The sequence below is a fragment of the Cibotium barometz genome, chromosome 48, assembly GCF_041138505.1.
Source record: "Cibotium barometz isolate CiBa-2024 chromosome 48, ASM4113850v1, whole genome shotgun sequence".
NCBI classification, from domain to species: Eukaryota; Viridiplantae; Streptophyta; class Polypodiopsida; order Cyatheales; family Cibotiaceae; genus Cibotium; species Cibotium barometz.
Window position 1 is genome coordinate 20,137,045 of NC_141093.1, and position 144,179 is coordinate 20,281,223.

At 43.3% G+C, this 144,179-nt stretch overlaps 1 protein-coding gene and 1 pseudogene across 5 annotated transcripts; one reads left to right on the forward strand and one right to left on the reverse strand.

Moving 5' to 3' along the window:
- The first annotated feature begins 3,327 nt into the window (after positions 1-3,327).
- Positions 3,328-16,277, forward strand: LOC147610935 (uncharacterized). Of its 4 annotated transcripts, none has more exons than XM_086785595.1 (22): positions 3,328-3,885; positions 4,238-5,080; positions 7,046-7,317; positions 8,364-8,453; positions 10,845-10,979; positions 11,113-11,231; positions 11,461-11,622; positions 11,840-11,927; positions 12,028-12,133; positions 12,223-12,336; positions 13,074-13,237; positions 13,340-13,457; positions 13,545-13,772; positions 13,936-14,126; positions 14,248-14,415; positions 14,510-14,615; positions 14,776-14,913; positions 14,996-15,160; positions 15,249-15,455; positions 15,564-15,758; positions 15,895-15,966; positions 16,062-16,277. In XM_086785595.1, exons 1-22 carry the CDS (start codon positions 3,838-3,840, stop codon positions 16,218-16,220), a joined length of 3,888 nt encoding a protein of 1,295 aa, XP_086641721.1. In that variant the 5' UTR covers positions 3,328-3,837; the 3' UTR covers positions 16,221-16,277. The 4 variants fall into 4 exon arrangements, with proteins under 4 accessions (XP_086641721.1, XP_086641720.1, XP_086641722.1 ...); XM_086785594.1 differs by having other exon boundaries at positions 3,330-3,885; positions 11,831-11,927; XM_086785596.1 differs by having other exon boundaries at positions 3,332-3,885; positions 4,238-5,056; positions 11,831-11,927.
- Positions 16,278-47,549: 31,272 nt separating this feature from the next.
- LOC147610936 (CBS domain-containing protein CBSCBSPB3-like) lies at positions 47,550-103,768 on the reverse strand (annotated as a pseudogene). Its single transcript, XR_015263926.1, has 15 exons — positions 103,630-103,768; positions 103,310-103,509; positions 65,883-66,051; positions 65,665-65,797; positions 65,406-65,576; positions 65,237-65,315; positions 64,959-65,072; positions 64,708-64,774; positions 64,520-64,625; positions 64,363-64,421; positions 49,789-49,895; positions 49,547-49,679; positions 49,373-49,458; positions 49,110-49,195; positions 47,550-48,191 (listed from the first exon to the last, which is right to left on the reverse strand). The product of XR_015263926.1 is annotated as a CBS domain-containing protein CBSCBSPB3-like (transcript).
- Positions 103,769-144,179: the final 40,411 nt, after the last annotated feature.

Below are 144,179 nucleotides of genomic sequence, written 5' to 3' on the forward strand. Positions count from 1 at the left end.
CTTTTCCAAAACACTTTTATTAGCCCACACCTTCACCATAGGTCTAGTACTCAATGGATTTTCTATAAATGCCACAAAAAGTATATACAGGGTGCCTGGTCCAAACTTGAGTAGCCTGGTCTTCACCTCCTTGATAAATGAATTCATGCCTACAAGTTTTTGGTTAGGGCTTCCTAGTATGTACCAAGGTCTATTTGTAAAGCAAGTCATCTGATTCCATTGCACAGAGATTGAATTGCCTAGAGTGTGTTAGCATCATTCAACTTGTTAGCAAAGTATACAGATTTATAGAGGTAAACACACTTATACATAGTTTCAATGCTATTCAACCCACTTTCCCCGCCCTTATAAAACACTAAGTTATTTCTAGAAATCCAGATCTCCCAAAGGCAACCATATCTGATAATATTAAATAACCAATTAGTAACCTCATCGGGTTCTATCCCCTTTCCCAAGACCCAATCCCCCCACAATCCCTGAACCCCCCAAGATCTAGCCACCCATTTCTCTATCTTAACCCAAAATCCCCTGATGGCTAGGCACCCCAAAAAAAGATGTCTCCCATCTTCGAAGGTTGTCTTACACCTTGGACAGCAGCCTAACGTAAAGTTCTTTTGTAGAAGCTTGGAAGCAACTGGTAAAGCCACTAGACATACTCCCTTCAAAAAGGCCTGAAACTTTGAGGGCAGGTTGGACTCCCAGATGAGCTTCCATCTCTTTCTCTAGGTTCCAGCTTCCCATTTTACCTTCCTATGCTTTTCCAGTCTAAGAATTTTGCTTTCTACACTATATCTTGCTCTCTGGAATCATCTTCCTTGAGTCTCAAAGTGGCACCTAAATAATCTACCCATTTCTTGGCCACCTCCCCTATATCTTGGATCTCTACCCCATTTTCATCCCTAATACTTTCCACAATCTCCCTGTTGTCTCTCTCTTGGGTTAGCTTAAATAAATGTCTATTAGGTCTCTTATTGGAGGAGAAGGCATTCCTTTTAAAAGCACCAATCTGTACCTTCATCTTCCTTTTTAAGGCTTAGTTGGCAACTTGTGTATAGGTTGATTTCTTCCTCTGAGAGTTTCACCAGCTGTCTTTTCCTCTGTAGAGCTTCCAATTGATCACTCCCTTTCTTCCTATTCTCTTTTCTCTCATAAGCTCTCAATCTTCCTACTTTCCTTATGACTCCTTGCATCTCAATAGCAAAGGCCCTCCAGGCACCTTCCCTAATACCTCTTGTCCTCAGTCTACTAATCGCTTCTTTAGTGCTTTTTATAAACAGCTCATCTTTCAATAAGGAATACCTCTTGTCCTCAGTCTACTAATCGCTTCTTTAGTGCTTTTTATAAACAGCTCATCTTTCAATAAGGAGCTATTTATCCTTAACTTTCTGTGGTTGGGAAATGTCGCAGTTTCTCATCATCCCCATTTCGAACATGCCACCCCCATATTAAAGGCACATGGTCAGATAGAGCAGAGGAATTATCTATCCTAATTTCCAAGGTATGAGGCACCCAAGAAGCTTGTTGACTAAAAAAAACTCTATCCAACCTGGGAAGAAGAGCCAAAATATTGTAAACTGAAGTATGTGTATCCCGGGTCATTTCTCCATTCCCCAAGACTCCAACCATCTACCAGGCCCAACCTTCCTCTAAGTTCTCCCCATTTCCTCTTCTATTGCCCCATTAGGATGGTGCTTCCTCCACATCTATCAGAGCTAGAGCTTCTACCATATTAAAATCCCCCATAAGAATCCTTGGACATTACATGTTAAGACCTGTAAGCCAGCCCCATATCCTTCCCCTTTCTTTGTAATTATGAGGTCCATAGATGTTGATAACCCAAAATCTCTCTCCCTCGACCTGGAATTCTACCACTAGCGCTCTACCATTGGGGTGGTTTAGCAATAAGGCAAGGCTTCATGGATTCCTTTACGATGGTCATAACTCCACTATATCCTTTATCAATACCCCCATAATACACTATCCAATCCTTAAATCTCTCCCTTCTAACCTCCTTTCCACCAAAAAGGTTATGTTCCTGTATGGCCAGCAAAGATTGCTTCCATTCTTTCACCAGACCTCAAAAGGTTGCATTTTTCTTTTTATCCTTGATACCTTTAACATTCCATGTACATCCCCTTATCTCAGCCTTGTTGATCATTGAATAGCTGTTCAGGGACCATCTCCACCACTTAACTATCTTTGTGATCAGGGTCAGGGTTCTGGGCCATCTGCAAGGTAGTTTCCACTTTCCAATTGAATTTTTCCCTGGAAGAGGTCTCACTATCCATTCCCCCCAAAGGACTAAACTGGTTGGAGTATATCAAAGGACTAGGAATCTTGGGAGAGTTAACTATACCCTTCTCTTTTTCAGGAGATTTATTTTGGGATCTTCTAGCGTCTTCTTTGGTTGATCTAAGATTGGTTTTACTCTTGGGTTTTTCAGCCACCTTAGTCCACCAACCCTCTTCTATACACCTACTCCCTTGAGGGTCCTGAATACCTTTCCCCTTATCCTCTTTAGCCTTGCTAACTTCCTTTTCTGTTCTTCTCTTGTGTCTCCTCCGCTTCCTCACGCATCCTCTTCATCTTGTCCAAGTCTTCAGCACCGTAGTCGCGCCAACTTTGGGCTTCTTGCTCCCCTTTGTCCCCCGTACCTTGCATCCAATCTGCCATGCAAGCCATCAGACTCCCTCCATGTGCGATGTACATCACCCACGCACCTCACTACCCCTACTAGATTGCCGCCGACCACGTTCTCGGAACCCCTTAACATGCAATGATCAACCTTACGTCTTGTCTCCTAACCCACCTTTTCTTGGGTTTTAAATTTAAGGCCTATTGGTTCCTCATTTAAATTTGAGCATATTCCTTACTAACATGTCATGTCACATTAGTATTCACATTATTATCACGCCCGTCTATCATTGTTCAGATTGATGCAAAGGAGCTTTGAGTATTTCAAAAATGGTTGTTATGCTGCTTTTATTTTTTGGGAGAGGAACTTAAATATATTTGTAATAAGTGTAACGAAACAAAATACAAAAATAAATTGGCACTATTTTTAAAGTTAATCGAAAATGATGCAGTGTATTTATGGGCTCTTGTTTGGGTTTTTAGATGACCGTTGCACAAGGGCCCTCAGATGGCCGTTACACAGCGGCCTTCACAGTGATCTAGGACCGTTCGATATCACCACGTGGACGCACAAGATCAGCTTATTCTCCGCATGGCATTAGCGGGAAGCCACGCGACAATGTCGGCGGGCAGTACCGGCTACAGCCGGTAAACCTCGTGCTCTTCTTTTCGTTCCCTGCTTCATCTTCGTCTTCCCACAACTCTATTGTTTGAAAGAAACCAGCAGTTCAGAAGCAAAACCCTAAAGCTAAACCCACACTGTTGGTGGCTGGTTTCAGCCATAGCGGAGCGGGGCGCCAATTGAGCAACCCTTGCTGTTTCTGCTTCACAGCTTTCCGTCGCCTCGCTTTGCTTCCGCAGCCCCAACTGATTGCAGGCAGCTTTTCATCAAATTCGTCGCTTTACGTCTCCTCGCTTTGCTTCCAAAACCCTAACGGATCGCAGGCAGAATTTCATCAATTTTGTTTGTGCTTCACAGCTTTCCGCCGCCTGCTTCCGTAATCCTAACTGATCGCAGCCAGCATTTCATCAATTTTGTTTCCTCTGGGAAAGAGACGTGAAATGCTTCATACTAGGTTTTTTTCCTGCTCGTTTGGTCATCGCACTTTGCTCGAGTGCTTCTGCGTTCTGCAAGTTTTTTTGTATCAGAGCGCAATGCTGCAGCACTGAGGTCCACTTCCGGGTAAATGATACGTCGACAATATGTTCACTGACGGCCTTGATCCATCTGCCCTCGAATGGGTTCAAGGGGTAAACTCTTCATTTCGAGGCTTATTTCTTAAGGTGTTCATCGTTAAGGCAAGGAATAGAAGCTATCGGTTTCTTGTCGCTCAATGAAAGCTGTGTCTGCAAATCATACAGTGTTGGCGCTGCAGCTTCACTTGTACATGTAGGCTCATATTTTCATGTTCAGATGTTCTCTGGACAGGTCTAGGTTTGGGGTTGTGTGTGTGTGAAATAATTGTGTGTGAGAGCTTGAGAAGTTGCCTTTGGCATGCATTTCAGGTTTAAGGCCGGCAATATGTCTTGCGAAAATGTATGTGTGAGTTCAGAATAGTAAGTCGAGAGAGAGATCTCAATTGTGCAACCCTTTGTTCTGCAGGATTTGAAGAAGGTGAGAGGTTCATCGTCCATACTGGCTCCGTCAGTCGATGTGCTCAGCCCAACCCTAGCGAGGGAAAGCGTTCTCCCATGTCGAATGGCAGGCAAATCATGGGGTCTGCCTCCTACACAATTCCACAGTTCTCAATTTCACTCCGGTCTTCTCCGTCCGCCCTTTCCCCCTTCTTCAGACGACTTCAATGAAAGCGTCGGCTCTGTCTCTGCAGACAATCACAACTTGGATACGTCTGACTCCGATGAGCAGGAGTCCGGCCCCTATTCGGTCGAGTCATCGCCGAAGGCAACTGTCTACCATGCAGATTACGAGCGCTTCAACTGCACAAGAGATGATGCTCATCTTAAATCAAACGGCCTGCATTTAGAGCCTCTCGTAGCCGATGAATCCTACTATGAATACGATCGACGGCTTCTCAATTCCAGGCCAAACTCTAAGTCTAACTCCAGGTGCAATTCCAGAAGGGAGAGCTTTGGCCGCACGGAAGGTCGGCAGCATGACCACGCATGGTTGAAATCTAGCTCAGCAGCAGCTTATCCATATAAGGAACCCGAGAGGGCGGACCGGACAACATCAGGCCATCAACAGCAGCATGAAGAGCGCGTAAAAAGTCAGCCGATTTATGACAGGGAAAATGGATCTGAGGGAGAGTCTTTTGGAGATGATGGAAGCCTCGATGAGAGGTTTGGAGAGGTGGAGGAGGCCTTGGCCCGTAAGAGCTTGGCCAGCCAGATGGCCAGTCTCAGGCTTAGCCGGGACTCAACAGTGTATGACCATACACCATCAAGTGTGCGAAGCGGTGAGGTGCGTCACAGGAATGCTCTGGAGGTTTGTGCCTGCTTTCTATTCTCTAAAATATCGTTAGGGGAGGAGTCTGTGCTTTCCTAAGTTCTGAGTGTAAATGAAAATACAGAAAGTCTACAGAAAGGTCTATAATTAGTAGAAAAAAACCCCAGGAGGTAAATATGCTAGAGAGAAAAAAGCGAGATAGGGTTGGGGGCAGGTTTGTGCTCCATCCATGACTGGTTGCTCTAAGAGGGGGGCAACATACTAGGGGGGCAACATACTTGGGGACGGTGGTCTGTAGTGTTAGAAAAGACTGCTGTCGTCCCGGGTGAGAAAGGGACCGGGGCTCCATGTGCGTAGGAAGGCTTGCATGCAGCCTATGCTGCAGGATGCAAGTGTTCTGAGTGTTCCCGGGGGGTGTGGGATGATGTCTGTCCAGTTGAAGCGAATGGTCTCCGCCAGGGGGTGTGTTTCCATATATAGCATACACTCTAGAGCCTTCCATGTTCTTATTACCCTAATTCTCACGTATTGTTCAGCTTCAACAGGGCTTGAGATACCTAACCCATAAAGGAGGCCCTTGAATGGGTTCAGTGCAAGCTAGATGAACTTGAGGTTTATATCCTCGGTCACAAGTTAATAAAGGAAATCCAGAACTAATTGACATCTCCATGTGAAGTTGTTCCATGGTTGACGGTGGTCTGTAGTGTTAGAAAAGACTGCTGTCGTCCCGGGTGAGAAAGGGACCGGGGCTCCATGTGCGTAGGAAGGCTTGCATGCAGCCTATGCTGCAGGATGCAAGTGTTCTGAGTGTTCCCGGGGGGTGTGGGATGATGTCTGTCCAGTTGAAGCGAATGGTCTTTGCCAGGGGGTGTGTTTCCATATATAGCATACACTCTAGAGCCTTCCATGTTCTTATTACCCTAATTCTCACGTATTGTTCAGCTTCAACAGGGCTTGAGATACCTAACCCATAAAGGAGGCCCTTGAATGGGTTCAGTGCAAGCTAGATGAACTTGAGGTTTATATCCTCGGTCACAAGTTAATAAAGGAAATCCAGAACTAATTGACATCTCCATGTGAAGTTGTTCCATGGTTGACCTACATGAAGCAAACTTCTGTCTAAACTACCAAGAGCTGTGAGATCCAATGTAAGTTGAATGGGCCTTCCTCCTATATTGTGTGCTGGTAGAAAGGGGTGGGGGAAGTATGTTATGTCGTCAAGAGGTGCTAAACACGTGATGTTGCTGCCTTTGTGCTGGTAGAAAGAGGGGGAGAGGGCGGGGTGGGTGGAAACTGATGCTTTCAACAACTTTTCTAGAGGTGCTAAGAGCACACTGTTACTCCAATGTGTATGTGTTACATTTGAAAGAAAAGGGGGATGCCTTTTTGGGGTGTGCAGAAGGGGGGTGGGAGTGGGTAGCTCAGAATATCTTCCTTTAACATTTCTTGAAGTTCTGGCAACTCAGTTCTGAGAGCATAATATTTATCTGATTCGCAGACATATTTAACGTTTTTTTTACATTCTGGTTGCTGAAAGCATAATATTTTCCTGGTTTGCACAAGTATTTATTGTTTCTTTACATTCAAGGAAAATATACCTAGCTTATGATACCTCCCTTTGACATGTCTTGAATATATTATGTCGTGGTTTTAAAATTATGGTTTCCTTTGTGCTTTTGGTGCCTTGTGGCAGCTTTTTACCAGAAATTTAAGCAATTAAACTTGTGAGAAAGCTTTGCTACTGATATTAAACCGCTCCATATCATAGACTGCAATAAAGATTTCTGAGGTCTTCATCAAGACATAGTTGTGCATTGCAATGGTTTAGAATTATGTAATGTAATCAGTATTTTATACCATTTTAAACTTAGAGATCTAATCATAGACTGCAATAAAAGTTGCTGAAGTCCTATTCAAGGCATAGTTGTGCATTGCAATGGCTTAGAATCTTGAAATGTAATCATTTATTTCATAATACCATTCTAAAGTTAGTGATTTTTGCAGGAGAACTATGTTGGAGAGGGTCAACAAATAGGCCTCTCAGAGATCATGGGGGCTTCACCAAGTGCACCTCCAATGATGGGTTCGGTTAACGTTGAAACAACTACTGATTCTGTTAGCATTCTGTCAGTCTCACAGTCCATAGGTCAAACATACAGTCACAATTCAGTCAAACAGAGTGGAAGCTCGATGAGGCCAACAGGAACAAGCGAGACTTTTACTCTCGGAGGAGAGCAAAGGACAGAAACTGGTCTTTTGTCAGAACAAGCTGCAAGGTGTGCATCTTAACCAACGTGGATAAACTTCTCCTGGACTAGCTGCCAGGAAATTGTCTGTGGACCAAAATATTTTACTTAAAGGAATAACTCATAGTCACAAGGGACGTGGGGAACGGACCCCTGGGACGGGGGAACGCCATCCCATAACGCGCGGGAACGGAACCGGACAGGGGACGGCCAGGGGACGTGTGAGCCCACGCTGCAACAAGGGGATGGCGACGGCGGGATGGCGGTTCGTGTGGGACGGAGCTGGACGGGACGGTCAGCGGACCGTTACGCAATGTGCCGTTGCGCCCTGTAGCTGTTGGGTGCCTAAACCCTCAACTTTCAAGGCTCAAGACTCAAGTGGGCATTGGGCAACCCGGCAAGGCTCTAGCTCTCCTCAACCCTCAACTTTCAAGGCTCAAGTGGCAATTGCAAAGGCTGATGCATTTACCGAGTGGGAGATGTCTCAAGATGATGAGGAGTTGGAGGAGCAAGTGGAGGACATCTCTATGGAGCCTGCAGGCATTGCAGGGACCCATGATCGTGAGGCCAGCACTTCACATGCCCCTTGAGGCTTTTTGACATATGTACTACTCTAGTGATAGTCTCTTTTTTGTATGCCACTTACGTGGTTAGGGCCTAGGCCTTTGCCCTTGTCTTTTGCTTTAGCCTTTGGCGACTGGGTCCTGGGTGCCCGATCTCCTTTTTTGTAACACCCATTTTTTCCTAGTATGACTTAATATTGATGCTTTGGAAGTGTAAAGTGACTTTGTTTTAGTATTGTTAAGTTTCTTAAATTAGTGCTTACTTAAAATTGCATATTTTGTATGCCGTCCCATGCCGTCCCCGGTTCCAAGGAATCCCCGTCCCCATCCCTGTTCCCCGTTACGTTCCCCATTCCCCGTCCCATGTTACTATGGAATACTACCTGTGCCACTTGTTTTCCCTGTTGAAGCTTGCCTGCCATCTCACAGTTTCATGTGCTAGCAAAGAAAATCATAGTTAAAGCATCTTGGCACACGTGCAGATAAAGAATATCTCATTGTAATTACTTTCAGGCATGCCTTTGCAAATGAAGGAGATGAAGTAGATTCAACAGTCAAGCAAACAGCTGCCTCAGCCATTCAGCCTCCTGCACTTCGTCTCAGGTTTGTTTTCATCATCTTGTCCCATGTAAGGATGAAATACTCCTGTGCTTAATTAACGGCACCTGAATGCTTATTACAGGAGATTCTCTCAGTATGTACCATCAAACTCTTTTAGAAGCTCTAGATGTTATATATGCTACTTTTGACAGGCTAAGTTGCACCACTAACCTTAAACCTGTAAGGGCCCAATGCTAGTTAGAAAATACAGAAGCTGTAAGAGTTTGAGTGTCGCTCTTGGTCAGTTGCACATATAGAGAGAGAAGCCTGTGTTTACCCACTTTCCCGCTCTCTTGGACCAATGAGTGCCTCATTTGCCAATGTTGCATGCACGGAAGCCTTCTTCTGTGATCCAGCCCTAATCCTGATTATGAAACACCTGTAGATGCTTAATGAAATGATTAGACAGAGAAGAGAGAGCGAGAGAGAGATGGTTGTTGGTATTCAGTGTATTGCTATGTTAACAAAAGATGTATGTCTTTACAACTTCATGAGGCCTTTGGCCTGGCTGATGCACTTCTATTGACTAATGATGACCTAATCCCAAAGGAGGGAAGATATCATTTTATACAATGATGACTGATGCTTTATATAGACTCCACCAGAGCTGGTCGGCCACTTTTACTGTTGTCAGCCTGTTTATGTTGTCCACTACTGATGATTTTCAGCATTTAATGCTGACGTTTTCACACCTGTGAACCATTTGGCTGTTGCCGACTGATATCTGCTGCCAACTGACCTGAATAGTGCCTAAGCTAAGACTAACCTACTGTCTAAAAAGGGACTACTGAATATATGCTGAGAATATGCCATGTCCACGGTTTGTGCACATGACATCATTAAATCATTTGCATTCTCTGTTGCTTTAGACCACTGGTGACTCCTTTTTTAACTAATTGCACTTGCACGAATGTAATTTTGGTTCTTGTTTCAAGCACCTTGTGGTATATGATGGGATCTGTACTAGGACTGCAGCCTTATTCAGCTGCAAGGTCCTTGATTTTTGCCTTGACAGTAAAGGTCTGTTCTGTGTTTGGAGAAATAAATGCCAATTGTTCAATCGTAACTAGATTACTGTAGGCGCTTTGATAAAAAAAGAGTTCATAATTATGCCTGGTAGTTAAGGAAATATAGAACTTGAGAGAATAATTGCAGCTTTTTTCAAGGAAGATGTATACTAGACTCTGCTGTTGTTTGTAAATGTTAGAATGGGTTCACTTTGGGAACATCTATTGCAGGCAGACCCCACCTGACAAATTCCTGTGTCTCTTCGTCAATTTACTACACCCCTGCAGTCCTTGTACTCAATGAACTTGCATATGGCACTGAATCCCTCCCTCAAGACACAAATTAGACATCCTCGGATCATAGTATACCCAGCATCTGAAAGCCTTCCCAAATAAGGTAAGAGCTTTGGAGTAAGAGGAAAGTTCTGCAAAGCCCATGTCCCCCACATTATGGAAGGGGTTTCAAATTTTGATTGTATGGTTAGATGGTTAGATTGCATATGGCAGTGAATCCCTCCTTCTCCCTCAAGACACAAATTAAGCCACCTCTCGTCATAGTATACCCAGCATCTGAAAGCCAAATAAGGTAAGGTCTCTTGGAACAAGAGGAAAGTTCTGCAAAGCCCATATACCCCACATTATGGAAGGGGTTTCATATTTTGATTGCATGGTTAGAAAGTGCCCTAGAGTTCCTTGAGTGTGCTTCACAAATCATGTCAGGTTAAGAGATTAATCCTCGGGTTCAGCCTGGAAATGATGAATAATAGCCGAGTGTCCTGTCTGAGAAATTTGCACTAATTGGAAAACCATACCTTTGACTATGTAGTCCCTTGTTCTCTTATGCACACAGGTACATACCTTGCATTCAGTTATTTTGGGCTGCCAGTTACAAAGTCGTATGACTCATACTTGTATGTGCATGTATCCTGAGGAGGTGTGCATGGAGGCTCCAATATTGTACTTTATTGGTAGTTATGATTTTATGTTGCATCAATTGGATGAGGAATTTTGTTAATGAGTCGTGTACTTGTAAGTTTGTTTTGTCTACTTTTGCAACCATCCTGAATTCAGAAACAGTAGACTTGCACAGTGGGAGAGAATATGTAATTGTAGTTTCACAGTATGTATTTGTACAAGACATTGGTAAATAATTGCCATTTATGTGTGCTATTTCTGAATTTTCTTTGTACTCATCCTGAACTTAAAAACTGTAGACTGGAACAATGGGTGATATCACACTGCCTACAATGCTTGCAAGCTTGGGTGCACAGGCCCAGTAGTCTTATGATTTTTAAAAGTGGCTGATTATCTTTTGTGTTGTCTTGTGTTTGGCTGTAGTCGCGAGTCTCTATCCACTTATAAACTGTTGAAAGTTTCTGTTGCACAGTGGTCATGCAGCATGGCAGGCACTCATAGCATATGATGCCTGTGTACGCCTATGCTTGCGAGCTTGGGCAAAGGGATGCATGGAGGCTCCAGAGTTTCTACTTAATGAGTGCTCAGTGCTGCGAAATTCATTTGGGTGGGTAGATTTGTAAATCTCTTTGCACTTTTGCTTTGTCATTCGCAATTAAATCTTCTAAGAACTAGCAGATCTGCATGAAGATTATCAAGCAACTGTACACTAGCTTACTCAAATCCTTTGTGTACTTCAGACTGCAGAATCTCCTGCTGCAACCGCAAGAAGATGCTGTCCAAAAACTTTATTCTAAGGGCGTTGAGGCCACATCTGTAAGCAAACCCAAAGGCAATGCTGGGAGGATCAAAGTACAAGGTAAAATCATCACACAAAAAGTTATGGTCTGTAATTCTATAGCTTTGTATTGATAGTATGTATGGTCACTGACCTTCACTGCACATCTGTGCGGGGCTGGGAACAGTTCATAAAGTGAGGATGATTTTGAACAAGCCATCACGATGCAGTTAATCATCTTTGAGTACAATTGATACCACACATAATGATTCTAACATAAGGTCCACTCTTTTGGCGGGATGGACCACAGTGAGAAAAATTCGCATCTTTCCACGCCAAGTCTTGCAAAGCATTTCATCACAGCGAAGTGCTGCATATGTTCAAGCTGGAGCACAATATGTGCGACAAGTATCAGACATGGTCAAGACAGGGGTCAAAAACATCTTGAGTACAACATTGATTGAGCCGCAAGGTATTCCAAGTCTCCAAGTTAGCAGGTGGATTATCTATGTTCACAAAGATTTGTTTGTCTATGTCTATGCAACATAAGTAGACATGGGTGGGTTTTTAAAAGTTAAAGTTCTTATAAGCCTTTACTACAGTCATCATATTCAGGGATAATTTCTGCAAATTGAAGCTAATTAAATGGTGTAGAAATTAATCTGACACTCTCGGCATAGTCATTACAGAAACCTACTCTTGTCTTCTAAGGTTGAAAAGTACAACAACCGAGGAGGCAGTTCAAATGCATCCTGGTACTGGTGACACACATATTTTGTAAGTTGATAAAACATTCCTCTTTTGCTTGCAGCTGCAGTGATGCTATTGCCCCCAACCAACAGTATCTTGACTCATTTGTATGTTTTTGTTGTGCCAGCAATCCTGAATGTCCTGCTGACAACCTCTTACTTGAGATACAAGACTCCAAAGGAAATGCTCAGGGTCGGGGTGTGGTGCAACTTTCTTCAATAAACGATGATCTGGTTTGTATGCAGCCATGTATTTCTCTATCATTTAAGCTGTATCGAAACAATGGGAGTCCTGAATTAAAGCAGTGAGCTCTGGCTTGCAGAATGATCACATACGCTGGTGGCCTGTTTTCAATGATCCAGATCATGAGTGTGTAGGAAAGGTTCAACTGTTTATCAGCTATTCTGTAAACTCAAGTGAATCTAGTTCTAACAAGGTAAATATTAAATGCTCCCGCTGTCATAGTTGAATTTCATACCTAGAGAAGATGAGGGTGTATAGAACTGGATTAGCATAGCAACAACATCTTGACATAATAAGAATGCAAAAAGATGATTAGGACTTATGACAAAACTAGAGCATAATGACAAGATGAGATTTAGCAAAAAGCTTATATGTTATTCCATTAGCCATTAACTGTGACTCTTAAGCTTGATTAAGCCATCCCCTAATTCTGCCTAGATTTGAGGACCATCTCCCTTGAAGTGAGCACCCACTTGGGCCTTTTCTTACCTTCTTTTGGCCTCCCTTTGGGCTGGGCATTCCACATACACCTTCACACTTGGGCTTCCTTTGAGCCTTTGTACCTTAGTCTATGACTAATACAACTCATAGATCATTTGAGAGTCACATAGCACATACACCTTCACACTTGGGCTTCTTTTGAGCCTTTGTACCTTAGTCTATGACTAATGATCATTCGAGAGTCACATAGCACATACACCTTCACACTTGGGCTTCCTTTGAGCCTTTGTACCTTAGTCTATGACTAATACAACTCATAGATCATTTGAGAGTCCTAACATTCACCCAACATCATTTGCTATTTTCAACAGTCATGTTATTGGTATTGCTCAAACTGTGTTAATATACATCCGCAGTTCTTCAACTTGCTCAACTTTAAGAAGTACATTATCTCTGCTTTTAATGGAATTGCACTTATGTTGTTGGCAGTGGGGCCCTGTCGGGGAAACACTGGCTTATGATATTGTTTTGGAGGTTGCTATGCGAGCACAGCTATTCCAGCGAAGAAACCTAAGACTTCATGGTGCATGGAAATGGCTGTTGTCTGAATTTTCTGTTTTCTATGGAGTTTCTAATGTTTATACAAGCCTGAGGTAATTCTTAATATTCTGATAATGGGTTTACATGATCCTGATTGCTTAATACGATCAGGTTTTTTGGATTGTTCAAAGTAATCAAATGATGCCCTTCTTCAGATATCTTGCATGTATAATGGAAGTTGCCACTCCAACAGAGGACTGCCTTGTGTTGATTCATGATCTACTGTGTCCCATAGTCAAAGCTCAAATTGAAACGACACTTAACCGACAGGAAGTATGCAATTACCCCTACCTGCCTCTCCTTGTGTGATGGAATAATTGCGTTTCTGGTTCAGCTCTTTACAAACCATTACTATTGCAGAAACGAATGTTGGTTGATGTTGAAGAACAAGTAGAACACCTACTTGCTACGGTTTTTGAAAATTACAAGTCCTTGGATGAGTCATTGCCATCTGGAATGACAGAAACGCTCACTCCAATGAATGGAAAAGCAGCTCCTCCAGCCCTTGTACCTGCGGTGAAAATTTTCACGCTTCTTCATGACATTCTCTCTGTTGAGGCTCAAAGGACACTCTGTAACTATTTTCAGGTAGGATATTGCATGCACCGTTATGAAACATTTATTGATGTAATAACAGTGATTGGATGCACTTTTGGTGTACATACCGGTACTGTATCAGTAATTTGAACAAAAGGTGTCTGTGACACATCTCACAGTCCAAATTTGGTAATTACTTAATGTGGCTTCTCAGAGAGCAGCGAAGAAAAGATGTAGGCGCCATATGGCGGAGACTGATGACTTTGTTACTAGCAGCAATGAAGGCTTTTTAATGGATCCTATGACTACCTCAACAGCTTATTCCAAGTTGAAGACTTTGTGCATAAACATGTGCAATGAAATTCGAACAGACATAGACATGCACAATGAGCATGTATTGCCAAGGTTCATGTTTCTCAGACTCAAGTTTTCCTATTCCTTGCTAATATCTTCAACTTTTTTGAATACAAATGGGGTCATTAAAACTACGCATGTACTTACTTTGACCAAAATGAATTGTTTGCAGCTCAATTGATCTGCCCAACATCACAGCAGAGGTATACAGTGTGGAGCTCTCTGATAGGCTAAGGAGTTTCCTGGTAGCTTGCCCTCCATCAGGCCCATCACCACCAGTAGTAGAGCTTCTAATTGCTACTGCAGACTTTCAACAGGCTCTTACATCTTGGAAAATAAGGTATCAACCTTATTTGTAAATTTCAGCTTCAAAATTGTTAGCAACCATAAGTTTCAAAAAGCATGGATGAATATTGTGATGTCTGTCTGAGCAGTCCATTGAATGGAATCGTGGATGCAAAGGAGTTGTTTCACTTGTACATAGTTCTCTGGATCCAAGATAGGCGGCTCAATCTACTGGACTTCTGCAAACTGGACAAGGTACAAAAAAGTTCAGCCTTTTGAATGGAGGCATGAAATCTGCCCAGCTCTTTCTTATGATATAGAGAGACTTTCATTTTGTACCCTTAAAGGAGGGTGTCCTAATAAAATATCCATGAAGAGAGGCCATAACCTAATATACCTGATGTTTGACTAGCAGGTCCGGTGGACTGGGGTCACAACTTCAAATGGGACTTCCCCTTTCGTGGAGGAAATGTATGATCGCATCAAGGACACATTGAATGAGTATGATGTCTTGTTGAATTGCTGGCCAGAATACACACTTACCTTGGAGACTGTAAGTCAGGTCTTGCTTTCTATCCAAATGTTTCTTGGCAACTGTTGAGCACTTGTGGTAAGGCTGTGTGGGATCTTGGCAGGCTATTGCAGATGTTGAAACAGCTGTGATAGCTGCCTTAGAGAAGCAGTTTGCTGACACCTTGTCGCCTCTGAAAGATGTCATGGTAACAAAGAAATTTAGCCTTCAGTACATGCAAAGGCTGACCAGAAGACGATCTCTCTCTCTGTATAGTGTTCCAAACCAGGTAAGTTACTCTTGCTTCATCACTTGTATGTGGCTTGATTTGATTTCGAAAGCTCTTAATTTTTATCAATGATTTTTTATCAACCCAGCTTGGGACATTTTTGAACACAATCAAAAGATTGCTCGATACATTGCGACCCAAGATAGACATGCAGATGAAGTCTTGGGTTGCATGTGTTCCTGTTGAAACTGGAGGCAAAGCCAGCTTTGGGGAGCGGTTGAATGAGGTTACCATACTTGTACGTGCCAAATACAAAAACTTCATACAAGCTGTTGTGGAGAAACTTGCAGACAATGTACCCCCCCCTCTCTCTCTCTCGCTCTCTCTCTCAACCGTGCATTCTTTGCCTTGAATAATGAAGTAGCTGCTCACTTCCAGTTATTAACACCATTGCAACTTTCAGGCCCGTCTGCAGGGGACCACAAAGCTTAAGAAAATACTTCAGGATACCAGAGAAGCAGGTGGAGAAAATGAAATACGTGACCGAATGCAGCCGCTGAGTATACAACTATTGGATACCATTAATCATCTTCATGATGTGTTTATACCACGAGTTTTTGTTGCCATCTGCCGTGGCTATTGGGATAGAATGGGCCAGGTGCAGTCATTCTTCCCACTGGCCAGGCCTCTCTTGCCCTTATTGGACTACATATCACCACTTGTTTATGAACACACCATCCACACCACCACTTGTATGTGACTAACAGCTTATTTTTGTCTTTTTTGAAATGCAGGATGTACTGCACTTTTTGGAGAATCGGAAAGAGAACCGATCATGGTATAAAGGCTCTTATTTTGCACTGCTGGTAAGGAGTCAGAATAAAATAGAATAGAATCTACCTTCGACTTTTGACAACATGGATATGGGTTGATAGTTATTTGCACCGATTGTGTTTCACAGATCCTAGACGACATTTTTGCATCACAAATGCAAAAACTCCAAGGCCATGGGTTGCAAGAGAAAGATCTGGATCCACCGCGATCTGTCATGGAAGCACGTTCTATGCTCTCTAGAGATGCCCCCAATAACTTGGATTCTTCAAACTACCTATACTTCTGAATGTAAGGATTGTTTTTTTTGTAAATTCTCAGTATTTTACGGATTCCCATTCTTTTATATGACAGAATAAAAGCAAAGCACCATCTCACATTGCAAAGTGGCGGATAAAAATATCATGTCATTAAGAAGCAGAGAGGCCCACAATTTTCTGGTAGGCCCCAGGGTTTTGGTTGAGGAGAAATATAGGTCTTTTAGGAGTCCTAGCTGGATGGATTGATGATAGGTGTTGGTGTTATTTTGGGGAAGTAAACAGTGAAAACCCCACATGTAAATGTCTATTTCTTCCTTCAAGACCTAACGGGCGGGCAATGTATCTTTGATTCTGACGATAAGCTATGTGCAGCAAATGTCTAAAGATAAAAAATGTCTAATTCGTCCATGCAGTGCATCTTTGATGGTGGTCTTTCCACACGTGCCTGTTTGGCCTTACACATGTTCCTTCTTAGACCTCCTCGCTTGCTTCGCGAGAGCGTTACCTCATCCCATCTCCACCAGGCGCCTCATTTGCACACGAATTTCTCCGTCCACACGAATTCTGAGGCCCAAGAGGCTCCCCTCTACGCCTTTAATTCTGATGAGCCCAAGAGAAATTGGTTTTAAATTAGTTGGGCCACTTTCAAAAAGCCCCAAGGAATTTCACAGGATTAAAAAGGCCTTTAATTTTGGGTTTCCAAGTATGGGAAGGGGAAAAAGGACAATTTGATGAGTGAGCATCACAAGAGAAGTTGGTTTTAAATTAGATGGGCAAAGGTGGTAGGCCACTTTCAAAGCCCCCCCCCACCCCCTCTCTCTCTCTCCATAAAAGCAAGGAAATGATGACCCAAATCATAGGATTAAAATAGACAATCTGATGAACAACACACTAATTGTTAGCCCAAGAGAAGTCTGCTTTAAATTAGTTAGACATAAACTTGGTAGGACACTTTTAAAGCTCCTCTCTCTCTCTCTCTCTCTCTCTCTCTCTCTCTCGATGGCATGAACCTATGCATCTTGCCCAGTTTGTACTTCGCGTTGTTGGCATTACTACCACTTGTTGCCTATTTCGATTTTCACCCCTTGCTGTTGTGTGGCTGCTATGTTGCTTGCACACAAGGTGTGTGTTGCTGTGTTGTGCCTTGCTATTCGCCTATGCACAAATTTGCAAGGTGTTGTCACCCTTGCTATGCCTCCCTTATCCCACCCACCCTACTCAGGCCCCCACGGCAACAACTTGGGGGAAATAGCTAGGATGAACCTACAGGAGTTGGAGTCATACACCAGGAAATGAGCCAACATAAGGTGTTGGACAAGGTCTTGAAACGACATGAAAAATAATTAACAACTTGGGGAAATAGCTAGGATGAACCTATAGGAGTTGGGATCATACACCAAGAAATGAGTGAACAATAAGGTGTTGGACAGAGTCTTGAACCAACATGAAAAACAATTGGAAGGCAAAGGTGAACCATTAGGAGGAGGAGATTCAGACATTGAAAGAGACCTAAATGCAACAACAGGCAATGCTAGTGTGATAGGGGAACTCCGTGCAACAATGGAAGCGAAGCCCTAAAGGTTGTTGTCAAGGACCATATAGAACAAGAAGGAGAACTGAATGTTCAGGAGGGTCTAAGGACGGCCTGGAGTTGCAGGAAGAACTACAGGCCACCAGGAAAGAATGGAGGGAGGTGGTGAAAAAGCACAAACCCCCACACAACATCATACATGAGACACTCAAGGAGGAGAAATGCAAGAAGGATAGTGGGGGCCAGTGTGTCAGTGTGCTAGTGTGTGGGGCCCAGTGTGTAGGAGAAACGCAAGAAGGATAGTGTGGGAAGAACTACAGGCCACCAAGAAAGAATGGAGGGAGGTGGTGAAAAAGCACAGACCCCCACACAACATCATACATGAGACACTCAAGGAGGAGAAACGCAAGAAGGATAGTGGGGGCCAGTGTGTCAGTGTGCTAGTGTGTGGGGGCTAGCTTCCCCCAAGGCAGATTCCAAGGACGGCCTGGAGTTGCGAGAAGAACTATAGGCCACCAAGAAAGATTGGAGGGGGGTGGTGAAAAAGCACAAACCTCCACACAACATCATACATGAGACACTCAAGGAGGAGAAACACGAGAAGGATAGTGGAGGCCAGTGTGTCAGTGTGCTAGTGTGTGGGGGCTGGCTTCCCCCAAGTCAGATTCCATGACACTTTGCTAGCCGATATGAGTGGATGGGACTGCCCTTGCTCCCTCCCCCCCTTGCCCTCCCTCCCTCCCCCCTTGTAGATATATGGAGGACAAGGAAGGATATGATAGGAGAGCGGCCCCTAGGGCATCATCAGGCATCCTCAAGGGCATAGACATCTGCACATGGAGGACGCTCTCCTATCATATCATTGTGCCTAGCTGATATGAGTGGATGGGAGTGCCCTCCCCCCTCCCCCCCCCTTGCAGATACATGGAGGACATGGAAGGATATGATAGGAGAGCGTCCCCTCATCATCAGATTTTCTGATGCCACTAGTAGATAGGCTTTCATAGACACAAGGGCTATCCTCAAGGGCATAGACATCCCGATATGATAGGAGAGCGTCCCTTCATCATCAAATTTCCAGATGCCACTAGTAGATAGGCTTTCATAGACACAAGGGCATAGACATCTGCACCACATGGGGGATGATCTCACTGATCACTGACCCAAATAGAAACGCAGGGATCTATGGGAGGGACCAAACACTTGAGGTTAGCAGTATGGAATTGCAATGGTGCGTTGTGGTCGAATTGAGGTGGTTTCTCACAAGCAGGGATGCCATTCTGCACCACATGGGGGATGATCTCACTGATCACTGCCCCAAATAGAGACGCAGGGATCTATGGGAGGGACCAAACACTTGAGGTTAGCAGTATGGAATTGCAATGGTGCCTTGTGGTCGAATCGAGGTGGTTTGAGCGAGATTCTCACAAGCAGGGATGCCATTTTCTACACAAAGACTCATCAGAGCCTCGAGAGGGGGTTACCATACAAAGTCGAGTAAGAGTGGGAGTCTGCCTTCTAAGGCGAGACTTGCACATCCGGAGGAGTACGCATGGCTCGAGAGGGGTAACTGTCCTTTTTAGATTCCATTCTCAGCATTGTCTAAAAAAATGAGGATGCATGGTATCTTTGGGTGCGGCGAGGCAGCTTAGCAGTGTGACAGAGTCATCCATAATGCTGTGTAATATTTTGCACCGAGCAACTCCCCTTATGTTGCACAGCATGGCAAGTCCTCTTGCTCAGGAATGTCAATGCAAGGATAGGAAGTCAACAGGGCCCACTACTCAATTTGGATGACCCTATTAGACTACAAGAGCTGAACACCATTGACATGGGTTACATAGATCATTAGAGGACCATGAGGAGATCACGGTGTATGGGAGATATTTTTGAGAGCTAGGAGCTGCACATGGTCTTGCACATGGTCTTGTTATCTATAATCGGATGTCTTGATGGCTCTCCTTCGACGCCCTCACCTCCTTTCCTTACTCAGGAGGTACAAACATCGTGGACTACGTGATGGGATTTCTGGCTTTGGCACTGCTCTCCGACTTCTTCATTCCCGCCACCCCCTTTGAAGTTGACCATTCCTACCTCCCTTTCATTTTTACTTGCACACCACCTGTCCCTCCGCCACCACTCCCCATCTTCGTTATTCCTGGTTTACTCTGACCGCATCTACTGCCAACTCCAGGATGTGGATCCTATTGTCCTCGCTACCTGTCCTCACATCAAAGTTGACCACCATACCCTACATATTTTCCACCACTTCTTTCATCTACACGTGACGGTTTACCACCAAGCCACATTGTGGTTCCATGCCCCAAAAATGTTGGTTTAATGACAAATGCCGATCCACACACTCACGTCTTAAGCATGAGGTATGGATTGGGCAAATCACGAAGTGCCAAGTACAACAGATTTTTTAAAGCCTCACCCAATGTATGCAAGAAACATGAGCTATATGCTCTGAAAGAGGATGAGTTATACTGACTGTTCTTTAGGGCCGAATTGCAAAGAGGCCTTGTGGAAAACTTTGAGAACATCGCCCCCCCCCCACCTATCCCTTGCGTGGACACATGGCACTCTTATGAACACTCCTATCAGCCACATCTACCCCCCACTACGAGATCCTCGCCCCACCACCTCCACCTTCTTCACAAAGGGATGGTCCTCAAGGCCATCTTTAGACTACATAATGGGACTCACTGCTGAGTACATCTCATATGCCATTGATATCTTGGGGCCCCTACTAGTCTACATGTTCAATACAGCCCGTTTTTGTGAAGGATTTCTACCCTCTTGGTCCGCTAGGACCATCAACCCCATTTTCGAAGTTGGAGAGCCACTTGATCCTAATAATTACAGGATGATCATGAGTGGCCAAACATTGGCCAATCTCCATGGATCGGTGCTAGCGGTAGAGCTCCGTTCATTAATAGGATAGGCTGGCTCAACACTGGCTGGCTTTTGGAGGAGCTACTCTACCCTTGACCACATCTTCACCCCTCTATGCCATCATTGAGAAGAGTAGAGCACAACATCAGAGGATCTACTATTGCTTTGTGGATTTTTGCAAAGCTTTTGATATTGTACCTCGATCTTGCTTCCTACAATGTCTATAGGATATAGAAGTCCCATCTGACATGGTTTGGAGCATCATCGCCCTCTATGAGTCCCTCATCGAATGAGTGAGAGCCCTTTAGGATCATTGACTTCCCAGATATCATTGGGCTCTTCCTGCTCAAGCTCTACAGACACAACGACATTTTCTTGAGAGAGCTTCAACCCCCAACCATCCCAACCCCTCCCTCACCCACCAACTTCTTCTAGACCTAAGGAGGAGGAGGACACCCATACAATGATCTCGTGGACCCACCTCGAGCTTCTTATGGACCTAGGAGGACACCCATTCAGTGGATCTCATGGACCCACCTCGAGCTTCTAGACCTAAGGAGGAGGAGGACACCCATTCAGTGGATCTCATGGACCCACCTTGGGCTTCTTCTAAACCTAGGAGGAGGACACCCATATAGGGATCCAGTGGACGACCCACCTTGGGTTGCCTTGTACCCACCTTGCTCGAGAGGAGTGATCTCGGACCGGGCCTCCACATTCTAGCATGCTTGATGCCCCTGACCCCTTGGACGTCGGCGACAATCCCTCATCAGTTTCACAAAACATGCTCCATCACCAGCGAGCTACCTTTCCACATGATGTAGCTGAGGGAGACCTCTTGGCCATACTCATTAGCCCCATGCTGTATATTTTGGGGAGTAGTATACCATCTATGTTTCATGTTATTGGTGATGAGATTTCCATGGACAACGAGATAGTTTTGCTTTATTTCTATTTTATTTTCTGTTCCATGATGAGATATGCCATGAACATTATTGTATCACTTTGGTTTCATAGGCCCATTGGGTCTTTAGTAGATGTTTACTATATCTTTCTTTCTCTCTCTGGAGCCCATCAATGTAGTCACAACCCCTCAAATAACAAAATGGAATGGGTATTTAGGGAAGCTACTCAAAGCCATGATCTGCTTATCAAAATGGAACATGCATTTAGGGTAGCAACTTGAAACCATTAATAGCCTAGTCATATCTCTGAGAAACTAGGGGACAATTCGGTTTGTAATGCCATTCTCAAAGATATACTTGTCTGTATGAGACCTCCAAATGCGTGGACATAACTAAGAAGTAGGTAACTATTATGATTTCAACCACAAAGGAAGAAAAGAGGAGGCAAACAAGAGCATTACTTACAAGGGGGCATCCTCCCCTTGTAAGTAATACTTACAAGGGGACGATGGAGAATATTATGTCAACAATTGTGCCAAGACATACCCAATAACTCATCTCCTTATGAGTGGAACATCATAGTGTTTTGATGGCCCTAGTAATGGAAGTTAGGAAGGTTGGCAAATGTGTTGTCTATAGGGGTGGCCTGATCATTATTATAGAGGCCCACTCCAAATAGGGATGCACGGTCAATGAGACCATCACAGCACTAAAGATGGCCACTTAGAATTATAACATCACACTATGGTTGGATCTTGGAGGCTTTGTATAGACTTTCATTGAGAGAGACATCATCTTCTACATAGGGAGACACGAGAGTCTGAGAGAGTGATGTCACAAGTAGCTAGAGAACAAGTTGTCTAGAGGGGTGTGGGGGTTGGGTGGAGTTTTTGTTCTACTCAAACTACAACTATACATGATTCTCACATTGGTTAAGAAGGATGAGGAGGCTATAAGAATACAGTAGCAGAAAGATAGATAGCAAAACAAAGTGCAATAGACAATGCAATAGATAGAGAATGGAGAGATTTTAAAATTATGAGATAGGTACAATGTGATGGTGTAATCTACCAGTGCACTCTCAAGTAGAGCTTAGATGGCAATCTAGACAGATTCTGGATAAGGAAAGTACTAGTGTAGAGGGTGTGGATACTCACAAATATTGGATGCCTTATAGCTTGTGATAACTATGTCCATATATAGTGCTACAAGTGGTGTGGTAGGCACGTATACAAAGTGGGCGCAGTGATTATGCGACAAGTGGTGTGGTACAAGTGATTATAGTGCTGTGCTACAAGTGGGGTGGTAGGCACGTATACAAAGTGGGTGCGGTCACACCGACCTCAAAACGTGGCCAATTGACCACTACCACATCCATTAATAATAAACCCATACCATTGGGCCGGGGCATTTAACGCTTGAACCCTTGACCATCTCATAACCATCAATGGTCACAATAACCACCCCATCAGCATCACGTGCACTAATGGCTTCTCCTCATAATGGGGGCCTTTACAAATGTGCACAAACATAGATGTGAGATATATGCAGAGAGGTGAGCATTGAGTGTATACTAACATAGGCTTGATGTTGTGACTATTTCTCCTAGGGGTTAGGCTTGTACCCATTGTAGCTTGCTAGTTTACATCCGAGACGTCTACATATTTTAAGCCCATCGGCATATGTGTCTCTCGTAACCATCAATGGTCACAATAACCACCCCATTAGCGCCACATGCACTAATGGCTTCTCCTCATAATGGGGGCCTTTACAAATGTGCACAAACATAGATGTGAGATTTATGCAGAGAGGTGAGCATTGAGTGTATACTAACATAGGCTTAATACATGTGGTTGTGACTATTTCTCCTAGGGGTTAGGCTTGTACCAATTCTCAAGGACATGCTCCAATTCAGCTTGCACCTTCACAAGCTCCTAGGCTTGTTTCATTTGAGTTCCTCTAACATAGGGTTAGGGAATTCCTTGAGTCTCTTTAGAAGGTCTCCGTAGTCAATGGGCTTCTTTTCTTTGGGAAGATTTGGATTGTGCAAGGGAGGTAGCTTCAAATCTCTCGTTCGAACCCCTTTCAATGGTCATGACAACATTATGTTTTCGCATATATGTCTTCTTCTTTTGGACCTCTAGTTTTGGTTCATTAGCCTTTTTAGGGGCTACTATAGCCTTTGGGACTTGCACCTTAGGCTCTTTAGCTACGTGCTTCAAAGTGGAAGCTTAGGATTTCTGCTTATTGGCTTCCTTTGTTGATTGTTGTATGCATAATTTCTCCTTGTACACTCAGTAAGTTAAGGCACATCACATAAAATGAAAGGGAGATTGGAAACTTGAAGCTAGAAAGTGTAGTGCGATCTGCTTTCTCCCCCCCTTCTGCCAATTAAGAGAATTTTGGACTCAACTTTGGGCTCTCTAAGAAGTGCCAACTCAGCTTAGAGAGAGAGAGAATCCAAAAAGTCTAAAAAATAAGATGAATTTAATTCTAGTGTATTTTCTCTCCACTTTCTAAGATATAAAAGATGTATTCCTATTCTTAAATGTAGATAAAGAATGATAGAATACTGTCAATTTTCGAAGTTTTCAATCACATTTTCTTGTTCATGTAGTACAAACTATGTGAAAAGTGAAGTACATTTACAGTATGGCCAGTTTTTGAAGTCTAATGGCTCATATCTCAAAAAATTTACTTGGACACCGAAATAGCATATTTCTCAAAATTTGAACCAAGCTCATACAAAAGTAGTTCGACATAAGTTCCTGTTTTGGCGCCTTTTTTTAATTCTGATTCTGGTATCCTTTATACATAGAAAAATTCTCTAACATGTAAGACTGGTCTCATCAAGATCTGGATCGACAAAATCCTCATCTTCATCAAGATTTTGTGCAATGATGGTGAGACAGTAGTTCTCCCTTATGTCAAGGAGAACTTGAATATCTGTAGTTAAAACATATTCATTATCACCACCAATAGGAAATGCGGGGAGGATTGTCGAAGCATAGGGATTAGTTAATTTAAGGTACTTCATAGATAAGATTGTGTAGTAACACCACTGAATTGGTCCAACCCTGGTACTACCTATCATCCAAAAAATTGACGCGGTGGTAGAGAGAGTAAACTGGTAATCGAAGGTATTCTTCAACAAGCATTCTATGGATGAGAGCCCAAAAGATGGATAAATTATCAACATTTGGTAGAATTTTCTTATAATGAATATCATCATTAAAGCATAGAATGAATCCATTTGAGGCACTTCATGGACAATATTGTGTAATGCCACTAAATTGGTCCAACCCATGATCAAAGTGGGAGAGTCAAAGTAAACGTTAGATAAAATGGATCATCATATACAAACTATAAAGAAGGATATCAAAGCTACTCAAGATAGATAAAAGCAATATGTGTAGCCATATTTGGTAGTGATGTGTGTGAACACACTAGGACCAGTTGGGACACTTTTTCCCTCTTTAGGAGGTTTTTCCCCCGTGCTAGTATACACCTATCTTGGGGTACGCTTATCATTTTTGTTCATCACACATTCATAATCTATTTATCATCTCATTGTGTGCTAGATAAAATGGATCGTCAGATATAGACTATAAGGAAGGATATCAAAGCTACTCAAGATAGATAAAGCAAAATGTGCAGCTATATTTGGTAGTGATGTGTGAACACTCTAGGATCACCCGCCGGGGCACTTTTTCCCTCTTTAGGAGGTTTGTTTCTCCGTGTTAGGATACAACTATCTTGGGGTATACTTATCATCTTTGTACATCATACATTCATAATCTATCTACCATCTCATTGTGTGCTCCCTTGAGCTTCTCCATTGTGTGTGTGTGTCTGTGTGTGCACGCGTGTGCGTATTCGTGCAACCCTATTTCTAACATTTGGTATCAGAGCATACACTCATCTTGAATCGGATCAAGGAGCCCTTCTGTGGGAGAAGAAAGAGTACCTTGAAGTGTGTAGTACTTTGTATTGAAGTTTTGCGGTCACATTTACGTTCCAGTCATGTTTTAGGGACCGATCTTACATTATTTAGGGTTTTTTTGCAGACATCTTTAGGGACCAGATTTGCACTTCTCTTCATCGTATTCTAGATTAGTATTATCAAATCTACTATAAACGGGTGTGCAGATACACGTGAAAGCATCATCAAACACTTACCACACTAGATCTTGTTTACAAGCTACACTTCAGCGACATCAATCTCTAGTCACTTTATTCTACATTTCTTTCATACACCTTGCAGGTCTCCATTGTCAATGGCCTTAATAGTAGCCACCTTGGTTATATCAAAGAATCACTTAATACTTAATCTGAATATGATGCTTTACTTAAAAATGATACTTGGTAATTGTCTAATTTGCCTCATGGCAAGAAGGCCATTGGCACGAAATGGGTTTACAAGCGAGGTTTAAATGTAAAGTTAACGATAGCGTCAAGCAATGCAAAGCAAGGCTTGTTGCAAAGGATTATGCATAGGAAAAAGGCATTGACTATGGTGAGACCTTTGCACCCACATGTCATATAACTACCATGCAGAGTATCATTGCATCATGAACAACACATAAAGGTTGGAATGTATATCAATTAGACATCAAAACTGCTTTTTTGAATGGAGAATTGCATGAGGAGGTCTATGTTTCTCAGCCTCGTAGTTTTGTCTAGAAAGGTCAAGAATAAAAAATATGCAGATTGAAAAAAGCTTTTTATGGTCTTAAGCAAGCTCCCAGAGCATGGTATGAGAAGATACATGCATACTTGGTTGCACAAGGTTTTTGCAATAGTCCTACTGATAGTACCCTCAATATTAAGAGCACTAAAGAGGAATTTTTAGTCATCATGCTATACATTGATGACATGTTGCTCATCATAGACCCTAATGAGATTATATTTTAGCTTTTATAGAGATCTTTTGAAATGTCAGATCTTTTGAAATGTTAGATCTTGGCCCATTACACTATTATTTGAGCATTGAGTTTCGACAGCCTAATGATGGCATTGTTATGCTAATAGACACAATGCATAGAGGCATTGTTAAAGCGGTTCAATCTTGGAGACTACAAACCTGTTTACTACACCTATGGAACCTAGTTTGTGACTTAGTCTTGAAGATGCAGATGACCCTTTTGATGCTGGCATGTATCAAGAAGCTGTTGGATGCCTTATCTTCTTATGTAACACCAAGCTTGACATTCAGTATGGGATCTTAGTATTGAGTAGATTTATGCATAGCCCAAGCACAAAGCATTGGCAGACTGTCAAATGGGTGTTCTGTTACCTGAAGGGCACCAAGCACTTTGGGTGTTCTGTTACCTACTAAAGGGCACCAAGCGCTTTGGGTTATTTTATCCCAAGGAGGTAAATCATAGCTGCATGCATTTATAGGCTCAGGCATACTGTGGGCCGGATATCACAACACACAAGTGTCCACAAGTGGTTTTTGCTTTCTCTTTGGTGATTCATGGATATCAAGAAGCAATCCATTGTGGCCACTCCTAGCTGTGAAGCTAAGTACAGGGCAAATGATTTGGGTATTGGCGAGTCCTTAGCCACTACCATCTTTACTGACACTAAGAGCGCTATGATGATAGTTACGAGGAATCCTATTTTTGGGTATTGGCAGGTCCTTAGCCACTACCATCTTTAGGGTATGGTAGTTACAAGGAATCCTGTTTTTGGGTATTGGTGAGTCCTTATCCACTACCATGTTTAGGGTATTGGTGAGTCCTTAGTTACTACCATCTTTACTCATTTGGGTATTAGCGAGTCCATGGCTACTACCATCTTTATGACACTAAGAGTGCTATGGCAGTTACGAGGAATCTTGTTTTTCATGCTCACACAAATCACATTGAGGTGCATTATCGTTGTGTCAGGGAGAGATGCTCCGTAGGGAAAAGCAGTTTGACTTATGTGCCAACACAGGACAACATTCCATGAAGACTCTCTCATGAGAGAAGTTTGAAGCTTTTCGCAAAGCATTGAGCTTACTTCCCTTTGGGGATTATTCTAGGCTCCCTCTCATAGTCTAAAGATCCTGGCACATCTTTGTACTTTTAGTGCCAGCTCACCCCTTGTTCACATCATCACTCATAGTAGGGAGGATTGGTGAGTCCTTAGTTACTACCATCTTTACTCATTTGGGTATTAGCGAGTCCATGGCTACTACCATCTTTATGACACTAAGAGTGCTATGGCAGTTACGAGGAATCTTGTTTTTCATGCTCACACAAATCACATTGAGGTGCATTATCGTTGTGTCAGGGAGAGATGCTCCGTAGGGAAAAGCAGTTTGACTTATGTGCCAACACAGGACAACATTCCATGAAGACTCTCTCACGAGAGAAGTTTGAAGCTTTTCGCAAAGCATTGAGCTTACTTCCCTTTGGGGATTATTCTAGGCTCCCTCTCATAGTCTAAAGATCCTGGCACATCTTTGTACTTTTAGTGCCAGCTCACCCCTTGTTCACATCATCACTCATAGTAGGGAGGATTTGTAGCCATATTTGGTAGTGATGTGTGTGAGCAAGCTAGAACTAGCTAGGGCACTTTTTCCCTTTTTAGGAGGGTTTTTCCCCCATGCTAGTATACACCCATCTTGGGGTAGTGATGTATGTGAGCATGCTAGAACGAGCTAGGGCACTTTTTTCCTTTTTAGGAGGGTTTTTCCCCCATGCTAGTATAAACCCATCTTGGGGTATACTTATCATCTTTGTACAGAACACATTCATAATCTATCAATCATCTCATTGTATGCTCCCTTGAGCTTCTCCACCACTTTGTATGTGTGTGTGTGTGTGTGTGTGTGTGTGTGCATTCTTGCAACCCTATTTCCAACTATATGCTGGTTTAAAGCAAACTAACTAGAGCATTTGGTGAAGGTGATATGGCCTTTTTTTTGTATACGATCTAAGAGTATTTTGCTCTCCTTCTTGGGAAAGTATAATAAAGCTATAACTAAGAGAGTATAGATTGTACGTGATAAACAGGGAGAGTTGATGATTAATAAGCTTATGGAATTTTACTTTCTCCATACTTAAAAGATCCACAATGTCTTTTATGTGAGTTTATTGGATGATGAGCACGTTGCTTTTCTAGCTCAAAGTCATGTGGAATTGGAACCAAAGTAGTTTTAGACATTAGAGAAAAGCCCCTCTTAGGAATAGGATCTTAACGAAATATCTAATCAACAAATAGAAGTTTTTCCCAATTGAGGACGCTACTTATTAGGAGAAAGAGGAAGAGTTGAGGAGAGATTATCCCCAGTTTGCGAGATGGGACGTCTCGAATCTTCAAGTGGGGAAGAATGTAAGATCCCTCTTCCCCTATCCTAGTGTAGCTGGATATTTTTTTAAAATAAATTTCTAGTGAGAGAATATGATATTTTAATAAGATGAGTCTTTTTAATGAGAAAATTAAAAGCTTGAGAATTTAAAATATTTAAAAAATATTAATAATTAAGCTACCATGTGTAAAAATTTAAGTTGTGGATTTCTATGCAGATGTGCACAACCTTGCACATTGAGGTTAGAAAGGAAAAGGAAATAACAAAAACAATATTAGCAAAATTATCCAAAAGAAATAAAAGAACTATCTTTAAGAAAATTAAATATTAAGAATTATCTATAAAAATATGTAAGGGAATATATATGCACATAGAGTGGACATTTGATTAATTTTAAGGTTGAATGGGTAAAAGAGTAAAGACCAATGTTGGAAGGTGACTGCAAAATTTCTTAGGGAAGGAAAATAGTAACTAATGTTAGAAGGTGACTTAGGGTAGGAAAATAGTAACTAATGTAAAGATAAGCGTACTTAACTAATAGAGAGCTCTAACCATACATAAATGTGGGAGCTGTTTAGATGTATGGGTGGATGCATGTAGAGTAGTTGAGTGCATTAGAAAATGGATGGATGCATGAAAGCCTAAGGCTTAATTGCATGAGATATGGTGGGCTACCAACTTGAGTAGACTACTGGTGTATGTGGAGAGTGCAATCATTATTTTCAAGTATAAACCCCTCCCATGCTTTCTATGGGAAATCCATAAGTTTTTTCATCAAGTCTAAGAGAGTACTTTGGTTGGTTTTCAGTGGAGTATGTTCTATTTGATCCTAGGTTAGTTTAATCAAGGGTCAAACCAATCATTTGACATGTAAGAGGTGAATTATTAGAGTTTTCACAAGCCTAGGGATTTACATAAAAATTCATGGAGTTTCGGTGAAGGAGGAAGTCTAAATTTTTATCCTCTAGGTACAACATGCCCACCAAGATTCTATTGTTCATCATAAATTATAATTTTCTCATTCTTTTATAATTAAATTGGTAATTTTTATTTAAATTAAATTAGAAAATAAATATGATAATCTTTACATAAGTTTCTAATTTCTAGCCTTTACCCTTTTCCTTTTAAATTAAATGCCCAAATCTTAGTAGAACCTTAGAAGATAGAGAAACTCTCTTGTTGTCTTAACCTTAGGAATTAATTTAATTATCGTGAAATCCATTTTTAGAGAAAAAAATTAGACAAGTTTAGACAAGGCTTTGGAGTAAAATATGAGTAATGGGATTTAATTGAAAGAGTTAAAAATAACTCTAAAAATAGCACTAGGATAAGAAAAATAGCACTAGGATAAGAAAAATATCTTAGTTAAAAATAAAGGGTTTTTTAGAATTTCTTTTAAGATGTGGTACAAGGACAACCAAAGAAATATAGAGAGAGAAAAACTCTAAAAGGAGAATTTTAGAGAGAGAAAGAGAATTGGCCCTCTATGTGTAAGTATGATTAGGCTAAGAATAGCCAAAACCCTAGAATTTACTTTTGAAAGCTAAATTGTATAGATATGGATAGATTGGATCAATCTCTCCCAAAAGGAAGACATACTTCTAGAGAGAAAATCCCAATCAAAAGATTATAATGTATCTCAGTCAAGTGGAAGGTTATATCTTAAATAAGGACCAAGATCAAAGTCAAGAAGAGGGAAAGCAATAATTGGAGATGCTTAATTTATAAATGCCAAGAACTTAAAATTTGTGAAGATAAAATAAAGGGAAATGGACTTGAGAAATCAAGGTTGAAATGTTTTTTTAAGGAACTTTAAGAGTTACCAAAAAGATATTTAGAGATTTTTAAAATAAAGTTAAGCCCAAATAAGAGAGAAGTAGGCCAATGGCCTTAGAATGACCTTCTTTACATGCAAAGGACCTTAACTAAAGTTGAATGGATTATGACTGCAAGTAGATGCACTGAATTTAGGAGATGTGTAGTATGTTAATTCGGGTGCCCTTAGCCACATAACCAACCATGATGACCGATTCAAAGAATTAAGAGATTTGGAAAAACTAATTTATGTAGAAATAGATCATAATATGTATGGTATGTTGATCGGTGCCTTTAACCACATGGCTATCCAAAGGTGACTGGTTCATAGAATTAAGGGATTTGAAAAAACTAAGGTATGTAGAAATAGTTCATGATACATTGTACCCTATTACACATGTTGGTAAAGTTTCTTTATCTATGTACATGATGGAAAAATTAAGTACCTTGTTGATATGTTGCATGTGCCAAACATAACCAAGAACCCAGATTGTCTTTGCCATCTTCCCTTGTACTTTCTTCATTCATCAACACCTCAAGATGAGTGACCAAGACTTCTATTGGTCAAATGATTGAGCAGCAGGGTCTATAAGTGAGGCTTAACCCTCATGGATTCTATGTGGAAGATTTCAATAACTAGTTTTGGTTGGTTATTACGAAAGGGAAACTGAGGTTGCACAATGTTTATGTTGGATGTAAGCATAAGCATGATTAAAGTGAAGGCTACAATGTTTACACATGGTATAAGTATGATTGCAGACATTAATATTTGGCATAAACACCTTGGACATGTCAATAATCAATTGGCTGAAGAATATACAGGCCCAAAGTATTGTTACAGGGTCTAAAGTGGATGGAATGCACATAGTATGTTAGGTATGCCGATTTAGGAATTAGGCTAAGCATGCATTTTTACATGATAAGCATGTAAGTCAAGGGTGTTAATTGGGTTAATCCTTGGAGAGGCTAGTTATGTCGGGGGGGGAGACACGACGAGATGAGAGTTGATCTAGCTTGGGTGAGGATTTTAAAGGAACTTGGTTAGTTAGTAAAGGATTGGCCTCTTTTTTAATGGCATGGTTGAAGTAAGGGTCCCCTTTGGTGGGTGGATTAGTTTCACATCAGGCATGTGCAAGGATGGACAACAATGGTTACACATGTATATGATCCAAGGTATAGTTTGGTCTTGAAAAGTTCTTAATAAATTTGATCTTGTTTTTAGTAGTTTTCCAATTGCTGTATGATGGCATGCAGCCTACGAGAGAGCTCATGTGACAATTGCAACTTGCAAAATGAAAGAGGAGGACATAGTGGCACAAGTGCTTTTCTGGGAAATGATTAACAATGTTGTTATCCACCAAAAAAGCTCTTCCAAACTAGATTTTTCTGGCTTCATGGTGGCTGATGAGGTTGGAGCCAACTGGAGGGCAGTTGAGACAGTCTATAATAATGGACCAAAGAATATATTGGAAGGTCATGAGCGTTCGTGTCTTTCTCATTGGGAGCAAAGCTTGAACATCCATACAGTACAATGTATAGTTAGACATTTTCAGGAAGAGCACAAGCAACTATGTCGTCATCAGTGGCTTTGTGCATTAACAAATGAAGAGGCACTTTTAAAATACAGACACATTAGATCATGGTGGATGAACGGTAAAGTCACTAATGTGAACTTACCATCCATGGATTGTTGGCTTAGTTGGTGGTAGACTAGATATCCCCATTGAAGGAAACATCTTGTAGAGGTCAGTATTACTTTATTGGTTTTCGAAAAGAATAGCTTGCATTTAGAATATGAATTGTCAAGTTAATCTTTTGGTTATAGAATATGGTTGGAGCTTGCAATAAACTTCATCTCTTGTTTTGTAGGATGTCCATGATGCCTTTGTGTCGCACATGTCGACCACCAATCTAGCATAAATGAAACATGCAAGTTGGTTAGTAGGAGAGGGTTTCAGGGGAACCATCTCTTTATATGATGTAGCTGTTTCAAACCTCACTAATGCCCTCTTACAATCCATAAAGAAGCATACATTCATGCAAGGTAAATATCACAAAGCAGGCCCTAGAATAATAAATTTTATGGAGAAGGCCAGAACATCAAAAGCTCTAAGTCTGTCAAACACTAGTAGATTGGTGGGGGAAGCAGTGAGTGGCACACTAATGCACGTGCAGCCGAATTTTTTTTGTGATAACATTACCATTACCTGGTGCTGAAAACCCATAGTTATAAATCTTGAGGAAGATAACTCATCACATCTTCCAGAGTATGTCACAAAAAACCAGCCACGCAAGAAACAAGGTAGGCGATTAAACTTTCCACCCACTATTACTTTAGCTATAGAAGGTGGTCAATATAATGCAGAGGGAGAGACAATTGAAGCAGTGGTGCAGGAAATTGTGGAGAATGATATACACGACTCAATGTGGGCTATACGTTGAACATCTCTACACAGCAAGGTAACTTGCCAAGGATGGTTAGGTGGCCAAGATGGTAAGTGCAAAAAGGGCATCAAGAACTACGGGCAAGGTGTTCCAGCTCCTTCTTTATATGGTATGAGAGAATGTTCTTGGGGACAAAGGCATTAGTTCATGTGGTTTTATAATAGCAGCATGGATCATACTTGGAGAGTATGTACACCATCTATCAATCACCTACAAGACCCTTGGCTATTTAGCTAGTGGGATGAGGTATAAACCTAACTGTGGATGAGATCCAAACATTGAGGCTAGTGGGTTTATGTCGCAAAAGGGACTACATCGGGAAGCAAATGATGTAGGCCATCGGTCAACAAGATACAGAAGTGGCATATCGGACATGGCAGCCAAGAGAATAGATTCAGTAATTTTAAGCACAACTACGGTATTTGAGCATTTGGTCATTAAGGTCGGGCAAATGGAAGTGTTTGTGTATGTATAATTGTGTACATTATTTACCTTGTAAATTGTGCTCACATGCAATGATATAAGGTCAATTGCAAAGGCTTCAAAAATGACATACAATCACATGCAAAGGCACGCAATAACATGTAACATTATGCAAATGACATGCAACACTATGCAAAGGGCAAGAAGTACCATGTAATGACATGCACATGTAATAAAATCCAGATGCAATGCCATGCCATGCCATGTAATGCAATGTATTGTAATAGCACATACATGCATTGACATGCAAAAGGATAATAAAGAGCAAGCAATGTCATGCAAACGTAAAAATACAAATGTAAAAAATAAACTCAAATGCAATGTTATGCAAAGTCATGTGAAGATGAGAGAGAGAGAGAAAGAGAGAGAAACGAGGTGAAAAAGAGACAGGGGGCAAAGGGAGGGAAGAAGAGATTATGCATAGGGATTGTTGGACAAGGAGAGAGAGAGAGAGAGAGGGAAGAGGGTGGGAGAGGAGAGAGAGGACGAAGAATGGAGAGAGTCACTAGCACAGGTTAGAAATCATACCTGTGTTTGCGCTTTCCCAAAAGTGTGAGACGAAGATGATCAATGTTGGAGCTCAAAACTAAGTGTAGAGGGTCCACCACTTGTGAACAGAAGTCTTCATTTAGACAAGACCAAATACATGTTATTACTATTGTTCAAATAATGAACTAATGTTCAAACATGTTATGTTCACTTACTGGATCCCAACAAGACTACATCGTCTTCTTTTGAACCCTTTGACCCCTGCTCTTTTCTCTCACCATGCGGGCTCACCTGATCATCACCCCGTGCATGGTACTCATGCTCATCATCCTTAGAGTCGCTATCCTTAGCATCCTTATCAATGTCATCCCCTTCCCACTCTAGCCGTCGTGACCTCTTTTTGGGCATTGCTAGTCATGGTCGTGGATGATGGAGGCTCCTCGTTTGCTAATTTCTTTCCCATCTTCTTCTCGAGGGCCGATTGCTGCTCGGTGAGTGACAGGGTTCTTGCCCTTCTTCGCTCCTACATTCAACCAACATAGAAACGTTAAACTCCCAAAAAGCAAACTTCATAGTTCATACAAATGTGCTACCCTATACACTGAAACATACTCTGAAACAACTTAGCTTCCTCTAGAGGAAACTCCCACTCGGGGTAGTCTATCCACCATGGGCACACTATCCAAGTGTCCTTACCTCGTAGCTCGTCAATCCACTCCTCGGGGTACAATCATGTCTCCTCTGTCTCAGACTGCACCCATATGTCTGAAGGGTGGTCGGGAATATATACCCAATTACATACACTACTTCTCCACCACCTAATATAGAAACATTAAAATTCTCTAACAAAATGATAAAATAACAATAACAACTTCTCCACCACCTAATGCAATGAAATAACATGCTACTACATACATGTACAAGAGGCATCATGCCATGCACACGGCAAGTGTGGTTGTTGGTCAAGATTCAAGGTGGCACACATTTTCCCTTTCCATCTCACGAACGCCTTCTCAAAGTGAGTCTTCCTGAAAGCTTTGAGGGCATCTGTGATACCTACCCAGAGTCCGATGTGGCTCTCTCGTGCATGCCAGCTAGATGGCGCGGGTGAGCTCGTCTCCAACTTCGCATACAATTATAGTGTGTACTCGGTCAATTAGAACCAGTACACGGGTTTGGTCGGCTCAGTTTGGTTAGTTAAGACCTTGACCCGTTAGATAAATCTCCCGTTAGATGATTTCCATGGTGGAATCGCCCATGCCTTCAGGGCAAGGGAAGTTTTTCTAGGTTCGGTTCCCGAAGGAACTGCCGGGCTAGTCTCTTGTCCAGACATCCGTGGGCAAGGCCCCGAGTGTGAATACCTACCCTGCGCGAGAGGCCGACGCTGCTTCTGCCACCGTCGACGCCTTGGAGGGAGCGGGGGTCTCACAGTAAATGAGTTGCAATGATAGTGGCCCATGGAAGTAAAGAACATTGTGTACACACATGCTTTCATGTATTGTTGCGTGTGTTCAACATCTCGTAGGTGTTTGTCATGTAATGTTGTGGTCTTGTAAATTTGCTTTGAAATATAACGGAAGATTTAGATCATAATATGGTGTCTTTGTAAATGAGTTGCAATGATAGTGGCCCATGGAAGTAAAGAACATTGTGTACACACATGTTTTCATGTATTGTTGCATGTGTTCAATATCTCATAGGTGTTTGTCATGTAATGTTGTGGTCTTGTAAATTTGCTTTGGAATATAATGGAAGTTTTAGATCATAACATAGTATCTTTGTAAATGAGTTGCAATGATAGTGGCCCATGGAAGTAAAGAACACTGTGTACACACATGCTTTCATGTATTCAACATCTCGTACGTGTTTGTCATGTAATGCTGCCGGGTCTTGTAAATTTGCTTTGGAATATAATGAAAGCTTTAGATCATAATATGGTATCTTTGTAAATGAGTTGCAATGATAGTGGCCCATGGAAGTAAACAACATTGTATACACACATACTTTCATGAATCTAAATCTACCCAGGTAGGGGTTTGAATCTTTGTAGCTTTTTAGATAGATAGAGAGAGGCCTCTATCGTTAACATCCCTAGTATAGTCACTTATTGAACAAGAAAACACACCTAAATCTACCCAGCTAGGGGTTTGAATCTTTGTAGCTTTTTAGATAGATAGATAGAGACCTCTATCATTTTTAACATCCCTAGTATAGTGGCTTATTGAGACCAAGGCACCCATATTAATATATAGTCACCATCCATCCAAATCTATGTTAGGAGAATCGTCCCCAAGGTGGTAGCCTAGTGGATAAGACTTTGTTATTTCTATGGGAGGTCTTGGGTTCAAATCCTCTTGGGGAAATCTTATACTAAGGGTGTATTGGCATGTAGGTGGGCACCAAGGCAACCATCTGCAATCCTTAGGTCATCATTGTTTGATCATCATGGTGCTTGCTTCCACCTTCCTCTTTGGCGATCCTATGACACCACAATATGCAATGCTTACCCTTCAAGTCACACTCTAGATCAGGGATGATGGTTGTCATGGACATCAAAGATCGTGACTCAACTTGCGATGCCTAGTTCTACCAAAACTATGCAGGGTGTTCACTCCAATCGGCCGAGTGACTAACTTGTGGGTTTCATCCTGCAGCTTGTCCACTGAGTATAAAGTGGCCAATATTTGGAAGGGTGGTACCCCCTTGAGTTTGTCGACCTAGTGTGAACACTAGTCACTTATATATAAGTCAAATTTAACAATAAAGCAATACACGTTCATTCCATTACAATAGAATATTAGTGTAGCACTATTTATTCCCTCTTGCAATAGAATAATAGTGTGAACACTAGTCACTTGTAAATAAGTGAATTCTAACAAAAAGCAATAGACATTCATTCCCTTGCAATAGAATCCTTGTGAGCTATTCTCTTCTCTACTCATGCTTGTTTCTTCTCTCATTGGATTCTTGCATACTAGATGGATTGCTTACATGATTAGGTTTGCTTGTAGGCTTCTATCTTTTATTAGCTACTTCTTCATCCACATTTTGTGAGAGAGAACCACCATAAAGGACATTCTCTTTTTGCCTCCATTTAAGTATGGAGAGCTCTACCTTCACACCCCCATCGCCATGGAGCATTCTGATGTGACAACGGAGTGAGGACATGACAAATGACCTTGGCTCAAAGGTAAGACCCAACAACATGATTTGGAAACCTAAGGTAAGCACTTGACTTGAACATATTTGGCTCCATCGTCGATGAAAAACTAGCCTAGGACTTAGCTATGTTCTTCCATCCATTCCTAGCTATTGGAATCACCCAATATTGTTTGATGTTAACTAGGAGGTCAAACTTCAAAAGCCATATGGCCTTGGAGCTTTGGATATGTTAGTTTTGTTGTTTTTATTTGGTTTTGAAGCTTGTTTACATTCTATATTCATATCTTGGAAGGGGAAACCCTAATTTCAGTAGCTTTTTCTATATTCCCACAAGGCTTCAATCTTATTGCATTAAGCTAGCAAATAGCTTAGCATTTGTGATTAGGAGTGGAATCCACTTTGAAAACATAACCATTGAGCTCCATTAGGTGTGGATTAGAGTGGGATAGTTAATTTTTATTCATGCATGTCATATTTTTTCCATGCATTGTTAAAATTGGTGGCTTAGAAGCATGTAAAATCAATAAAAACATGTAAAACACTCAATCACTTGTACAACTAGGATCAAGATTCTTAATAGTATCAAGTAATAAACAAAGAATGAAATAAAAGTATCACGTTTAGTCAATGTATAGTGTGAAGTGCATTTCATGTACCCAATTAATATATCTTGTCTTTTAAAGAAAAGAGAGCAAAAACAACTTTAAGAAATAATTCCATTACAATCGACAAATAAAGGTGGCTCTTCAACTAACAAAATTATTCAAGAAGAAATAGGAAGGAAAAAAACTACAAATTAAGCATGCTTCATTACATGTATCTATGAGTGGTAAGAGTTTTAAAAAAACTCTTAATTCATGGTAAGAGTTTTGGGAAAAAGTCATATACAATGGCAAAACGCCAATTTTTAGAACTATTAAGTGGGTTTAAATTATTATATTAGTATTTTTTAGGAGGAAACAAGTAGAAAATTTTCTCTTTAGTAATCAATGAAAACCAGTGGTTTACATAATGGATTACCTCTTATGGAAAAATGGGCTATTGTTCAAGGTCTAATTGAATATGAGGATTTATGTTTTTATGACATCGATTCCACTTAAGAACCCTCTCAATTTTGAATGGGTCGTATTTATGGATGCAATCATCATCCTTCACATTCAATTAGCTACTCATTGGGTAGTATCAATGATTTCATCAAGTTCAAGAATATTCATTTTTTTGGCTCTAGGTTTGGTAAGTTTGTCATCTTAGGAAATTCCTACCTTGAAGGTTTCCATTGTTGGTAGTTTCATTTGTTAACTAGTATGCTTGTGTCCTCTTTTTTTTAAAGACAAAAAAGGAATTGGAACAGCTTAAAATTATCTTAGATGAATGAGGATGCTATCAATAAGGCCTATTCTTAGGTGGGAGCCCCGCTGCATTGGAGGGTTAGCGAAAAGAAACGTTATCTTCAGTATATTGGTCATTCGCTCGAGACACTTTTGTTGTAATTGGGCCACATCAGTTTTGAAAGGCAAAATGCAATTTGTTAGGGAATTCTTGCTATATTAACAAGCTAATCCTCTAATCCAATGAATACCAATCCTATGGTTCCTTTGGTGGAAGCCCCTCAAATCAGTCCTCCACCATTGTTTGCTCTGTTTAAGACTTTTCTTACTTCGTTAAGTATGGGAGGGACCAGTATTACCCCTATTCTATCTAGTTCATCTTTTGGGTTGGGGGAAACTTTCTGTTAACTTTACTCTCTATTATAATACTACCTACATGTCCCATGAAATCTTCATCTCACAGGTCTTTTAAGGCTAACTTCTCCAAGTTCAAATGGAAATAAAAGCATGTTACATCTTTTAAAACAACATTCCAAGCCAATTGGATGATTTCCTATAAGGAGAAACTATAGCAGTTTCCATGTATTTTTAAGGATATGGTTGAGAACTAGTATGCTTAGTACTAGGCAAATTACTTTAGAATTGATGATGCTTGGAAGAATGCCTTATTGAAATGGTTTTGGATGGATAACACATCCATCCAACTCCTTGAAAATTTACACATTGGTCTTCAAAAAAAGTTAGAGAAAAATATGTGGCCAAGATTTGGATTATCTATAGTTAAATTGATACAGCATTCTAGCTTGGAGATCATTTGATGAATGTTTTGTTTGAGGGTTGTAGCGCAGGTTCAAGGTTGGTCTTATTCTAGTGGACCTTACTCATCAACCTTTAAAGATATGGTGTCAGTATTGGCTTAAGCGCATGGATTGGTGGATCTTAGGTTTATCCTTAGTTATGATAAGAAGAAGAAGAAGAAGAAGAAGAAGAAGAAGAAGAAGAAGAAGAAGAAGAGGAGGAGGCGGAGGAGGAGGAGGAGGAGGAGGAGGAGGAGGAAGGATTTATTGCAGTCATAATTAGCTAATTCTAATTTTGATAGTGATTCTAGATTTGACGTAGGTTTAGAACAAAAAGAAAGGTTAAAGATAAAGAAGGATAAGAAGTTAGTTGATTGTAAGTTTGAAGACCAATTGGTAGCTATGTTATTCAAGTTTTAGCTAGTACTTCAATTACAAACATTGGTAACCCAATGTTTGTAGCCAATTATCTCGTGTATAAAATGTTATAGCAACATTACACAAAGGAAGAATGTAAGATGACATGCCATTTATGGTGCTAACACTCATTCTCTTATAGCTGGATGTCTAGTGTATAAAATGTTCCAACTAACATTACACAAAGGAGGAATGTAGCATGACATGCCATTTGTGGTACTAACACTCATTCCCATAGATGCATGCTATTATAATAATTCAAAGAATTGATCTTGGACCAGGAGATATTAATCAACCACATACATATGTACAACCATAGTTTGAATACACACGAGTAAACTAATCAACCCACGACAAAACATGAATAAAAAGCACAAGACAAAGAATGGGCATGATCTCTCTCTCTCTCTCTCTCTCTCTCTCTCTCTCTCTCTCTCTCTCTCTCTCTCTACCCACCAACATGAGAGACTGCCTCTTCTCACGAAGGAATTCAAAATCATATTCTATAAATTAGCCCAACGAGTCAATAGTATATTTCCTTGTTAAAATTAGCCATATGTCCATGTCTATAAGGTTTTTGCATAAAATCAGCATCACACACACACACACACACACACACACACACAAATATACATACATACATGCATACATATGTATGCATGTATGTATGTGTGTGTGTGTGTGTGTGTGTGTGTGTGTGTGTGTGTGTGTTAGACACACACACACACACACACACATATATATATATATATATGGAGAGAAAGAGAGAGAGAGAGACTCATTCTTTGACATGCACAACAACAAGCAAAGTGCACAATATTGAATTGTATATAGGAGGATGGAAATATCTAACAATTATTTTTGCAAAGTGAGAGAGCATTGATCTCTTGGATCGGCTTGATAAAAAAAGAACATGCTACATATATGTGAGCACTAATCAAAAAGTGAGAGTAGACCTATTTTGTATTAGTTGTATGTCTAGATCCAATTCTCAAGGATAGATCCTTCTTCTGCAAGTGAGAGCTCTTGAAACATCTATGTTGGAAATGATTGGTTGATGTATAAACATGTTCTCATTGTAATGAAACCCTTGGACATGTAAAAAAATGAAGTAGATGTGCTTTCAAGCTAGATACGACTTTTTTGCTATCACTCTCTTTTGAAAATCTAGGCATGTGTAGTAAGGTTGGTCCTTCACGTGCACATCCTGTTACATACTATCCTTCTCAGAACTTGCAGAGATTACATGAAAAATCACATTCTTCAAAGGTTCCTCGATGACAAGTTCCATGGATATTTTCAATTCTTTAACTACCTCTTTGGATATTCCATGTATCCATTTAAATCTTTATTGCACACAATAATAGATGTGGCTTCTAAATTTGCCTAAACGTCGTTGAACCTCCCTCTTGTCTTGATTAAACTTAACAGTGTACATGTGCGAGCATGGATTTGTGTATGCACATAGGTACGTACATGTGCGTATTTTCAATTTTTTTTGTTTTTTGTTTTACTTTGGATTTCAAGTTTTTTATCATTCTTGGGTATATGTTTAAGTACAATTAATAGGAAGTGCTACATTGCAAATATACAACAGGGTTTTAAGGTTTTTGCTTACCGAAGCCAAAGAGTCTCTTGCCCATCCATGATGAAAGCCTTTACTATTTTTAGCTTTGCTAGCGCCCTTGATTGAGCTTTTTCTTTCCAGATCGAACTGGCAAGTTGGTGTTACGGTATGGCGCACATGGGTGTTGTGGGGTCGCAGTGATTTTTTAAAGCTTTGGGGTTGCTCGACAGTACCATGGAAGTGTGTGCATGGTACTCTTTGGGATTGGGGACCATTGGTGGCTCTTTTTTGATGGGAAAAGAGATGGATAAGGCCATTGCACACATGGGAGGTATTTCCTCTTGCTGCTTCATGCTCATATATTCCTTTGACTTCTCTAAACTAGGTGTCAACACATGTTTGGAGGTGAAACCCACTGCTTTTTATTCATGCTTAAGCTTTGGGGTTGGCATCGAGGCATGGCTTTTAATCTCCACTCCATGTTTGGTTTGGCATTCGATAGCGTGATTGTAGAGGCTTGTGGCGTGAGTTTTCTTGACTTCCAAAACCCAAATGTAGGGGTTTCCTTCGTAGAAGCCTTGTGTGTCTAGTAGCTTAGTTGAGACCCAATAAAACGTCGGTGGATCTATTAGTGGGCTCTACTTAGCGTTGGAGGCCATCACCTAACTCTCTTTGGCTTTGGAGATTGGGGAGTAGCTCGTGAGGTTTTTGGGACCCAAATGGAAAATCATAGAAGCCTTGAGCTTCTAACATCTTGATAGGGATCCAACAAGGCTCGGAGTTTGGGTAAAAATCTATTGCATGGGGCTTGTGCTTGGCCAATCTCCGCTCTTGGGTAGGCTTCTGGGATGCTATGTATTTGCATGGGCATCACGTACTTTCCTTAGCTAGCCAAGGTACTCTTGGGTACCCAGTCCTTCTTGGTGATGACTTCCTAAAGGGTTGTTGAGGTTGAGGTTTTGGGGTGGGTGGGGGTGGGGGTGGGGGTGGGGGGGGGGGCCAGGGGGCGGGGGGGCGGGGGGGTGGGGGGGTGGACTTTGTCTTTGCCTCGTGGGGGCGAGCTTTTGGATCTCCATAATGCTTTGAGGGGATGGTTGATTCATAGAGGAGAGGAGTGTTCAGTGTTAGGCATACCTGAGGTGATGGCTTGTATGTAAAAGGGTGAGGCTTGCAATGTTGATAGGTGTGGGGTGCCCTCATCTACCAAGGGTACAATAACCATTCCATAAGGAAGCTCGTGTTGTCATCCATGGAAGGTCAACTTTCACCTCCCAAAAGTCCTCCTTCACTGCATTTAGTATTGCAGAATCTGGTTGGGGATTGGTTCCAAAGATAGAGGCTCCAAAACAGGCTCCATAACTACATCTAGCAATGTGCAATCTAGTTGGGATTGGTTCAAGAGGTAGAGGCTCTAGAAATCGCTCTTTTAATAGCTTCTTAAGAATGGTTATGGGATAGGCTATATAGCCTTTGGTATTCTCTGAGGTTCCCTTACTGGTTTTGTGATGATTGACTCTTAAATGGGGTCAGAGATACTCTCATGCAAGGTCAATGATTTGTACTCGACCACCTACTCAACTAATTGCTCTTGTTAAGCCTACAAGCACTTGGGCTTGTTTCATTCGCTCCTTCTCTTCGACACAGGGTTAGGATACTCTTTGAGTTTCTTTGGAAGATTTGTATAGTCAATAGGTTTTGTTCTCTTTGGGAAGAGCTAGTTTGAGCGAGAGATCGTCTATCGTCCTACAAGGGAGGCAGCTTTCGAGCATCCGAATAACTTTCAATGGTTGGCCACAACATTGCTGTCCTTGACAACTAATCATATATTATATTTTCGCACTTTCTTTGAGGTTTTCTTCTTTTGGACCTTTGGTTCTGGTCCTTTAGTCTTTTCACAAACTAGTGCAGACTTTGGGGCTTCTGCCTCGGCTCTTTAGTTGCTGGATTCGAGGTTGAAACCTGAGCTTTCCACTTCTTATTTCCCTTGGATGTTTCCTTGGTAATTTCCCTCATCTTGGTCTAAAGCCTTGTGATGAAATTAAGAAGAACTGTATGAATCAGTCTACCGTGCACTTAACAAGTTAAGGCTCGCCAAAGTGGTTCATGCTTCGACCACACTGGGATGATTGTCACTCTCTGTTGGGATAATCCTTTAAAGAATATTTGAATCCACACTTGTAACATGTGCCTCTATATGCAATGACATTGGGATTTAGCATTGTATTTGAAGATGGAGTTGGGGCACTTGGTGAGATAGCTCTATAAGAACACTCAACAACACGATGTGGGCCCTACAATGGAAACATTGAAGAGGTGGCTCTTTCATGATGATGACATGTTATTGAAGTCTCTCACCCTTTTTTGTACCATTGCTTCAAACAAGGAGGGATAATCAATGGCTAGGGGTTGCTTCAACAAGGGAGGCATAATCAATGGGGGCTGGGGGTTGCTTGAACAAGAAGGCATAATCAATGGTTGGGGATTTCTCTGGATATTTATTTGAATTGTGTTTCTCATATGACTCTCATAGCTCTCTTCTCCTCTGTACTCTCACAGTCACAGTCACGAAGTACTATTATACTAGTGCAGTTCCAAGAGAAATCGATCAGGGTGATAATATTTGAGGTGGGTATGGCAATGTTGGCGATCTTTATATACCTCTCGGTATACGGTTTTAAAACATAGTACTAGATTATCTGGTTGAGAAGCATTTGGTATGGGTGATAGGGCTAGAAGGTTGACTTGGCACCTATGTTGTAGAGCTAGGTTTCCTTGGTACGAACAATGGGTTGGAACCACACACAATACTGTTGTTGTCTAGGCCTTAGTAGTAGACACTCCGTGCTTGTATGGTTTTGATGGCAGATTGCACACCAAACTATATCTCTCTATTGAAATAAATGCAGGCGTTCCGCTTGAGGAATTGGTTGGCACTGTTACTACTAACCTAAACGGTTAAGTAGATTATCTCACAACTTATCTATGTTTATATCCTTGACTAGGACTCTAGCTAGTGCTGGTTGGGTACCAACTACTGTTGAGGCAGCTCTGAATGATGCATGAAGCCTCTTGCTCTTAAGGTGGACGACTTATGTATCCTTGTCTTACAAATTATAACTTTTAAACTTATAGAGATTGTGGAGATACTTGGTTCTAGCAATATAGTCCCGCATTATTTGTCCTCCTCTTGCTTGAGGTTATACATATGTGTGATGGGGCTCCACGGGGCGAGAAATTCCACATTGAATGTGTGTCTCAAGACCTCATAGTAGCTAGCCTTTTTATGTGGATTTAGAGACCTAAACCACTGGCATACTTTCCCTCCAAAGCAAAGTTTAGAACATAAGAGCTACGAGTTACATGAGCAATATAACTCATATGAATATCCAGCACAACCCATCCAATTTCAAATGCCATCCTAAGCATGTCTTTTACATATTCATGTGGAGGTAGAACGTAAGGGAGTGATTGAATGTAAACTGTTGTTTCACGCTTATGAATTTCTTTCCCCATGGAGATTAATTGTGTGGTTTCCAATGGCACTTGTCCTTCATCCTGTCTGTTTAGCTTGGAAGCTGCAAGCTCGCAAGAGGCTGAGGAGGAGAATACATTATGTGAATGCCTTTGTAGATCCCTTTGGTTTGAGGTAGCCGTGGACATTGGCTCTTTACCCTTTCTCGTTTTCCTCATCCGAACAGAGAACATAGAAGAACTAGAACTTGGATCTGTGGTAAAGAAGCTTCTATAATGAGCTCAAGTGAAAAGTAAAACTCCTCCTTGCACAATGTGTAATTGCGGTTGTGTGTTTTGAGAAACAACACTCGTCCCTAATGAGAAGACATGTCTCGATGATGCTGTAGCTATGATTGTTGGACCACTTGTTATTAGTCGTGGTCAACTGGAGCTAATCCCAGCTCAAGATCAACACCAAATGTTTGAAACATTATGGCATCTGAGATGGTTTGATCAAGTGAACCTTGAGGTTCGTGGTCGTGTTCCCACTCCTTCACTACTAAAGCTTTGCCCAAAGATAGGACGGTTTATTTTCCTTTTCATGAAGCTTATGACGTTACTTCTTACAGAGCCAGTTGTGGTGAATCTAGAGCTCAGAGGACACTAGTGATGGCTCCTATTTCCAGGTGTTCTGTTATACTTCCGTTCACGCCTGTGTTTTGTTGACTAATCTCGCCCCAAAGCTCCTTTGAGGTGGATCCGAAGGAGTTCTTCCTTCTTAACAAGAGACTTCTTAACTTCTTAATAAGAGAGTATTGATCATAAATACAAAGACTGGATGGATTTGAGAAAATGTGGTTTGGTGATGCACTATAGTCGATTGTATTGTCTTTCCAACAACAATTAGTCTAGATCGGGTTTACATCAAGGATTTCATTTTGGTAAAACATTCTCTAACGCTTCGTGAAGCAACTCTGAAACTGATTTTAGACATGTCTATTCTGTTTTTCTATAGTTTTTTTAGTTTTTGGAATCCTTTTTTTTAATGGACCCATGTCTCAAAGTTCACACCTCTAGAATTACATATCCAAGCTCATGTTTACAAGTTCACATGTCTGCAAGTTTACACCTTTAGACTCGTACCTTTTTTATATGAACTAAGATCACTTACTTTATTTTTATAAACTATGCTTATCTAGGATATAAACTTTTATGTTATACACCTATGACAGGGCTAGTGTACAATTATTGGATAATAATTATACTTTAATGTCCGAAAGAATACTCTTAAAAATTATAACTGATACAAATTGTACAACAAGAAAATCCTTAAAGGACATGAGTAGGTATATCTTTACAAGTCTTTAAAGGCAATAATAATTACTTCACATAATATTAGGTATACCTACTTCTAAACTCACATCTATTGACTCACACCTCACGTGTCGAGACAGCTCATGTCTCCAACCTCATGACTCATCTCAAGTGTGTTGATTCACCTCTTTTCTTGTGAGACTAGAGACTCACATTATTGAATCCGAGAGCTCAATTGGCCTATTTTTAAAGTTTTTAAGAGATGATTAAAGATTATAATCTTAGTTAACCATTATCATACAAGTACTAAACATTTTTTTGTTATTTTTCATTGGATTTACATAGTTCTAAGATATCAATTTAAACAATGCATTAAAATTTATTTTAAATAACATAAAATGCATAGACAAAAACTACCTATCTTACTCTAATTCATACCTCTAAATCACACCTAATAGAGCTTAATGCTTGTATCTTGGGAGTGGATTCCACTCCTAATCACATTTGCTAAGCTATTCCTTGGCCCAATGCAACAAGATCAAAGCCTTATAACTCCAAAATTATGCAAATCACTAAGAAACCAATCACTTTGTTTCACATCAAAATATTCATTGCCAATGGGATGAAAGAAGAGCTCTCTATGTCTAGATAGAGACAAAAAGAGATTCATCTTCACGATGATTCTCTCTATGTCTAGATAGAGACAAAAAGAGATTCATCTTCACGATGATTCTCTCTTACAAAAGAGAGGGGAAGAAGAGGAACCTACTGCAAAAGGAAAACTTACAAGTAAACCTATCTAACATGCATCCATCAAGCAAACAAGATTTAATTACATACAAGAAAGAAGAGAGAAGAGAAAAGTTTATAGGCATTATATTGCAAAGGAAGGATTATGTATTGCTTATTGTCAAAAATGACATGCAAATGACTAGATTTCATATCAAGCCGACCAAACTTAAAAATCTTTCATTATTACTAGTTTTAAGCAAGTATATGCATTAAGTTCTTTTTCCCTATTTGACATTAAGCACAAGGTAAGATCACTTTATTATTACTAGTCTCATGTGCACTAACGTAAAAGCGATTTACACATTGTCTACCTATGAACTAGAGACTCCAACTTTTCGCCTTGATAGGTTGGCTGTCATGTATTTACTTGAGACTAATGCTGCAGGGGATGCTACCAAGCATGTGATTTCATTAAAGGCGTTGGAAGACACTAGCGAACACAAGATTTCCTCTGCTAGAGACATCTAAAGGCTTCACAGTGACCAAGGCATTGATCCAAGGGGTGCAGCACTCATCAAGGTGATAGCCGTAAGTGCTCCATTTACATGCGTAGTAACCCCTTTGCCTTCAGCATTTATTTGGCTTTCTTATACATTTTTATAATTCAGTACTTTAATCACATCCAATAAAAAAGTGGTTCTGACCTTGAAGAATATATGTTTGATTCAACTGAGGTACTGCATATATAAGCATATCAGGAGTCAAAATCGTGTATATCACTCCGAAACATCAGTATTCCTTAAGGACAACTCTAAAAACCACATGTAAAGGGGACTTCTCATGTATCCATCCATGAGCTTGAGAAGTTTGTGGCATTTAAGTTACAATCATTGCAGTCACATTTAACTTTTCTGACGTCTCTGAACTTGGCCTTATGGATGTTTCGCCATCATCTGGATTCTGTTACAAATCAAGAGTATTGTTTAACTCCTATCAAATCCATCAGAGGATGTACTTTGATAGCCTCATGCACCCCAACCAATTGCGTAGGTAAAAATTATCATACAGTTTATCAGGGAGACATGCTAGTCTTCCAAGTGAAAAGATAATTGATCCACATGCTTCATTTCCTTGACCTTGGGTCCTATGTATTGGGTCGTTTTAGGAACAGAAGCACGCTTATGCCAACCACAACTGCTGCTCCTGCTACAGCTGCAGTGTATGTTGATGATCCCCAGCCCTGTTGCCTGTTCATATCCAGATCAAAATTGCTCTCTCTGGACTTGGTGTCCTTTTGACCTTCTAGAGGGAAGATTTTCTTCGGTGCTTGAGAAGAGTCCAAATGCAATTTTAGAACCTGCACATGAAGGCAAGAGTCTAAAATTTTGAAAGAAATGAGAACTAAGATACATACACAAGGGTATGATAAACAGGCATAGAAACAGCCATCCCAATGCCCAATTAGAGACTTGCATGCAGTGTGCACGAGCATGCGGTTCACTAATTGTGAAGATATGCATTTCAAGCAAGGCTTTCCTTTACACTAAAAATCCATATCAAAACCCTTAATTTCGATCGCTACAGCTACTTACACATGCATGCCAAATCAGCCTCCAGGCTCTATCGTCAGCTGATGTGAACAGACCCTTGGGCCCATCTTTTTGTAGGCCTTGGTTTTTCTCTCCAAGCCCAGGTGCTTGCAATATGCACAGTTGCAGTCTTGTCTAGCGAGCCTAAGCAGGTCTTGTATTGTTTGGGTATATGCTCCTTTGCCCAACATGGACTGTCCTGCCTGTATTGGAAGAGAGGCACCCTTTTGACGAGTTTTACAGACTGAAACCAAGACCTGAGAAAACAAACAGCCGTTCACCACCTTGTGTGCCAAGGCCAGGTAAGGAAGTGTTCCCTGTAGTTCATGGATATCCCCAAATCTCCCCACCCTTCTCAGATAGTTCTTAGGTCTTCATTTAGAAGGCTGCCTCAACCTCTAGGGCGATGTTGATCTCTGGGGGGCACTAGTGGACCCCAGACAATGAAGCTTGCAGTGCAACAAATATCGCTAACAAGTACCTTTTCAACTTTTCAAAAGCTTCAAAATTAAAGCTTCGACATTTACACAACTTGATGTTTTGCATCTTAAATGAAAAAATCCGTGCATGACATGAACATAATGACCATAACAGCATACGTTCAAGTCACTTGATAGACTCAGAAATGAATCCAGATGCATATATAACCAGCACAATTAAAAAGCAAGAGCAAGAAAACATCAATACCTTCAGCCTGACAATCTTGCATGACTTATAGCAGCCACAAGGTCACTGTCTGTAGCAAGGACTACACGGTCACCTTCATCGTCTTCATACTGTACCACAAAATACAACAATGAACCTAAGCAACCTAAGATGGAACAAAACAAATCATTGAAGTATAGGGCTTGTTGTCCAGAGAAAAACACAGGGTCGTCATAACACATCATGAAAACCTCCAACTAGTACTCATATGTTAAGAACAACGAATACAAAAGAAAAAGCAGTATTACCATTATATGAGACAATTTACTAACATTCAAATCATCACCGACCCGTTGTGCTATTGCAGAAACAAGCTCAGTCAAGCTTTCAGTCCCTGTTCATTTTCAACCAAGAGCATGCGAATTATCCACCTGAAGTACGCTTACTCACGAAAACGCTCACCTCTAAGTAACATACATTACCGCTGTTGAAACGATGCACACGGCCTTTGGAATCCTCAGTTTGAATGCAAAAGAACTTCCTAAACCTAATGTCGGGTACTTCAGATGATCAGGTGCCATGTTATCTGCAGAAGACTTTGTTATTGAGATGTCACTGTTCAACAAAAAAACAATGATCAAGATCAATCTATGAAAATGCATACGATATATTTTGTAAGAAGTTCTTTTTGAATGCTGCCAAGGGCGCTTATGAAAAACCTAACCTGTGAGTGTCATCCTCATCTTCGGCAGGTTCCAGTGCAAAAGCTGAGTCCCAAAACTTTTGCAACATTGTGCTCGTTACGTCAGCACTCCCTTCAGCATTGCCCACCTACATAGATAGGCAAGGTCCAAGCTGCCATAAATTTCTTGAAAATACAAAAATAACCTAAGCTCATCCAAGATTAAAAAATCTATGGGACTACAAGGGATGCAAGGTTCTGAGGCACATGAGGCTCCATGATTTCTATACATCACTAGCTACTAAAGAGCAGCTCTAGAACACAAGTTATTGGGCTCAGTCGAACGTTACTTAAGAGTGCTCTTATTAGCTATTGTTACCGACTCCAAGTCTATATAAGTGAGTTGATTGCTCATAATCAACAAGAGCTAGGAACGAAATGGGACGTGCCGATGTGGCACTCACTTTACATCTTGCAGACACCCACAATCCTCAGAGATAAGAGGACACACGAAGCGTAAAGAATGGACCGATGCCCATGCAACATACTTGGGTTTCGGTAGATTTGCCTGTAAATGGGTGTTTAAACAAGGGATCAGGATGGCACAGATAGCAAGTAGGCACTCTCAAGAAGAGGGGACAGACTTAACTGAAACCTTTGCTCAGGCACTCTCAAGAAGAGGGGGCAGACTTAACTGAAACCTTTGCCCTAGTAGCCCAAAAGAGGGGCAGGCTCACTCAGGCACTTCTCAAGAAGAGGGGCAGACTAAACTGAAACCTTTTCTCTAGTAGCCCAAAAGGAAATCAAAAAACTACAAGCGATCACAGCATTGGCTTCTGTCAGAGAGTTTGGCAGGAACGTTTCAACTAACCACACAATTAATTAAATGAATCTTTAAGTGGATGTACAAGCTGGGAGCCCCCTGCATGCGGCTATCATCCCCCTCCTCACTGCCCCACCCCCCGCGACCGTGCCCTTGCCCCCCTCCTTTGATATGCCGCCCAACTCTGCACCCTCGACCCCCTCCTTCCTGCCCCCGCCCACCTGTGCGCCTTGCTGCCCCTGTTTTCCCCTTGCTTCCTCTTTGCCTGGCTGCTGCCCGCCCCTGTGTACCCAGCCGCCCTCTTCCATACACTGCCCATTTCCACCCGTCACCTCTGAGCCTCGCCTTGCCTGCTCTTCCTCCCGCCCCTTCCATTTTCCCCATGACCGCTGTTTTCCCCCTTTTTTCCTGCTTCAGCCCACTTGCCCCTTTCGTCATCCTTCCTCTTGTTCTCACCTCATCCTCTATCAAATCCCGCAGGCTTTTCTTCATCACCCATCGTCTTTCCCTGTCCGGGGACTCATGGAAGCCTCACCCTCCTCATCAAATCCCGCAGGCTTTCTTCATCATTTGGGTGACTGCCCGTGGTCTTTTCCCGTTGGAGGACTCTCATGGCAGCCACTCCATCTTCCCAGTCCAAGGCCACCCCTAACTGCATTTTTTTCCAATGCAGACCTCCAGCTCTTAGACTCTTCAGTTTAATTGTTGTTGGAAGCCACCACACTTGTCTGCAAACTGGTCGGCACAGCCGAACAGCGCACGGACAACTCTTGTCTTGTCCGGGACGAGTCAGCTATAGCGCGTCATGGTCAAGTGTACAAGTCCCATACATGGTCATGGTCAGTTGTGCATGCCCCGCACATGATGTCAATACATGTCCCGCACATCTTTGTAACCCTTTGGAATGATGCAGAGGTTTTCCAGGCACTTATTAGGCTTACAGCAGCCAGGTGTAGAGGCACCACTCTTGGTCTAGGAGTCAATAGCCAGGAGTATGGTGTCTGTGAACCCATTTTTATATAGTAACTTGCAACACCAATAAAGGGATCATGGGACATCTATGGCTTGAGGACAAGGTGTGGCACCTTGGACAACCTTGGAGACTTGCCCACGGACCCATTGGGGACCCACAAGAGCAGCCAGCCCTAGGTACACAGATTGGGGGGGGGGGGGGGGGGGGGGGGGGGGGGGGGGGGGGGGGGGCACACATGAGAAACTGCATCATAACATTATTATTTTGTCCTCTTTTTGCTGGTTGGCCAGGCCTCCTGTTTTGGGACAGCCCCATAACCCTACATATAGATCGCTCTAGCCCTTGGGTCATTCATCTGAGATTTTTACAAGTTGGTAAGGCTTGTGCATAACCAAACGCAAGGTATGTTGGGTATTTCGGAGCCTATATGTGTGTCCCATCTTCTGTATATACCCGTGTTTGTGTACCTGCTTGTGTTTGTGTGTGAACTGCCCCCAAAACCTCGTTCATATGTATGTGTGTGTGAGCACCCGCCTAGGTGTGAACACTCTTATATCTGGATAGATAAGTGTGTGCCATGTGGCATTAGTTTATTGTTGTGTGATTTATGTGAGTCAAAAGATAAGGTTTGCAACCTATAAAAGCATATACTTGGTATCCCGCATCAAGTTGGAACTGTCGCATTGATTAAAGTTTGGGGTTTCGCCCTGGCCCCTCTACCCTCTTGGATGCTCAGCTAGCACGGTAGACACCACCATGGAATCGCTCATCTCATCCTCAATGGATTTGGAGAGAAAAGTCGCAGCTCACGTGATGACTCCTCCCTATCCTCCAAAACTAGAATGGACTCTGGGATGGGTTCTGATTCTTGCACATGCATCTTGAGCAACACCTCCTCAAGAACACCTCCTTCTATCGTGTTTCTCAAGAACTCCCGTCTTGGAAGCTCCCCCTTTCGTGGGCCAAAGCGGTCTTGGGCTGCTTCATAACCCTAGGTGATTCCACCTTGCCCTTTGCCGATGTTGCCATGATCTTTCTCCATTCTACCATCACTTCGTCAATGAGAGGCTCGGCAAATTCTCGAAGCTGTGCTTGACATGCTTCTTCCTTGCATCGCCAATGGTCCTCTTCCTTGGCCTCTTGTATCTGTTTGGGGCATACTCTCCTCCAACTAATGGATCTCCTCTCAATGTTAACGTCTGCCAAAACTCCATGTTCTACACGGGTACTTGCGTCAGATGTACATGAAGGAAAAGGAACACACCTTTGTGGTCAAGGACTAGGCAAAGGTTTCATCCTTGCGTGATGGAGGGTGGGTCAGTGTAGCCGGTTGGCTCGGGCAGGGATGCCGCATATACCCAGATATGTAAACGCGACCATGTCTGCTGATGGTCCTCTTCCTTGGCCTCTCGTATCTGTTTGGGCTATACTCTCCTCCAACTGACAATCTTCTCGCGGAGTTGTTCGATCTCTTCTTGTCTTTGCTGAGACCCCTCCTTGCGAATCTCCTCCTCTTGTTGATGCCTTTCCTTCATGCCTTCAAAGCTCTCCATCGGTGTTAATGTCTGTCGAAATTCCATGTTCAACACACACGTACCTGCTGCAGATGTACGTGAAGAAAAACAAACACCTCTTTGTGGTCAAGGACTAGCCAAAGGTTTCATCCTTGAGAGATGGAGAAAGGGTGCGTGTAGCCAGTTGGCTCGGGCAGGGATGCCGCATATACCCAGATATGTAAATGCTACCCTATCTGCCCCCTCCATCCACAAACTGACCGGCCTGTAGCACCCCCTTGGAGGCTGTCACGACCCTGTGTTTTTCTCTGGACAATATGCAGGTGTGCACGGGGACATGGCGGACAGTGTTAATGGCATCAGTTTGGGGCAATAACTTCATGGACAAATTAATACAACTCCTGGGGTCGAAAAGGGAATTAATGTTGATAAGCCCATGTGTGGACAGCCCCAAGTGTGAAGGGGACAAAGAGAATTGAAGTTTAAAGGTTTTATAACCTTTGGTGCAAAGAGAATTAAAGTTTAAAAGGTTTTATAACCTTTGGTGGCCCCTAGGCTAATTATGGAGGCTACACCACTTTTGGAGACACGCCTCTTTCTCTCTCATGCTTTTTGGGAAAGGACTGCTGGCGGGCAGCGCTACATCTCATGTTTTTGGAGACTGAAGGCTGGCGGGGCTGTGCTGCTGGTCATCTGTTGCTTTTTGGAGGGAGTTACAGGCGGGCTGTGTTGCAGAGTGTACAGGCACAGCTTGATACCTCCTTACGCATGCTCTTTAGAGAGTAAACGGCTGGCTTCTGTGCTGCGCTACAGAACAGAGACACAGGCCTCCTTTCTCTCTCTCTTTGGCTTTTGGAGGACAGGCTGACTGCTGCACAACAGTACATACACGCGCCTGCAGCATCTCCTTCTCTTCTCCTTTGCTTTTGGCAAGAAGCTGACTGTCAGCTGAACTGTTGTTCGTACAAACAGTGCTGGACATAGTAGCGTGGACTGTAGGCGGGAATACAGGGTTGGACAGCAAGTTCACTCACATGTGTTTTCTCTCGGCTGCAAGACAAGAGGCGCATGGCTGAGCAGGTCTCTCTCTGTCTTTCTCTCTCTCTTGCAAGGGAAGGAGCGGGCTGAAGGAGGCGCATAGCCGGGACTGTTTATGGGCTGCTTTTGCTTGGCTGCAAGTACACTGTGTACATGGGTTATTGGCTGCAAGTACAAGGTCACCTGGTTATGTTTCTTGGCATGGGAGCGACGCAAGCTTTCATGGTAGCATACCCATGGAGCAGATTGCTTTCTTCCTGCTTGGAAAGGACAGAGGGACCTGTAGTTTTTGGGCATACCTATGTAACATAGTTGTGGGGCAGAAATACAGCCAGACATATTCAGTAAGAGCTCTCTCTTTTGTTTGTGTGTTGTGTTGGCTAGGTCACCCGATGTTTGCTGAAACAGGTCTTTGTTTCATGTGGAAACATGTTTTTGGGTTTCTCCGGGAGATAGGTCACATGCAGGCAACGGTCACAGGAGTGGACACATGTTTGGTACAGCCTTGCTACTGATTGGTCAGGGGACAGGGAATCCATGACTGAGATGGATAGTACCCTTGGAAGGTAGAGAGGGAGTGTACAGATGTGTCTATTGTATGGTATGCTGTACTGTGATGCGAGATCTCTTTTGGGAGATAGTTTGGGAGTCTGTGTTGTGCACTGGATGTGTCAGGGTGTGATGTTGTTCATAGGGTGAGAGGCTATGGATGGTTGTGGCAGTCCTGATCATGGGAGAAAGCTTCTATATGTAGACTCAATGTGTGGGAGTCTTTTGATGTGAACAATGGCTAGACTTGTTTGTGGATGCCGAGTGGATATGAAGATATGATGCAGGGTCTTTGCAGGCTTCAGGATTTCTACTGTGACGACTGAGTTTCCAGCCTTATTGTTCTCAAAGCTCTCTTATAATCAATTAAAGAAATACCGCAAGGGACACCACTGCGTTTTGGGGCCAATCGATGTCCGTGTACTATTTGTAGGAGCACTCCAGCTCCCCCTGTTTGTTTTCCTTTTCTTGGTCCTCAAAGGTGTTTAAGTGTTTTGTGTGCAAGTTTGTTTTTGCACCGCCCTTTGGTTTTGTCTGAAGACCGAGGCCGGTTTACAGAGGCATCCTTCTTTTGCGTTTTGCTCAAGAGACGCATCTTTATCTGCCATGTTGGGAAATTGGCCCCGTTGAATTTCTCAAGCACTATAGCTGTTGTTGACTTCCATGTGGATGCAGAATGCTGAATTTTGTAAATTCCCGAATTTTTTATGCTTTCGGGAACAACTCCTACTTGATGCAAGGGCTGATTTTGCAAAAAGGTCCAAATTTTGGTGAGTGTAGCTCTAATTTGATGATTTTTTTTGAATTTTGAAAAAGGCCCAAATTGATTGTTGACTCGGACGGAGCTAGTGCAATAGTCGGTGATAGACGGCGATGGACAACAACGGCAGCAGCTGACAACAGCTCTGCAATGGCGCTAGGCCTCCAAGGAAGGTGACACCATCTTCGTAAGAAGTGGCAAGAAACAACGGCCAAATGCTGCCTCATAAGGATTCTGACTAATATTGGATGAGTGAGCATCGTTTAGGATTGCCTATACCAAAGGAAGATAATGCTCCCACTTCGACTGCTAATCATGGCAATGACTTGAGAGCATCAAATGCCAGCTAATTATATATTTATGTATGGCCATCTATCTGAGAATGGAATGCATTGCACAACTATAACTTGGTCCCAAAGTTGTCGAATAATGTTCTCCAAAAATGTGAAGTAAACTTTGGATCCCTATCAGATGTAATTGTCCTTGGCAAACCACATATGGGGCACCAAAGGCGAAGAAACAAGCGAGCTATCTCTTATGTTGTGGCTATTTGCTTGCACGGAATGGGCATGCAAAACTAACTGAATCGGCCAACAATTGTAACAAGCCTTCGTAAGGGCTATGGCATGGGTACCTAGCTTATCTTCAAGAAAAAAACAAATTCACCCATAAATCGGGAAATAAACAAAAGAGAGAGAGTAGAGATAGAAGACACCACACTAGGAGTCGGAATAGTCTTGGGCCAACCCCCCCCCCCCCCCCCCCCCCCCCCCCCCCCCCCCGCGGCATGAGTTATATTAGATAAAACCCCTTGGAGGAGTCTTGAATACAAGTTCTTAGAGCGGGAGAGAAGAATAGCTGAATTTATAGTTCTTGCCCAAAAGCGCTTTAAACCTCACTTGAGGAAAAGTGCTTTAAACCTCACTTGAGATGATGAGCCCAAACGCCCCTCCACAAAATTTTATTCCCATTGAAATTTGATACCCACAAGTGGGTTCATACAGGCTGCCCATCAATGTCAAGTGGTGTCAAGTGACCGGCCCACACCTGGGCACCCATGACCTGCTGGCCCAGCACCCAAAACTGTAGCCGGCACCCTTGTCGTGGGAACAGCTCCAGATGACATGGCCAAAGGGGAGGTGACTTGGAGTAACGTGGACTTGGTGGATAGCCGGCCATGGGACAGCTGGCAGATGCGTGAGCCCTTGATCAAAGGGAGCAAGGTTCCATCAAGATGGGCGAGTTGAACAACGCCTTGCGGAAGAATCTCTTTGACAATGTATGGCCCTTGCCAAGCCAGAACTAGATTCTTGGCCCTTTTCAGAAATTTGGCCTGGTACAGGAGTACTTGGTCTCCCTCTTGGAGCTGCGGTCTACGAAGGTGACGATCATGCAAGGCTTTATGACAATGTTGCTCAGCACTGAGAGCTTGGGCAGCCAAGAGTCTGGTCTCCTCTAGGCGTGTTAAGCGGGATACTGCAGCAGTACATGCGGCAGCAAAGCCAGGGACCTTTGTGATGCCAACACGAGCAGAGCCTGTGTTAAATTCAAATGGTGAGATTGCTTCGAGACCATAAGCTAGCTAGAAAGAGGTGTGCTGTTTTGTAGCCTTGAAAGCAGTGCGATAAGCCCAGAGAGTGCCATAGATCGCTTGGCCCCATGTGTGTGTGGGTGAGAGTGACAAGTTTTTCGGAGAAGAGTGCCCAAGACCTTGTTGATGCTCTCGGCCTATCCATTGGCACTGGGGTAGTAAGCACAAGATTTCCGGTGAAAGACTTTGTAGTGAGTGAAGGGATGAGAAAGCATTTCGTTGACGAAGTGTGAACCCTGATCGCTGGTGATTTCAAGAGGACACCCATACCTGCTGAAGATGTGCTCATAGAGAAATTTGGCCATTGTAAATGCTGTGTTGTCCTTAGTTGCCTGGACCTCAGCCCACTTGGTGGCGTAGTCTGTGGCGACCAGGAGATATTTTGCTTGAGAAGGATATGCCATTGGCTCTATAGGCCCCACAAAATCGATGCCCCACCGCTCGAAGGGAAGCCAAGCTAATGAGATGTGGAGGGATTGATTCACTTGGCAAGAGGGTTTCGAGCCACACCTTTGCCAAATGTCGTAGTGTTGGACATGCAGATTGGCATCTCTAGACATAAATGGCCACCATAGGCCGCTCTGGAAGATTCGGTGTGCAGTGATGTGACCGGGATAGTGCCCGCCAGATGGGCCAGCATGTGCATCCTCCAAGATAGAGGGAACTTCGTGTGGACTAACACTGTCTCAGAACACTATCTGCGCCGGCTTTGTAGAGTTGTCCTCCGATGAGTTGAAAGGACCTACTCTTGATTAGGAGGCACCCCAGCATCTACCTTAAATAAGACACTATCCGGAAGACCATCAGAAATACCTGAAGCAAGTTCACCGGAGTTGATGCGTGAAAGATGGTCAGCCATGACATGATGTTTCCTGAGGCACAGAAGGATGTCGAAGTCAAACTCTTGAAGAGAAGGAGACAACGCCATACACAACGTGTGACTTGAGGTCTGTTGAGGAGATACTTCAGGGCATGGTGGTAAGTGATGACAATGAAATGGACGCCCAAGAGATAATGGCGAAACTTCTGAAGCACTTAGACTATTGCTAGTCCTCCTCTCTCCGTAGTGCTGTAATTCTGTTCTGCTGAAGTCAGAAGGCGACTGGCATAGTAGATGGGCCGATCCAAATTGTGCTCCTTGTCTGGCTAAGCGAGTACAGCACCCACAGCTGTTAGGTTAGCATCGGTGTGTACATGAAAAATGAGGGACCAATCTGGGGACACTAGGATAGGGGCTTCTATGAGACAACGTTTGAAATAAGAAAAGGCATTGGAGGCGGAAGGGGACCAAATGAAAGGAGTAGAGGGGCTAGTGAGCTTGGTGAGAGGAAGGGCTATGTCGGCGTACATGCGGATGAAGCAGCGATGGTAACCCGTGTGGCCACCCTTGGGATTGATCAGAGGTGAAAGAAGAAGGATAGCCACGATCTTCTCAGGATCAGGAGCAAGACCCTCAACTGAAATGACGTGACCGAGCAACGTACCTTGAAAGTGGCATTTCTTGGGATTTAGGCGTAGAGAAGAGGCACTGCATTTGTAGAAGATGAGCGCCAGCTGAGAGAGATGCTTGCTAAAGGCCTCTATGCGAGAAGAGAGGCGTGTGCCGTTGAAGTTGGTAAAGTCATCCACGAAGATCCACAAGAAGCTAAGGAGATAATCCTTGAAGATGCTTGTGACGATGCGCTGAAAAGTGGCCGGGGCATTGCAAAGCCCAAATGGCATTTTGTGATATCTGTAGGTACCATAGTTACCGTGGAACGGCATTCCGCCTTCCTGGAACGCCGGAACACCAGTCTGGAAGATGCCGCGTGCCCGGAACGCGCAAACGGAGCGCGGAACGCCCAGTAAAGTCGGAACGTGGCGGAACGTTCCCCGGAACGGCGGAACGTAGGGCAGAACGCACGTTCCAGGCGTTCCGGCCTGTCTGTCTCTGCGCGGCGGCGGCGGCGGCGACGTGTTTTGTTCATAGTCACAAGGGACAGAAGGGACGGACTGTTGGAACGGAGGGACGCCGAGTCGGGACGGTTCAAGAACGGGGACGGGGACGGCAGGGGACGGTCGGACGTCCCCCTAGAGGCATCCCTCACAAGGGACGGTGAAGGGGACGGCAGTAGGAACGGGGACGGCTATGGGGGACGGCACTGTGGGGGAACGACAAGGAGCCATTCTCTGCAGTTAGACTGGTTTCTTTTGCCCGTTTCTAGCCGTTTGCGGGGCCGTTTCTAGCCGTTTGCCTTGGCTGTTTCTAGCCGTTTGGCTTGGCCGTTTGGGGAGGCCTTGGGCCTTTGAGGCTTGGGCCTTGGGCCTTGACTCCCCCCCGGACCCCCTGCAGAGAGGGGCTCACGCCCCCCTCCGCACCTTCCCCCGAGTAGGCTGGTGTGAAACTGCGCGCCGCAACGGACCCAAAATTTACAACCCATATGCAGTAGGTGTATATACTATAATAACTCACTGCATATGCATGTAGCCTAGTTGGCAGTGTGCCAACCTTCTCCAGAATCGTCTCATGCTATCTGGCCAAAGTACTTCCAAAGTAGAATAAGTGTAGAGTAGAAAAACTTTAAAAAAAAGTATTTTTTGAGTGCCGTTCCCTCCCCCGTCCCCGTTCCCTACTTATGGCCGTCCCCCGTCCCGTCCCCGTCCCCATCCCCCGTTATCGTCCCCCGTTCCTTGTGACTATGGTTTTGTTGCTGCTGCGGCTGTTTTTTTGCCATTTGCTGAAGCCTGCTGCCTGAGTGCTCTCCCCTACCACTCCACCCTTCCTCTTGGCTGCCCCACACTCTCCGTTCCACCTACTACTCCACCCTTCCTCTTGGCTGCCCCACACTCTTTGTTCCACCTTGAGGCTTGAGCCTTGGTTGCCCCACACTCTCCCTACCTCCTCTTGGCCCCTCCTCTTGGGCCTTGGCCCCTTCTCTTGCTCGGTTGGCTGCCCCACAGGTGACAAGCCACGCTACTAACTACCCACACTACCCTCTTGCCACTTGGGCTGGAACAAGGCTCTACATTTTGACGCAATGAACATTGGAATTCATATGTCATTTTATGTCATATGCTGACATATCATATGACGTGGCGTTCCCCGACGTTCCCGTTCCCGTTCCCGCTCCTGTTCTAGCATCCGACGTTCCCGGAACGTTCCCGTTCCGCGGTAACTATGGTAGGTACCCCACGGAGTGATGAAAGCCGTTTTGACCTTATCTGTTGGGTCAATGGCTACTTGATTGTAACCGCTGAAGCCATCCATGAAGCTATACAAAGCGTGACCGACAACATCTTCCAGGACCCTATCCATGAATGGGGTAGGAAAGTCATCCTTAATGGTGGCCTTGTTAAGAGCGCGGAAGTCCACGCAGACTCTGATCTTGTTGGTCATCTTCTTGGGCGAGATGACCAGAGGGGAAAGCCACTCGGAATGCTCAACCGGAGAGATGATGCCGGCTGCATCCATTTTGTCTAGCTCGACTTTGACAGCCTCAATATATTTGGGATTCAGTTTGTAGGCGTGGCCACGTACTGGGCGGGTGCCCTCCTAGAGAGGAATGGTGTGAACACAGATGCCAGCTGGGACACCCTCTAAGCCTTTGTAGGACCAGGCGAACACGTCGCGATAGGAGTGGAAGAATGAAATGGCCTGCTCGAGGAGAGAAGGATGATCCCAAGCCACAAAACAAGAAGGATGGGCCGAGGATCATCCAGGTCGCCCAGAGACACCTTGCGGACAAGGTCTTGACAGGAGGGAAGGGTAATGGGATCACCACTACTGGCAGAGTGTTGGAGGGCAAAGGGATCATGAGTGGGCTTTTGGGCAATGGGAAAGTCCCCATGTTTCTCATCCCACCATCCAAAGGGAAAATCGTCCAAAGGCAATGCCAGGTCGCCAGAGGTGTGCTTAGCCTTTGGCAAAGGAGGTGGCCACTGAACTGCGACTAAAGACTCCTGATGCTGAGATGAAGTTGGAGAAGTGAGTGGTGCCTTCTTCCCGCGGCAACGATCCTGATGAACTGGATAGTGTCATCTGGAAGGGTTGACTCTATGCTTCACTTTGAGTGACCTCTGAGAGAACTACCATGTTGCAAGAGAGGGTAGCCGTGGCGTCTAGCCAATCCAAGATGTTGGCATCTTCAGTGTGAGAGAACTCTGTAGTGAGGGCATGAGAGTGAGACGAGATGGTGAATGAGGAGCCTGCATTTTGGTCAGGCCCAGCTTCGAGAATGAGTTCCCTCTTAGCCTGTCCAGGAAGAGAAAGCCAAAGTGTATCAGAACCCCAATCATGAACAACACGTGCATCCCTTAACCATGGCCGGCCGATGAGAAGGGAAAAGCTGCCTTGAATCTCTGGAAGGCAAATGACCACGAAATCCATTTTGAATTGGAGATCTTGCATTTCGACCAAGACTCCTTCCATGATCCTGAGGGGAGTCACAGCTTGTTGGTCGGCCAAGGTGGCGGAGAAGTTTGCTGGTCTGCTCATAAGGAGGCCTGGAGCTTGCAGAGTGTACTCCAGCACGATGTTGACACCTAAGCCACTGTCGATGATAACACCAGAGAGAGAGAGAGGTTCCTTATGACTTTTACAGTAAGGCAAGTACTCTTGTAGTCAGTTAGAAAGCGGTGGCCTGAATCTCCAGACATTCAGATAGAATAGCTAGACCCTGGAGTGGTTGGTCATCGCTTGCTAGCGGATGTTGGAGGGACCGGCCACCACCGGCTAGCACGTGGGGTAAAGAATGCAGAAGAGCTTCAGTCTCGGCTCTGGCCTGGGGGCTACGAGAGAGTAGCTCATAGAGAGAGAGATTGTAATGAGTGGTTTGTAGGAGAGCCCTCATGTACAGATGAGAACCCCCAAGGGTATTGGGATGGGCCGGAGGTTTGCCTTGGAGCTCCGCAACGACATCTTGGAAAGCTTGGTCAATAGCACAGGGTGAAGGTGGTACAGAATCCTCTACAGGGGATGGAATGGGGCCCAAAGGGAGATTGGAGGTGGCACGTTGGGCGGGAGTAAGGACACCTAGAGTGGCGGGATTGGGTGAGGAAGCCACTTGTGGAATCAGTGTATTGAAAGAGAGGGAGGGAGCTTGAGGAAGCTTCAGCAAGATGAAGTTGGTGGTGGGAAAGGTGAAGTCAGAGACCGGATTAGCCAAGATGCTGGCCCTTTGCTTAGGACAGTCTCGGCTATAGTGGTCCTTAGCCTCAGGGCAGTGACGGCATGGAAGTGAGCCTTCGGGAAGTGAGCATCTGCCCTGGAAATGGCTGTATTCACCGCAACAATAGCACATGATAGGCCGATTGGGCCGACTGAGAGGGGGTCTATTGGGGCGTGGGTTTACGGAGGAGGGGTTGGCTGCGAAGGTGAGAGGATTCCCGAGTGGTGTGGAGATGAGAGGGAAATGACATTATATACCTAGATGAATCCAGGAACATGCCCAAATTCACCTTCTAGGGACGTGCATGTTATATACTCATGGTAGTCAACCCACAAGACTATATAAGTTATTACTATCAACTCCATTATGCATAGTATGGACTAGATACTACGATATCCCCACTAACGTCATCAGTGCCCCATAGTGGGTGTAGAACTCTGTATCAAGATATGCTCTCTCACACACACACACACACATAAGAGCATATATTCACACAAAGGCCTTCGTACTAAGTTTCTGCCAAAACTCCGGAGATGCAAGGCAGACTCAGCCATAATGAAGCCTAGCACTAAGGGAAGTAGCAAATAGAAAGAATTATTACGGCAAATAAGTAGTTGATAGGGCAAATGCACCGCTAAAGATAGAAAGAATAAACACAATATCAACTGGCCGCAACTCGGAAGAAAAATTCAGAATGTGAAATCTGCATGTCCGCTAATATGGCTAAATTATACCTAGATGAATCCAAGAACATGCCCAAATTCACCTTTTAGGAACGTGCATGTTATATACTCATGGTAGTCAACCCACAAGACTATATGACTATCAACTCCATTATGCATAGTATGGACTAGATACTACGATATCCCCACTAAAGTCATCAGTGCCCAATAGTGGGTGTAGAACTCTGTATCAAGATATGTTCTCACACACGCACTCCACACACACACACACACACACACACACACACACACACAAGAGCATATATTCACACAAAGGCCTTCGTACTAGGTTTCTATCAAACCTCCAGAGATGCAGGGCAAACTCAGCCATAATGAAGCCTAGCACTAAGGGAAGTAGCAAATAGAAAGAATTAGTACAGCAAATAAGTAGTTGATAGGGCAAATGCACCGCTAAAGATAGAAAGAATAAGCACAATATCAACTGGCCGCAACTCGGACGAAAAATTCACAATGTGAAATCTACATGTCCGCTAATACGGCTAAATTATATACCTAGATGAATCCAAGAACATGCTCAAATTCACCTTTTAGGAACGTGCATGTTATATACTCATGGTAGTCAACCCACAAGACTATATAACTATCAACTCCATTATGCATAGTCCACTGTTGTTGTTGCAGTTCACTGTTGTTTTAGTACATGTTCACTTATGATCACTCATGTTCACTGAGCACTTGCACGTAACACCTTGCATTTCTCTCTTCATCACAGGCTTGTTCTCACTACGCACTAGCACTTTGTAGGTATTTGAGCAGTTCTAGTGAGTAGACTCCCTGGATCGACTGACTATTCGCCATCAATGGCCGACTACTTGCCAAGTCCAAGTCGGCATCTGCCAGCTGTCCCGTGGCCGGCTATTCACCAAGTCTACGTGACTCCAAGTCACCTCCCCTTTTGCCATGTCAACTGGAGCTGTTCCCACGACAAGGGTGCCGGCTACAAAAACGCTGCCCAATTCCCTGCAAAATTGGTCGGCCAGCACTGTAGGGGTATGTGTCCCACTGCCTTCTAGGAAAGAGTCGTGCATAAAGAAGAGGCCAGACCGTTGCTGGGTGGAAAAATAGAAGAAGAAGCACTTCTATTTATGTTAATCTTCCTTAAATTAAGCAAAGCTGATTTAGGGTTTAATTGGTTTCTTACCCATGAATAGAAGATAATCAATGTTTCAGTGTTTTCCAATTTCATCACACTCCAAAGAGCCATTTCTATTTCTGTCTTTCCCACAGACTAAGCTATAATAAATTAAATTAATTAATAATTTTGACAGAGCAGCTAACTTCGCCATGTAAGGAGCATGACATTTACAAGGTAAGATTTTGGGAAATGACACAAATCTCAATATAAAAATACACATGTATATGTGTGTGCATACATAAATATACATGTGAGTGTAAAAAAGAACCTTTTTCAAAATGACAATAATGATTAAAGAAAAAACTACTCTGCTAAGGGATGATGAAAAGAACAAGTTTCATACCGTGGCAACAGCAGCATGTGTTAAATGTAGCACGTCCAAACAAGCTACAATATACCCTTCTGCAACAGATCCATGATACATCAACACATCAAAAGTTCAGTACATCACCACAAAGCTCATTGATACCTTGAATACATCAAGACGTAATTTTTGTCACCTCGATCTACCACAGGCAAATGAAGAAATTTCCCATCATGCATGGTATGGAGAGCATCTACAATAGTAGTATCGATTGTTGCACACTCTGGATTTGGGGTCATAACCTGGACACAAAAATCACTAACAAGGTTGCAAAAGGTAACGAATGATACTAAGAAGGAGAAACCAAGAGCACCGGGGCTATACCTTTTCCACGGGTGTGGAATCGGGTGAAAGGTTCTGAGAGATCACTCGCATTAAAACATCCTTGGACCTGCAAGCATATGCTATTTTTCAGGTCAATGATTTGAGACTGAAATTCCAACAACATTTGGATATACACATACATACATGTGTGTGCACGCATACATGCACACATGGGTGCGTGCATAAACGCATGCTAAATAGACCAAAATCAGGCAGCTGAAGATCCACTCAGAGATGGAGCAAAAACTCACGTGAGAATTCCTTGAGGTTTGTTGTTACTTGTGATAATGACTGAGCTGGCCCGAAGCTCTCGCATCTTTTTTGTAGCCACATATACAGTATCAGAGGGCAAAACAGTTGCCACTCTATAAACCAAGCCACATGGTGTCCAGACAATCACATGAGGCAATAAGAAAGCAAATAAAAAATAAAAAAATCTTGTTCAGGACCTTTTAGCTCCAAAGCTTATGTTAAACGCTGACTATTGCAAACGCACAACTCAAAAAACCCAAGATTAGATGTACTTTACTTGGAGTTTTCCTGAATGATCGATCCCAAGGAAGGGCGGAACATCTTTTCACGGAGCATGTCTACAAAATTCGAAGGTGCTGAGATCCACAACAGAATATTATTGTGATAACTCTATTCGTACCAGTAGATTTGGTCTGCTGGCTGGCTCTCAAGTTTTCTATACTTACCAGACACTGCATTACCCCATTGTCGTTCTACACCTTGGACTGCTGCAGCAATAGCGTCCCCTTTCTCTGCTGCCCTTTCCATTCTAGCGATAGCATCATACAGGCATTTGGTGATATCCAGAAGTGCAATAACTTCACCATTCTCAACCACAGGAAGATGTCGGAATTTGCCTACATTCAAAGATTTCTTTTATCTGTCAAGATGGTATTGTTGACCAAAACAGAGCTATCAAGTCCAGCACAGAAGATAATAGTTGACCTTGAACCATCTTTTGCAATGCATCCACAGCCAATGTGTCACTCATGACAAATAGTGGGTTCCTTGTCATGACTTTAGAAACAGCAGTCTCTTCAGGCTTCAGCCCTTCTGCTATGACCCTAGTTGCCACATCCTGTATCCATCTCAAGCATGATCATATTAGTAGCAATATAGAGAATAGAACACAATGATAGCATCAATACACAGACCATTAGTACCTTATCTGTTATGATTCCACACAATAATGCACTTGCATCCGTCAAAAGTGCAGCATCTACTCTCCGTGTTGCCATACGCCGGCAAGCATCCAAAACAGTTGTACCCTCTGGGATTGTCAAAGCCTTTGTCAACCTCAATCTTTTCACAGTCCGTTCCCCAGATCCTGACCTGTCAAAAAGGTTCATATAGGTCTTTAACCTCTCTCTCTCTCTCTCTCTCTCTCTCTCTCTCTCTCTCTCCAGTGGATTACCTGATGGGCTCACCTACCTTGATACATGATATACAGGATCTCTCCATTTCGGGCAGACCCATTGGGATAGCAGCAGACCATGCATATTTGACATTTTCTGTGACTTGTGGATATGTTAGAGGCACACCACCCTCTAGTCATACTAGATACCCAAGATATCACTTTACTCGGGAGACCTCTAGGGTATATGGCAATGCAGTATATGACGGTATGTTCGCTCTTGGCCCGAGCAGTCCACTTGATGAGCTTACGAAAGAGTTGGCAGATGTATTACATCGTTCAGCAGCATATGCTTTCCCGTATACCCCCCCTCTTTCTACCCCTCCTCGCCATACGGCCCCACAGAATGGTTGGTACGATGATGAATGTCGCGAGACTCGTGATCGCTTGCAATGGGAGATCACCCTTGGCATCCACACACATAGACAAGCTAGAACGCTCTTCAAACGCCTTGTGTGGAAGAAGAAGCGGGATTACCTGGCCAAGCTTGAGATGGAGATATACCAACTATTTTTGGGGCAGGACAGCAAAAGGGCGTGGAAGATGTTCCATGAGCGACAGCCACCCACACCTATCACAGCACCTGAGGCATGGCATGAATATGCAAGAACTTTATATGAAGTGCCAGGGCAGCCCCCCATCCCTCATCTGTCAGCGACTCGCCCGGATCATATTACTTTTGTCACCATTCGGATGGTTTTGGATGCTATTGACAGACTACGTAATGGAAGCGCCCAAGACCAGGATGGTCTGGTGGCAGAACATTTTTCACATGCCAGAGATGTATTGGCACCACTGCTAGTACACATGTTTAACAAGGCCATTTGCGAAGGTTTCCCAGACAGTTGGTCGGCACATACGATTGTACCTCTATTTAAGAGTGGTGACCCCATGATACCAGGGAACTACAAGACCATCATGATTGGCCATCGCTTGGCCAAGATATTCGGACCTATTTTGGATCGAGAGCTGAGTAGATGGGCTGAGACACATGGACTCAAAGCACCTGGGCAGGCAGGTTTCAGACGAGGTTTCACGACTTTGAATCACATATTTACCCTCAGGGCTCTCATTGAGGAGGGACGAGCACGGGGGAAGAGGATATATTGCTGCTTTGTGGATTTCCGCAAAGCCTTTGACACAGTGCCACGTGCCAGACTCATGAGGAGATTGAATGACAGTGGTGTTCCCGAGGTGATGCAGTGGGGCATTTATGCATTATATGAGGCGGTGATAGGAAGAGTATGGACTCCCGGAGGCATGTCGGATACAGTGACTAGCACCATTGGGGTGAAGCAGGGATGCCCACTGTCACCCACCCTTTTTGGACTTTACATTGATGAGATATCCGACTACATTGACAGGATGGGGGGGCAGGGGGCCAGTCTGGCAGGGGTTTGGATACCCATACTGCTATATGCCGATGACATTGTACTTATTGCAGACTCCCCTCAGGGTTTGCAACAGCATTTGGATGCTTTGCAGTTGTTTTGTGCAGATAGGGACCTCACAGTGAACCTTGGGAAGACTAAGATTATGGTCTTCAATACCGCACAGGCCTGGGTGACTAGATCCGACCATCAGTTCACTTTTAGAGGTGAGTCAGTGGAGTACACCAGATCATGTGTACCTAGGAGTCACATTCAGCGGACCACAGTTCTCTATGAGGCAGGCAGCAGAGGCTAGATTGGCACGTGGATATGCAACCCTAGGGGCACTAGAGAGACAATGTGCCTACATTCAGTTTCACGAGCCGCACACCAAACTCTGGTTGTTTGACATATTGGTCACACCTACACTCTTATATGGCTCACCCATATGGGGACCGAGTCGGACCAAAGAGAGATTTCTATGATGGATGGCAGGTACTAGAGAAACCACTGGTGACTATGATTGCACGCATGATTCGAAGCAAACCATCGGTACCTCATAAGATTGTCATAGCAGAGATAGGAGCCGCACCAGTGGTTACCGAAGCCCTGTTCCAGTCGGTGACATTTTTGAAGAGGATATGGGAGCTCCCCAGACAGAGATACCCACACCTAGCACTTATCTCTTCCAGGCAGTTGGCAGCAGACGGTGATACACAATGTTGGTACACAGCTGGTGTTGGTACACCCAGCTGTGTACCTGGCTGAGATTACATGGCATGACGATTGATGCACTCCCTCCATTTGATTACAACCTGGACTGCCCCTTCTTGGACCTTAGTCGCTCTGAGCAGAATAGGGTGATCAAGATGGACATCATGAGGCTAGATGCAGAAAGGACATGGTCCAGCCCCCCCAACCACTAGGCACGAAGATGGCCCACTATCCGGACCATTTTCTACATCTCTCCCCAGATGGCTTTGTGACACGGTCTACATACATGGACACACGTCTCTCACATGGCATTCGCACTGCCATTGGACAGATCTGGACTTCATCACATCAGCTGAGGGTAGAGATTGGCAAATACGAGGGGATGAAGCCAGAAGACCGCATTTGTCAGCTATGTCACCAGGAAGTGGAGTCAGAGGAGCACTACATATGCCGATGTACTGTGTACTATGAGATACGAGGGAGATATTGGGGCTCAGACGCCATCGAGAGAGACTCCTACGAGCCAGGACAGCACACTAGGACCCACCCCGCCAGCGAGCCATGACAGATTTTTCAAGGCCAGGACCACCCCGGCAGATATGACCAAGACCTCCACTACCCCCTCGGCGAGCCAGACGTCCTTCAAGAGGAGTCACCCTTGACAGAGCCATAGCACTTTGTCGAGCGAGACGCCCACGCTTACCAGGACCTCGTCCACAGCCGCTTCATCACTGGTGGATTAGAGCCATCATCACCCGGCACAAAAGACGACTGCCCCGCCACTTTAGTTTCTCCATCTTAGTTTCTCCATCTTAGAGCACCCCATGAGAGAGATACTAAGATGAGCAGATTACACCAGTCTTATGCTAGTTGTAGATATTATACACTTTTGTTGTACCTCAGTAGGAGTATTTTCCTTTCATAGCTGTTTAGGACTTTTTTAGTCCTTTTTGTCTTACTTTTGATGAGACACCATCAGTTGTGTATTATGTTTTGGTCTCATAGGCCACTTTGGCCTTTCGCAGTCTCTCTCTCTCTCTCTCTCTCTCTCTCTCTCTCTCTCTCTCTCTCTCGTCCGTTTCTGGTCGCCTTCGCATCTCTCTCCCCGTCGCCTCTCTCTCGTCCGTTTCTGGTCGCTGCCCTCTGCTCGCCGTTCACCTCTCTCTCGTCCGTCTGTGGTCGCCTTCGCATCTCTCTCCCCGTCGCCTCTCTCTCGTCCGTTTCTGGTCGCTGCCCTCTGCTCGCCGTTCACCTCTCTCTCGTCCGTCTGTGGTCGCCTTCGCATCTCTCTCCCCGTCGCCTCTCTCTCGTCCGTTTCTAGTCGCTGCGCTTTTCCCACCCACCCTTGCTCAGGCCCCCAAGGCAGCAACATAACTCTCCCCTGCATTTGTAGCTGAGCATCTTGTAGGTCGCATTTTCTGAGTCTCCCCCAAAGGGGAGAGGGTACCCTTGAGGGGAGACTCGTTCCACCAACAGCCCTCTCCTTTATCAGCAGCAACACATGGGAAGTAAGAAGTCTTTTGCCTCAATCACCGCTTCACGATTACCGCCCATTCCTCCACCCGTGAGCAAGCCGACACCATGGGAAGCCTACCTCATGCAAGAACTGAAGAAACTCCAGGGAGAATAAGCAGCACTGAAACACGAGACTATCAAGAAAGATGAACAAATCAACGAACTGAAAGTGCAAGTGCAAGCCATGAAGACGAAGCAAGAGGAAGCACGAGTAGGACCCATACCTACAACACTACAAACAGAAACGACAAACCATGTTTCAAAGGTAAATTCAGTTAACTCACAAGATTTTGTTAAAGAAGTCATATCAGCAGTCAAAGAAAAGGAACGAATGGAAAGTAACAAAAAGGTAATCAGAGTCGGTGGTCTTCCTCAAGGCTGGGATAGGGCGCACACAGCTCAAGAGCTTCGAGAAGACTACATATTAGATACAGATGTACTTACAGCACAACTGAGCCAAGTAGTCCCCTTCGTGGACTTAGGAGACCCTATCTCTATTATAGTAAAGGGTACACAGGCAAAAGTCTCCTATATGGACAACAATGAGAAAATAGCAGTGATGAAGCAAACAAGGTCTCTCCAAGGAACAAAGGTATGGATAGCTGATGAACTCACCCCGCTACAACTCAAGAACAAATCGGCAGAGTTGAATAAAGTTAAAGAAGCAAGAAAGAATGGCAAATGGGCAATATACAGAGGAGAACAAGCAATCATTAAAGAATTCCGTACCCCACCCCCCTCAAGAGCAAATCCATCCATGGATGAAATATAGCTATTTTTATATTGAGCCTCAATTTCGAACTAGATGCAATAGAACCCATTGTAATTTAAACTCTTAAGAGTCTTAAAAGTTCATTTTGAGTTATTTTTTTTTCAGTTTTATGCCTCTTTGGCATCGATACCCAGAGTGGAATGATTACAAGACAATCATGATTGGCCACACATTGGCTAAACTCTATGGATCAGTGCTAGAGGCGAAGCTTCTTTCATTTGCAGAGAGCCAAGAATGTAGAGCCTCAAGACAGGCTCGCTTTCGGAGGGGCTATTCTACCCTTGACCACATCTTCACCCTCCGTGCCATCATTGAGGTGGGTAGAGCACGACATCACAGGATTTACTCCTGCTTTGTGGATTTCCAAGCTTTTGATACTATACCCCGAGCCCGCCTCCACCGTCTACAGGAGATCGGAGTCCCATCTGACATGGTTTGGAGCATCATCGCCCTCTATGAGTCCGTCACCGGACGAGTGAGAGCCCCAGGAGGTACATCACAAGAGATTTCCAACAGTATTGGAGTGAAACAGGGCTGCCCTCTATCACCCACTCTTTTCGGCCTCTACATTGATGATATATCTCGAGCTTCATTGACGGATTAGGCGGGGCTGGTCCCACACTGGCAGGCATATTGATCCCCATACTACTGTATACAGATGACATCGTCCTCCTCTTAGACTCAGCCGAGGGGCTTCAGAGACAATTGGATGCCTTACATGACTTTTGCACTCAGCGGGACCTCTCTATTAACCTTGGTAAAACGAAGGTCATCGCCTTCAATACCTCTCGCCCCTTCACATCCAGATTGAGCTTCACATATAGAGGGGATCCTATGGAGATTGTCTCATCCTATGTCTACCTTGGTGTCACTTTCAGTGGCCTACGCTTTACCATGGTTCCCGCAGCACATGCCAGAGTGACACTGGGATATGCAACCTTGAGCTTACTTGAGCGGCAATGCTTCCACGCACATTTCCAGGAGCCCAGGACGAAGGACTGACTTTTTGACACCCTCGTCACACCAGCCTTGATGTATGGAGCAGCCTTCTGGGCCAGATTTATCCGATGACGATTGGCAACGAATTGAGAGGCCCCAGGTCATGATGTTCTCCCGTATGATCCGCAGCAAACCATCAGTCCCACACCAGATTATCCGAGCAGAGTTTGTTGCAGCCCCGATGGTAGTGGATGCACTCTTCCAGACAATCACATACCTCCATCGCATCAGTCACATGGATCCCCACAAGTACCCGAGGCTTGGCCTGGAGTGCTCAAGACAGCTAGCACTTGAGGGCCACTCTGGAGTATGGTATACACTAGTTTCCACTTGGTTCTCAGTATGGGGGCTCCGCATGGACCGCCTACACCCCCTTCAGTACAGTTTGGACTCCCCTTTTCTCCAGCTGTCTCACAAGGACACCAATCAGGTTATCCGGTTAGATCTTCTCAGCCTCTACACCCATTGCACATGGATCACACCTCGGGAGCTCCCCACAAAGATGCACTTCTACAGAGATCACTTCCTCACACTCACTGAGGATGGATTCATCTAGCAGCTGGGCTACTTGAGTGTTCACATGTCCCATGCCATGCGGATTGCGATTGGCCAGATACAGGTTTCATCCCACCGCCTCACAGTGGAGGCAGGTAGAGCTGAGCGCATCTTCAAAGCCAAGAAGCTCATACGGAGACCCAGAGAGGAGAGGATCTACCGATTATGCCACAGAGGTTGAGACGGAGGAGCATTACATATGCCGATGCCTAGTATACTCTGAGATCCGCGGGAGGTTTCACTGTCTATTTCGTGAGGGATTTGGTCCACTCTCCAGGATCATTGACTTCCAGGACCAACGTTGCCTAGGCCTCTTCCTGCTTGAGCTCCGCAGACACAACGACACCTTCTTGAGAGAGCTTCGGTCCCAGCCACCCCGCCCCCTCCCTCGCTAGCCAACCACCACCAGATTCTTCCGGACCCAAGAGGTGAAGGACACCGACATAGTGGATCTTGTGGACCCTCCACGAACTACGCTGGACCTACCTCGCCCGAGAGTAGTGTTAGCAGTCATCTCCTGTCTGTGTATTTACACCAGGGCCTTTGTTGTGGGTGTACCCGCCCGTTTTTGGTGTTTCCTCACTTCCCATATTTGTTTCCCATTTTTTTCCTTGGTGTGGAGGGCTGTCCGACTGCTCTGCTGCCCCCGGCTTTCCCCTGTATGCTAGCTGACATGAGTCTGCTGCTGGCCGACTGCTGCAGGGAGCTGGCTGACTGACCCTATTTGCTGGTCGTGGGCAGTAGAGGCTGCTGTCGGCTGTTTACAGCTGGCCGACCAGCAACCTGGGATCATATTTATTGACCCCGCCCCCCCTCACTTGGATCAGTGTGACGTGTTGTACCTACAGGATCATCTTGTGTATGATAGTAGAGTTACACCTCTCTCTCTCTCAGCTATGCGTTTTCTTTATGTTGTGCACTTGTCTTGTGTTGATTCAGTTCCAGTCTTCTTTTCCGCTGCATATTCTGACATGGTATCAAAGCTCTAGGCTCTTGGAAGATCTTGGGAACTGTGTGAGCAAGAGGGGGGTAGTTTGAAGTGCTGTTTGGAGGACTGTTTGGGCTTTGAGGAAATAGGAGTGCAAGCGTTTGGCGGGCTGAGTGCTGAACAGCCACCTCTTGTTATTTCTTATCTCATCCACCTCCTTTCACAAGACTTCCAAGGCTGTTTTGGGTAGTGTCTCGGCTGTACGGGAAGAGAAGCAAGCAAGCAAAAGGTGGGCCTTGTTGCTAGACAGCCACTTGCAGGTTTAGTTCTTCATTTTTTTCCCACCCACCCTCCCTTTTCAGTTAAACCCTCGCAATGGCAAATTTGCTTGAGATGGCTGAGAAGCACGTGAAGATCCCAACACTCCCCACGTTCCCGGGGGACCGCCAGTTGGACGGGAACAACTACGGCATATGGAAGGTAATGATGGAATCTATTTTGGAGTCTTATGACTTGGCTGATTTTATTGTTGTTGAGGTTCCACGGCCGGAATTAGAGGAGGGGGAGTTACCCTCTATTCGGAAGGAACAGGAGACACAGGCATAGTTATGGGTGTTAGAAGTCATCTCCTGTCTTTATCTAGACACCAGGGCCTTTGTTGTGGGTGTGCCCACCCTTGTAGGTGTTGTTCTCATTTTTCCTCACTCCCCGTATTTTTCCCCCATTTTTCCATTTTTCTGTGGCTTGGGTGGCATTTCTGTGGTGGCCGGAGGTCTTAGTAGGTGGCCGACTGCAGTTGTATGCCTATTGGTGTTGGCCAACTAAGTGTTACTGGTCGTGGACTACTTCTCCATGCAAGCTGACTGTACACAGTGCTGGCCGACTGGTATATGTGCTGGTCGTGGAGTTTATAGGCCTGTCGGCTGTCCTAGAGCAGGCCGACTGCACTATGGGGGCCATATAAAATGGCCCTACAGCCCCCTTGCCACATTATCTTGTATTGTGTAGTATTTGCGGATCTTCTTGTGTATATAGAGCAAAGTTACACGCCTCTATCTCTCTCCTTCTCTTGTGCTGTTTTTCTGCACTGTGTTTGATCGTGTTCCCAGACTTGGTCATCATCTCCACTGCGTATTCTGACATGGTATTAGAGCCCTAGGCTCTTGATAGTTCTTGGGAGTTGTGTGAGCAAGAGGGGGACTATTGCGTTGCTGATTGGTGGACTGTTCGGGACTGTTCGGGAAGAGGAGAAGCAAGAGGACGGCGGGCTGATTTGCTAGACAGCCACTTGCAGGTTAAGTTTTTCTTTGTTCCCACCCACCCACCCTTTTTCAGTTACATCCTCGCAATGGCAGATCTGCTTGAGATGGCTGAGAGACATGTGAAGATCCCGACACTCCCCACATTCCCGATGGACCGTCAATTGGACGGGAGCAACTACGGCATATGGAAGGTTATGATGGAATCTGTTTTGGAGTCATACGACCTTGCTGATTTCATCGTTGTTGGGGTTCCACGGCCGGAAGTACAAGAAGGGGAGTTACCATCGATTCGTAAGGACCAGGAGGCAAGGCACAGTTGTGGGATTGTGTCAACGCAAGGGTCCGTTCATTTATCTTCCTCGACTACACACCGCAGGTAATCAATCATGTAAAGCATATGACGCTGGCCAGAGGTATATGGCAGCATTTGGCTTCTCTTTGTAACAAGGTATCGCCCATGAAGAGGATTTCCTTGGAAGTACAGATGCGGGTTATGAACCCTCCAAAGTCGTCGACGATGCTGCAGGCTCTTCAGAAGAAGTTCTTCAGGCCGGGAAGGAAATATCATTGGAGGACATGGCCATAACGCTGCTGTCACATTTGCCCTCTCAGTACTCAGCATTTTACTCGTCTTTGATTACCAGTTGGCAGGCTCAGCACCATCATGTGGGAGGAGCTTGTGCCCATGGTCTTGGACCAGAAGGAACGATTCACGAACCCTCCATAGGGCAGAGGTTCGGAGGCCTTAACTGGCCAACGGTCGAAAGGCCGTAACAAGGGCAAAGGGAAGGCTTCACCAGAGAGGTCTTCTGAGAAGAAGTCCGACGCTGACTGCGAGAAACTGAAGGCAGAGAGGACCTGTAATGATTGTGGCGAGAAAGGCCACTATTGGAGGCAGTGTCCCAAGCGGAACACCGAGAAGGGTGAAGACTCCTCAGCAGCAATCGTGAAGACTCCAGCATTTGTGCACCTGGAGGTGATGGACACCGATGTTTCATTTTCTTTAGGTAGGGAGGAGGTTGGAGGACTCGCCGCTATACGGATACTCAGGAGTGGATTCTAGACAGCGGTGCTTCCAGGCACATGACTCCTTCCCGTTCAGGTTTACAGGATCTCTGGATCTCTATCCCCAACAATGGATTTAGGCATACCATGATGCTTGAAAATATTAGCAAGAAAAAGCTTTACCATATGATCAACTTTAATGGTTTTCTTGACGGGCAAGAAATGAGCTTGCTTGCTAAACCTGTCCACAATGGTCCAAATAGCATCATTCCCATGCTGGGATCGAGGCAAGTCCATAATAAAATCCATAGTAATACTTTCCCAAGGTTGCGAGGGAATAGGTAATGGCTGAAGCAAACCTGGAGGTTTTTGCCTGTCAAATTTCACCTTTTGGCAAGTAATACATGCACGTACATAAGCCTCAATGTCTTTACGCATGCTTGGCCAAAAGAAATCTCTCTCAATCATGCGTGTAGTGGGCATGATACCTCTATGACCAGCATAAGGTGGAGCATGACATTCCTCCATAACCTTTGGACGCAAATCCTTCACGACACATAGGCAATTATCCTTCATAAGATAACCCTCGTTGATAACATAAGAGGCATGTGAATGACCAGCCATCAAATCAGTCCATATATGGCAAAAATCAGCATCCAAATGATACAAATCTCGCATAGCAGATAAGTCCCCATGAGAGGCCACTGAGACTGCAGCTACATAAGGCCTCCTGGATAATGCATCTGCCACCACATTTTTCTTTCCTGGAGTATGCACAATCTGAAAATGAAACATGGAAAGAAAGTTTGCCATTCTCATTTGCTTCTCCGAAAGCTTTGTTTGAGATAAAAAGTATCTCAAGCTTTGATGATCTGTCTTGACTACAAATTCAGCCCCAAGAAGATAATGTTTCCATATCTTTAAGGCATGAATTACAGCCAAGAGCTCTTTCTCATAGATATCCATATGAAGCTCAGCATCATGCAAACGACGGCTCTCGTATGCAACTGCATGCCCTTCTTGATTTAGGACAGCTCCTATACAATCGCCACAGGCATCACATTCTACTACGAATGATCTTTGCAAGTCAGAAACAATTAATACGGGTCCACATATGATAGCATGCTTAAGCTGCAAGAAAGCATCCTGTTCTTTTGAAGTCCATTTGAAAGAGGTTTTCTTCTTGGTGAGATCATGTAGAGGGGTGGCTATCATAGCAAAATGCCTTATGAAACGCCAATAATATGAACATAATCCCAGAAAACTACGTACTTGATGTACATTTTGCAATTCTGGCCAATTCCGAATGGTCTCTTATCTTTGCAGGATCCATAGTTACGCCATCTTTGGATACAATGTGACCCAGATAATGTATCTCTGAAAGGAAGAACTCACTTTTCTTGGCATTAATGAAAAGTTTATGCTTCCGCAACTCTTCGAACACTGTGACCAAATGAGTTCTGTGTTCTTGCTCATTCTTGGAGAAAACCAAGATATCATCAAAGAATAAACCTGTGAATTTGCGATGGGGTCGGAATATCCTATCCATCATACGATTAAACGTAGCAGGAGCATTGGTGAGACCAAAAGGCATCACCAAAAATTCATATAATCCAAAGGCTGTCCTGAATGCAGTTTTATGGACATCTTGTGGCACCACTCGTATTTGGTGAAAACCACTCTTCAAATCAAGTCAGTTGAAACAAGCCGAACCATCAAGCTTATCTAAAATGTCATCAATACGCGGAATTGGGAATCTATTCTCGATGGTAAGCTTATTAATTAAAGCTCTATAGTCCACACACATGCGGAATGACCCGTCTTTCTTTTGGACAAGAAGCACAGGAGAGCAATAAGGTGAGAAACTAGGCTGAACCAAACCTCTCTAAAAGCTCATTTACCTGCTTCATGATCTCTTCTTGTTGTGCGACACTCACTCGGTATGCGCGTTTGTTAGGTGGAGAACTACCTGGCACAAGATCTATGCGATGATCTTCGGGCCTTTGGGGAGGTAATTCACCTGGCAATGCATCAACAAAACAGTCGTTGAATGCATGAAGAAAATTCAGCCTATCATAAGTCATAGCATCCACATTTTGATGACTTGGTACAATGCTATCACGAACAAAAACCAAGTACGCAGAAAGACTCTTTTTGATTGCTTTATTAATTTGGATGTGAGATACAAGTGGGATGGAATCCCCTTCTTTGCCAGCATCAATGAAATGCATGCGGCCTCTATGCATAAAAGAAATCATGTTGGTCTTGTACTCTTTGTGGGGCTCAAGCCTATGATGCCATGGCTTGCCCAACAATACATCACATCCATTTAGCGGTGCAACTAAGAAATGTTCATTATCAAGGTAGCCCTGGATATGTATGCGCAACTTCCCTATCAATGGGGTAACCTGCACCTCTTTACCAACAAAAGCAGCTTCGGCTTCAATCTGAGGTTCCATGTTCTCAACCTCAATACCCAAAACAGCTGCCGTTTGTATAGAGATGAAGTTATCGGTTGCACAATCATCAAACATGAATAAGGCGGGCTGATCCTTGATTTGATCCCAAGCCTTGCATACCATCCGCTCTTCTGCATCATGATTTGTGTTTCCCTGCACATCGGGAACTGCATGTACATTAGCCTTGGTCTGCTTATCCTCATGCTTAGGTTTGCGGTCAGGGCATTGTCGAAACATGTGCTCTTTGCCACCACAAGAAAAACATTTTCCCTCCTTGGCATATTGCTCTCTTTGCTCCGGGGTCAAGCCGAATTTGTTTTTCTTTGGGCCTTGATCTTTAGATGAGGTATTTTCAGCTTTACCTCCCTTGTGGGTCTCCCGGAAGTTCTTTTTAGGTGGCTGTCCACCTTTTTGCAGATTTGGGACAGCCTTGTCTTTCCCTTTTGAACCGCCTTGATCCTGCTTAATTTTGAGCACCAATTGCTCCGTAGCAAGAGCAGAGGCTGTGAGCTGTTGCATAGTATGTTTCAGGTGCAATTCAATGCCCGAACGATAAGCTGGTTGCAATCCGGAGCGAAACTTCCTCTTTCTTTCATCCTCAGTAATTTGCATAAAAGGAGTTACCTCCAGCAACACTTTCCAAAACTTGTTGACATACTGTTGCACACTTTCATTATCTCTTTGCTCAAGTCTATCCCACTTTTGGGTGAGAGTTTGCTCCGCGTTTGGTGGCAAAAACTGAGCATAGAATCTGTCCTTAAACTCCTTCCAGGTGCAAATGGGGTCCTTGGTGATCTTTTCAGTGATCCACCAATGAGCAGCGGTCCCCTTCAAAAACATGCTAGCATGGCGTACTTTAGACTTCTCAGTGAAGTCCTCATCGCTAAAAGCAATGTCAAACTGTGCCACAAATGCTAACACTTTGGAAGCATCATGTTCTCCATCAAAAACATCAAACTTAACAAACTTGTCACCTACTTTAAATTCCTTGAGCTTTCTGGCATGAGGCTCATGGTCCTCTCTTTTTCTTTTTCCCTTATCCAACGGGGCAGCCCTATTTGCATGGACTTCATGGGCCATTATGGAAGTTTCATGAAGCACGGTGGCATGTGCTCCACGAACTTGAGACTCAGATGCATGTGACTTTCCTGCATAAGGCAATGTCTCTCCATGAGACAACTCAGAAGGCAAAGCTCTTCTAGTGGCAGACCTGTCACCCCTACCATGGGATACATGTCTTGAATGCATGTGACCATCATGCCCTCCATGAGCACTAGCATACATATACCTGTCAGGCTTTGTGCCTTGTGGAGAAGATGCATGACGAGAGGTGACTGTCACCTCTTCCTTTTGCATGAATGACCTCAACCTTTGAGATGCGGGATCTCCATGCTTCAAGCGAGGTGGATTTCTGAATTTCAGCTCTCCATCTTCCCCCTCTTTGATGTCACCTTTGCGGAGGAGATAGGAAAGTACCAACTCCCTTGGCTTCTTGCCCACTTCCCGTGCCATGGACTCAAAAGTCACATCTACCATTGCATCGGCTTTCCTTGCTTCAATGGCACTTTGCACATGGGGATCTTCATGCAAAAATTTCAGCTCTTGCTCTTGTGCCTGCAAAAGCTTTCTCATATGCTCCATTTCAGCCCTCATTGCATCAGGCTCTTCTTCTTGCATGACTGTCTTTCCTCGAGACAGTTGTCCCTTTGAATCACTATCATTTACCCTTTCAAGGGGCTTGTGCCTTCCTCGTAGAGCATCAGAACCACGCGAGGCACTTGATGGGCCCCTCGAATTAGGCACTTCCAAAGGGTTGCCTTGGCTGTCCATTGTGTTAAGTGTGCTAGAAGCGGGGTGTCCAATACACAGGTTCGTTTCCCTACTAAGAAGAGGGAAACAACCGTGCTCTCATACCAATGAAACCGATCCCGTCAAGTGGGAATAGACTCCGTTGGACACACCCACACGCGTAATAGCACAACTTAATATCACAATTTGAAATGGACAACTTAATAACAACTAAAAATTGAAATGAAATAGATGGACACCAGCACTGGGGCCGGAACGGGCCGACCCCCCCCTCAATATATGATATATTATTGGGAGTATTTAACAAATACAATGCTCCATGGGTTCAATGAACCAGATGATGTCCATGTACAAATGAATACAGTACCAAACAAAAGGCTCGAAGTAGATGTTCGAAGGAGAGCGACCACTTGAGTGGTCCAGTCTCAACGGTCCTGTGCCTTCACTGGAATCCGCGGAGAGCGCCCCACTAGTGTTCCAGGACCACACACAAACAGGCACTCCTGTACTAACGCCTGGCTCTCCCGATCTCGGCACCTTTGGACCGTGGTTCTCCAAAAGCTTGGACTACCCGGCACCGAACGGGTGTTTAGCGGTAGAGAGAATTCTTTATCAGATTTACAACAAAGTTCTTTACTTAAATCTGAATTCACTTACTTGTAGCTCGCAAATGGAAGACAAATACCCGAGGTGTCTATGTGCAGCTACTAGAAGTGGACACCAGGGCGCAACAGCCTGTCAAGGAGGAGGAGGAGCTGCCTGTGTAGAAGGTGTAGCCACCTAGGAGGTGCAGAGCCACCTGTAGCCGCCTATGGAAGGGAGGTGCAACCCCACGCAGCCGGTAGAGGAGAGGAGACAACCGCCTGGCTGCAGAGCACAACCACCTGTAAAGGAGGTACAGTCGCCTGAATGGGAGAAGGAGCATGCGCAGCCGCTAGGGCAGAAGGAGCATAAACGCCGCCAGCTAAGAGTACAAAAGCCTGTACGGGAGGAGGAGCCGCCGCCTTTAGAAAAGAAAACGCCTGGCTGCAGGAGCACAGCCGCCTGCAGAGGATAGGGCAGAAGGAGCATAAACGCCGCCACCAGCAGAAGGCACAGCCGCCTGGCTGCAGCCTGCGCCACCTGCAGAAGAGGGCAGCTTTGCTGGAGAACAGGCGCAGCCACCTGCAGAAAACACAGCCGCCTGCTGTGATGTTGAAACTGCCTGGCTGCATGTAGAAGAAGAGGCGTGGAGAAGCAGTTGCTATACAGAGGAGGCAACCTGAGAAGATGGAGGCACACAGTCGCCAGTAGATAGGCGCAGCCGCCTGTGGCTGCGAGTGGAAGAGAGAGGCGCAGTCGCCTGAAGAGATGCAGCCGCCTGAAGAGATGGTGGAATCACCTGGCTGCAGCCACCTGGTGGTGCAGCCGCCTGAGAGCCAACGAGGAGGAGCAGCCTGAGAAGATGGAGGCGCACAATCCTGTGTGGTATGCTGAAAGATGGTCGCCTCTTTGTAGGTGATTGGAGAGGAGTTAAACGACCACAACTGGCCGGCTCCCCACGTTTGCATGGGGGCGGCCAGCTTCATGGTGTGGTGTGGGTAGGTGGCCATGCACACAAAGGGTTAAGTGTGGCTTCCCACCTTGGCCCATATGTGGGTGCCCACTTTTAAGTGAATGTGAACTTACCTTATAAAATAAAAGGTTAGAATTAAAACTATTACACCAATAAGTGCAATACACTTGCGATCTTCCTCGTCCGCTTTGGGGAGAGGCTGTGGCTACGGCTGTCCATATCCTCAACCGTTCTCAGACGACTTCAGTACCGAACATGACTCCCTTTGAGGCCTATTTTGGCAGGAAACCTAATGTCTCCCATTTCTGTGTGTTTGGGAGCGATGCATATGCTCACATTCCAAAGAAGCAGAGGGGAAGCTCGACTCAAAGTCCTAAAAGCTTATCTTTGTGGGTTATAACTCTCTTTCCAAGGGATACAGGTTGTATGATCCAGAGAGGAACGAGGTTGTTGTCAGCACAGGGATGTGGTCTTTGATGAGCATGTTCCGGTCTCCACTGTTGACAAGCCGCCCCTTCTTGGAGACCCAGAAGATTCTGATGATGATTCCCAGTCTATTGCTCCAGCTGGACAGCCTCAGTCAGTTGAGGAGGTTGAGCCCACAGCTGGAGATGAGCCCCTGCAGCAGCAAGATGCTCCGCGTTCTGTTTGAGTACCCAGGTGGTTGGTGGACACCCTTCGGGAGTCAGGTGTCACGGAGCTTCCCTCCGAATGGACCACAAAGGACGGACCTCGAAGATCGCACAGAGTTCGTCATAAGAGTCATTCAATAGAGCTTTTATAGGTAAACTATGCTTTGATGTCTAGTATCATGCAAGACAAAGAGCCCACTTCCGTCAAGGAAGCCCTTGCACAGGATACTTGGAGGAAAGCCATGCAGGTGGAACTGGATGCCATTGAGAAGAATAACACTTGGGAGTTGGTACCGAGGCCGTCGAAATGGTCTGTCATTGGTGTCAAGTGGGTCTTTAAGACCAAGTATACGTCAGATGGGTCGGTGGACAAACACAAAGCCAGACTTGTGGCTAAGGGTTATGCTCAGCGGCCTAGCATACCTTTGCACCGACAACGAGGATGACCACGATTCGGACCGTTCTTGCCCTTGCTTCTTCTCAGCGGTGGCCGGTATATCAGATGGATGTTAAATCTGTGTTCCTTAACGGTGACCTGCAAGAGGAGGTGTATGTTGAGCAACCTCCAGGCTTTGAGGCTCCAGGATCAAAGGGGATGGTTTACAGGTTGCGGAAGGCCTTGTATGGTCTTAAGCAGGCTCCCAGGGCTTGGAATCAGAAGATTGATTCCTTCTTTCTATGGACTGGATTTCAGAGATCGGTTGCAGATCCCAACCTATATCTCTTTCGGGAACACGGCATGGTCACGTTTATCATCGTTTATGTGGATGACCTCATTCTCACCGGCGGTCATATGGAGCACATTGCCCAGATGAAGGCTGCCTTGTCAAAGGAGTTTGAGATGACCGATTTAGGCTTACTCCACTTCTTCTTGGGATTGGAGATCTAGCAGACCCAGAGGGGGTTCTTTGTCTCTCAGCAACGGTATGTTCATGAGTTGCTTGAGGCCTTTGGGATGGAGAACTGCAACCCTATCACGTCACTGATGGACCCGAACACAAAGCTTACAGTGAATGATCCTTGTGAGCCAGTTGATGCCTCTCTGTATCGGAAGCTGGTTGGTTCATTGATATGGTTATTGAACACCATATTGGACTTGAGCTTTCCTATGGGGCTGTTGAGCTCATTCATGCAGACGCCGTTGAAGTCTCATTGGGACGCAGGATTGCAGATCTTGCGGTATCTGCAGGGTACGAAGGATCTTGGACTCTTCTACACCGCTGGAGGTGACACAAAGGAACGAGTACGACTCCAAGGTTGGAGTGACTCAAATTGGGGAGGACCGGAGGAGATCCAGACACAAGTAGATCCACATCAGGCTACAGTTTTTCCCTCGGCTCAGGAGCGGTTTCATGGAGCAGCAAGAGGCAACCAACTATTGCCTTATCGTCTACAGAGACAAGAGTATCGGGCTGTTTGTGGTGCTGCTTGCGAGGTTGTGTGGTTGCGGAGGTTGCTTGGCGAGATAAGGTTTCCACAAATGGAGCCCACGGTCATCCAAGGCAATAACCAAAGCTGTATTGCTATTGCTCGAAACCCGGTCTTCCATGCCCGGACCAAGCATATAGAGATACAATATCACTTTGTTCATGAGAAGATCTTGGCTGGTGACATCTTGCTTCTTTATTGTTCGACAGAGGACAATGCGGCGGACCTCTTCACGAAGTCTCTACCTCAGGCTATGCTCCGGCAGTACTCCAGCTTAATGGGGTTGGTTCCACATCCAGGAGCTAAGAGGGGGTGTTAGCAGTCATCTCCTGTCTGTGTATTTACACCAAGGCCTTTGTTGTGGGTGTGCCCGCCCGTTTTTGGTGTTTCCCCATTTTTCCTCACTTTCCATATTTGTTTTCCATTTTTTTCCTTGGTGTGGAGGGTTGTCCGACTGCTCTACTGCCCCCGGCTTTCCCCTGTATGCTGGCCGACATGAGTCTACTGCTGGCCGACTGCAGGGAGTTGGCCGACTGACCTTGTTTGCTGGTCGTGGGCAGTAGAGGCTGCTATCGATTGTTTACAACTGGCCGACCGACAGCCTGGGATCATATTTATTGACCACGCCCCCCTCACTTGGATCAATGTGACGTGTTGTACCTGCGGGATCTTCTTGTGTATGATAGTAGAGTTACACATCTCTCTCTCTCTCAGCTGTGCGTTTTCTTTCTGCTGTGCACTTGTCTTGTGTTGATTCAGTTCCAGTCTCCTTTTCCGCTGCATATTCTGACAAGGAGTTACCTCGGACCGAGTCTCCGCACTCGAACGTGCCCGACGCCCTCGGCCCCCCCTCGGCCACGATCACCTCATCAGCTCCAGATCCAAGACATGCTCTACTACATCGAGCTACCTTTCCACGTGACATGGCTGAGGGAGACCTCTCGGCCATACTCATTAGCCTCATGCTTGATATTTTGGAGTGGTATACCATCTACTCGAAGCTGATGTTGCTCTCATGTTTCTATGGAGAAAGCTCCTATACGGGTGGGCAAACCCACAACAATGGCCCTTACTCCTTGAAAGAGTGCACAGAGCGGAAGCAGAGTGGCACTAGAATGTGCTGAACAGAGAGTGCAAGAGAGAGAGATATGGAGAAAACTATGCTGAATATACTGAAGCAAAACAGTCCCAAGCAAGAGACACTACAAGTCTCATAAGTGAGGGAGCAAAATATGTACAAGGCTGAATGAGAAATGAGAGGCCAGCACCCACTATATATAGTAGGGGTAAGCTGGCCGACCAGAGCTACAAAACTGGCCGACTGGAGCAACTGGACAAAGCCGACTGGAAAATGCTAGAAGGGTCGGAAAAATCCCAGCACCAAATGCTGAACAAACTCCGAGAATCCGAAGATGAGGAGACAAGGAAGCCTGAGAAACCAGCTCTGCAGCATTCTCCGCGGAAGGACAATACTCCAAACGCAAATCTCCAGCAAGAACCTGTTCACGAACATAGTGATACTGAATCTCAATGTGTTTCGTACGAGCATGAAACACAAGGTTCTTGGCGATGGCAATGCAACTCTGATTGTCACACCAAAGAAGAGTAGATCCGGTTGGAGTATAGCCAAGCTCCTCCAATAATCTCCGCAACCATATCGCCTCACATGCAGCATAACAAACTGCACGGTACTCCGCCTCGGTAGAGGAAAGCGCCACAGTAGGCTGCTTTTTAACAGATCCGCACAGAATAAGAACTTGTAAAGATGAGGTCATCAACATAGACCACAATGATAACAATCAACCCCCTCTCAAGGAGGATATAAAGGTTCGAATCTGCGTGAGAACGACGCAGGCCGAGCTTCTAAAAGAACTCATCAATCCACTGGTACCAAGCCCGCAAAGCCTGCTTCAGACCATATAAAGCCTTCTTCAGCCGGTACACATGATCCTGTTTGCCCGGAACAACAAATCCTAGCGGCTGATCAATATAAACCTCCTGTGTAAGCTCTCCATTCAAGAAAGCCGACTTGACGTCCATCTAGAAAACAGGCCATCTATGATGTCCTGCAAGTGCAAGAACCGTGCGAATGGTAGTCATCCGGGCCATCGGAGCGAAGGTCTCATCGAAGTCGACTCCAAGGCGCTGAGCATAACCCTTGGCAACCAACCTCGCCTTGTGCTTGTCCAAGCTGCCATCAGCTTGGAACTTTGATTTGAAGATCCAATGCACACCAATCACCTTACGTTGCAGTGGCCGAGGCACCAAAATCCAAGTGCCATTCCGTTCGATAGCATCCAGCTCTGCCTGCATAGCACGATGCCAAGGCTGATGTGAAAGAGCCTCGTCTACAGAAGTGGGATCAGAAGGACCATTAATGATAGTAGACATAAGAGCATAATTAACAAACATGTTACCCTCATGAATTTGTTTCCCTGTAACTCAGGAAAAATGCCAAAGAGAACCGAAGAGAACCAGGCGGAGGAGCAGAAGGAAGCTCACGTGACCCAGAATCACGAACTGTCTGATAATACCAACCAAGTACAAATCTGCTCGAACTCGCCGGAGGAGGAGCAAGGTCATCATCATCTGACCGAGTATCCTCAGCTGAAGATGTAACAGAAGCAGCAGGAGCCGAAGGAGGAGGAGGAGGAGGAGGAGGAGAAGGAGGTGGAGACGGAGGTGAAGGAAGAAGAAGCTCACCACACCCCTCTGAAGATGTAGGAGTCTCATCGAACACCACATCACGGCTCACAACAACTTTACCGGCCTGAGGATGTAGTAAGTTGTCTCCGAATGCCATGTGTCTTGCAATATTGTTGAAACTCCTGGGATGTGAACTCACCCCCTCCATCGGTCCTGAGAGCCTTGACCGAGTGACCGGTCTCTTTTTCCACCTCAGCTTTCCAATCACAGAAGTGCTGAAAAGTCTCATCCTTGGTCTTCAGAAAGAAAACCCAAGTATATCTGAAAAAATCATCCACCATCACGAGCATGTACAACACCTTACTCAAAGACGCGGTACTCATAGGACCACATAAGTCTGCATGAATGAGAGCAAGTGATGTCGTAGATCTGTGTGTCGCCTCCTTCGGAAAGGCAGCTCGGTGTTGCTTCCCCTGTAAACAAGAGGAACAGGCAGAAGATGGAGCCTTGATGGTCGGTAATCCCTCAACCAACCCATCCTTTGAAGCTCGCTCTGCAAAAGCTTATAGCTCAAATGGCCAAACCGAGCATGCCAAAGAGCAGAAGAAGCACCAGAAGAAAGCAGTGCGGTCAACTTGTAGAGACCACTATCTTGGACTCCCTGAGACAAGATGCTACCAGTCGCCTTATCACGAATGGTAATCTCATAACGAGAAAAGATCACCTCCGCACCCTTAGCTGTAAGAGCACTCACAGACAAAAGGTTAAAAGCCAAATTAGAATATACACTACGTCAGAGAAGTACCTCTTGTCCTCGTCAGATCGGAAGATGGGGATAGTGCCATGTCCATGCACTGGCACAGAAGAAGAATCACCCAAAGTGATCTCGCCTGATCTGGCAGTGAAGTCCTCGAACCAATCTCGATGGGGTGTCATATGAGCAGTAGCACCGCTATCAACAATCCAAGACCGTGACTGAGAAGTCACAAGAGCAAGTATACGCCGAGTACCTGCTAAGAGAAGAATGCCATCATCCTTCTTGGGTTGAGACACCGCCGTTGAGGAAGAGTTCTTTGCTGCTTCATCACGCTGCTTCTTGTGACATTGGGGTGACTTGTGACCCTTCTTGCCACAATAATGACATTCAATGTCCTTATTCTTTGACGATTTGTTGTCTTTATCCTTGGAGTTCTTGTCAGAACCCCCTTTTCCTTTCTTTTGTTGATTCTTCCCTTTATCTCGTACTGCCAAAGCTCCATCAGGGCCACCAGAGGTGCCAGTCCACTCCTCAAAGCGAGACTCAATCTGCATAACGGAGGGGAAAACTTCCTCCCAAGTAACTGGAACAGGACCAGGAGAAGAAACAAGAGACTGAAAGTATGCATCAAACTCTCTAGGTTTGGAGAGCAGCTGAATAGCCATGTCCACTGTGGTGATGTCCTTGCCACAAACAGCAAGCTCGTCTCGGAGATCTTTCATCTTCGAGATGAAAGCAGATAAAGATGGAAAGGCAGAAACTGATAAGTTCATAAGTTGCTTTTCCAACTCCAAAATCCAACCCGGAGACTTAATCTCATAGAGATCTGCAAAAGCCTTCCAAACTTCATGTGCAGCATCTGCTATACGCACGTGAGAGAGAACAGAATCCTGACAGTTCAACATCAGAAAGGAGAAAACGCGTCAATCATTCGACTGCCAAATATCAATCGGGACCTGAGTTGCACCACCGAAAGCAAGGGTGGGAGGGGTGGCATTGGCCGATGTAACAAGCCAATCCCAAAGATCCACGCCACGCAAGGCCGATTTCACCTTCACCTTCCATAGGGTGTAGTTGGAACCATCCAACTTGGCAGACTCAGCAAACATATGTAGAGAAGTCGGTGCAGCCATCACAAAAGCTTGGGCTGAATCTCAAAAAATGCACAAACTCTGAAGAAGAAGTGCCCTCCACAGGTACCAAGGGTGCCACCAAAGCCTGAAACACCACAGATCCCCTCTGCAAAGGGGAAAGCCCACTGGAGAGGAAAACGCAGCACACAGAAGGCTGCTGTCCTGAAAAAACAGGCCGCCTATGTCCAATCTCCACGTGGAAAAGAAAACACCGGTCAACAAGTACGTGATGGCTGTGTTGATGAAGCCAATCTGAAGGCGAAAAGACCAGCAGGTGCTGTCCAGAAAACGCAACAACAAAGGGTTGCAAATCTAAGAGAAAACGCAGAGGAGAGGGTGCTGAAAACAGTGCTGAATCTGGGGCAGCAGGGGTTGCTAAACCAGGAGCGATGATACCATGAAAGAGTGCACAAAGCGGAAGCAAAGTGGCACTAGAATGTGCTAAACAGGGAGTGCAAGAGAGAGAGAGAGATATGGACAAAACTATGCTGAATATACTGAAGCAAAACAGTCCCAAGCAAGAGACACTACAAGTGTCATAAGTGAGGGAGCAAAATATGTACAAGACCGAATGAGAAATGAGAGGCCAGCACCCACTATTTATAGTAGGGGTAAGCTGGCCGACTGGAGCAACTGGACAAAGCCGACTGGAAAATGCCAGAAAGGCTGGGAAAAATCCCAGAAAAATACTAGAAAAAGGGGTGGCCAGCCCACAAGCAAGGGCCATGTAAAAGGGACCAAATGGGCACCATACAAGAGCAGAATCTGGGGATGAATGAGCTAACACTCCCTACTGAGAAATATGGTACAAAAACAAAAGATGATTGCTAACAATATGCACCCGCACCTTGGTTTGTTTGTATTAGTTTATTCATTGGAATAAAACGGTTCCTACGGGGGGCCGGCCGTTCCGGCTCAGTGTTGTATATGGTTATTCAGTTGCGTCCTAAAGATTGTCTCAGTACTGCGTTGTCTATCGGTGTCCCGAGTGTTCCTATTGATGTATATTATAGCTGTATTTTCTTGTACGAATTCCACCAGCTCTTCAAGCCAGATTTTCCATGAACAACATGTTACCAAACAAGATTGTTTGTCAGTGTAGAATCTTCATCGTGGAAGAGTGATCGCACGCAATCCTTGCCTTTCTTGGGTTAGAGAGAAAGCCAGACTAGCGTTCCGAGGACCGGGACCATGCACCTTCAAGCGCTCCCGTACAAGCACTGGCTCTCATGGCAACCGGAAAGCTGGTTCTCCGTAAAACTGGCACTAGTGATCTCTCCCAAGATCGTGTGAATGTGGCAGCGGAGTACAAGTCAATTCTTGACAGCATCAACAGTAACTACGGAACAGCACAGGCGACGCCCACGGGTACCAGATATGCACCACGAGCACCAAACAGGCACCGAAAGCAACGTCAAGAAGAAGATGGCAACCAGCAGCAAGAACTGTATTCAAGCTGTTTTACAGTTTTCCAGATATCAGAAATGCTCAAAATTGGATTTCAGGGTTTCTAACAGGTCCATACAGGTCGTACAAGTTGGCCAACAGAAAAGGACATTTAGATGATGCTGATCACAATGGCGCCAACGGAATTTGATTCGGAGCACTAGGGTGGAGAATTTTGTCTCATCTATGTGCAAAATGAAAGTTGACTAGCTCACAGGGAAAAGCCATGCACACCAACTCGTGGGACACTTGTCCACAGGCACCACATACTTGGCATAATTGCCACAAGTGTGTGTGGATATCCAAAGTGGGTGCCCATGCACACCAACTCATGGACACTTGTGTTAGCAGTCATCTCCTGTCTGTACATTATCTCACAGAGGGCCTTTGTTGTGGGTGTGCCCGCCTTGTACCTTTTCTCATTTTTCCCCATCTCCCCATATTTTTTCCCTATTTCTGGTCGTGGGGGGGTTGTCAGTTCTGGCCGCCTGGTTGTCTTGGCCGACTTGGTTTGCTGGCCGACTGTAGGAATTTTCCCAGTCATGGACTCCTGGCTGCTGTCGCCTGGTTTATAGCTGGCCGACTAGCATAGGGGGGTGGTATAAATACCACCCCTGCCCCCACTCCATTGTGTATTGGGTATGTGTACCGGATCTTGTATATAGAGCAGAGTTCATACAGCTTCTCTCTCTCTCTCTCTTCCGTGTTTGCTCTTCTCCACATTGTTCAGCGTTTTCTAGGCTGGTGGATCTCTCTTGCGTTTGCTCATCTTCATTGTTGTTGTCTTGCTACGTTGTACTCTTAGTAGTTTGTCTCATATCCGCTGCATATACTGACATGGTATTAGAGCCCTAGGTGGCTTCAAGGTTGGAGACGTTGGAGAGCTTGCGAGACTGTTTCCTGAAGACCTTGGAGCTTGCGGGAGATTTGAAGAGCTTGTGGGATTGCTGTTTTTTTGGTGCTAATTGGAGATCTCTTGAACTGTTCGGAACTTGGAGATTGGGTGGAAGGTGGCTATCACCGTTGGACAGCCACCTTGCATATTAGTTGCAGCCTCCTCTTCATTTTTTTTTCCCACCCACTATCCCTTCACAAGACCAAAGTAAGCCGCGCCCCCCCCCCCGCCCCCCCCCCCCCCCCCCCCCCAGGATGGCAGACTTGCTTGAGACGGCTAAGAAGCACGTGAAGATCCCTACTCTCCCCACGTTCCCGGTGGATTGACAATTGGACAGGACCAACTATGGCATCTGGAAGGTTATGATGGAGTCTGTATTGGAGTCTTATGACTTGGTTGATTTCATTATTGTTGGTGTTCCACGGCCAAAGTTGGAGGACAGGGAGTTGTTACCCTCTACTCGGAAAGAACGGGAGGCTCGGGCACAGTTGTGGGATCGTGTCAATGCCCGTGTGCGTTCTTTCATCTTCCTTAATTGCACACCACAGGTGATTAATCATATAAAGCATATGACGCTAGCCAGAGGGGTTTCGCAACATTTGGGTTCTCTGTATAACAGGGTATCACCTATGAAGTGGACCTCCTTGGAAGAGCCGATGCGGGTGATGGATCCTGCAAAGTCTTCAACGAGGCAGGAGCACATCAACAAGTTGCAGGCTCTTCAGCAGGAGGTTCTTCAAGCTGGTAAGAAGATATCTTCAGAGGACATGGCCATCACTTTGTTGTTTCATCTGACCTCTCAGTACTCAGCTTTCTACTCCTCTTTGATCACCAATGGCAGGCTCAACACCATCACATGGGAGAAGCTTGTGCCTATGGTCTTGGACCAGAAAGAGCGTTTTTCGAACACTCCACAGGGCGGAGATTCTGAGGCCTTGATTGGCCAGTAGTCGCAAGGCTGCAGTAAGCGCAAAGGGAAGTCTTCACAAGAGAAGTCTTTCAAGCAGGAGCCCGACTTGGATCGTGACACCTTGAAGGCAAAAAGGACCTGTAACAGTTGTGGCGAGAAAGGCCACTATTGGAGGAAATGTCCTAAGCAGAGCACCAAGCAAGGTGCAGATTCCTCAGCAGTAACCATGAAGACTTCGACTTTTGTGCACTTGGAGATTATGGACATCAGCGTTTCATCTTCTTCGAGCAAAGAGGCGGTTGGACTCACCGCTAGGGACACTCGCGACTAGATTCTAGACAATGGTGCTTCCAGGCACATGACTCCTCCCCAAGAGTTATTACAGGATCTTCGGAGGCACGCAGGTCACATCCTGATTGGTGACAAGTCCACTATACCTATTCACAGTGAGGGTAGGTTCGAGATAATTCCCGATGGCAGAGGGGGAAAGCATTCCTCCTAGATTCTCTTTGTCCCATCTCTTGGTTTTCATCTGTTGTCAGTGCATGAGGTTTGCAAGACTGGTGTACGGGTGGAGTTTGAGGAGCATTTTGTTGCTCTTCGGGACAAAGCAACAGGCTATGTTATATGGGAAGGTGGACTGGAGAATGGGATTTACAAACTCTCAACACTCTCTCTTACAGGTTTCAATTAGGTGATGTGTGGCATTTCGTCATGACCACTTGTGTGTAGATACGTTGCAGCAAGCTTTCCGAGACCAGATGGTGGATGGCTTGCCAGATGTTGGCAGCAGTAGACAGGAACATTCCAGTTCTTGCATTCGTCAGTCAAAGAAGCCTTTACAGGTGAACTATGTGATGGAGCTATGGAAGCTCAGCTGAAGAGAATTAGGGTTTCATGTGGGAGACATACACACAAAGAGGAAGAAGGGAGAGAGAGAGAGAGAGAGAGAGAGGTATGTGGGGATAAGTCAACTCAATGTTATGAGTGTGTGACTCCCCTATCACACATGTATATTTGCTCTAGTACACATAGTGCACTTAGTACATTAAAAGTACTAAGTGTACTATGTACTATAAAACTTATGGGCTTGTACACACTACAAGGGTGGGCATAATGCCTTTACCCCAACAACCTCCCACTTAAAGGCAAAGTGCCCTTAAATGAAGGAAAAGAAAAATCAGCATGTACATGATAATATACAAGGCCATATCAAGGCTGAAACTGGCCTCATCCAATGCCCATCAAGTGTCTGCAATGAGCAAACCGCTCTGGAGGCAAACTCTTTGTCAAGAGATCAGCCGGGTTGTCATCCGTATGAATCTTGACAAGCTGAATTTGCTTGTTCTCTATCACCTCTCTGATGAAGTGATACTTCACATCCACATGCTTCGTCTTTGCATGAAAGACAGGGTTCTTTGCCAACTGGATGGCACTCTGACTGTCACAATGCAACAATGGAATATCCCCTGTATAACCCAAATCAACCACTAACCGAGATAGCCATAATGCCTCCTTGCAAGCCTCTGTGGGGGCTGCAATATACTCGGCCTCTGTAGTAGATAAGGCAGTGCACTTCTGCATCCTGGATATCCAAGACACAGCACCTCCTGTGAATGTAAACACATAACCGGTAGTAGACTTCCGGTTATCTGGATGACCGGCATAATCCGAATCTGTGTAACCATGCACTAATGCATCCTGTTTGCCAAAGCAGATGCACATATCTTGTGTGCCCTTCAGGTATCTCATGACACCTTTCACTGCTTTCCAATGCTTCTTGCCAGGTTTGGCCATGTATCTAGAAACCACTCCCACTGCAAATGCAATGTCCGGCCTGGTAGCAACCATGGCATACATGAGACTGCCACAAGCTGAAGCATACGGAATCTTGGCCATATCAGCCCTGTCACTATCCGACTGTGGGCTGTCCATAGCACTAAGTTTCACATATGGAGGCAAAGGAGTACTAGTCTTCTTCCCCCCATCCATATTGAACCTCTGCAAGACTTTGCCAATGTATTCCTTCTGAGACAAATACAACACATGCTGATTTCTGTCCCGAAGTATCCGCATACCCAAAATGTGATTTGCATCACCCAAATCCTTCATATCAAAGGTCTGATGCAGCCTCTTCTTCAAGGCATCCATCTCCTTACGAGATTTCCCGGCAATCAACATATCATCAACATACAAGATGAGGATCAATAGACTGCCATTCAAAGCTTTCTTGGTGTATAAGCAATGATCTATGTCACTTCTCCTGAAATCCTCGGATTTCATGAATGTATCAAATTTATGATACCATTCCCTTGGTGCCTGTTTGAGACCATAAAGACTCTTTTTCAGCTTGCATACAAGCTTCTCCTTTCCATTCACTGCATAACCCTATGGCTGTTGCATATATATCTCCTCATGGAGATCACCGTGAAGAAAAGCAGTCTTCACATCCATCTGAATCAAATCCAGATCATCATGAGCAACCAAAGCTAATACAGCTCTAAGTGTGGTCATTTTGACCACTGGAGAGAATATCTCATCAAAGTCCACACCATATTCCTGCTTGAAGCCCTTAGCCACTAACCTGGCTTTGTATCTTGGCTTTGCATCAGGTGCAACTTTGAGCCTGTAAACCCACTTGCATGGCAAAACCTTCTTGCCTGTAGGCAAATGCACCAACTTCCATGTTCCATTTTTGTGCAGAGAATCCATCTCTGACTTCATAGCACGCTCCCAAAGAGCCTTGTCTGCACTCTGTAAAGCCTCCTTATAACATGAGGGCTCCCCACAGTCAGTAAGCATCAAGTAGTCAACCCCTGGAACAAACCTGTCAGGGATTCTGGAGGGTCTTGTGGACCTCCGTACCCAATGACCATCATTTGCAAGTTGCTGTCCAGCCTGCATATCACCTATTGGTGGCTCCTGTTCCATGCCATAAGGTTGAAAGATCATGCCCGGTATCTCCTCTAACTGTGGGATATCCATAGGGATATCTTCTGCCATCTCTGGCTGTCCATTTGGACCATTTTCAGCACCATTTAAGGGCTGGTTTTGATGCTGTAATGGCTGATTTACAGCCCTTGGATGTTGTCCATGATGTCCATCATCATCAAAGATGACTCTGCCAGGCTCCTGTTGCCTTGCAGGCTCCTTATACATGCATGTTTCATCAAAAATGACATCATTGCTGCGTATAATCTTTCTATTCACTGGATCCCAAAGTCTATACCCCATTTCACCTCTGTCACCATATCCTAGAAATATGCATTTGTGAGACTTAGGATCAAGTTTGGTGCGTATTTCCCTGCGTATGTGCACGTACGCAATGCAACCAAACACTCTCAAGTGCTTGTAGGACAGAGACTTCCCTGTCCATACTTCCTCTGGCACTTTCCCACCAAGCCTCGTGTTAGGTGACCTGTTTATAAGATGAACGGCTGTCATAACAGCTTCAACCCAAAAACCATGAGGTAACGCAGCATGTGATAACATAGAACGGACCTTCTCCTGAATGGTCCTGTTCATCCTCTCAGCTGTCCCGTTTTGTGGAGGATCATAAGGAGTAGAGAGCTTCCTCTTGATGCCTTTAGCATCACAAAAGTCCTGAAACTGTTTGGACATATACTCTCCACCATTGTCGGAACGCAAAGCCTTCAGTGTTTTGCCAGTTTGATTCTCAACAAGAGCAACAAACTTCTCAAACACTGAGAATGTATCACTCTTCAAACGAAGAGGATAAACCCACACCTTGCGTGTGGCATCATCAATAAAAGACACAAAATATTTTGCCCCTCCCAAAGAAAGCTGAGGCATCTCACATACATCTGTATGCACAAGCTCTAACTGAGCATCTTTCTGTCCAAGAGCTTTCTTGTGGGGGCATTGGAGTTGCCTGCCATATATACAATGCTCACAAAACTGAAAACTTGAGAACTTTAGAGAAGGCAAGTAACCAAAACGAGACAATTGCTCCATTCCTTTGACACTCATGTGTCCCAACCGGCTATGCCACATAGAGATTTCCGACAGCTCGGTTGCATTTACATTAGCATGGTGACAAACACCAGCATGCATGAAGTAAAGAGTGTCCACCTTAGAGCCTCTGGCAACAACCAATGAGCCCTTACTAATCTTCCACTTTCCACCACGACCAAATGTGGTAACATAATCAGCATCATCAAGCTATCCAGTAGAAAGCAGGTTCTTCTTGATCTCAGGCACATGCCTGACATCATGGAGCATAAGCTGTGAGCCATCTGAAAACACAAGCCTCACATCACCTCTGCCAAGAATCTTGCATGCATGGTTGTCACCCAAATAAACTACTCCTTCATTGCCAGCAGTATACCTGACAAACAAGTCTCTGCACCCTGTGACATGAAAGGAGACACCTGAATCAATGATCCATGAGTGCATACCATGACCATCTCCTACAAGAAGTGAATGGGCATCAAGTGAAGACGTGAATAGGACCTCATCCTCACTGTCACCTGCATGTGACACATTGACTTCTTCAATCTTGACTCCACTTTTGCCCTTTGGCTTTGCATCTTTTGCTTCATCTTTGTCTTTGTCTTTTCCTTTGCCCTTTTCCTTTTGATCATTCTTCCATTTGTAGCATTGCTTTTTGATATGTCCCTTCTTGCCACAATAATGGCATTCCAAGTCCTTTTTGGAGCGGGACTTACTCCTTCCCTGTTCTTGGCTTTTACCCCTTTGCTGGGATCTCCCACGTGCATTCATTGCATTGGACTTTCCAACAGAGTTGTTCTTCCTGTTCATCTCCTCTTGAAGAAGAGCACCCTCAACATCTGCATAAGACAACATAGCATTTGAATTGCTAGTGGCTGTCCTGAATGTGTCCCAACTCTCTGGCAAAGTGCATAAGAGAAAGGTGGCTTTGAACTCATCGCCCATTGCCAACTTTTGATTGATTACTTGGCTGACAACACCATTAAACTCATTTAGATGGGCTGTCATAGACGCCCCTTTCTTCATTTGAAGACCTATGAGTTTCTTCAACCAATACACTTTGCTTGAGGCACTTTGCTGGGCATACAAGTCCTGCAATCTTTGCCACATTCCCCAGCTGTCTTCTCTTCACGTATGCTGAAAAGTAAAGAGTCTGACACAGACAACATGATGGTAGATCTTGCCAGCTCATCCATATCTTCCCATTCTTCAGCAGTAAGAGAAGCGGACATTACACCTCTTTCTTTGATGGGCTTGTGCTGCTTCTTCTGGAGCAACACATTATAGCACTGGGTTTGCCAAATGTCATAATTATGTGAGCCTTCAAGCTTCTTGATGTGAAGCAATCTCACCTGAGGTTGCCATACCAATATGCAACCTTTGTCAATGCCTGACTCCCTGCACGATGTGCAAACACTGCACCAAAAGCACACAAAGTGCTCACAGTTGTTCTCCCAAAGTTTATCTCCCACTGCGGAAGCACAAATGCAACTCTACTCCCACTGTATGTCATAAAATCACCAAAATCTGGTTGCTGCAGATTTAGGACAGCACCTTAGATGTGCTCTGTTCCCCTTCCAAAGTACTGTACAGCAGTACTAAGTGCTCACCAATGATGTACCAAATCTGTACCGGCAAGTACAGCAACTGAAATTGAGCCTTTTCCTCACTCAAATCAATGTGCAGCCATGCCAAAACTTGTACAAAGTTGTACCAAATCTGTACCAGCAGGTACAGTAGCAATAAATGCTCTCTTGGCTGTCCAAATGAGTGAAAATCAGACCTTGACAGTCCCCACCACTGCATACAACAGTCCCGGACAGAAATTGAGCAAAAGCCCCTTGACTGCAAGTGGATTTCTAAGGGTTCAAGGCATAAAAGTCTTCCCTGCTGCTTTGCCAAGCTCAACAAGCACAGAATCTTGAAAAGCCCCTTGATTCAAGATCAAGTTTTGATCATACATGGTACATTAATGCACATGAAGGCATCCAGAGTATTCACAATGCTTCCCCCTGGCCACATATACATCCAGTACATAAAAGCCCCTTGATTTACAGGCACATTGAGTGCTTGACAGTCATCAACACATTGCCCAAAGCATCAAATGCCAGTGCCTGCATGCAAATCAACCCAATTGGCACAAAAGCCCTTTGATTTGCACTCCAATTTCCTGCAATTTTGCCCGAATGTGAGATTTCTCACATCATACAGCATGTATGAATGCCCAATGGCACAATTACATCAAAAGCCCCAAATTTTGACATCCAATTTCCTGCAAATTGACGCGGAATGTGACCAATGTCACCTAATCGTTGCCAATTTTGCTCAAAATCTGAGCAATTTGGACCTATACCTGCTCAATTGATGAAAATGAGCAAGCAAAATCCCAAAAAATTGAAGCAAAATACCTCAGACAATTTCAGATTTTTGTTTCAGAAAGGGAGGAGCCGTATTGCTCTGATTCGTGAACTGATGATGCTGCTGCTGTGCAGGTATTGAGAGGGCAGCTGTATTCGTGCAGTTGAAGGAGCTGTATTCGTGCAGTTGAGGGCAGCTATATTCGTGCAGTTGAAGGAGCAATATTCGTGCAAGTTGAAGAGGCTACGTGTGGGCGGCGGGAGCTTTACGGGGACACGTAAACGTGCCGGCGGCGCTCTGTGGTGGCGGGTTGTGCTCGCCCAGCCTGGCTTCAACGGCTCGCTCGTAGGCGTGTTCGCCTGAGTATGGACGCCCGCCTGCCAGCATGCGCATATCCGCCCAACGCCTGCGTGCGCCAGTTCTGCACACGCAGCTCTTCGCCGCCTCCGCCTAGTGGTCAGCGCTACACGCGACTCCCTCTTGTGGCCAGGCGCTGACGCCCAACGACTCGTGGCCAGTTCTGCACACGCAGCTCTTCGCCGCCTCCGCCTAGTGGCCAGGCGTCTAACGCCCAACGCCTTGCTGCCTGCAACTCCCTCTCACTGTCTTGCAACGCCCAACGAGGCCTAGCTTTGCCCTGTAAGCAAAGCGATCACAGAGAGATTCGAAGGCTAAAGGTGTAGCAACATGGGAACGCACAGTCAAATTAGAGGAATCCTAAAACCCTAAAACACAGCCTGCTCTGATACCAGTTGATGGAGCTATGGAAGCTCAGCTGAAGAGAATTAGGGTTTCATGTGGGAGACATACACACAGAGAGGAAGAAGGGAGAGAGAGAGAGAGAGAGAGAGAGAGAGAGAGAGAGAGAGAGGTATGTGGGGATAAGTCAACTCAATGTTATGAGTGTGTGACTCTCCTATCACACATGTATATTTGCTCTAGTACACATAGTGCACTTAGTACATTAACAGTACTAAGTGTACTATGTACTATAAAACTTATGGGCTTGTACACACTACAAGGGTGGGCATAACGCCTTTACCCCAACACTATGCTTATGCTCTGATGTCTTCTATCAGTCAGGACAAAGATCCTCCTGCAGTTGAGGAAGCTCTTTCCCAAGGGACTTGTAGGCAAGCCAAGCAAGTGGCAGATGGTGACTTGCACGAGGAGGTGGATGTTGAGCAACCTCCAGGCTTTGAGGTTCCAAGTTCAAAGGGGATGGTTTATAGGTTCCAGAAGGCCTTGTGCGGTCTTCAGCAATTCCCAGGACTTGACATACCAAAGTCACAGTTGATGATCCTTGTGAGCAAGTTGATGCCTCTTTGTTTCGGAAGCGGTTTGGTTCATTGATTTGGTTGCTGAACACCATATTGGACTTGAGCTTCCCGGTGGGGCTATTGAGCTCATTTTTGCATACGCCTTTGAAGACTCATTGGCACACAGGATTGCGGATCTTGTGGTTTCTGCAACGTACGAAGGATTTTGAACTCTTCTATTATACTAGAGGGGGAACGACATATGGAGTCAAACTCCACGGTTGGAGTGCCTCAGTTTGGGGAGGAGATCCAGACACGAGGAGATTTACATCAGGCTATTGTTTTACCCCGGCTCAGGAGCTATTTCATGGAGTAGCAAGACACGGCCAACTATTGCCTTGTCGTCTACAAAGGCAGAGTACCGGGCTGCTTGTGGAGCTGCTTACGAGGTCGTGCGGTTGCAAAGGTTACTTGGCGGGATTGGGTTTCCACTAGCAGAACCTGCCGGTCATCCAGAGTCACTTTGTTCATGAGAAGTTTTTTGCTGATGACATCTTGCTAGAGTTTTGTTCGACGGAGGACAATGCGGCAAACCTCTTCACGAAGGCTCTACCTCAAGCGATGCTCCGGCAGCACTCCAGCTCACTGGGGTTGGTTCCACATCCAAGAGCTGAGAGGGGGTGTTAGCAATCATCTCTTGTCTGTACATTATCTCACAGAGGGCCGTTATTGTGGGTGTGTCCAACCTGTACCTTTTCTCATTTTTCCCCATCTCCCCATATTTTTCCCCTCTTTTTGGTCGTCAGGGGTTTCTCAGTTCAGGCTGATAGAATGTGCAGCGGAAGAAGGGAAAGTGGAAACACAGGAGAGAGAGAGAGAGAGAGAGAGAGAGAGAAGAGAGAGAGAGAGAGAGAGAGAGAGAGGAAACACAGGAGAGAACCTGCTCTCAATATCATCACCAAAAGGAATACATGTCCCAAGCAAGAGGGGAGAACCTCGTAAGTGAGGGACTGCAGCTAGACAAGCTAGGCAAGCAATGCTAAGCAGTGAAATATGAGGGAGGCATGCCAGCTATATATACCTCTACATGAAGGTAGCCGACTGGAGATAAATACCTACATGACTGGAAAAATACCTGGGACTCCATAAAATGGAAAAATATATGGAAAAATATATGTGAGGAGTGACCAACCCCTCAGACTAACATGGTCAGCCCTAGAGGCTAAAATAGGACACAAAACAGGAAGCTAGCAAGTAGGGGATGATGTCTAACACCCCCTCTCAGCACCGGATGCTGAGCAAACTTCAAGAAGCCAGAGACACCGTCCTCGATCAAAGATGAAAGACTGCAGAAACAGGTACCAAGAAAGCTCCACAAGCAATCTCCTCAGTAACTCAGCTACAAAAGCAACAGAACAAGCTGCCAGGTACACCGCTCCTCTGGAAGAAAACAACCATATAGGCTGCGAGCGACGTGCTGCTCCAAATAATGGTTCCAAACCCAAGTGTAAAAACACTCCCCGAAGTCGAATGTCATGAACAGCCTGGAGAAGGAATGAAAAAACTCATAACCAACCAAGATCACATCCTGTATATAATCAATCTTGGGAGAAGCAAACTGCTCCTCACTGGTAACCACAAAAGAAAGAGTCAATCTGCTTCAGCACTGTACCAAGAGTAGCCAAATGCTGTAAAAAAGCATCCTTTGAAAAGGTCGGCATAGCAAGATGTAAAGACTTTGTAGAAAAGATGGGGTCCATCGGCTCAAACTCCATAGCATGAGTTGCCCAATGCTGTATATAAGTACACACCACTGAGGTGGGCATCGCAAGATGAAAGGACTCCAGATCCCCCTCTGAAAAGAAATATCGTCGGATTGATATAAACCCAACCTGATTCTGATCCAAATCAAAAAAACTCTGGAAGTACCACTGTGCCCCAGGCATGGTTAGCAACCACAGATCCAAAGCATCCCACCGGGTCCAGAAAACCATCCTCCAAAACAACAAGCCTGCAGAACTGGCAGGGGGAGGGGCATCCTCAGAAGCATCACAAAGAGATGCAGAGATAGGACTCCTCACAATGAGGAAGGGAAGCAGGGATATAAACTGCAGTGGTAACAAAGTCCTCAAAAGTATCACAGATAGCAAAAGACTATTCCAGAAGAAGAACCAAATCCCAAGAATCAGCAACAAAAAAAGAATCCATGTGAAAGGATCACACCGCAAAGGGCAAAACACCCTCCTTGTTCTGCAAATACTGCAAAGAACAAAGCTCGGACAAAATAAACTCTGCTCAAGATCTCTGAAAAGATCACTGCTCTCCTCCTAATAACTGTAAACTCCAGTCAAAGAAGAAAGTCTCCACAGATAAAACAAAGCTCCCGAAACTAATCCTCAAGTGAAGTAGCTGGAAATAGGCACCCTCTGAGTGTAGAAAACTCCTATGGGAAGCAAAACGCAGCCAAAACACTGCTATCCAGCAAAAAATAGCACTCCACCGCCAATAGAAGGCAAGGAACGTGTAGAAACCGGAAAACCGTGTAGGCCAGAAACAAAACATAGGTATAGATGCTCCAAAATCAGCAAAACGCTGACTGAAATCTGAAATTCAGAATCCTTCTCAAGTACCAAACTGCCTCCAAAGCCACAATCCAATCAAGAAACCCCCTCTGCAAGTGATCTGTGTCCACTGGAGAAGAAAACACAGCCAAACAAGGGCTACAAACCTGAAAATTCAGGCCAACCAGTGTCCACACCTCCTATGAGGAAAAACGCTGAAGAGAAGGTACCTTCGGTCCAACAAATGAAGCCCAAGTGAAGGTAGAGCTACCAGCAAGATCGGTTCAGAAAAACGCAGCAACCATGGCTACGAATCTGAAAACGCAAAGGTAAAAGGGGCTGTAGAATAGGCTGAATATGGAATCGCCAAAGCCTCAGATCAAGAACTGATGTAGAGAACAATAGGGGGGGGAGGGATGGCACAAGATAACCAGAAAGAATAGGCAAAAGGGAGCCCACAGAGCTCCAAGATCAGGGCTGGGAAAGCAAGTCCAAACAGGCCAAAAACGCAGCTTGTTTGGGACAGCTATGTTGCTGTCCAGTCCTGAAAAAAATGCCTAAGAACCCCTGGAAGGTGCCACCAAGAAGGACAGGTATGCTGTCCAGAAAAACACCCTTGTCATGCTGCCAAGAAGCTACAAACTGACGCCCTAAAGAGAGGAAATTGCAGCCCATTGAATGGGTATCAATCAGCCCTTGAAGAAACACAAGCTTCAACGCATGAACACAAAAAACACAGATCTGTCCATGGGAGAAAAAACGCAGATATGAAGAGGTAGAGGAGGGAGCATCCAACGCTGAAAATCACCGGTGCTCTGATACCATGATAGAATGTGCAGCGGAAGAAGGGAAAGTGGAAACACAGGGGAGAGAGAGAGAGAGAGAGAGAGAGAGAGAGAGAGAGAGAGGAAACACAGGAGAGAACCTGCTCTCAATATCATCACCAAAAGGAATATACGTCCCGAGCAAGAGGGGAGAACCTCGTAAGTGAGGGACTGCAGCTAGACAAGCTAGGCAAGCAATGCTAAGCAGTGAAATATGAGGGAGGCATGCCGGCTATATATACCTCTACATGAAGGCAGCCGACTGGAGATAAATACCTGACTGGAGATAAATACCTACATGACTGGGAAAAATACCCAGGACTCCATAAAATGGGAAAAAATATGAAAAAATATATGTGAGGGGTGACCAGCTCCTCAGACTAACATGGTCAGCCCTAGAGGCTAAAATAGGACACAAAATAGGAAGCTAGCAAGTAGGGGATGATGTCTAACACTGGCCACTCGGGTGTGTCCTCGCCGACTTGGTTTGCTGGCCGACTGGAGGATTTTTCCCAGTCGTGGATTCCTGGCTGTTGCGTATTGGGTATGTGTACCGGATCTTGTATATAGAGCAAAGTTCATACAGCTTCTCTCTCTCTTCTACGTTTGCTCCTCTCCACATAGTTCAGCGTTTTCTAGGCTGGTGGATCTCTCTTCATTGTTGGTGTCTTGCTACGTTGTACTCTCAGCAGTTTGTCTCATATCCGATCTGTATTCCAACAACTTGTCCACAAGCACCACACATTTGGCATGATTGCCACAAGTGTGTGTGGATGCCCAAAGTGGGTGCCCAGGCTGGGGTTCCCACATTCATTAAGTACAGCTGGCGCCACTGGGCTGTAATCAGCCAGACAACAACACTAAATAGCAATCCACTGTAATGGCCAGTCTAAGGCTGACAAATGAGACAAAACCACCAAGCCTAGTGTATCCTCAAAACCCACCGCCCCCCCCCCCCCCCCCCCCGACCACCACACACACACACACACACACACACACACATACATGTATTATATTTATTTATTTATATTTAATACGTATAAATACATATACACACACACGTATATAAACTATATTTATACTTATATTTATATTTATATTTGGAGCCAGAGGGGTATGAGCTCGAGCAGCCTGCTTAGCTACACGACTGTGGACAAAGCATACTTACACAAAAAGAGAAAGGAACTGATGATTAAAGTAAGGACCCCTATTTTTTTTACAGGGTCTAAAGACCCTGCCATCGTTGTGTGCGCTAAAATTAAAGGCCTTAGGTTAGCTAAACACCCTACGAGGGTGCAAACGTTCTGCAAACCCTAATGGAGAGTAGAGCCTCGATGGTATACAATAAAATTAGAGAGAGAAGAGCCACAACTATGAGTATTTTTTCCCCCATTTTTAAGAGAGTTTCTTACAGGCGTGTATTGCTGGAAGTAGACTTGCGTCCTCCTCCTCCTCCTCCTCCTCCTCCTCCTCCTCCTGTGCTGCCATTTTCTGAGGGCGGCTTCTTCCTGGCAAGAGAAGGTCCCCGTCTGGGGGTTGTGGAGGAGCTTTGCCGTCTGGCTGCAACAGGCCCCTGTGCACTCATCTCCTCCCAAATTAGGGTTTCTCTCTGCTGCAACAGAGAAAACGCAGAAGCTTTTCTAGGTCACAAGGAAGCATTTTCTTATGCCCAAAAAAACTAGAAACAGGCAGCCAAAACCGGCAGCAAAGCTGGGAGAAATCAAAAATGGACCTGGCCCGGACTGTGATATGACGATGATGATGGAGACGAGATGATCAGCAGAGAGAAAATGCAGCGCGCGTGTGTGTGTGTGTGAACGATGGGAAGTCAATTTTTTTGGTGGCCGGGAATTTCGAATAAAGCCGTGATTGCATTGGTAGTTTTTTTTACGTGTCCACTACACCTATACTTTGCTTTTGAGATTTATAATTGAGTCTAATTGAGGTCCCTAATGCATGATGCCACATGACACAAGCAAAGAATCTCTCTATAAGGTGACTTTTTCTATCGTGGGGAGAGAGAGAGAGAGAGAGAGAGAGAGAGAGCAAAAAGAGGAAGAAGAAGAAGAAGGAGAAGGGAGAGAGGGAGCGGGGTCGGGGGTGGTGGTGGTGACAACACTAAATAGACGTATATGTACTTCATTCCCATGCCTGCTTGCTAACACATCAAAATGATGTGGAGGCCAAGTTTCAAGTGCAAATTATAACTATGCCCTTTTTAACTTGACCGTGGAAGCATTAAATCTTCCCTTTAGCACTAAACAGAGACGTGTATGTATTTCATTCCCATGCTCGCTTTTGCTGACACCAAAATGATGTGGAGGCCAAGTTTTGAGTGCAAATCCTAACTATGTCCATTTTGGCACATTTACAAAAAGTGTGACTGAGTTGCATTTAATGCTTCCAAGACAAACTTAACTTAGCTGTAGAAAAGGGCTCTAACAATGTTTGAAAAAGGATGGCAAGACATTGAAGTCCATGGATTTTATTTCTCAACACACTTTATAAATATTTGGAAAAGGATGGTGAGGCATTGAAGTCCAAAGTGGAGGAGTTCTCGGGTTTTATATCTTATCGAATGGTCGACACACTATTTATAAATATAATACTCTCAAAAATTTGATTAAAAAGTAAAAAATTTCAAAAAATTAACCTGCATTTTTTAGGGTTTTCTAATTATTTTTCCCTCTCACTTGCCAAATATCCCAATACATCACTAAGGCACCCCACCAACAATAGCATGAATATAAGGTGTTAGCGCGGTTTCACAATAACCACCTCAGTCTAGAGTCACCACTCTATCATGTGGCACCTAAAGTGGTGCATGAGGCTTTAGCTCCATAATCTTTTTACGCACGTCGTGCATGAAGCCACCTTAGGCCAGTTACACATCAAATACCCTTCTAGCTTGTTTGTGGATGATTTACCAATTTGAAATAGACCTTAGATTTTCTTTTATACATAAAATTCATATGTTTTTTTCAAGCTGAACTTTACTAACACTACCTACACCATGAAGCAAGACCATATAGAAATCAAGGTACCCTTTGCACCTTGAGCGTGTGATTTTTTAATGTTTAAGAATGTATTTGAATGTTGTGCTTGAGCTAAAGAGACTCTCAAGTGAAGAGGTTCTTACAAGATCATTGCATGACCTCTCAAGTAGAGAGGTTCTTGCTGGATTATTGCATGCCCTCTCAAGTAAAGAGGTTCTTACAGGATCATTGCATGCCCTCTCAAGTAGAGGGGTTCTTACAGGGTCATTGCATGCCCTCTCAAGTAGAGAGATCCTTACACAATCATTGCAAGAACCTCTCAAGTAGAGAGGTTCTTACAAGATTATTGCATGCCCTCTCAAGTAGAGAGGTCCTTACAGGATCATTGCATGCCCACAATTGCTTAAATGAAAGATAGTAAGGTGTGCAAACTATGTATAAAAAATTACAACACAAGCTTAGTATGATTAATGCACCCACACTCAAAACTTTACACTACATTGACATAATAAGAGGAGGTTGGTAGTGTGTTTATAAAAGGTGGTGCATGTTGTCCTTTCTACCTACTTCCATTTTAAATGCATTCCACTCATCTCTTTATCCCAATAATTTCAAAGAAAACATAGCGCAAGCTAAGAATGCATGGTTATAGCATTTGTTTTCTAAATACATGAATTTGGATAGCCAATAGGGTGATTTTTCTATACCCAATTTATGGATATGGATGCGAATAAACCTCTGCATTGGGTAGTCACATGTGTACGAAGAAATGGTGGAAATAGAGGGCTTTAAATCGCATCATGTGTCTCTATTATTACTCATGAATGAACTTTCATATATTTTCAAGGATGATGTAATCAGCCCCTTTCTCCTCTCATAAAAGACATGCAAAAGCACATGAGGTTAACCGAATTACTCGTAAACGTTTATTCTTTTGACACAACTCATATGGGGGATTTTTTATGGTTAGCATTTTCTAGCGAGCGCTTTTTGGGAATCGGGCAAGCAAATTCCAAAAAGATACCCTCCCCCTCCATCGAGAGCCCTCCATCGAGAGAGAGAGGGGCGAAGAGAGTTGTAGAGAGATTCATGACATAATTATTTGAGAGGGAGAGGGCGAGAGAGAGCCAAAGGGAGTGAAAAAGAGAAAAACATGACAACATCACATCCTCTACATCGAGGTTATTGCTTCAAAGTGAAAATAAAACCAAGTTCATTCACGTATAACTTCCAAATACTAAAATTTGAAAACCATCATCTTTACTACTATGGGCCTCGCTTCTTCTCTAGGGTGAAGGCACAAAGTAAGCGTTCGTATCCTTCTGCACTTCCTCTAGCAAAACATGCTCAGACGATTCATCAATAAAACCATGGGCTCGCCATCTTGTAATTAAGGCCACCACTTTGGCCTTCACTTGAGAAATGGCATCATCATTACCAGGAAGTGGAAAGGATGTGAAACCTTTCCATGCTTGTGCACCATTTATGGTCTTTTGCTTGACCTCCACATTGGTGGCCTCCCTCTGGATACACGCAGCAACAACAGCTTCAATGCTAATATTTGATGACGCCATCACAAATAATACAAAGGATGGTTTAGGATGGTGTACTCTACTAACAAGGCTTGGTGGCAATGGTTGATTAACAAAATGCTTTGGAGCTTATCTCTCTATTAATTATAGTGGGAGAGGTGTACTCTACTTTTGCAACAAACAAAATAAAAAAAATACATTTTATCCTATTTAATGTCAATAATAAAGGCATCTTTCCTATAATTTCTACACCATAATAATAAAGGCATCTTTTGTACTTTTTTGGAGAAGAGCGAGTATGTATTGTTTTTTTTTTAATACATGCAATTCAAATAAGGGGTTGTGTGTTTTGTGAAGCACCTTACCTCTCTTCTATCTCTAGCTTGCCGTTCCCCTCTCATTTCCGTAAGATTTTGAACCATTTAATGCTAGTAACGTGAATACCATTCAATAGTTGTCCATGTTCTACAATACCATACTTACTTGAAAATGCACGACCCATAGCGAGAGGGAAGAGGGAGGGAGGGGGAGAGAAAGATATTACACAATTGAACCTTGTACAATGAGGTTGCTTCCACCACAGAGGTTACAAAAGTCCCAAAATACTACAGGTCAAGCAATAATCCATGCATTCAATTGTCTAAATCAGGGTAGGTTCTCCTACGAGACAAGGCATTATAAAGCTCAAGGTCCAATAGGATAGGTTGGTGGATGAACATATTCTCATTCTAGCTCAAACGTAACACACGCAAATAAATGAAGTACAAGTGCTTGCATGCAAGATATGGCTTCTTCTTGGATTCTCTATCTGCAAAATCTGGACACGTACAACACCGTTCGTCTTTCACATGCACATCATATTTTCCCGCGTGTGCATCATCCTCATGCGATTCGATCTTAAAAACTTCATCCATTGTTTAATGAGACCATTAGGGTGGTGCTTACGATAGCCTTCAAAAGATAGTGCAAGCACACCCTTCTCGTCTCACAGATCCAGCTATGTGTTGCCCACACCTCTTACTCCCACGAGGCGTTCCACTGCATGTGACCTTGCTGCCAATGCATGTCCTTCAGATTGCCCACATTTCTTCATTCACCTTGCACTCAATGACATTGCACTCTGTGACTTCCACTGTTCTTTTTGGAGTACTACTTGTATCATGCTCCTTAAAAATGATCCTCTGTGGCCTCCCAACATACCTGCGGTCTCGTACATGTGTGTGATACTATGGTCGATGCATGGCCTCATTCATCAATATCAATGACCATAGCAGCAGTTGGTCTCTTATGACGTGCATTTTCTCTGTCAACCGGTGAGAGGAGTAGGCGCCTTATACATGGGTGTTCCTTCAGTTGCATGATTAATTATTCGGACCACTTGGGTTGGTGGGATTGTAGACAACCGTTCTTTTAGTTTCTCCAAGCTTGGTCCTCTCCCTATGTGCTTCCCTTGAGAGTCCCTTGAGAGTAAGATATTGCCTTAGTGCTTTGCAAAATTGCATTTGCCATATTGGTAGTACATGCATCGTAAAGAGAAATCTTGCATCTATATCCTTCCCCTACAAGCCAACTTCCATGCTTGCCTTCTGCTAGGTTTATTCTTGGGGTATTTGGGCCATCATTACTTCTCTCTATTGTTGTCACATGACTGAACCCCAATTGTTATGCACACCTCCCACCAGCTCAACCAAGAGTCTATTTAGTAGCATATTCATATCCATCACATGACCATTGCGCCACCATTGATGTATCAATCGAGCCTCCACTAATGCAGCTTCACTGGTAGGAGCCATGCACCACTTCTTGTATATTTCTTTGTGCTCTCCTTGAGATGTAACGCACACATACTTTGGTGTATGGGCAACCATGCTCTACTTGCAATGAAATAGGCAAGACCTCTCCCTATCTGTCATGACGTTATTTTTCCCACCATTGCAAACTGCAATCCAGTTAGCTTGAGCCTGGTCTGCCACCATGAAACCAAAGAAATCTGCCCTTTCACAACCATGGTTAGCCATCACTTCATTAATGCATTCCCATAACATACATGGGGCCTCCATATCCTCCTCTTTCATTTCATGTCGTAATTATTAGAAGATCCTGCATGTTGTGTGGAAACTCTAGTAATTTATGATGTAACACACTTGACCAGCTCTGACTACTTTTATACTCTACATTCGTAATCTGCTACCTTGGATCATACACATGACAAGCCATGGTCACCCAATCTAATGTTCGTCGGGTGTGGTCGAACTGTATCCACACATGTCGTAGGTCGCCAAAGCCAAGTCCGTCACATTCAATTCACCAAATCCAACCGTTAAGCAGGTCCAATGGTGGACATCTTGAAAACAAAGCACTTCTCACCCGAGGACCCTTGTCCTGGGAACCTACTTTCGTGAAAAATGTCGTAAGTGCACTCTCATTTTAGCTTCAGAAGTGCATCCAAGTCAAAGCTCTCCTTTGAGTGAAGGCACGTGCCAGGCTATAATGACTGACCTCTGAAACGTAAAAATTAAATTGTTCAAATTTCACACTTTACTTATCTAGATTCTAATAACTCTTTTACAAAAACATAGTTGCCTTACCAAATTAGCTTACCAGTTGTCTTCCACTAGTGATCCCATCTCCTTTGCAATGTTGTGATGAACTCTTGTTTTCCAATGAAATGTGAGGAACCACCTTCTTACACTAGCACTGCCAGTACGATTTCTTTGGCCACACACATTTGTACCTTTCTTGCCCCAGCATTCCGATCTACTCCTATCACCCTAGACACCATTTGCTTTGTCCTATGAGTTAGTGTCTTCGATGTGCCTACACTTACATTATGTTGATGTGGAAACCAATGTGTATCATTAATCAACTCATCGTCTTGTCGAAGGGTATCACATAATAGATGTAGCAATTGCATGTAGGAATGTACATCACTGACACTAAGTAGTAATGGCAAAGGAGCTTTCTAGATGCATTGCTGCACTCCTCTCCAGTGGTCAGTGTCTTTAGTCTGCTTTTCTAGTAAAATGTGATGTATTTGACACCCTGTGGTTCTTTAAATGTGGGCAAAGTTCATTCGCACACTTTAAACTACCTAGGCAATGGTTTCTCCGACACACTCCGGGGAAGGCAATGTTAGAGGTTTGCAGATTTGGCCACTACTTGGGATCATACTTATGCTCCATGGAGTCCATTCCTGAACATGTTCCCATGGTTAGTGGGAACTCAAATGCAATATCACCATTATATTGCCTAGGAATTTCCATGGCCTTGATAACCTTTTTGACATTCAACAAAATCTTTGTTAATGTGTTTCCCTTCTTCATGCTCCAAAGGTATTCCAAAATGCTCTTACCATCTCCTCTTGTAACAATGGATGAGCTTGATGCACTGGTTTTGTTGTTATCTTGTAAGGGGCTGCATAAATCTATCACATTAGATTGAGTTAAAAGTCCTCTAGGCGGGCTATCAAAGATGGCTATTGGTCGTGGGTTTGAGTTTAATGAAGCATCAACTATTGCGGAGTAATTGGCTGAAAGAGGCTCCTCAAGTATATAGACCTCCTCTCCCTCATGATTAGAGGTTGGCTCTAGAGGGACATACAACTCTCGGGACCCAATATTTACTATTGCTTACAATCCATAGAATGAGTAGGGAGCTACTTATTCGCACTCACGAGAACTTGATCATTGCTAAAACATAGATTCTTCTTAGAAGATGGGAAGGTGATTGTACAGCTCATTGTAAAAAAAGGAACAAAAAAGAAGTACACAAGAACAAAAAAGAATGACACAATAGGTACACATGAAATGAATGGTGATTAACACCCTTAAATAAGTTGGCCATTTTTTATTTGACCATTTTAAAGTAATTATTATCTTTTAAAAAATATTAATTCTAAAAAAATAAATTTTATGATTTATATAAAAATAAAAAATAAAAAATAGCATATCCTTGTGTTTAACCAAATACATTCCATCTTTTACAATAATACTATACAAATAGAGTGTTGAAGTAAATATAATGTCCCTCTGATACTCTCTCTCTCTCTCTAGAGAGAGAGAGAGAGAGAAAGAAAGAAAGAAAGAAAGCTGTATTAACGTCTACTAGAGGCCGAACTCGACCTATGAGACAAATCAATGTACAACTGTCAATGTCTTCTGGATGTCGAGAAAAAAAAGACAAAATGAACATGAAATAAACTATGAAAGTACTGAGCTAGTGGGGGGGTGTGATGGATGGAGCACTACTGCTAGAGACTCAGTATGCAACCTATATACACAGGGTATACAAGAATGCAATGCAGATCTATCTAGCTCCAACCAGTACCATAATGGGGGTGTAATATGTGATACATAGGTGATGGCGAGGCAAAAATACATCGGAGCATGATCTCTGGGTGTGAGTGTAAGTGAGCTAGCCGCTCCTGGATATGGTGCTGATGTCGAGCCCGTATCTCTATGATCTCCCTCTGGGGGTGCTCTCGGTCTCCGTCTGGCTTGGAGGTCCGCAGCGCGCTGAAGTGTAACCCCCTCCTGTGTCTGGATACGCACTGGGATAGATCTCCGGCGGCGGGGTGTGTGTAAGTGAGCTAGCCGCTCCTGGATATGGTGCTTATGTCAAGCCCGTATCTCTATGATCTCCCTCTAGTCTGGGAGTCTGGTAGCCTGGTGCTCTCGGTCTCCGTCTGGCTTGGAGGTCCGCAGCGCGCTGAAGTGTAACCCCCTCGTGTGTTAGGATAGGCACTGGGATATAGATCTCTGGAAGAAATCAGTGAGCTAGAGTTGTCGCCCACCTCTCCCTGTGGTGTGAGTCCGTAGAGAGCAGTGTCTCTCTGTGTGGCGCTGTGTCTCTAGCAAGAGCTGGCCAAATATACACTGGTCTGCGGACTCCATGATCTGGCGGAGTGAGGGATGTCCACTGAAGATGGTGGTGTATCTCTCTCTAATGACGCTATATGCTCTGCATCTGCATACATAATGTTCCTCACTCTCAACCTCCTCCTGGCATAGTCTGCATACATAATGTTCCTCACTCTCAACCTCCTCCTGGAATAGTCTGCATATCCTCTCTGCTATGGGGATCCGTGCTGCCCTACCTGCCTCAATCTCAAGCTGGTGTGATGACACTCTGAGCTGGCCAATCACCACTCGGGCACGATGAGGCATGTGCACATCCATGTATCTAGGTCTCTGTATGAATCCATCCGCTGAGATATGCATAAACTGATCTTTGTAGTATAGCATCTTCGGCGGTAGAGGCTGACTGGGTGTAATCCAAGTCTCTTGAGTGTATCGCTGCCACCATAAATCCTGTCGAAGGACTCTGTTCCTCTCATTGTGAGAGAGCTGGATGTGTGGTGCATGTATATCATATTGGAAAGGTGGCAGGTGATCTATGTCAAAAGACCATGCTGAGTGAGCCACTGTATCATCTGTGAATACCATGATCTCCTATCTCCACTCTCGGTGAGCTGCCTGGACGCCTCAAAAGCTCTATGTGAGAGTCGATCTGATGGCATATCTCTGATCCTCTGTATGAAGCAGATCGTCTGGAAGAGATCGTCTAGAAGAGGGCCTCTACTAGCATAGGAGGTGCAACAAACTCTGTCCGGACAATGTCATGTGGGACGGAGGGTTTGCTATGGATCATCCGCCGTGAGCATGAGAATCTGAGGCCTCTCTATTTGAGACCATGTGGAGGTGGCGAGCCCAGGTGCCCATACTACTGCAGCATACATCGAAGCAGGGGTGACTAGTGTGTCAAACAACCACCCCTTCGTGCAGGGCTCCTAGAAGTGTGCCTGGTGGCACTGTCTCTCTAGCATGGCCAAAGCTGCATACCCTTGTGTGAGTCTATCCCTGGCTGCCTGTGCCATAGTAAATCTTCCTGGCAGAGTCGTAAATGTAATCCCCAGGTACACATATGAGTCTACCACCTCTGCCTGTCCTCCGGCTAGTGTGAAGATGGCCTGTCGTCGTCGAACCGGCCTGAGGTGTGGAAAATCATGGCCTTGGTTTGGTTCACTGTAAGCCCCCTCTGTGTGCAGAAGTCATCAAGTGCATGGAGATTGTGCTGTAGTCCCATCCGCAACTCAAAGACCAGAATAATATCATCTGCATATAGCATAATGTGGACTGTGGTACCTGATATGTCTACCCCGTCCCCACCACTGTGACCAATGAAGTCAACCACCTCATCAATGTATAGCCCAAATAGTGTAGGAGAGAGTGGGTTTCCTTGCTTCACACCTATGGTGCTAGCAATAACATCAGATAGCCCCCTCGAGCGCATCGTATGCGCCCGAGGACCTGCTCATATAAAGCATAGATGCCCCAAACCATCTCTGATGGGATCCCCAATGACTGTAGGCACTGGAAGAGTCTCTCTCTCGTGGCACCGTGTCGAATGCTTTGCGAAAATCCACAAAGCAGCAGTATAATCTCTTCTCCCGCGCCCTAGCTTGGTCAATCAGACATCTTAGAGTGAATATATGGTCAATAGTGGAGAAAGCTAGTCGGAATCCAGCCTGCCTTGGTGCTCGCAGTCCCTCCTTCTCTGCATATGAGCTCAACTCTGCCTCGAGCACTGCGCCATAAAGTTTGGCCAATGTATGACCAATCATGATAGTCTTGTAGTTGCTGGGGTCTAGCATGTCTCCTGCTTTGTGGAGAGGCACGATGGTGTGCATAGTCCACTCAGTTGCCTGGCAGGCCCTCCACTAGTGCCCTATTAAAGAGGTGAGCAACAAAGGGTCCCAGTGTGTCAGCTGCATAAATAAGATGCTCACTTTGTATACCTATGTGGTCAACCGATCTCCCATGCTGTAACCGGCGGATATCTCTCTACCATCGAGGCGATAAAGAAAGTAGAGGTGGTAGGGCAGGATTCCCGTGGTGGCTGTGGTATGGGCGGCTGCTGAGGGATATGGTAGAGGCTCTTTGCATATGTGTGCCATGTGTGTGGATCCTCAATCGGGGTATGAGGGTGAGGCTCTCTCATCCTGCGCCATGCAATGGCTGCATCTCTACTCATGAGTAGATGGTATATATCCCAGTATTGTGCCTCCTCATATGCACGTTTCTTACGGCGTGTGAGGATCCTCATCTGTCGACTCGCCTGTCTCTTGGGCGCACGGAGGTGTCTATATAGCTCTCTGCACTCATCATTATACCACCGATTTTGGGGCATGCTCCCAGATCTATCTGTGTGTGCAATGTGTGTATGATGGGGGAAACTGCGAGTGGCGGCCGTATGTAGTAGAGATGACAGCTGGGTGGTGAGTGTGTCCAGAGGTGACAGGGGATCCATCTGGAATAGCCCATCATATCCATGATGCTCATATATGTCTGCCAAGTCATGGGTGAAGTAGAAAGTTGTATGCGATGCTTGTGTGGGTTGGGTGGGTGCTGGTGTGGAGCTCGCCAGTGACAGTAAGAGGTACGTGTGATCCACACCAATAGGACAGGGGGGATGGTGAAAGATGTCACTACCTGTGTGGTCTCCATGGACCCCATGATATAGTCCATTGTGCTACCCCCCTGATCGTGGAAAGCATGTCAGTGCTCCAGAATCTTGCCACACTGTCTCATCCCATTATAAATAACGAGATGGTGTTGCGCTCCCAGCTCAAGTAAGTGATGACCATATCTGGTGTTATCTGGCCCCATGTCCTCTGACACCCTGCAAGCTCTCGTGTCCTCCACCTCTAGTGTGTGCATCACCTCGGGGTGCTCGAAATCATAAATGTCGCACTGTCAGCTCTGTGTTCGTGCATTGAAGTCCCCCATAAGGAGGACTTCCCCAGGTTGGAGTAGTGTATGATCTCATCTGAAAGGGCTGCATATGGTGACTATCCCAATGGCCCTGTGTCCTCCTCCTCGCCTCTACTCTCATCCTCTGGTGTCATGGCATATCTCGATCCTCTAAGAGAGAAGTAGCAAAGAGAAATGTATAACACCCTGTCTGCTGAGAGCTGTAGTCTAATCCACATGTATCTAGCCTCTTAGTCACGTGCTACCACCTGTAGGCGCTCTAGTAGCTCTCGCTTGAAGAGTATCGCTATACCTCCAGATCCTCTCGATGTGCTCTACCATGTGGTCCCCGTATATGTAAACTCCCACTGATAGCCCTCTACTTTGGGTAGCCCCCTCTCGTATTTGTAAGTAGTATGATGTCCCGTCCCTCCATGACCTCCTCCATCCTCCCAGGATGTGTCCAAAGTGCTCCATTGCAGTTCCAAACTGCTATGTGTATCTGTGAATCTGGATCCTCCTCCATAGCCGATGTCCCATAGGCCACCTGGTGCTAATTGGTGGCCTTGCCATCGATGATGACACAACCATCGTGATAGAATGCTCTCTTGCCCTCTTTCCGGGCCTGTAGGACTCTCGGCTGTTTTCCTATGTTCTATCTGCATCCTTGTAAGGTCGTCATCCAAATAGATGGGATCTCCCTGTAATCCTCGTAGAATCACCCTCTTCCTCATGAAGGTGACCCTCTCCTTCTCTCTCCTGCAAATTGTAGATGAGGGGTCGCTTTCGTGTTGAGTCTTTCCCGGCTCTCCATGCTTTGGTGAAGGGGAGAGGGTCCTCTTCCCTGTAGCCAAGCGTCATGCATAGAAGCTATCCATCTTTCTCGGGAGTGGAGTTGAGTGTCTCGCCTATACCTGTGACTCGAATGTTGAGGCGGCGGGCATGCCTCATCTTCTCCTCCTCAATGGTGGTGTGAATAATTTGGTGTTCTTCCCTTTGAGTCTCCTCCCTCACTTCTTTACGGATGTTCTTCTTCACCACCTCAACCCATCCTGACTGCTTGGCTTTGAGTTTTCCCTCCATGTCCTTTGTGATCTCCTTGGAGATCTCTTCTTTGATGGCCGTGAGAGTGTTGTCATTGATCTCCCCTTCTTCCTTCTCGGTGTTCTTGATGGCTGCCAGTTCCACTTTCAATGCACTCACCTCCTCCTTGAGTGCCATGTTCCCTTGTTGTTCAAGGTCCATGACCCGTGCTTCTTCGAGGGCCATGATGTGCCGGTGTAGTTTGTTCTCCACCTCATTGAGGTTGGAATCGGATGTCTTCTTGTTCTCCTTGATTAGTGCATTCATTGCCGTCGAGGGCCTCGAGCTTCTCTTGGAGACTTGAAGCCATTCCTTGAGATTACTCTACAGCGCTTCCCACATGCAAGGAGGAGAGAGAGAGAGAGAGAGAGAGAGAGAGAGAGAGAGAGAGAGAGAGAGAGAGAGAGAGAGAGAGAGAGAGAGAGAGAGAGAGAGAGAGAGAGTTATGTTGTTGCCTTCGGGGCCTGAGCAAGGGTGGGTGGGGAAAGGGAGGCGGAGGTACTAGCGGGCGGGCGGACAGGGAGACGAGCTAGCATAGCGCGAGCAGGGCAGCGAGGCAAACAGAATAGCGGGTGAGAAGCAAACGACGGGGAGGCGAACAGAATAGCGAAGCAAACGGCAAGCAGTGAGCGAGGCGGCGAAGGGACTAGGGCGAGGGGAAGGGTGGATGGGGAAAGGCAGACGGAGGTACTAGCAGGCGGGCGGACAGGGAGACAGTCCAGGATAGTGCGAGCAGGGCAGTGAGGCAAACAGAATAGAGAGAGAGAGAGAGAGAGAGAGAGAGAGAGAGAGAGAGAGAGAGAGAGAGAGAGAGAGAGAGAGAGAGAGTTTCACACAACTCACTATATTTTATTTGGTTACTCTCCTCTTTGATGCCATGTAGAATACCATTTCTTCTAAAGGCAACCTATTCTCACACTTGTGAAATGACATGCATCATTTTCTTCTTTACACAAGATGCTTTTTTTAGCAAAAGTGCTTTAAGACACATTGGTGTGTACCAATCTTTTACATATTTGTAAAAAGTAACGTGTTCTTTGTCATTCCCCACAAAAGTAAATTAGTACTCTATTTTTTGAAAAGCTACGGAGTTTAAGAGGAAGACAATGGTGAACTTGCTTTAAGTTTTCTCAAACATTGGCCCATGATGTCTAAGAGATCTTGGGATTACAACTAGTTACAACATAGAGCATCTTGGAAGTGTAACGAAGAGGATCTCTCTCTCTCTCTCTCTCTCTCTCTCTCTCTCTCTCTCTCTCTCTCTATTGCCTATGTGGACATCATAGTTCATGTGGTAGCCACTGTGGATTACACAGTCCATGATGGTGGTTGCCATGTGTAATGCACAAGCACGGGCATTACACGTGGCAGCATCGTTTGGCATGTGCATGCCACGCAATGCTCGCTATCGCTGTAGATGGCGATAGCAACCCTTACAATAGCCCTCCCCCCTCAATGCCCCCCCCTCATAAACGCCCTCCTCCTCCATGTGCCCTCTCCTTCAACGCGCTCTCTCCTTGAATGGAAAATGCCTCCCCGGATGCGTTTCCAATCCAAGGGTTTCATCGGAAATCAAGACGAGATCGCAATATCGCAGAAAGTGGGCATGCCACAAGTTGCCACATCAAGAGAGGTAACCAACACATCTACATTGCAGTTGGTTGTGAGGGCTGCTCTTACAATGCCGAAGAAGAGGAGTCCATAAAGGAGAGTTTCGGCCAAGTGGTTGATCGACACATATGTAGGAATGGGCAAAAATCACTTGCGTTGAAAGAGAGAAGGTTCCCAAGGTGATTTGTAGAGTGGTCTGATTCCTTGAGGAGGAAGAGGCTGAGTTCTTGTTGGTGTTGCACATGATAAACAAGTAAGTGGATTGTATCTTGTTTTTTTTGTGATTCAAATGAACAAATATCTTATATGTCATCATATACCTTATTTATTATGCATGCAAAATTACCATGGTCACTACCATGGTCACTACCATTCATGTGCGGAACATAACGACACATGATATATTTATGATGCACTGTGTGGGCCTTGCTAATCCACAATCATTGTTGTCAAAAAGTTTAGTGATGTAGATCATGTCACGGGACCCTTTTGTACTTCTTGAAGAATTAATTAAAAATCTCACAACTTACATCATAATTTGAACAAAGACGTGAATTGAAATAGATAATTAAATAACTTAGCATAACACAAGGGAAAAGAATTAGAATAACATCACCATCAAAACTAAAGGATAGAGAATACCACACAGTAAACTAGATTGGGTGCAATTGTAGCTCCACTTCTACAACTTGAGTATTTAGAGAATTTTATTCATAAAAATAGCCCAAGGAGCCAAGAATAGATGAGCGTACAAATTGGGCTTGCTTTTTCCACTTTTGGGATATTGCTTTACATATTTTTAATCATATCAAAATCCCTAAGGTTTGTACATATAAAAACCTTTGCTAGTGGGCCTTGTTACATAAAATGACTTTGTGCACATTTGCACATATATTAATATTGTGCTCACTTGCACGTTCCATTAAGCTGAATCCTGCACAAATTAACTTAAACATATATTTGTACGATTATTAATTCATCAAAAATATGATAAAATATATACATGTAACAGTCCTCTCGTTTGAGGAAGTAATTGTTCTTAGTTGTATAAGTCAAGAGAACAAGATTATTGATGTCATAACCTGCAAGGTAAACTTAGAGGTCCGAACATGGCTCAGAGACACAAAGGCATGGCTCATAGGTTCTTATGGACATAGAATACCAACAAGAAAACTCGTGCGATACCTAAATTGGTGATCGTCACACTGATTATCAAATAAAAAATAATATATACAAAAAGTTTAATACAAAAGAAAAATGATCATCATCTTCATGCCACCTCTCAATCCACCAACCATATGATACCTCAATTTGTACCCTCGTATAGTGCGACACCTCAATCGGTACCCTCGCACTTCTCGTTGTTATACTCAGACACTATCCATGTTAGTTAAACAATTAATCGAACACATCAATTAATCCCAACGTCGTCTTGAGATATAGACAACCCATAAATAATCAAATAACAACCACACACATGTTTGCCAGGCGTAAGTATCCCGGGAATCACCCCTCCATACGAACCAATTAAAACAAATAGTAGGGGCCCAAAAGCATACCATATACGGGCGTCCCCAATATACAGTTGCATAAATGCATGAGAGGATGGCTTCATGATTGGTGAAGCCAATTTCTCTTCTTTGTAACTCATTCTCCCATTTGTGCAATAGAAGTGGATTGTTCTCTCTCCCTCTCTCTTGCAACTCTAATCTAGCATGTGTGGTGTGCTTAGGGTTAGGATTTGGAAGTGTGCTAATCACTTATTCTCTCATGCTTTCCTCTTCCTTCCTCTCTCCCTCTTTCCAATCACCTTTTGTCTCATGCTTCCCTCTTCCTTGTTGAGTGATTAGGCTACCACACTATCATCTTCTGTGGAGATCTCACATGATCTTCATGAGACAAGTTGCACCACCCATTAGATTAGAGCAATGGCCTCACTGTGACAACAAGTGTGGGAGGACGGATACGCCCCACCCTATTGGGAGAAGATGTTGCGGAAACCCACCTAATTCTCCCTAAACTTGGCTAAAATCCATAATGCCCTCCTGAATAATGGTGATGAAAAATGATGTGATTGGATGAGAATGGGAATACATATGAATTGGATGTGGATTGATGTGGAACAATATGGAAAGACGAGAGTTCGTTATAGAAACTGTATTTATGACCTGTTTTTTTAAATGACTGTTTTATGTCAATAATATTGGGGAAGCATTTTGACCGTCTTCTGAATGAGGTCGTGGAGACCTATCTGTTGAATTTGCAACAGCTGACGGAGAGTCAATGGAGGACGTCTCGCGTAGCAAGGTCGGCTGAGGTCTTGACCAACCTTGGTTCGATTTAAATGGTGAGCTTCCGGTGCGGTGGATGAGGGCTCTGAATTCAGGCATGGATCTGGTTGATTGACCTTGCTGGTCCTCAACGGATGAGTCCATGGCTCTTTTATATGGATCTGTTGGTTGATCTTGCTGATCTTCAACGGAGATTCCATTTTGATTTTTATAAGTGAATATATATAACCGGGTACTATGAGCTAGGAACTATCAAATAGGCCCCTGTTGAGTGGACAAGTGGTGACCGTTCTGGTTTTGCCAATGATGCCATAGGTACACCGATGAAGGAAAAATTGGAAATTAGGATTCAACCGGATATTTTGGAGGATTATGATTAGTGATACTATAGTTTCATTAAAATATTGTTTTAAAGTCAGCTGAATCTGTGAAAAGGCAATTTCATATTGGGTGTGTAAGTGGTGTGAGTAGTTTTAAGTTTGCATGAATATCCGGCTAGGGGGCCTGGGAACTCTTTTCCCTGGTACCCTTTTCCCTGGTACCCGGGACAAAACCTAACTAAATTCTTAGATGGATCCCATCACTACAGTGGTTGGGCGGTTGGCTAACCACGAGACTGGATGGGGTTAGGCTGGACTGATGGATCCCTAAAATGAGACTCAATTCTGTTATGGTACAATAGATGAAGTAAATCTCGGATAAAAATTATTCTAAGGAAAAGAATCAACGGTTGTGCTTCTCAATGAGGAAAAAAGCGTGGGTCTCTATGATCCAAGTGCAAGTCTTTTCCTTGATCTGACTATGGGACTTACGGGTTCGGTCAGATCAGTTCAGTTAGTTAAGGCTCTTGACTACGTTAGAGTAAAAATATCTTGGAGGAATCGCCCGTGTTTTCCAGGCGAGGGAAGTTTTTTTGGGTTCGGTTTTAAAACTGAGGGATTAGTCTCTTGTCTGGATATACGTGGGCGAGGCCCTGAGTGAGGGACCCTGCCCCGTGCAAGAAGTGCTACTTCCGCTGCTAGCACCCTAGAATTCGTTGCGTGGAGGAGACAGGGATCTTTCAGCTGTCAGAGCGAATTGGCTAAAGTGGATCAACCGAGAAACCAGAAATGTCAAAAATTTATGAAGTAGCAGTAAAAGATTGTAATTGTGTGATGAAATTCATACAAATTGATATTCACAACATGAAGATTCACAAATAGGTGATTGGGTCTTCAAATGGAAGTACCACAATTTTATGGAATCCCTGACTTGTTTGAGGCCTAGACATGATGGTATTTACCTTAAAATTCCAAGGACCGTGACTACCCGTATATACCGATGGTATAATTGAAGCTCTTTACTGGCAGTATATACGAGTAAATATAAGACCTTGAAATTATAAGCAAAAATGCTATCCAGATGATGAATTCGAATGTGGTTGATATGATTTTAAAATTCTCATTGAGGACTGATGAGTTGATTTGGATTCTGATTGAAAAATGATGATTCTTGAATTTTGGTTGAAAAGCGATAAGCTGAGCAAAACCACAATGAGGATGAATGGGACGAGTCCCTGTGATGATGTTCGTAAAAATTGGAATGACGATAATGACTTCAGTAAATCACTATGAGATTAGTGGATTGTGCTGACAGCTTGCTACTGTTAACACTTGACCTAGTGGATCAAGTTAAGGGATGACAAATTAAAAACCTGTATAATTGAAATTCCCATGGAGGAATGTTCAGATGGAAATTTCGGTCTAATGGACCATTATTGTGTTAAGGATATGAATGATATGATCTGAATTAATTGTTATCTTATGATGAATTCTATATAAGGGATCTTTATCCCAGGATTCTGTTGGGTTCACCAGACTATAAGGAACCCCAGAATCAGTTGGATCTTAAGGGAAAGAGTTGTCCTCTAGTTTGCGAGATGAGGACATCTCGCGTTTTTTAAGTGGGGTAGGATGTAAGATTCCTCCCTCCAGCTTTTGAGGTATGCCGGTGTAAGAACCTCCCTTTCTATTCTTTTAATTATTTTCCCTCTCTGAAATAAAAGAAAGATCCGGTTTTACCTTGTTTTAGTCTAGAGAGAGAAAATATCTAGAGAGAGATAATTCAAAATTGAGATATTTTTGGATATAAAAATCCTCCTAGTGTCTAAAATGGTTTCCCCTAAAACAAAAATTCAAAAAGAACTTTCCAATGTGCAATTGGAATTAATTGAAAATAGGTATAAAAGACCTTAGCCTAAGGGTCTAGATTTTCAGAAATTTTTGGATTATGGTCCAATTAAGGTTCCTATGGGCCAATAGGATCAATCCAAGTGTAGGGAGGAGATAAATTGAAGAATAAAAGAAAAACCCCCCAAAAATGAGTAAATGCTCACATAAGATGAAGAGTGGACTAAGGACCAAAGAGAAGAATTAAAAAACTGAATTTTGACACCTCAGTGTGGGGATCTCCCCTCATGAAGTAGGTGCCTTTTTCTCATCATTACCCCCAATTTCTAATCAATAAAATGAGATATTTTCATCTCTCCTCTCTCTTATTTCAAAACTAGATCTAAAAAGTAAGCTGAACTGACCCAAAAATGGTCAAAAATTGACCAAACTGATCTGGAAATTTCTAGAATCAGTTTGCTTGGTTAGAGGCTCACTTTTTCCTATAAATAGAAGCCTCCCCTTTTGTAAAAGCTTAATGGTGTTTATGCACTGTTACTCTACTCCTGTCCTGAGCCATCTACATTGATTCTTTTTAATAATTCAATTGTTTCTGGCCTAATCCTCTCCAAAATGAATTGGTGGCCACTATTGCTTCAAACAATAGTAGAACCCTCAATCCCTCAAGGCAGAGCTTACAAGCTCCATGTAAGCTAATTTTCTTACTTTGTTTACGAATTTTAATGAAAAATATATGGTTTTCTTGATTTTTATGTTTTGCAAATGATTGAATGAAATTCAAATGCTATGCCTTTGATGAAAAGCCACCCCCCTTCTCTTCTTTACATTCCAACCTTTCTTAATCCTAAATCCCAGAAAGATTAACTAAGTGATTAATTCTTCTTATTGTTTACTCTCTTGAATTTAGAAAATTGTGTAGATTAGAGTTCTATAATTCTAAATTGGTTAGTTAAATAAAGAAAGATAAGAATGAGAAATGGTCAGCCATACAAAGGAGGTTATGGTAAAATTTTCCAGAATTTTGTGAAAAAGAAATTTTGTTTTTATGTTATTCCAAAAGAGTCATTCCCACCATTTTTGCATCTAAAAGAAATATTCTAATTACTCCATGTACATATTCACCTATGAATATGCAAGGATATCACTGATATTAATTATTAAATTTGATTTCTATGCATAGAAAGATGTATAATGGATTTTTTTAATTACAAAAGTGTTATTCTTATTAAATTTGATTTTTATGCATAGAAAGATGCATAAAGGAAATTTTTATTATTATAAAAGTGTTATTCTTATATAATTTGATTTCTATGCATAGAAAGATGCATAAGGGAAATTTTTTAATTACAAAAGTGTTATTCTTATTAAATTTGATTTTTATGTATAGAAAGATGCATAAAGGAATTTTTTTATTTACAAAAGTGTTATTCTTATTAAATTTTATTTTTATGCATAAATAGATGCATAAAGAAATTCTTTTTATTACAAAAGTGTTACTCCTATTAAATTTGATTTTATGCATAATGCATAAAAGGATTTTTTTAATAAAAGTGTTATTCCCATTGAAGTTGATTTTTATGCATAAATAGATGCATAAAGAATTTTTATATCAAAATTAGAATTTCCTTAAATTCCATGTTTAAATTCTATGAGTATTTGATAATTGAATAATTAAATACTCTAAGAGAGGAATTTCTATCGTTTTATATTCACACGGATTGTAAAAAGAAAATTTAGAAAATCTATCGAGATCGAAATATTCAGATAAATGATTACTTTATCCCTCATTGGAATTCGTAACTAATTTAGAAATCAGTTAAGTGAATATTCACAGAAAGGAATTCAGTAAAATAGTAACTAAATTATCAAACCTTTTCAAGAAAGATAGTTCAGGAAAAATCTTATCCGACTCGAATCTTGAATCAGACTATGACCAAGACCAAACTCTTTCGTCGGTTTCCAAGAAAGAAGATGTGACCAATTTAGAAAAATACACTCAAAACTCCCGCCAAATCTGAAACTAAGTTTGAGACCCTTCGAATTGATCTCTGTGGATCAAGGTTATAGAATTCAAGGAATTCTGGCATGAAATTCAAAATTCCGATCAAGAAGTTTTGGGGATACTGATTCAAGAAATACTCCTTGTATTCAAAAGAAAATCAAACTGAAAACTTGCATAGAAACCTTGTTTTCTTAAAGGACTGTCTTACGCCAGAATGCTGGAGGGAGCATTTGATATATGTTTTTCTAAGGGAAGTTCGGTTGCAATCAGCTGGCGGGGGGAGTGTTCAAAGGACGGCTCACGCGCGGCAAAGCCTGCCCAGGTCCTGACCAGCCTCGGTATGGTTGAAAAATGGTGAGCTTCCGATACGATTGGCGAGGGCCGACGAAGCGGTCCTTGAGTGAATGGATGAATGGGATGTGATGTGAATAGATGTGATGAGATGTGATGTGAATCAGATAGATGTGAATGAATGGATGGATGGGATGTGATATGAATAGATGTGATGAGATGTGATGGGAATAGATATGATGAGATGTGATGTGAATCAGATAGATGTGAATGAATGGATGGATGGGATGTGATGTGAATAGATGTGATGAGATGTGATGTGAATCAGATAGATGTGAATGAATGGATAAGATGTGATGAGATGTGATGTGAATGAATAGATGTGATGAGATGTGATGTGAATCAGATAGATGTGAATGAATGGATAAGATGTAATGTGATGTGAATCGGGATGTGAATGAATGAGATGTGATGTGAATCACATAGATGTGAATGAATGGATGAGATGTGAATCGGGATATGAATGAATGAGATGTGATGACATGTGAATCAGATAGATGTGAATGAATGGATGGATGGGATGTGATGTGAATAGATGTGATGAGATGTCATGTGAATCAGATAGATGTGAATGAATGGATAGATGGGATGTGATGTGAATAGATGTGATGAGATATGATGTGAATCAGATAGATGTGAATGAATGGATGGATGGGATGTGATGTGAATAGATGTGATGTGAATAGATGTGAATTAGATAGATGTGAATGAATGGATGGATGGGATGTGATGTGATAAGATATGATGTGAATAGATGTGATGTGAATTAGATAGATGTGAATGAATGGATGAGATGTAATGTGATGTGAAACGGGATGTGAATGAATGAGATGTGATGTCATGTGAATCGGGATGTAAATGAATGATATGGGATGTGAATGGATGATATGTGATGTGAATGAATGTGATGTGATGTGAAACAGGATAGATGTGAATGAATGAGATGTGATGTGAAACAGCATAGATGTGAATGAATAAGATGTGATGTGAATGGATGAGGTGTGATGAGATGTGAATATGGATAGATGCGAGTGGATGAGATGTGATAAGGATAAATGAGAAAAGATGTGTTGAGATGGAAAATGATGTGATTGGATGAGAATGGGAATACATATGAATTGGATGTGGATTGATGTGGAACAATGTGGAAAGATGAGAGTTCGTTATAGAAACTGTATTGATGACTTGTTTTTTTTAATGAATGTTTTATGTCAATAATGCTGGGGAAGCATTTTGACCGTCTTCTATGTTGAAATATACAAGTGAATAGGGTGTGTGTGGGAATAAGCCCTTGGCTAGAGGCTGTAAAAGAGAATCTGTAAATGTGAGAGAACCTGTGAAAAGGTGAGAAGTATCTACTGGGAGAGAATAAAGGGTAGCATGAGGAGATTTAGGAGGTGTGGAGATATTCTAGGAGGGGTGGAGAGAATCAAACAAAAGAGGTGGAGTGAATCAAGGAGAAATCAGTGGGATTGGATGCCTGGATGTAAACTCTATAAATTGAGGCATTGGCCTAATGAGAATTTGAAAGTGAATTAGATAGATGTGAATGAATGGATGAGATGTAATGTGATGTGAATCGGGATGTGAATGAATGAGATGTGATGTGAATCAGATAAATGTGAATGAATGGATGAGATGTAATGTAATGTGAATCGGGATGTGAATGAATGAGATGGATGACATGTGAATCAGATAGATGTGAATGAATGGATGTATGGGATGTGATGTGAATAGATGTGATGAGATGTGATGTGAATAGATGTGATGAGATGTCATGTGAATCAGATAGATGTGAATGAATGGATGGATAGGATGTGATGTGAATAGATGTGATGAGATGTCATGTGAATCAGATAGATGTGAATAAGGGAATGAATGGGATGTGATGTGAATAGATGTGATGAGATGTGATGTGAATCAGATAGATGTGAATGAATGGATGGATGGGATGTGATGTGAATAGATGTGATGAGATGTGATGTGAATAGATGTGATGAGATGTGATGTGAATTAGATAGATGTGAATGAATGGATGACATGTAATGTGATGTGAAACGGGATGTCAATGAATGAGATGTGATGTCATGTGAATCGGGCTGTAAATGAATGATATGGGATGTGAATGGATGATATGTGATGTGAATGAGTGTGATGTGATGTGAATATGGGTAGATGCGAGTGGATGAGATGTGATGAGGATAAATGAGGAAAGACGTGATGAGATGGAAAATGATATGATTGGATGAGAATGGGAATACATATAAATTGGATGTGGATTGATGTGGAACAATGTGGAAAGACGAGAGTTCGTTATAGAAACTGTATTTATGACCTGTCTTTTTAAATGATTGTTTTATGTGACCTATCTGTTAAATTTGCAATAGCTAACAGAGAGTCAACGGAGGACTTCTCGCATAGCAAGGTCGACTGAGGTCTTGACCAGCCTCGGTTCGATTTAAATGGTGAGCTTCCAGTACGGTTAATGAGGGACTAAGGAAGCAGCCTATGAGTGAAGCGCTAGGTGACCTGCGAAGGATCCTAAAGGGTATTGACCATACGGTACTCGGGCTGTGGGTCACCGAAGATACCCACACGTGCGTCGTGGAAGATATTGGAGCAAGGAGTAAGAGTTGTTTTCTGAATTCGGGCATAGATCTGGTTGATTGACCTTGCTGGTCAACAGATGAGTCCATGGCTCTTTTATATGGATCTGTTGGTTGATCTTGCTGATCTTCAACGGAGATTCCATTTTGATTTTTATAAGTGAATATATTGCCGGGTACTATGAGCTAGGAACTATCAAAAAGGCCCCTGAGTGGATAGGTGGTGAGCGTTTTGGTTGCCAATGATGCCATAGGTACACCGATGAAGGAAAAATTGAAAATTAGGATTCAATCGGATATTTTGGAGGATTATGATCAGTGATACTATAGTTTCATTAAAAGATTGTTTTAAAGTCAACTGAATCTTCATATTGGGTGTATAAGTGGTGTGACTAGTTTTAAGTGGTGTGACTAGTTTTAAGTTTGCATGAATATTCGGCTAGGGGGCCTAGGAACTCTTTTCCCTGGTACCCGGGACAAAACCTAACCAAATTCTTAGATGGATCCCATCACTACAGTGGTTGGGCGCGGTTGGCTAACCCACGGGACTGGATGGGGTTCGGCTGGACTGATGGATCCCTAAAATGAGACTCAATTCTATTATGGTACGATAGATGAAGTAAATCTCGGATAAAAATTGTTCTAAGGAAAAGAATCAACGGTTGTGTCTCTCAATGAGGAAAAAAGCGTTGGTCTCTATGATCCAAGTGCAAGTCTTTTCCTTGATCTGACTATGGGACTTACAGGTTCGATCAAATCAGTTCAGCTAGTTAAGGCTCTTGCCTGCGTTAGAGTAAAAATATCCTGGAGGAACCCCCCGTGCTTTCTGGGCGAGGGAAGTTTTTCCAGGTTCGGTTTTGGAAGAACCGAGGGATTAGTCTCTTGTCCGGATATACGTGGGGGGGAGGCCCTGAGTGAGGGACCCTGCCCCACGCAAGAAGTGCTACTTTTGCTAGCACCCCAGAATTCGTTGCGCAGAGGGGACAGGGATCTTTCATTATGCATTCCATCCACCTTAAACTTTAGCAAACTCGTAACAATTTTTGAATTCTACATAGACTTCAATCACTGCTCATTCACATGACCAATACGTTTATGCTAGATATCTATACCTGGTGCAAACATAGAAACTTTTACCTCAAGCATGCTTACATATAGTAAACATTATGTCCACTCTTTTTCCCTTTGCAACCAAATGATATTTGTTTTTTAATTCCTCAGTGTTAAAGTGTACCTACAAACCCTGCTCAATCATCTGTCCAATAGAAACCAAATTCTTTGTTATGTTAGGCACATGAAGTACATTGGCCATAGCACCTGCACCTTGTGCAAACATAGTAGCTTTCACCTTAGACATGCTTACATCTAAATTGAACATTCTGCCCAATCTTTTGCCCTTTGCAATTAAATAATATTTGTTTTTGAAGTCCATAACATAGCATCTCTCAGAGTTAAAGCATACCTACAAACCCCGCTCAACCATATGCCCAATAGAAACTAAATTCTTTGTTATGTTAGGCATATGAAGTACATCAGCCAAAGTACCTCATCTTGCCGTCCTGTATAGCCAAGGGCACATTCCCAATGTCAACAAATAGGATGAGTCATGTCATCCCCCATATATACATAACTTGTTTTTTCCAAATTTTTGACATCTCTGAACCACACACCATGACAAGTCATGTGGTTATAGGCTCTCAAATCCATATACCATACATCATCACCATTTGTGGATACATTTGCAGTCACTGCATTTAACATGTGTTGCATAACAAACAATTGCTCACATCTATCTTCAACTTGCTTGCATGAAGATGTATAATTATTCTGTTGCAACTTGCCACTTCTTATGTCACTCTACTTCTTTGCGGCATTTTACCTACAAAGTGACCTGGTTTGCCACCATAATAAAAGCAATCCTTTGAACCTGATCCTGATTTCTATCTTTGTCGATTGCCTCAGTCTCTTTGGCTCCCCCCTGCCCATGAGACGCGCCTCTTACACTTGTGTGTGTTTGTTGTTGCTACGAATCATTGGAGTGCTGTTGTCCATAATTTTGATTTCCAAAATGGCCCACCACCTTAGCCTTGACCATGACCTTTACCTTTACCTCTACTTGAGTTTGAGTAGAAGGCATGTTATACAGTGTTATTATTTTGGGAGGAAAAGTCTTCACCCCAAAGAATTCTCTTCTATGATTTGAAAAGATGCAGGGGAGAAGAGAGCCGAACTTCCCTTAGAAAAACATATACCAAATGCTCCCTCCAACCAGCATTCTGGTGTAAGACACTCCTTTAAGAAAACAGGGTTTCTATGCAAGTTTTCAGTTTGATTTTCTTTTGAATACAAGGAGTATTTCTTAAATCAGTATCCCCAAAACTTCTTGATCAAAATTTTGAATTTCATACCAGAATTCCTCGAATTCTATAACCTTGATCCACAGATCAATTCGAATGGTTGAGAAAGACTCATAGTTTAGAATAAGAAATTCATTTTGCTTTAAGAAAGACTTACAGTTTAGAGTAAGAAATTGATTTTGCTTTAATAATTTGAACCAACCATCTCCTCCTCCATGGCCTGGGTAGGATGTGCCCCATCGAGCGGGAGCCACCTTCATGAATGTGAGAGGCTTGTTGCTTCCATTTGGTTAGACTACACCAAGTCATGAATGTGAGAGGCGTGTTGCTTCCATTTGGTTGGACTATACCAAATCATGCTCCAAGGATTTGAGTTGATGTTGCGCATGGGGATTCTCCTCCCAAGTATTCCAAGGCAAGGAGATGAAATTATCCAATCGGAGCCAATCTTATTGTTGATGTGCCACCGCCTACATGCTAGCCAAAGTGGTGAGGCTTTCTAACTTCACCATGTTTGGATGTGGTATGAATGATAGGGAAGGTGAGGGCAAGGGAGTAATCAAAAATGAAACTGTAAAGAAGGTCTTTTAAGGGTAATACTACAAGAAACGAGCAAAGTGAAGAATTTCAAGGGAAATAGGACTTGCCCACAAGTCACCCAAATCGCCAAGATCTTCTAAAATGGCATCCATACCTCCTTCTTCCTTGAGGAGGTCTGTGGCACATTCTTGTTTGATGATTGTATGCACCTCTTAATATTTAGTGGACCAAGACAATCCCATTAAAATCTAAGCCTCATGGTGCTCCTTTCCTAAAATGTCGTGATGGGCAAGAGGGCAATTTCTCTTCATGGTGTGGGCATATGCTTGTAAAGAAGATCTAGAAATAACTGCCAATGCATGGCAAACATGTGGCCTCCCTTTAATTGCTTCCCTGGGGGCTATCAATTCCACTAGTGTTGACAAGGTATATGATCATTTTGTCCATGTGTAGAGTAATCGTGCTATTAGCCACCAAGATCTCCCATGCTGTTCTTTCCAAAACATTATCTACCCATGTGAAGTCCGTCATCTCGTAACATCCGCTCTAAGAAGATTGTAATTGATGAGGTATATAATCAATTTGTCCATGTGCAGAGTAATTGTGTTATTAGCCACCAAGATCACCATGCGGTTCTTTCTGGAACATAATCTACCTAGGTGAAGTCCACCGTCATAATATCCACCAAGAAGATTGTGCAAAGAGCATTTGTTGCCATGGGTTCTCAATGCTCCTCTAGCCATCATTATGGTCATCATCTACTGGTTGAGCTGCCCACCATAATTGATCATCTAGAATTTGTCATAATATGGTTTCAAACGGAACAAATTAATAGGTTTGGGCTAGGGAACTCTATCTATTGTCATAATATGGTTTCAACTAGAACAAATTAATAGGTTTGGGCTAGGGAACTCTGTCTATTGTAATAACCAAAGAAAATGTACCCTGACTAATTTTGGCCAAAATGCGGCCCACATTGGGAAATGAGTCAATAACACCAATGGGAGCTTCCCCCGTTTATTGTTGATAAAAAATAAACTATATTGTGTGCCCCTTCCCAAGAGTGTGGCAAATCTGAAAGTTGAATTCCTGAAGAAGCAATATCCATCTAGTCCGCTTACCCATTAAATTGGCTTGTTAACCAAGAACAAAAGAGATTTATGATCCACATGGAAAGTGAATTCATGTCTCAACAAATAGTGTCAAAACTTATTAATAGCATAAATCATCCCAAGGGCAGAGTAATTCTTCTCCACTTGGGAAAGTAGGCAAAACTACTCATTCTCAGATTCTTACATCAATGCATAGCATATGGCTACATCTGCTACATCTATAAACACATAAAAAGGCCAATACCAATCTAGCACTTACGAGATTGGGACTACCATTAGCATCATCTTAAGCCATTGGAAGGACTTATCTCACTCCAATGTCCATACACAGACTGTATCTTGTTTCATTAGAGTATGCCACATCAGCCACTTATCGGAGAAATCTATTATGCCAGTAGATTTCCCCAAGGAACCTCCTAAGCTACTTTGCATTCCTTGGGTTACTTCATGATCTAATAATTACTTCCACCTTCTGTGGATCTATTGCGAGGCCATCTTTGGACAAAATATTACTGAGGATGCCAGCATTCACTATAAAATCACATTTTGTCACGTTAAGACTCAATCGAGCTTTGCGGGACTTCTCCAAACACAACCTCAGATGAAGGAGGTGTGTTGCTTCCTTCCCAAAGACAAAAATCATCTAATAAGACCCTCATAAAGCTTGTAAAGTATTCACAAAAATATCTTGCACCATCTGTTGTTGTTGCTGAAAGGTTGCCAAAGAATTCTTTAAACCAAATGTCATTATATTAGAGGCAAATATTCCCTCTGTCTCATAAAGGATTTCTTCTCTCAATCCTTCGAAGCTATAACACTTGGTTATATCCACTAAAACCATCAAGAAAAGAGTACATCTCGTGATTGGCTCCATCTAGCAAACAAGGAATCTCGTGAGACTGGCTCCATCTACTAGTAAACAAGGAATCTCGTGAGACTGGCTCCATCTACTAGCAAACAAGAAATCTGTGTGAACGGCTGTGGAAATGGATCTAGGATTGCAGCTGCATTCAGATTCCTATAATCTATGCAGCCCTCAATTTGCCATTCTTTTTAGGGAGAATCACAATTGGGTATAGCCCTATGGATTTATCCACCAAACAAATGAAACCAACTTGTAACAATTTATCAATCTCCTCTTTTACTTGCTTGGTGTAATTGGGATTCATTTGACATCGTTGTTGGCAGATTAGAATTGCATCTTCCTTTAAATTAGTGTGGTGCTGATAAAACTGAGAATCAATTCCTCCTTTACTTATATATCTTTGATATCTTATTGGGATTTGTATCCCAAAGATGTGGTGTTTAATATGCTTTAAAGTATCGTAGGTATGTTATTTTGTACGATGGATACAAGTTTTTGTTTAATGTAGCATAAAACATTTGGTGCATCCATAATGTGGCAAGTCTTTGCATGCATGTGTAAGACCTTAAAAAACGGAGTACGCACATGCACTCACCCATTATGCGTGAACATGTGCGTGCATGCATCTATATATGTGTGTACATGTGTGCATGTATATGCTATGTAAATATGTGTTAACCCAATTCTAGGGTTAACAAGATCTACCGTCATTATCTTACATCAAGGAGTCACAATAGATACACCAAAGGGTCATACATTCAAGATATGAAGCAATAGTGTCCAAACCTACAACTTGGACGAGCACCCGTAATGGTGTGACGAAGAATTTATAGTGATTCCCACTTCAAGAGTGTGTGGTAGCAAGATAGGATGAAGTCCTAAGTGATGTACTTCATGGATATATCATGAGAGTAGTCATTGTAATATCATTAGGCCTCTTATGATCCTAAAGTGCCCAGCCAGCCATAATTTAAGTGAGTGTGAACACTTATGGCCATGTATTTAAATGAATATCTCTCATAATACAACATACTCTCCCATTGTGCAATTGAGTCTTGCTCTTGCTAATCCTCTTGCTAATCTCTCTCCCTAATGCATGCTATCGAGTGTGTGTGAGTGAAGTGAGGTGAGAGGAGGGACGAGTACCATAGTGCAACGCGACGATGTGACAACGCTTATGGGAGGCGCGGTGGAATTGCTTTTCAAGGAGTTGTAGATCTTGGAGACTTCAAGGGTTACGAGCTCGGCCATTGGAAAGATCCTCGCGACATTTGCGGTTCACCAGGTAATCTCTTGTTGGATGTATTTCAAGGAGGGTTAGGGTGAGCCTTAACATTTTTGGCGCCATTGTTGCTGGGGAACCATCCCTTGGCTTTTTCCTCTAAGCTATGCTTTACTCATTGCTCATTATCTTGATTAATGGTTTCCCATGACAAAGATGTGGATTTGATGGTGATTTGGTGTAGAATAGCTCTCTTTTTTGTTTTTGAAAAGAATGTCTTTTGCTTAATTTATTGTTGTTGTTATTGTGTTTTTCATATTCTTAAGGCTTGCACATAGTTCGTATTAGGCTTATTTTGTACCCATTGTATCAAACAATACAATAGAATATAATTTTTAGTAAATGTTAGCTCTCTTTAGTGTTAAATATAATTTTTAGTAAATGTTAGCTCTCTTTAGTGTTAAATATAAAACTAAAATCATTAATTTTAGCTTAATTGTGTGTTTGTTGTTGAAATTGTTTGTATGAGAGTGTTAACAAGCATAAGGAGTAGCTTAATCTTTTAAAAAATTTCTTAAAATCCTTGAATTTGACTAATTTCTTTTAAGGCTGATTAATCTTGTTCTAGAGGTAAAAAAATTAGAAAATATGTTAATTGAGGTCTAAATTGATCATATGAGTAGTCGAAATTAGTGTTTTTGAGTGTTTTGAGAGCATCTAGATGCATCAAAACACCTAATTACATCAATTTTTTCATTAATTAAAAAAATTTGACTCTCTTTGCTTAATTTTATCTTAAAAAGAGGAGACCATAATTAAGAGTCTAATTAATCTCTTATTTTAGATTAATTTACACACTTGTTGTTGATGCACAAAGATTAGCATTTCCTTGCTCTATCCAATGATGTGCTTAATTATGTGAATTAATTAGGAATTAGTAGTTAATTAGAGTCTTGATTAGTATAAAAGAGAGAAAGATTAGTGAAAGGATTAATTTTTATTAATTCTTAATCACTTTTTTTACATAACTCATTAAGGCTAATGAGCATTCAATGAGTGGATGCTCATGAGTTATCAAATTATCCATTTTGGGGTCATTTACGAAGGGTGTAAGGGGTGTTATAAAAAGGTTGACTTTTTTTATTCCCACTTACCTTTTTGGGAAAATGTCCATATCTCCTTAATTTTAAATTAAAAAAATATCCCTTCCAAAAAGAGAAATTCCTATTTTCCTCTAGACTCTAATTTTATTTTTTTCAAAAAATGGTTCATGTCGTGAACCATTTCTGCAACTTCATGTCGTCCTAAGGATTCATGCCCTAGGAGCTTGTGCCAAAAAAAATGAATTTAACTTTTTCGTGAAGTCAGTTTACGGCGTGAATCGTTAAATAATGAATTTAACCGTTAAGGGTTCATGGCATGAGACCCTTTGTTCACGCGACCCAAAGAAAATCAAATTTAACTTTTTCATGAAGTTCGCTTCTTCACGGCGTGAACCGTTAAGGGTTCATGGCGCGAGACCCTTCATTCACGCGACCAAAAAAAAAGTTTTTTCGTGAAGTCCGCTTCATGGTGTGAACCATTAAGGATTCATGGTGTGAGACCCTTCATTCACGCACGCGGCAAAAAAAAAAAAGAATTTAACTTTTTCATGAAGTCTGGTTCATGATGTGAATCGTTAAGGGTTCACAGCGTGACACCCTTCGTTTACGCGACCAAAAATTTGAAATACAAATAAATCGAATTTAACTTTTTTGTGAAGTTCGCTTCACAGCGTGAACCGTTAAGGGTTCATGGTGTGAGACCCTTCGTTCACGTGACTTTAAAAAAAACGAATTTAACTTTTTCGTAAGTCCGCTTCTTCATGGCGTGAACCATTAAGTGTTCATAGTGTGAGACCCTTCGTTCACGTGGCAAAAAAAAAAAGAATTTAACTTTTTCGTGAAGTCTAGTTCATGATGTGAACCATTAAGGGTTCACAACGTGACACCCTTTATTCACGCGACCAAAAAATTAAAATACAAATAAATCGAATTTAACTTTTTCGTGAAGTCCTCTTCATGGCGTGAACTGTAAAGGGTTCACGGCGTGAGACCCTTCGTTCACTCTGGAAAACACCCATGTTTGGAGACCCGCATCTCCTAAACCATGTATATGATGAAGGCGCTAGGACTTATCGAAAAGTTGACATCGAGCTCTTCGACTTTGGACGTGGCCATCCGAAGTCAGAATTGATCATTTTGGTCTCTGACCAGTAACCTCAAAATTCGATCAAAAAAATCAAGGCAAAAAATAGCCCAAAAACCACGAAAAATCATAAAAAACAACACAAAAACGACGACGAACTATACTCAGGCTACTTTTTGAGGGTCTAAACGACAAAATCATGAACAACTCAAGGAAATAAAGTTGTAGTACTCCAAAAGTACTACAACTCCCTCATACAGAGTTTTTCAAAATTCCTTTTTTTGGAACACCCTAAAAAACGTGCTGCGAAATAGGGAAAAAATTTCTAGAAATTTTTTTCGTCTTGAGACTGATGGAAAATAAGTTTCAAGACCTTCTCTTCCATCTGGGAAGTTACTAGCATACGTTTTTTTTTAAAAATTATCTCGAAGAGGTCATTCATGTGCGTATAGCGTCTAAGCTATTTAGGGCAAACGAACACTCTTTTGACCCAACGAAGAGTATGCCAGGACTCTTGAGTTTGTAACGGGTTGTGAAAGAATATAAAAAGCAAAAAAAAAAACTGTGTTTCCTCATTAAGGAGCACTTAGGTACTCAGACATGGCAACGATAGAGGGATTGCTAGGAATCACACAAGGACTGAACCCAATGGCTGACATCTTCAAGCCATTGAGATCTATGCCGCAAATGCACCTCCCAATACCATTGGCCATGCCTATAATAAGCGTGTCATCGGGTTTTACACCCCTTGTCACTTCGATCCTATCGGGCTTTGGTCCCTTACCTAATATCTCCACGAATCCTATAGGTACCAACCCTTTCCTGGATGCCCACACCTTGGACATACTGACTAGTCTAGGAAGGGGGGTAGCCCAAGGACTCAGTGAGTCTCTCCCAACAAGAGCACTCACATACAACCTCAATAACTCATACAGAAATACGGCCGTCCCAAATTTTTAAAATTATGGGCAAATACGACGGAACAACAGGCCCTGTTCAATTCATTCAAATGTTTGAACAGAGATGTGAAGCCTTTGGAAATCCCAACTGTCCCACCAAGGTACATGCGTTGAACCTATGCTTAGAAGAAAAAACTAGTCAATGGTTCATCACATTGATGCTGGCGATCAAGACCAACTTCAAAACCTTGAAATCAGTCTTTATACATGGCTTTTCCAGACAAGGTGATTGGTGGAGTACAGCAACAGAACTCTATTCAATTGAGCGTGAACCAAATGAATCCATTAGAGACTTTATCCTTCAGATAAAACTCTTAGACTCACGATGTGAGTCATGGAAAAAATTAAATGATATTCAATTGAAGAGATGTTTCATAATGGGCTTAAAGGATAACAGCTTACATAATTTGATCATTGTATCCAATCCCAAAACGCTCGATCAATGTTGTAAAACGAAGCAATATGTTTAGATGACAACATGTTGGAAGATGATCATGCTACGAGGTGTTCCTCATCTAAACCAAGTGAAGCAATGGCAAAAGAAAGATCAATCTCGGAATTGAAATTCCCCGAATTCTATGCAGCCTTGCTTAAAACCTTTCAATCGACATCTCTAAGAGAGGATGAGATCCTTCAAAACCAAAAATCCTTAATGCCTCTACAAATGAGGAACGAAATGCCTTATATTGAGTGCAATCACTACGACCATCCCAATCCCCATTGTGCATACAAGGCACCTGTTTTTTTATACTGCATACATTGTAAAACCTTTGACCATGATACTAAAAAGTATCCCACTTTATCCACAATTGACTCAAAACCTCCATCTCCCGTGCACCAAACAGAAACAGTCCAAAGGGTAGAAATTGCTCAAGAAGCAGTTAATCAAACACTTCAGTGTTTCTATTATCGTAGACTGCACAGTTTGGAATACTTTCATGCCCATAATCACTGGCACCTTACAACCCATGTGTGAACGATGTGGCATTGATCACATGTTCCAAGATTTCCCAAGACGAGTTGCTTCAATGCAACTTGTCTCACAAAATACAACTTGTCTCACAACTTGCTTCAATGCAACTTGTCTCACAAAATACAACTCTTAACATCTTCAGTGTGTAAAACGGGCAATTGTCCACGGTGCCCTTGAATGTGCTTACATGCTTACAAGCCAAGGCACGTGAAACAGTCAAAAAGAATGCAAAAGATAATACCTCAACATAGGTAGAAGAACATGCTTTAAAGCACAATCCAAGACAGAAAACAAAAGCTTCTAAACTCAAGAAAGACAAGGGACTATAAACTATCAAAACCAAGGTTGAATTAAAGGACAGGAAAAAGGTGCCTGTGAAGGACATAAATCTAAAAGGGGACATAAACCCACAAGAGCCAAAAGCTATACACATGATGCAGAAGCATTCACCTCAAAGGCCACCATAAAACCCACATGTGCGATACAAGATACAAAAGCTCAAAAGAAAATTCGATCCCGTCGCATCCATGGGCAAACATAATGAAAAACTGACAATCCAAGGAAAGTTAGAAAATGAAACAAATTCTAGTACATTACTAAGTGAGGGTGAAACAAGGTTTGACTCTTCACTCAGTGCACTCGATAGAACAATCAAAAACCTAGAACCCACCCAACCACCCCAAATTGATAGTAATGATCATATGACATATGTAGAATGCAAAAAGCAAGCCCAGGAGAGCATGCTTAGCTTGGTTGAATGTCTTACAAGATCACCAGTTGTGATTGAGCCTCATAATGCCAATCCAAAAAAAAGCAACCAAAATACAAAGCCTAGAGTACTGCTTCTCCTTTCAAGAGCAAGACATACTCCCTACAGAAGAGTCATTTGAGACAGATTGCATAAGTTATACGCTTGAGAAAGCATGTGAGGAATTTGATAATTCCCTTACAAAATTAAAGTAGTCTCTCAAAACCTCATTTGGAGGAATGCTCTTATCTCATTATGAAGTTAGCATAACATCAGCACTTGCACCTTTAAGGGCTCAACATGAGTTATGCCAAGACATAAAGAACATTAGGAGAAATATGGACTCTCCATTTTGCCCCTTAAGGAGTGAATAAAAAAAGATTGGCATGACCAATGAGAGAGCTGGGATTCTAGATCCATGTAACATGGATCTTTTTGTCATATCTTTGCCTAAATCTCTTAAGACAACAAAATAATAGAGCCCATATCTTTAAAAAATAGAGAAATGTCAGATTTCATATCTTTCATGTTAGATGTACATGGAAGTTTAAAAACTAAATTTTTATTTTTTTCTATTTTTTATGTTTAACTTTTTACTTTCCCTCCTTTTGCATTTCATTACTTTTTCATTTTTCCCCTTTTTTTTGGCAGAATTAGCTTTATTAATTTAGATGTCTTCAAGGAGGAGGAATATCAGTAATATTCACGGTGTTTAACAAGAGAGATGATGAAGGTAACTGGATCCCTGATCAGTATAGTAAGTTAAATTGGATTTTAATGCGACCAAGTACTCGTGGCAATTTCAAGGTCAATCACAAAGATGTCACAGACCCCAACAAGCAATGGAAAGGTAGAATCATATAGTTCAGGAGCACATAAATGGTATGAGTACAATAACAGAGGCTTTCATTCAACATGTTTATATGCACAAAGAGATTCGAGTGCATCATGATAACTTCAGTATGATAACTTCAGTGAAAGACATAAGCCTAACAGTAAGTTTATATCTCTGTGCTTTCTATTCCTGTGCTTTGAGTCCATCCACTCTGCATGTTATAATACAAGCATGTTTGCTGTTTGCAGCTTTATATTCATCCACTCTACATGAATGGCAAAATGTAGAATGGTTTAGTGGAAAGCTAAATGTTTTACATGCAGAGATAGGTGCCTTGATCTATGACAACAAGAGTGTAAGCGAATTGGCATCTCAGAATGTTTACTTTTATGATTCAGTGTATGATGTGGAGAAACATAGTTTGGAGTAATTCCACTACCACCGTTGTCTAGCCAAAAATGGTATAATCCTAGCTTAGATATATCAGAAGCATGTAGGGGATAAAGATAAAAACTGATGTTTATGCTGCTGCCATGAAACCATCCACAGGCTCTAGAGATGTGCATCTAAGTTGGTTTGTACCATTTGATTTGTTTGCACATTTGTTTGGATCCTGTGAAATAGTTAAGAAAACTAAGATTACTTATCAATGCAAGTGCCCATTTGAGGATTGGATAACTCAGTTACTGGGTGAGCCATGGCATCTCAAGAGAATTCACCACGATGATATCATTGAGTGTAGAATTACTGTGTCAGATGTTACCTTTAGGTAAGATTACAGAATTACTGTCTGTTGATTGTTGATGGTTTTTATTCATAAGTACTTCATTGTAAGATACTGATTGTTGATTGTTGAATGTTGATTTTATGTTTTTATGTTGGTTGTTTGTTTTTTTTTTACAGGTACTTCATTACAAGACAACCTTTGTGCATTCGTTCAAGTACAGGAGGTGGCGACTTCTACGAGGGGAGTGGCTCAGCTTGGACCAAGACATGCGAGATGGCATGCATTCAGCACTCATTAACGTGAATATTCTTTGGGAGGGTCATGACCCTTTTAGTGTTAATATAGAAAGACATTGGGCCCCTTAGTTTTCTGAGGCAGGAAATCCAACTCATGTCCAATGATCCCCCTTGTAATTTTCATTTTAAGTTGGATGGTAGGAAGGTTGGGAGTCGAAGTGAACATTGCAAAACATGCAAACAGTGTGTTGCTCTCCACACATCCTTGAAATTGTAGAGTCCCTGTAATTCTTATTCTTTTAAGTGAATACTAAAAATTGTTTCTCTAAAAGTGTTGTAAATTTAATTTTATTTCATTTTCATAAATTGTAGTGGTTTTTTTAAGTCTTCTGTGTTTTGAACCCATTAATATGTAAGAAAATAAAGATAAGTATAAGTAAGTATAATTGTAAATATAAGTATAAATATATGTTTAAGTGTAAACAATAATATAATTAATTATCCTAGAAATATAAATATGATTTATGATTTCTTATGTTTTAATGAAGTGTCATTAATTTTAAGTCTGGATATAACTATAAAAATAAATATAACTTTAAGTATATATTTAAGTGTAAATAATAATATAAGTAACTTTGTAAATAATAAAATATAATAATAATATGTAACAAGAAATAGAAGTATGATTTATTATTTATTATATTTTATTGAAGTGTCCTTTATTTATAAGTATAAGTAGGGGTTATTTTCATTCACTTCTATTGCATTCTCTATCTCTCACTTTCTATCCACCTTGCTTGTTGCTCCCTTTACGCCTTCACCTTGGCTTCTCATCATGTTGCGTTCGCACAGTGGATGAGTGAAACTCGTTATACGGTTAGATGTGGGACCAGATTTACCCTAGGTTTTATCAAAGTGTTGAGCTAGAGAATATATTTAGGACTCTAGAGCCCGATAGCTTAGTGCTTGCATTTTTTGCGTGGGATGTGATGATATCAAATTTTTTATCCCTGACTCCACTGCTCGGTGGATACCCCTAGAGTTCCTCTTCTCCATGAAGAGTGGTGACAACCATAGAAAGGTTTTGCAAAGAGCACTTGCACATGTTCCCTCCCCCTTCCAATCTACCTCTGTGTCCCTCACTTTTGAGGAGGAAAACCTGATCGATCTCATTGAGCGGGATATTGCCTTTGCTATTTATATATTATGCTCTGATTTTGAAGAGGAGAACGATGAGGAGCCAGTGGTGGTGCCTCTTCTCACCTATGAAGAGAAGGAGCTAGAGGAGATAGTCCTAGAAAAGCAAGAAGAGGAGGCACGTAGCTTGTCTGTGGACTTGTCGAGTATCCACCTAGAGAATCTGTCCTTTCATGATTTAAGCCATATCAAGAATTTATCCATCTCACGCATTAACACTTTTCCAACGATCTTCAATAGCCATTATATATTTGTTAAGCTTATTGCTTACTATTCTTTTGGCTAAATTAATGTAGCAGCTTCTCCATGAGTACATACCCATACTCATGTACTGGAGAACATTTGCACCAAAGCCTCACCACCGATAACTTCCAGATACATCTCTGGATGATGGGGGGGCCATGGTGGACGAAAACCTGGTCATTGATACAACCCATCACCTGGAATTTTCCTTCAAATTACAAACCTCTCCAAACGACGCTACCATCTTTACAAATTAATGATCTTCAATCCCTAGTAAAAATATCTATATTAGCCTCGCAAGTCGACGTAATTCTTTCAATCCTCACCAACAAGTGGCTACTTCAACACCACAGAGAGTAGTTCAATAAGAGTCTATATGACTCAATTCTTGTACTTCATGTATATCTGCTTTATAAGAGTACTTTATATACATAAAAACATAAAAAACACATTGGCAGAAGATAGCACGAACATGTCCTACTACTCAACAATATTTGACAAGAATCATGCCAAACAAAGGGACATCATCGAAGACCGATTCATTCAAATGATAAATGTCGCTTCAATGAATCAAATGAAGAAGTGAGAATCACCATCTCATTCTGATGATTAAGTCTACGTTTCTCTGGATACTCTCCTCTCTTCTCTCCCATTATTGACATCTCTTAGTATCCCCACTAAAAAAAATCACATGTAACCTTGCTTAGGATTGCCAAAAACAAACTGAGCAAAAAAAAAACTCACAAAAATATAAATATGTAATCATTCGCAAAAAACCCCACCCCCCACCCTTAAGAATTTTCAATAAACCACTAACCTCTTCATTCACTAACTAGCTTTTCTTATTCCTTCCGGAGAAAAAAAGACCATTGAACATCACTCAACATCAAAGCCATCGACAAAGCTTGTCCATTCTCCCCACACAAAGGTCTTCAACGCGATCATGAGGATGCAATCGCCCCCCATCAGGAAGGGAGAGATGTTAACCTAATTCTAGGATTAACAAGATCTGCCGCCATTATCTTACACCAAAGGGTCATACATTCAAGATATGAAGCAATAGTATCCAAAGCTACAACTTGGATGGGCGCCTGTAATGGTGTAACAGATCATTTATGGCGATTCCCGCTTTAAGAGTGTGTGGTAGCAAGATAGGATGAAGTCCTAAGTGATGTACTTCATGGATATATTATGAGAGTAGTCATTGTAATAGCATTAGGACTCTTATGAGCCTAAAGTGCCCGATCGGCCACAATTTAAGTGTGTGAACACTTATGGCCATGTATATAAGTGAATATCTCTCATAATACAACATACTCTCCCATTGTGCAATTGAGTCTTGCTAATCCTCTTGCTAATCTCTCTCCCTAATGCATACTAGTGAGTGTGTGTGAGTGAAGTGAGGTGAGAGGAGGGACGAGTACCCGTAGTGCAATGAGGCAGTGTAACAACACTCGTGAGAGGCACGGTGGAATTGCTTCGCAAGGAGTTGTAGAGCTTGGAGACCTCAAGGGTTATGAGCTCGGCCATTGGAAAGATCCTACACAATAGTTACGGTTCACCAGGTAATCTCTTGTTGGATGTATTTTAAGGAGGGTTAGGATGAGCCTCGCATTTTATGTGTGTGTATCAATGTACATGTGTTCTATATATGTGTACTTTATGTGTATTCTATGTGTGTGCATTTTATCATGTGTTCTATGTGCGTGTGCACGTATTTTATGTACATGAGCATGTGTCATAGACACAAACACGTGTATAGAGTGCTTTACACTAGTCAACAATTGACCTGCTGGAGGCAGGTCTAGGCCACTCATGAGATTGAAATGAAACTTATCTCTAGTATGCTCCCTTCACATTTCCTTCACAATTTGTGATGCTATCCTCTTTTCTCTCTGTCTTTTGAATATTTTTGGATAGAAAAATATCTCACCTTATTAAAATGAATTCCCCTGAAACAGAAATTCAGAAAGAATTTTCCAATGTGCAATTGGAATTAATTGAAAATAGGTATAAAGAACCTTAGTCTAAGGGTCTAGATTTTCAGAAATCTTTGGACTATGGTCCAATTAAGGTTCCTATGGGCCAATAGCATCAATCCATGTGTAGGGAGGAGATAAATCCAATTTGTAAAAGAATTTATCCAAAAATGAGTAAATGCTCACATAAGATGAAGAGTTGAATATGTACAAGGTTTATTAGTAAAAAACTATGAGTAATATCAAAAAAAATGAGATAAATTGAGTATCCAAAAATGAGTAAATGCTCATATAAGATGAAGAGTTGAATATGTACAAGGTTTATTAGTAAAAAACTATGAGTAATATCAAAAAAATGAGATAAATTGAGTATCCAAAAATGAGTAAATGCTCACATAAGATGAAGAGTTGAAAATGTACAAGGTTTATTAGTAAAAAACTATGAGCAATATTAAAAATATGAGATATTTTGGGTATAATGATTCCATTTTGACACATATATAAGGAAGGGGAGTTCTTTAAAGGAGGTGCATATTTCACATAAGATGAAGAGTTGAAAATGTACAAGGTTTATTAGTAAAAAAACTATAAGCAATATTAAAAATATGAGATATTTTGGGTATAATCATTCCATTTTGACACATATGTAAGGAAGGGGAGTTCTTTAAAGGAGGTGCATATTTCACATAAGATGAAGAGTTGAAAATGTACAAGGTTTATTAGTAAAAAACTATGAGCAATATTAAAAATATGAGATATTTTGGGTATAATCATTCCATTTTGACACATATGTAAGGAAGGGGAGTTCTTTAAGGAGGTGCATATTTCACATGCTTGAATGAGTTTTAAACTCAAAAATAATGTGATATTTTTATCTCTCATCTCTCTTGAACCAAACCAAATCAAAATGGAACCAAACCGAATCAAAAAGTAACCAAACTAGGTCCAAATCTAGTCCAAATTCAACCAAATTGACTTGGAAAATTCTAGAATCAGTTTGTTTGGTTAGGAGCTCAATTTTTCCCATAAATAGAAGCCTCCCCTTGTTGAAAAAAAGATAGTGTCTTATGCATTGTTACTCTACTCCACCTAAGCCAAGCCAAGAACTATGAATTCTTTAATAATTCACTAGTTTTTGACACTTCTCTCTTTCTTCAATCCCCATTGGTGGCTCCATCAACATACTAAACCATTGGTGGCTCCATCAACATACTAAACCAATTGATTGGTTGGGGACCTCTACCGTACTGTAAGATCCCTGTTTCCACCGAGCAACAGATTCGGGATACTAGCAGCGAAAGTAGCACTTCTCGCACGGGACAGGGGTCCCACATTCGGGGCCTCACCCACGGATATCCGGATAAGAGACTAATCCATCGGTTGTTCCAAAACCAAACCCGGAAAAACTTTCTTTACCGAAAAGCACGGGCGATTCCACCAGGATAACTTTTTACTCTAACGTAGTCAAGATCATTTCTGATCGAGCTGATCCAATTACATCTATAAGATACTTGGTCAGATCAAGGAAGAAACTTGCACTTGGATCATTGGGATCAACGCTTTTTTTCCCATTCAAGAGGCACAGCCGTTGATTCCTATCCATAGAATAGTTACTGTCCGGGATTTATTTTATCTATCGTAAAAACAAAAGTTTGAGTCTCGATTTACGGATCCATCAGTCCAGCCTAACCCTATCCAGTCCCATGGGTTA

What these genes read in the sequence shown, in the direction of transcription:
- LOC147610935 (XM_086785594.1), top strand. Translation starts at nt 3,838, where the DNA reads ATGTTCACTGACGGCCTTGATCCATCTGCCCTCGAATGGGTTCAAGGG. An exon ending in GTGAATCTAGTTCTAACAAG is followed by an intron (nt 12,337 to 13,073) that starts GTAAATATTAAA and finishes TGTTGTTGGCAG; the next exon opens with TGGGGCCCTGTCGGGGAAAC. An exon ending in GCTCTTATTTTGCACTGCTG is followed by an intron (nt 15,967 to 16,061) that starts GTAAGGAGTCAG and finishes TGTGTTTCACAG; the next exon opens with ATCCTAGACGACATTTTTGC.